The following is a 143,794-nucleotide window of genomic DNA, read 5'->3' as shown; positions in this document are numbered from 1 at the left end:
AATGGGAACTCATAAAAGCGCTTTTTATTTATGTTTTAATACCTTTGATAAGAGTCTTCATTACCTCTTGTTAATACAGTAATCAGCACAGAAGATTTATAACCTCAACAGCTGAAATTGACATTGGTAGCTATATGCATGGGGGATTAGCGTCGGACTTAATTCAATTTGAGTGTGGATGGGGGTGGGGGAAGGTCACAATAAGTACTTAATGTATAAAAATGACAATTTTAATGCCCCCACCCGTTTCGACGCCTGTCGTGGGTTGCTGCACACTCAGTACATGCTTTTCGAATCATGGATCGTGATACGTAGAAGCGTTAATTCGCTGTTTTAACCTCATTGCAACCAAACGCCAATAACACTGCCAGTGACATTCCGATAAAAAAAAAGAAATTGGTTTTATCAAGGGAGTACGAAAAACGCGCCGATAAATAATTATCAACCGTCGTCTTATTTTCCGAGGCCAGCTTATGCCATATGAAATTAAAGCAGATATTTATCAACTGGCTTAAGTTGATGTACATCACTTGAACGCTTTCTTTCCAATGGCACCAGATATTGTTGTTATAGTTGTCCATCTGCCTGTTTGTAGAAAGATCAACTGTCCGTTATCAAAGAGTGGGGCCACACCATGGTTCATGTTGTCCAAAATGTAGAACTGCAATGCATGACGTTTTCCGAAACCCGTTTTCAATTTCCCCTGAGACTAATTTTTAAAAAAGGGCAAATAACTGTACTTTTCTCCACACGAAAAACGGTTTGTGGCAGCAAATTCGTCGCTAAAAATTGTTGAGATTGACAGTGACAAGCAGAGAGTTCAATAAGGTTTTGAAATTTCACGCTCTCACGTGCCGTTTTGGCAAAGCTAGTATTGCCCAACACACTCTTTGGAAAACTTTACCCACTCTTCATTTTAAATAAATGGCGTAAAACGTATACATCTTCCCTGATTTTTAATCCTCTAGCGTTGAATAAACTTCTTTTACCAAAGAAGATGGGGGAACAAGATAGCGCAAATGCCCATTTGATTTTGTCGTAAAAAACAATTTCAAATTATTTTTTTCCAACCAAATATACTAAATGATGTTATATTACAAATTTACAAAAGCACAATTTCTAACTATATTCAGTTTTGAATAGTTTAACAAACGATAGGAAAAAAATGTAAATTCTTAAGTTTTGGTGGTATCGAACCCACAACCTAAAAACCTTAGCTCTATAATGTTTCCTAAAGTCTGGTGTTCTAACCAGTGAACCATATCAGTCACAACAAACTTCGTTGTTAAATGCTAAATGCAACTTCAACCACGAATTTACGGACTTGTAGAATTTCTCTAAAACGTTCAGTTGTTGGGATACAAAACGACAGTTTTAAAGTATAGTGGGTCATCTCTCCACGTTTTTGTTGATTGAAATCGGTTTGATTTCCTTTAAACCTTATATAGACTATGACAAAAATATGGAGTCCAGACCCACTCTATAAAAGAAAAGGCATTGAAGTTCTAAAAATGAAACTTGGAGGTTTCGACACGCATACGCCAGTTTATATCAACCTATTCTAAATATTTAACATATTTAAAGGATATAAATCGATGTCATGGTAAATATACATTGTTTTTAATAACTTAGAAAGAAATTGTGAGATTTGTTTAAATTTTAATTTTATAGTATCTTATTTATCCCCATATAGGCAGTTTACACGCCTTATTCACCAATCTTCTTTCATTTTTTTAAATTACCTGAAGTTTTAGTCGCGTTTTAATTCAATTCATTCAAAGAACAGCATATTTCTTCCACTATCGCTTTCAAACTGATACGCCTGTATAAAATAAATGTACATATTCTAATAAACTACATTGTAGTTTAAACCCATTTTATTCAGAATATACCTTTAGAATATTGTTTACATGTTCTAAATGATGTCTCTGAGCATTGTGTCTTGGGAATTTGATTCAGTAGAGGTATTGAGGATGAGTTAAGGTTGATTTAGCCTTTAGCCAAACTTTTCTGACGTTTGTGTCTTAAAGCGATGGATATAGTAGTTGACCTTTTTTAATTTCCCGTCCTCTCATTAATCTAATTAGCAAAAATGCGAAAACGCCAAAATGCTTTGTCGGATGGCCTTTGTATCATAAATACAAAACTCTACATATGTTATATTTCAGATAAATTTCATGGTGCGAGTTGAAAAGGGGGTTTTTGTTTAGGTTATTCGACTCCTTTTATAGACATCTCCATCAAAAACAGTGAATCAGTTAACAATACGACAGAAACAGCTCTCGTCGGTGTCACTTCCTAAGACAAGTCGATATCGGTTGAGATTTGAAAAATCAAATTGACGTCCAAAGCAGTTCTCCTTTAACTAAACGTGTATTTTGCTATACAGTGCCTTTTATAACTAGTTGGAAATTTTTTTGTGTTTTGTCGAAAAAAAATGCTTACTTATTATGTTTCTCTGTTCATTTGAAACGTCCGTACCTTTTTTGTTTTTGTTGTTTTACAGATAAAATGGCGACCAATCAATAGCAGCCCGTGATCTGAAGTTGCGCTATCATCAACAGCAGGTCTTGATCTCAGGTTGCACCCATCATAACAGCCATCCTTTGTATAAAGTTGCAGCAATCATCAAAAACTGGCCGTGGCCCCATGTTATGCTTATCGTGAACAATAGGTCGTGCTCTTAGGTTGCATACATTCTCAAAAGCAGATCTTAGAATGAGGTTTCGTCTATCATCAACAGAAGGTCTTGTTCTCAGGTTGCGACTAGTATCGCTATAAGGTCTTGGAATAAGGTAGCACGCAGCATAAACAGTATACCTTGGTCTAGGGTTATGTTCATTATCAAAAGCAGGTCATGACCTCAAGTTGCGCTATCATCAGCAGAAGGTCTTGGTATGAGGTTGCACTAATCATCGATAGCAGGTCCTGGTTTCAGGATTGCACTTCTTACCAATTGCAAGCCTTTTTCTAGTATGTGAAAATTAACCGTAACAAATCTTGGTTTTAAGTCGGGTATATCAAAAATAGCAAGCCGTTATCAGAGAACGCGCCTATCATGAGAAGCAGGTCCTGGTCTGAGTTTGCGCCTAACATTAATATCAAGCCATGATCTGAGTTTGCTAAGTACGATGCCCTCGAAAGGTGGTGGTCATCATTGTCAGCGGGATTAGTCCTCTGTGCCACCTTAGACTGTTGATGTTAATTATTAATTTCTGTAATCTTATCTCATTCAAAGGATGTTTTTTTGATAAAATGATATTATATGTCTCTTCTGAAAGATTCATCATTTTCATATTCCATCTCATTTTTTGTTTATTTGAGCAGAGTTGTTTATCAATAAGTAGAATGTTGACATCAGGCAAGAATTTCAGTATATCAGTACATGTCTATGGAACTTTTATCTCGATTCTGAAGTCAGAGAACATTTCGGACTTTTGTCGATTGACAACGGTGAAATGTCATAATTTGCATTTGCCTCCTGATGTCCCATCAAAATACATGACGATCATTCATCAAATGGATCTATGTCTTTGCATTTCTGATGTCGTCTATGATAAAAACTCTGTAACACTAGTATAGTTTGGGAATTTTGGCAGACATCATTCGTCATTTTGGAAATTTCGATTATATACTCGCGATAAATTTTCTTCACCAAATCGTTAAAGTGCTCTCTTACTTGACTGATATTCTTACTCAATGTACTTAAACGACATCATATTGATAGTTTCTGAACACTTTTTGAATATATCAAATGAAATGATCAGGGAAAATATTGAGAAGAAAATTCCTGGAACAGTTAGGGATTAAGCACTGACCAATTCCAGTTAACTGTCATTATTATTTATTTTGTGTATCGTATTTTTTACGATAAATTGACAGGATTAAGGATAGTTTAATAATTCATACATGATATAAAAACAACATTGTTTGGGAAATCTTAAAGAACTTTAAGGGGTATTTGGATACCAGTATTTTTCTTCCTCCTGAACAAAGAAAGAAGGACGGGATATGAGCATTTGTGATGTACATTGTAAAACTGAAATAAAACTGAATTTAAAAATTCGTACAGATCTTACTTTGCCGAAATGGCAACTGTATAAAAATATGAGTCAGTTTGAAGTTGATTTTAGAGACCAATAATTGACCACCCAGCTTCGATTTTAAACAGACGGGATACTGCTTTACGCAAGTGACTTTACATGCTAAAACTATTTTAAAATATGACATATTGCAATCTACATGTATATAAAATAATAATCTGTCTGACAGGTAGTTCCTTAAATTTTTAATAGAAAACTTAACATTTTAAATTATTTTCAAAAGAGGAAGAAATTTAGTTAAAGAATGTAGTACCTCTGTTATTGTAAGTTCTGTTATTTTCCACAACTTTGTCAAGTAAATAGAATTAAACCGAGGCGGAGCAGAACAAATTTAAAGTAAACAAAAACAAGTAGGAACGCTGTATGCCAAAACCTGGTGTTCACATGAAAAACAAAAGCATTCAGGAACACCAGAGACTAAAATGTGTCATCACCAGCAGCAAGAAAGCCATCTGATACAGCAACTGTCCCTATCGCCTGCAATTAGAAAATTAAGGCGGGTCCCTACTGACTGTCCCAGCTTTCCTTCAGCAATCAGGTTTTGTATCAAATATTTCACTCTCCAAAAATTTCATTTATTGCAGCAATCTAATGTACTACTTGGCATTTGGTAAAAGTACAGAATTCCTCCTAGACATCAGTTACATAACGGTGGCTTGCATCTGCCTCGTTACGGATTTGGAGCGATGTAGGAAGGAGATGTAAGGTCTTTTAACATGGAGTTCTGCTCCTAATGATAGAAGAACATCAGAAACCACGTGCTGAGAGATCAAGTACTTCCGGTGGGAGGCTGCGCGCTGAAGATCAGATCATGTCTGCCTCTACACACGGGAATATCTGCGGTCAAATCGTTTATTTGTACAATTGTTAGTTATATTTATCGTTTTAATTTCTTTCATGTGGTAATATGTGCATCGTCAACCTGACCTTTATCGTTGTTAGTAGTTTCATCTCATGGAAAATACCGTTCCTTTATATTGATATGTGGCGATGCAGGTTATTTTCTTCTCATTTAAGATGTTTTTGAATGTACTTAACAATAACAATACAACTTTATCAAATGCAGCCAAGATAGAGGTACAATGCAGGCCTGTTATGTTGGGCCTATTTCTTTCTAGTTAGAGAAGGTTGTCGTATTTGTGGATTCTATATTAGGAAAAATACATGTACAGTATGGTTCGTACTGAGTAATATCAGACAATGACTTTGCAAGTACAGGTATTTTTGTCAACAAAGATAAAACAACTTTGTTTGCAATAAAACAGAAAGAGAACAAACCACCGGATTGGATGTGATGTTAATATCTATATCGATGTGTTGTAAATTTTTATATCATCTGTATTGAAACTCAAGCAGACAAACATCCGTGTTGAATTTGACTAGCATTGATAATTGTATAGTTTTAAATCATGAGAGCCTTCAACTTGTCAAACAGAGTCCGTCATTGTTGATTCTCAGTCCCTCCAGTTTTGATTTGTTCAATTTCTCACTGCAAAGAGGGTGGGGGTGGGTACTCAAGCAGATAGACATCCGTGTTCAATTTGACTAGCATTGATAATTATTTTTTTTAATCATGAGAACCTTCAAATTGTTAGAAAAGCCCATCATAGTTGATTCTCTGTCAGTCCAGTTACGTTCAATTTTTCATTGCAAGAGGTGGTAAAGAAATACAAAACTCTGGCAGATAAACAATGAGAATATCGTAATATCGAGATTTCAAAATCCTAATAATCCTCAATCGTAAACAAACAAGGGGTAAATTTGCTAACAATGATATATCGATGCATTTTTTATTTCGTTTTAATGAATTTTCCCACGTAGATTGTTTGAGAAAGTGCAGCTCTCAATCACATATAAATAGTTAAAGAGCTATTGATCCAGAATTACGTAATTCGTTTCTTGTATTCATTAAAACAAACTTCTATTTGACAAAAAGCGCATAGCTCTCTGATTGTCAGTCTTTTGTTTCAAAAGCAGCCTCCGAAACTTTCTCAACCATCTCTTATTCTGCTCATCTGACTCTGGATCTCACAATTAACAAGGGCCGCGCCTCCTTGATTACATTAGGTAAGTAGTCGATACATACTGTGTGGGGTGCACCGCGTCTGCTATCGATCCATTGACCCTAGCATGTCCAAATGGACTCCGAACTCTCGCTGACCATCGGAATCTTGGGAGAGAAGAAACGCATGAAGGATAAGACCAGGGGAGACCACCTAATCCCCAAACATGCAAGCTTGTCTCCAAGGATGGGGTCTGGTCGGTGCGTAGCATGTAGCACGTATTTGCTTAAATGCATTTAAAAGGACGGAGACCAATTGGGAATAGAAAAAACAAAATTAACAATTCATTTATTGGAAACACTGGCTAATTGGAGGGGTTACTCTAAGGTTATTTTGTAAACTAAGTAGATGCAATTTGATGAAGCTATCTAGAGTCATCAAGTTCCCTTATTGTTGTTCCTAAAGCGTGTTATTTTTACTATAGCATGAACTGTCCAAATAATTCCATAATTGACATAGAATAGATTTGTGGCTTATCGTTTATAATATAGTTTCCAGTTCCTATAGATCTTAGACAATATTCCCCAATGTATGATTCTTTTTAATAAAGATCAGAACATATCCGAGGATGGTTTTGTGGTAAGACGATCGTAAAATTTGAAATTAAATGTAAAATTAAAACGTTAAGAGTTTTAGTGGTATTCAAACCTAAACGTAAAAGGGATAATTTTGAAACTTTTTCGCTTATATCTGGTGATGTGACACTGTATGTTCAATTAACAACAGTCGATGGTAAAATGATTGATAGTACTTTGTTAACGAATTTCCCTGAAAGTATGCTGTGTTACAAAATACCCGTTAGTACTTACGTGTTGATGATCATGAATCCATTTGGTTTTTAATTTGTTAAGTTATTATTTTTTTTATTATTCTTGAAATAGATCAGTACAAAAAATATGGAGCATATACTTGTTATATAAAATAAAAGGCATACAAGTATTTTAAAAAGATTTTTTTTTTCAAATATTTAGTTAAGCACACAGCATTTTGTTTGTATCACTGTTTTAAGTTTTAAATTTGTTTAAGCACATTTAGTCTTTAAAAAGATTGGATATGTTACTTTTTTTAAAGTTTATTATTTGTCCTAATTTAGGAACTTTTTTTGCATAACTCCCGTACTAGTATCTTCTGTTTAAAAAAATTATTAGTAGCTATTAAGCATTCTTGTGTCGAACATTTCACAGGACGCCTTTGGGTATGCATGTAAAATTCAAGAGCACTTGTTTATATATAATTAATAAACCATAACACTGTCTTTACAATCTTTTATCAAGGGTGTTGATTTACAAGAACATTGGGCTATGCTTACTGCGTGAACTTTTGTATATATATGTGTGCACTTTCAGGTAAGAAATGTATATTAAGAAGACACTGTACCTGAAGACGTGTGTCATTAAGGGAGGAATTTATCATATACAGAGGGCGGAAGTTAAACTTAGATCAAACTATAAACCTTACTGTGGAATAACTCGGGAGTTGAGTGCATTCAGATGATGCAGTTCTCCCTGTTTTCTTTTAATAAATGTCTCTGCCCATTCGGTTAAAAACTAATATCGTTTAACTTTATTTGTTTCATCTGCAATAGCACTTTTAATTCTGAATACTGCGGAAATAACGAAATGGAAATATATTTTAATATGAATGAGTCTGCGACCAATTAAATGCTATTTTATGCATCTGTATGAATGATAGCATTCTAAATCACCAGTGCAACTTTATTTTATGCTTTCTAAATGGATTTATCTAATTCATCTTTTTCAGATGCTGCGTTTAACGTTTTAATCTTTCTAACTTTGAAGTGATAAATCGTTTTCTTGCGTCCGTCATAGTTATATCACGTGCTCGTATTTCGTGACGTCATACGAACTCTGGGTAAAGTACAGACACGGTTTATATTGATAAATTATTGAGTATTTTTTATCTTTTATATTCATTTGTTTGATATAGACCGTTACATAATCAATCATTCATGAATGAAAAAGCAGTAGTTCTATCCTCCGTTATACGTAACTAGCATGTTGTTACGTTGGATGTTAAAAGTCAACATGTAAAATATTAATGTTAGGGTATGGTCCTTTGCAGTTTTTGAAACATCGTTGAAAACTATCAGTCTTAGATAGTGTGTACCCACGTAAAGTGATGCCTATGATACCAATAAATGTAGGAATCATTAAATGAATTAGCATTGCTATATACGGACAGACACAGGAATCAAAGCCCGATGGACTGCCGGATGACGAAGCTGAATCTACTCAGGACCTGACATCTTAACGTCTCAGTTACTCTTCTAATTGAATATTATTGACCATAAAATTATAATATTCCAATTACCATGTACTTTATTGAAGGGACATAAGTACGCAAGACGTTGAAAGAGCCTCTGGATATAAGAAGAGGAAATGTTTGATATACAGCAATGAAGCCTGTCGGGATAAATGGAAGATATATACACCAACTCCTCGCCATTACTATAGGTAGAAGGGACTGTTGCACGGTAGTTCAGTTATATTTTCTTTGCACTACAAATGTCGTTTTTTCGTGCACTGTATCTATAGATATTTGTGTTGCTCTACATATTTGCTACTTTTGGATAGTACACATTTAAACTTTTTATTGCACTATAAACTTTTTTCTTTGTTGCAATACACCTTTGTTGCAATGCAGTACACTTTTTTCTTGAATTCTTGTCGCGCTATTTAAACTAATTTTCACTTGTTGCACTACAAACCTGTACTTTATTTGGTCTAAATTTTTGGGCAGTTTTGATGCATAACACATCCATGTTTGATAGCTTTTCATTATTCATAAAAAAAAAAAATCACTCCTGCAAAGATGTCGCTGATTTTTCATCGCAACATTCACTGAGCCATTGTGGTTGCTTTGAACATATTCAAATAAAAAAAAAATTGTTTATTGATAAACAAATGGTTCAAACGCAAGTTCTAACAATTTAAAAGGTTCTTTATTTACAGCTGTCGTCTGTTATTTGATATCAAAACTATTAGTACGCACGTAAGCATTTGATAGATAATTGTAGAAGAGTATATGCATATATCAACAATTCTGTTTGAATTTGTTTCATGGCTGTAATACTTACTGAAATCTACTACATTCTTTAATAAATTGCTAAACATATGCAAAGAAAACATTGGTTATTTTTTTTTTAATTCAGTGATTCATTTCTCCGCATTATTACTTATTTTGATAAGTTTGTTACTGACTGTTTACAGAAATATGTGGGGTCGGTAAAGTCCATAGAAGGCGAGGCGGAGCCGAGAAAGTTTTGTCGAGGACCTAAAAGTTTGATATGTAAACAAACAAAAAATAATATTCAACAATTAGATTCATAGCTATTCTCTTATTTTTACTTTCCTCGTCAGTCATTTGTGCCAACCTGGATGCCATTTTAGGATCGTAATAATACGTCACGGGCGGGGGGGGGGGGGGGGGGGGGAGGGGTTTGGTGTCACTGTTAATATTACATTAAAGGTATGGTTGAACGTTTGTGTAAAAAATCAGCTCAAATAACGTTACGTCCGCCAAGAAATTTATAAGGCAATCCCGTGACGCTAGTCATCCAATGACGTCAAAACATTCTAGTCCGAGGCAAAACAAATCAGAAGTAATAAAGGTTTGTAAACTTTTTATCACGTGCATTGGAATACTTAAGACGAGCGATAGGCACCCCCCCCCCCCCCCCCCCGGTAATCCATATCGTCAGTAAGTGCTCTCAGTAGTACGTGTAATTCTTCTTTACCACGCCTAATCTTTGGCATGCATTTTTAATAAAATTATAAATATTCATATATTCAGACCAGCAACCTGATTCGGATAAAAAGCATTTTTCCTTTAATCATTTTTATTTAAGAAAACCGAATGTCACTCATAATTCTATAACCAAAATGGTTAGATCGGACTTTTTTAAACAATTTTCATGGGAATAAAATACTCATTTCTTTTAAAAACAACTTTTTAAAGATAAAATGTTTTCAATGTCAAAAAACATTTATGGGTTATCAGCAACATATATGGTGTCTGAAAATCCAAACATAGTTTAATTCTAACAATTTGTTCATGACAATTTATTTCAAGCTAATCTCAGTCCCATATTGTCTTCAAATGTTTAGAAAGACAAATCGATAAATATGAAAATATATGAAATGAATATGAAAATTAAATTGATAGGCGTAATTAAAGAAGTTATACATCGTGCCAAAAGTATGTAAAATGAGTATTCATCTTTACTATGTGGTGCTACCTCCACTAGAGAGAGATTTAAAGCACGTGTCAAATCACTTGTATTTCATGCGTACATGATCTCCTATCCATAATTAAAGCTATGATAATAATATTTCGTAACCATTCCCATAATTAATTTGATGCTTCCTTTCCTCAATATCTAAAAATTTATTTATATATGAATATATCTGTCGCTGAGGTAATTATCACCAGATGAATAGTGATAAAGATACACAACTGTATACCGCGGTATTGCTTTTTCTATAGTCAACTGTGTGTGGGTCTTCAGCCACTTTGTAGTTAATCATGTTACAAAGATTGTGTGTCATTTCCAATGAGACATTATTTTTTTTTACAACTTACTATGTTTCAATGTCTTTATTGCAATATGGAAACAAAAAACCTACAATGTTGACTTGGACTGGCTTTTAACAACAGCAGAAAAAAAATACATTTTAGTTTCCGATCTTCGAGTATAGAACGCTACTTTAAATAATGGACCTTTTTGGCAGACCTCAAAAAAATCACCCCGGATGTGTAATTTATATCACATGGTGTTTAATTATCAGTTTTTTTTTTTCAAAATGAGGTCGCTCTTAAACTATTTGAAGAGTTGGCTAAACATAGTGGAATGACTCTTCTATAATTTATTGTTGTTTATATTGTTAGATTTAAATAAATTAAGGTGAAATTTGACCATATTTTAACTTCACTGTTTATAAAAAGGTGAAGGTTACCGTTATTATTATATATTAACAAGCAGTTATTCTCATTAGTTCAGTTGTACATCAACAAAACTGGTAGATTTGTTTAATATAGTTTATGTGCATGTTTCTTATTCTTGTATATATCACTTATTTTCATTTATCGTAATAACAATTCTATATCATACAATTTTGTATAATTTTTCTATTTAATGGTAAAGACCTAGTAAGAACTTGTGTCCACACCATTTGTATATATACACAATAAAATATGTTCAAATCAAATCGAAGGTCACCGTTGATGTTTCTGTACCTCTAAGTTTTTATTTTTCTTCCGCTTATCGAAAACGGCCGAGCTGTTACGATTGGGATTCCTAATTTGGATATAGGCTGCTGTGTTGCTCGGTGTTTTTGGGAGAGAGAAGCATTTCAATTCCATTTATTCTGCCAAAACCTAAAAAATGATATAAGTGGCACAAGACATAAAATGATGTATACGGCCTGTGGGTGCCATAGAACGCATGCGCTGACACCGTTGGGGGACGGGAAGTGAAAGTCACGTTTGTAATCAACCTGAGGCAAGCTCTTAGTTAATCTCAGTCTTTTATTTCTGAATTAAAATAAGAAAAAAAAAGGAAAATGCTTTTAAACATTTTAGCAACATGAAAATTTGAAGTTTGCAGTAAAGTTTCAATTGTCTAATGTGTTCAAAATATTATGGATGAAGTTAACTCAAATGATTGATACGAAGGATAGAGAACTTTTGTTCATTGAACACATGTTATCATAGTGTACAATAGTGCAATATACTTGTATAATATTTTTCAGCTTTATATGAGTTTGCTAAAGAGCATTACAATGAATGTAAACAAGTAAAAATTTGACATACCTTTTATAAAAGCTTACAATTTTGAAAAAGAGTTTCATATTTTCTCAAATGTCAATTTAACAAAACCTTCTCAGAACGTGATTGTAAGTTTAAATCTATACATTAATGCGCTTAACAAAACTTTATTTATCTTACAACGATTGATAAACAAGTTCTACAACTTAAATTAATATCTCTCGTTGGCACGGATGTTACCGCGATGTGGGTCATTGATGTGGGAGGAAGTCGGAGTGGCCGGAAAAAACCCACGTGTCCAAGAGGGAGACCACCATACCCTATCACATACAACCACTGTTGATCATAGGGTTCGAACTCGGATCGCAGCGGCGAGAACGCGAGTGCATGGTGCGAAAGCTTCTATTTCTATTTAAGACGACATGCTTGTGTGAAGTTTCTAATTATTAATTAGTTCAGAAGAATTAATCATTCTACGACAACAAAATTCGTGTGCATCGACCTTAATTCAAGATAAACGTATTAAGTATATATTATTAATAAAGAAAAAGCAACCTTTGCAGTTTATTCCACTAACTATAGAATAATAACCTCAGCGTGGATTGCGTAACACTCAGATGATCAATGCACTTGTGTGTGTTAAAAAACAATCTTATGTTATAAAACAGAAAATATCACGGATTAAAAATCATTTCCAAATAAAACTAATGCTTTAAGTAGAAAACTTCATAAAAGAATAATTGTTAGTGGCCATTACAGCGGTAAATTGGATAATATTTGTGAAAATTAGAGGCGTGTTTTTGAAGCCTTCTTGATATTTATTTCGATATTTGTTTATCATACGCCGATGTCCTACAGAGAATTGCTCCCTGTCTATGACAAATCAATTTGCAGATAAGAAAATGAAGTCACCGCATCCTTTTCTAAATGCCAATACCAAATAATGACAAGAAAATTGGAACAGTTCTAAGCATGCGGCATTAGTCGAGAGTGTCAAGCCCATCAATGTGTCTGTCTGTCTGGTCCTGACACACAGGACTTGCTATGCTAACGACATCAGTTTGCCTCCAGATTGCATCATGCAAAGACAATCAGTCCTGGTCCGGCTACTTTAAGTTCATGTATTTGGTTTCTCTCTGAAAGTAGAAAACCAAAAATGATTCTAATAACTTCACGTTTAGAAGATCTTTATCCCAAATTTGGAGGCTTATCTAGTTTTGTTTTTTATTTTATTTATTTTTTATAGAAAGAACTATTTTGTTTAATGACGGTTTGCTGTTTCTTCTTTGTTCTATATTCTGGTTTGCTATTTACAGGTTCTTGCATACCAAAGTTCTGATCGATTGAAGGAACCTGAATGAAATCGTGTGTTGAGAGTGAAATTTGCACATGTACGTCTGATAAATTATTCATTGATCATTTATTACAAGTAGTTTAAGCCCACGCAATTTCTGCAATTCAAAGAAAATAATGACGTATGTTATAAAAGAACATTGCAAACATTTCATGGCAAACATTCTCTTGGTCTCTAATAAAAATAGCCCATAGTAACTGATTGTGGTGTATTCTTTATTTTCATTTTTATTTTCTCTATATTTATATTTGATTTTTACAGTTGTAAAATAAAATCTGAAAATTCTTTCATGGCATTCCTAATTCAGCATAGAATTTTTATTTTGGAAAAATTTCATTAGAATTCGGTCTTGGTTATTTTTCTCTCAAAAAGAATATTTACAGCAGTAATTTCAAAAGCTGAACATTAATGAGTAATGAATACAGAAGCACGCGGTCTCGGCATTAATGTGATATATTTCTAACAGAAAGAATTCGTTTAAAGGTTAACAGAGGATATCTGAAATAAATGGGAAATAGACATTTGATTGATAAAATCATGTTCAGTAGTACAGCAAATACTATCTTCAGATGATTTAAAGAAATGGCTACCCATCAAAGAGTGTAAGAATGGTGATATTGGGTTAATTCGGAGAGAAATGTTTTTATTCGTGCACAGAGGGAATGGGGTTTTTTCTTACTTGCAATATATTGACTTCTATCAGTGTAACACATCTTTATTGTTCTAGTTTCCAAAAAAAATAAAAAAAAAAAACAATATGGAAGTATTCACAAAAAAGAAACCGTAAACAAAAAGCAGTGACACCTTATAAAGCAAAAGTACTTAACGACCTTAACAAATCCGCAGCCGTGAGAGAGTAAAGCCTGGATAAAATGCATGGGTTCTTCTTGCGACAGCGAAGAAAGAACAATCGCTATCCAATAATCCTAGAAGATACAAAATTCTGCAATTTATTTAATTTCGATTATACAAGTAATTAAACGTTCGACTCTGTTAACACTCTGGGACTTGGAATGCAGGTTGTTCTCACCTTAAATTTTCTGATGAGCATCGTAGTTCAAGTACTGTACTTCCTCCTATTTTTCAGCACAAATTGTACATAACTTGATTTATTTACTTAATTTACGTAAATATCATCAAATTCCACCAATCCTGATATTGAAAATTTCGAATTCTGAAGATTTTTGTCCGTTAGTTTGTTGCTTGTTTGGGGTTTTTGTTTTGTTCTTCTTTTTTTTTCGTTTTTGTATTTGTTTCTGTTGGGTTTTTTTGGGTTTTTTTTTTGGGGGGGGGGGGGTTACACCTCTATTCATTTACTGTTGCTGGCCTAAATGTAGAAGCCAAGAACCAAAATCTAGGAGATACTTGTCAAAAAAATAATAAAGTCGATGCACAAACACGTTATTTTTCAAATATATTTCCCAATATTAAACAATTTGAGTCTAATAAAATATATAGCGAGTATTAGAAGCAATCTGTACAATACCGTATTGTATTGTGTTTTTTTTTCATAGATAAGGAAGACAACTCTCAATTTGGTACTTTTAGCACTTTGGGTTGATAAGAATGTTTCGCCTTTCTTTTAGGTTTACCTAATTCGTGTAAACTTGACAAAGAGCTATAAACATTTTCTTTGCCGTGCATCGACAGTATTGAAGGCCCTCCACATCCACGATAGTATGCCGCAAAATTATGATTCACTTTGATGTAAAAACATGTTTATCCTATAACAAATTTTCAGGGGCTTTGTTAAAATGGTAACACATTTCAGATTCCGTACATTTGTATAATGTTCTAGTAAAATAATTGTTAAATATTTTCTGCCTTATTTGCCCAAAATTGTTGAATAAGCGACGATAATCACTTGCCAATTCAAAATAAACTAACAACATGACACGAGCATGAACCTTCTGAAAAATTCATAGCCTTTGCATTTTAACTTCCGCAAGCTATTAGGTAATCGGAAATCTGCACTATACCCGCCATTTGTGGATATCTCCGCTATGATATAGTGCAATGATATTCTTAGAGGTGTTACAATATTAATGGAGGCTGTGAATGCATCAATTGCCCATTAATCTTGTATTGGGCATTAAAGATCACATGCCATCTTTTCATCAGTCAGACACAATCACAGTGCAATGGTCTCGAAGAGATTCACTCCTAAGCTTTTATTTATTAATCGCTCACCTTCTCTAGATATTACATACAACATACTACAACAAACTGAAATTAACAATACAAGATGCTTGAGAAACCCTATGTGATCCATCGAGTTACTAAGATGCATTGAAAATCCTCTCACAGACACACGGACAGAATCAGACCAAAATAATACATGTACTAGACGCTAGACTATTCGACAAATATACACAAATGCACTATGGCTGCAGAACTATAAGAATCTAGCCAACTCATTCTATTTAAATTTCAACACTATAAAAAGTTGGACAAAAAAAAAACCACGGAATTCTGGTGGAAAAAAAACCGCCGATTTTTTTTTACACATGAACTATGATGGGTTAATGCAAGGTGTTATGTAAAACATCGTTTGCTGAATAGAAAATCAGCAATTTTCTGTCGCAAAAGAGTATTATTTAAATTTTACTTGATATATATTAGTCATAATGCATACCATAATTAACACATCTTTATATCGTTGTGTTCTATTGATAAAGATAAAAAAGAAGAAACTAACCGCAAAAAATTTCCTATTATTTATACGTTATAAGTTGTTGTGGTTGATAATAAAAAAGCAGTTAAGCAACGCCTTAAGTTAATGTGCTATAATTCACGTTAAGGCAATCCCATTCGTAATAGATTCAAATTTGAAAAGTATCAAAAGCCCGGGGTATTTGGACGCCAACAACGTTGATTATGATACACTAAGACCTAAAGACATTGGAGTAAACACATTTATGTTATTGTCGCAAAACAAATTCAAAAGTAGACGGCCTTCTAGAATTGTGAAACGCATTTGAATATAGAATTGGTGTGGTTATGGTCCTATATAATTTTTATTGCTCTATTTGCGGTGTGATTGATTCTACGTTGGTAATTTCGAGAAAAGTACAGTCTTGAAGAAGTTTTGCGTCTTCGATGTAGGCTTGAGGGTTTGCTCTTCGATTTGAATGACGTTACTAGGACATAGAAGAATCTGAATATAGAATTATGATCTGTTTTTAATCAATCCATGTACAAATTACTATGTAAAAACTTTAAAGTCCACTTTAACATTACTCACAGTTAATTAAATTTCAAAGTGTTTCCTTAACCATATCCTCGGAGCCACCTTAATCGCTATCGTAATATCGTTTTGCCTGTAGACATCGCAAAAATTGAGACAAAAGAGAATTCCAACAAACTATCCATAGTCTTTTTGTCTCACTAACACATGTCGATTCAGTCTGGAAAATTTTCATATTTTTTGGAGTTAAAGAAATTGGGACAGGCTAAACTTTGGCACTTATTATACAGTTGTTGACTGGGGTCGAGGGCAACAGTTGATCTGTCGGACCGGCTCGCAAACTGTTGCCCAAGGCCGAAGGCCGCGGGCAACAGTTTGCGAGCCGGTCCAACAGATCAACTGTTGCCCGAGACACAGTCAACAACTGTTTTGTTATACCCTTTCCCATCAATAACACGTTTCGCGGAATGTGACGTCACCGGTCAACAGTCTTTTTTAACAGTCGATTTTAACAGTTCCAATCTAACAGTTCCAGTCCAACAGTCAAAATGCTGGACTTTTTTTCGTATAGAGTTATATAGTAACTGTTTTACAGGGGTATAACAATTCCTTATATTTAATTGTAGTGCATTAATGTTCTGCAATGACTTTAACGTTTGATTAGAGACATCGGTATGTCCACGCTATGAATTAATGGTAAATAAAAAACAACCTAACGGCGGAGAAACAGTCATCCTTTTAAACAGACAATTGTCCTTTTGGCATATTTTAATTTTAACAATAAAAATATGCCTGATGACTTATCTGCATAATTTTTTTTTTGTTAAAATTAAAACATGTCAGAAAGACATATTAAAAGAGATCTGTGTAAACACAATTCAATAATTGATAGATAAATCTCTGCCTGCCAGATTCATCGAGTGATTATCTCGAAAGGTATATTATAAAATTAACTCCCTTTGATTGATATAAAAAATTCAGATGTTTTTAAATACAGCTTAATGAAGACGTCATATCTTGATCCTCTATTACACAACACAAAGAAACCTCTGTCTGTTGTTTGGCTTGTTCTTGATAACATGAGTTTTTCTTGCGACTTACATGCATTTATTTTTACGTGCATTATCTAGACTTTTGAATTGATCGCATTGTCTTTGGGAGCAATATGGTCGTGTAGACACGGATATCTTCTCCTGAGTTTCTAAAGATGACGTAACCTTCCCAGGCAAACAAACGATTCCGATTCCATTGCATATGTCCCTGCTCTGAATACGTTGAACAAAACTGTAATCAGTTTGAATTGCAGCTGTTGCCAAGACTGATGATATCTCTAAGCATAATGTCATCATTTGAAAAATGCCCATGTCTTGTCATGGTGTCATATGTGAAGGGGTTTAGATCGACTGCATTAATCTACCAAGGAAAACATTAACGGCTTAGCACAGATAGACAACTACATTTCGTGCCACCAATAAGTGCCTTAGTTTTGGTGATGTCCTCGATTTTTTAGTAGCTTTATCAACTGTAGTAATATTTAATCTTTATTGTGCAGATAAATGTTGATAAAATATCATTATGGCTCGCTGTTAACCAACCAGATTGGTACGAAGTAAAATTAATACGTGTATTTTTAGATTTTAGTTTGACCCAGTGAAATAAAACAATCGAAAAAGTATGTAAAGTCAATATTTAAAATAAAGAATAAATACAAATCAAATGATTTATCAAAGTATTAAGAATATAAAATATTAAAGGAATAGGAGCAAGCCAAATTTGTACAATATTGCGTTGACGATTTCTCTCTCTCTCTCTCTCTCTCTCTCTCTCTCTCTCTCTCTCTCTCTCTCTCTCTCTGGGAGACGAACAAACTAATTTCTGTTAAAATCTGTAAGACCGGAAGCTGTTAACAAACCCTCACTAGAGGGCGTTATTAGTGGCGCCTCGCTTCCTTGGCGGAAACGTTTTATTGTGGCTAATTTGCTTTAATACACTGTCCACGAATATTTAACCATAAATTGGTTGGATAAATACAACAGACGTCAAAGCGGTCACTACACTCTGTGAGTTGTCTCTTCTTTCGTCGTTTATCTACACTTTTCGATATTTTGACGCAGCCTCCGTTTTGATAGAATATTCTTATAGGGCTCTAACCCTAATTACAAACGTTTAAACAGAAATCATGAATGTCATAATGTTAACACGAAAACCTATGTATACAAAGGATAGAAAATATGATAATTTAGCCAAAATTGAACATAAACTGATAAGAGGTATTTAATTACTGTTATCAAAGACGATAAAACAGTAAACTTTCGATATTTGAGTTAGCTTAGAGATACCAATGTTCTGTTCCTTAGCATCTACGACCAGAATTTCTATATTTGGCGTGATTTACGAGTAACAAATAGGCTAGATCACTCCACAGTGCGATATCTAATAGTCAACTCAAAAGCAAAAGATATACTTTTCTTATAATTATGTTAATTACAAATTGGATATACGTTGGTTTTTCGAAAATTATTGAGACAACCCATATATTTTTCTGCCTAAGGGACGGATTTTAGTGAAAATTGGCATAAACATTAAGCAAACATCAACAAATAATTAAACAAAGTAATAAGAGATATTAAATTTTATTATTTTGTTTACGACAGTAAGTGAAGATTTCGATGGTTGGGGGTACCTGGCTCAAATATGAACTTTGGGAATAGAAAAAATTAACTTCTAATACCAGTGTTTCGGTAGAGCGACAGTTAAAAATAAAGGAAATCAGATTATGAATGCTCATTTTGCTTTTTATTGTGATTAGATTTTGTGCAATTTTCACTTCTGTTCATTATAAAATACGGAAATAGTACAAATATATTTACCAAACCATAGAAATCGGACAACGACAGCTTAATGAATTTTGACGTTAACGCGGCGTAGCTAAAAATACATGTACATCAAATTGATGAAAATCTCGAATGAAGACCTTCCCAGGCCAGGCAACTGCATCAACAAAAATTATACGATGTAAAGGAGTCAAGGGCTTCAGTTTATAGGGTTTTGACTTATTGTTTGACCAGAATGAAAGTAAAAGGACTAAACAATGAGTACTTATTACACACCAACACATGTCAACGTTTTCTTTATGGTAAATTTTCAAGAATGTATCTATTTTTCAAAGGGAATATGAGAAATTGTCTCAATAACTTCCGAACAGCCCTCGTATACAGGGAATCAAAGGTAGCACCAAAGGCAAATTTAATCGCGTAGTCCATTACTTTATAAGATGTTTTTGACATTCTTACATCTTGATCTTAAGGAAGGAGTCTTCTCGTAATCAAACATACTTCTTATAATAAGAAATTCATGAAATTTTGACACAGTCAAACGGATCATATAACCAAATGATTCTATCAGTTAAATCAAATTTGACCTTTTTGTTTTTGCATAAAGGTCAGGTCAAGGTCACTACCTTTTCCCTCAACATAAAGGTTGATAAAAATAAGTGTAGCTCTTTGTAGTTCTGTAGGCATTTGCTTAAGATTTGAAGATTCTATTCTTCAATGAAATGATAAAATATCAGAATGTCTATTAGCTTATACTACTAAATTGGAATAAATATTTATACTTAAATTGATATTGCTAAGCCCGCATTTCCTCTAATTTTCTTCAATTTTGAAGAAATTTTGATTATTTTTTTATGCTTCCAATAGTAAAATATTTCTGATTTTTATGTGTTATGAAGACTTTATACAAAGATATAAATTGACGGGGTAAATCTGATAACTGTTTATAGAAATTATAAGTATATAAAATCGGTCGTTGTCGCAAGTTTGTCTGCATGAAGCGCAGACCTTGACCACACCAGCTGTATGTTAACCGACAAGTAGCGACATTTTAGTGCGATTGTAACGTTCTGAGATTCCCATCTTTAAGATGACGTATTTGGTTAAACGGCTTAGAAACGCATAATCGGATGCATCCAAACTAAGTTCCCTGTTACTGGACGCTGGCGACCACGCGCCATGCTGTGTGATTAAGGTTTCCGTTGGAGATTTCGTTTTGATTCTCGTGCTGGACTATCTATCAATTAATTGCTCCTGACATGAGAGATTCGTCTCATAAATATCGTGTTTGATGATCTCGAAAAGGTTTCATATACACACCGCTGTGTGTTTGAGCCGAAACTAAAGGTCGTATGTACATGTCTTTTTCCCGTTTAAGTAGATGCAGGAGAACCAAATAATTTTCAAAATAGTTCACGTTCCAGGCCTGATTGGAAATTAGATATTCACAATACACACAGGAAACAAACAAACAAAATAAAAAATGATAAAAATCTAAAAAAAAAAAAAAAAAAAAAATAACAACACGATTCATTTGCAAAAGCAACATTTTTCCACTTCCATCTTAAATTATTGAATTCATAAAGTATGATTACTGTAATTTTCCATGATATTTTTTGGTATTAAAAAGTATCCAGGTATTTTAAAATAAATCAAATCAGACCATGCTTATATTTTTGAGAAACAATTTTCATGTTCGAAGTACTGGTATTTGATTTGATAAGCATTTCGTTTCCACTGATTTTTGACTTATCCTTGATTTTTTTTTCCTTCAAATTACAAATTACTACGTTGTCAGTGTTAACAGGATTTCGTTAATTAGAAGGCTGCTAGACATTGTAGAAATATGAAGTAGCTGTAACAGACAGGAAAAGACATGGAGATAAGAAAACGACTCCCAGTTGAAAAATAGAATCCTGAAATTATTTCAAAACATTCGTTTTAGCGACGCGCTGTTAATTCTCTGTACACGTCGTCTCCATCTCAAGAGAAGTTCCGGTCGACGTCAAAATTCCGTCGCTGTTTTAGAGGGCTGCAGAACTTAGTGGGAATCTTGGATGGCTTGGTTTTATAGCTGGCAAGGAGTAGATTTTTTGGACACTTTTACAACCAGGGAACGATGATTCCTCATCTAATGGTGTCTCAATTATGCTCTAGAGAAGGCTACCAACAAGGCAATCAAAGCAATTTTGACACTTAGCCGACGAAAAATAGAGCTGTTTGTTTTAATCTTGAATCGTTCCAATAAATTAAATCTATTCCATGGACTGAAGAATTCGTACGAGGTCGTTGCAGATGCATCTAAACGATGTTGATGTATGCGATTTTCCGATCATGTCCTATATATTCGGAGCGTAGAAATAAGACTTAATTTAGCTTATATTTAACGCTGTTACCATTTTGATAATTTTTAAAAACTTTAAATTAAGTAAAAACAGCATTGAATTGTTTTAAAAATAACTGTCGCTGATTATTGCTAAACGCCAAGTCAAGTTCTAGATTTGATAGTCTTTCACTGGAACCTGACGTCTTAAAGTGGATGGGACGTTAATCACCAAAACCAATTTAAGGAGGCCGACTTCAGTTTTCATTGCGCGTGTTTTTGCGCAATCTAGTATAATACAGTGCATTTATACTTCTTATGAATTTTTTTCGATATCATTTATAAAATTGAACAGAATAAACAAAGTACAGATAAAAAATTTAGATTATTTAAGGAAAATTCTATTTTTTAACGATTTTTCCGTTGTACGTTAGGGGAGCGTTGCCATTATGCTGGTGCCATTATGCTTTTCTGACAAAAGTAAAAATATAACACTTCAGGTTGAATGTTTGAATAACTGTGGTTACTTCTTAATTCTAAATAATACTTTGAAAAACAACGATCATGTAATACTATTCCTAATTGTTCAATACTTATACCTTTATTGATTTATTATATTTATATTGTCTTTACGCTTTATTGAATACTAGAATAATGTGTATGCTATTATATTTCTAATTTTGCATTAATTCATCAATAAAAATTATTAAAATGCCAATGATGAAAATGAAATATTCATGTTTTTTACTTGATATTTATCTAGCCGATCCTATTTAGTATATTATGTATATTGATATTGAAATGATGTTCCGATTAATCAATCAGTCAATCATTAATGTTTATCATCGGTTTTTGTCGTTGTGAACGAGTCCCATTCTGTCCTTGCTAGGAGTTCTAATAATAAAATCGCTGTGGTTATCCGTGTAATACAGCAAGTAATTCGAGCAATCTTCTGGTATTTATTTGATAATATGATAATATAAGAACTTGGTAACCTGAAATTTTCGTTTAAAATAAATCAATATATTCAAATAACCCACGTTTACTTGATAAATTCGGATATCTATGCTTGGCAAAGTTCACTGCAGAAAAAATTAAGAGCCTGTTTGAGAACATTCAGATAAACGCACCACCTTTTATCACGAGAGGAGCCGATTAGGTAACTAATGAAAATTTAATGTTTCACAACTTACCATATCTTACCCTTTTTTATTATACCCAAAGGAATGGGTGGTAAGCTCGACCAAGATGACTTCAACGATATCGTCTCAGATTATTTTGTCGTAATATTTCCAGCTAAAAGCATGGATACTTAATAAATTCTTGCTTCTTAAAACCAATTCAACTACGTTGTATTTCTTTCAGGTTGCAACGTATTCTTCGGAACATTTATTTTTCATGATTATGAAATGGCATGGACGTCTTTTTTTCACAAAGAAAAATTATTCATCAGATATTAGGTTTCTGGGAAAATTATTTTGCGTGAAAAAAATTAATATTTCTCTCTGTGGTTTGCCTCTGAAGTGTATCGAATACCGCGACTTTGTTTTCTTAAATATGACATTCCTTGGAAGTATATCTCTTTGATTTATTATTGATCCAATTAAAGTGTTTACTTTTCGTGCTGAATCGGCAGGTCTCACGTAATGTTAGACCGCATACTTCCTTTTGGGCCTTTTTTCTTTTATGAAGCTGGTAGGGTTTTCTTTTAAATGGTTGAATCATAAATTATTTAGTCCATGTTCATTAGAACAAAATCAAGTCGCACGCAACCACAATTAGGGGCAAATACATTCAAATATTGGGAATAAAAAAAAACCGCGTAATTTTCCTATAGAGAAAACAATTTTCATAAAATTGACTTTGTTTAAATCGGGGAGAAATACAACAAAAACAGCAACTTCATTAACCAATCTTGTACTTTTATTTCAAAAGTAAAAAAACATGTTTACCTGAAACTGAATATTGAAAGTGTAATGGTCCAGTAACGAGTGGGGATTATGGCTTCAATACATTAGATAAGAGGTTAATAAATTTCTCTGTTTTTACAACAGGCGCCATGGTGAGATGACGACATAGAAATTCTATTGATACAGTCGCTAGGATAACGATGTGTAAACACTTGGTTCCGGAGACAGAGAGAGTAAATTCAAGGCCTCGATCGGCTCCAATTCTTTATGATAGATGCAAACCTTCTTATGATGCGCTCATTTCTTCATCCCTTACAATTATTTTCAACTCAGTAATTGCCCTCAGGCAGTGCAGTAATTCATGCACGTTTCTATTTCTTTTGAAAGACAATTTGCTGTAGTATTGGCGGTGTCTGTTTGTAATGAAACCCAGATTTCTTTAGCCAGTCTCATTGAGCCCTCGTTCTCTTTAAATAGCGCCAAACAAACTGTTAAATAGGAAAAGATAAAACATTTTCGCGCCATTATGTCATTATTCCGAGATTTTGATCTACGCTGGCATAGTCACGTGATCTAATTCTTGTCTCTTTCATGAGGATCCTCATAACTTAAGCATTACGTGATGATCTATTAAGAGAAATAAAAACAAATGTTTGTTGTGGCATGGGAAATTTATTGAGGGGCTTTGTGTCAGTTACCATGTCAATTATATTTGCTGAATGTAAATGATCGAAATGAGAGAATAGATGAGTCTATCCGAATGCCGTGAATATACAAGCTAATGAGACCTAGTTTTTTCTCTCAGTTTCAAAAACAATACCTGAACAGAGACGATTTTCATGTTTTTTAATTTTTTTATACTTTGAAATAATTAACCGAATTATCTTTGGTTTGCTCATTCACGAGTACCTCGTGCACAAAAAATCTCTTTTTCAGGTAAACCTGTACATACCTCTAGTCATCTGATCAAAACTAAATATTTTATTTACCTATACCAGGCACGTAGCATCGCCACCCCCCCCCCCCCCCCCCCCCATTTTTGAGGAGGTAAAAATACACTCACATTGAATTAAAATGTTTAGGTGCCTCCCCTCCCCCTCAAATTTGGATTTTAAAGTTTGGCAAGTACATGTAGATTTTTTTTTATGATAGTCAAGATTTCAGATACATGCAAGTCTGCCACCCACCCACTTTCAAAAAAGAAAGCTACGTGCCTGTAGACATTTTTTAAAATGACCGTCACGTCCGCACGGCCACACTGAGAATAATAGTCCCGGGGCCTTCTAGTACATATCTGTATATATATAAGGTTACGTATGACCAGCAGACTGAGAGATAGCACAGACTGGACTGATAGTGGTAAAAACCACTTACAAGTATATTATATAAACACATAAAATAAATAAATGGTATTTCTCTTTTGACAAATTAATCTAAGCAAGGCCTTTTTTGGCCCAATTTATCTACAGACCTGAAAACATTAAGCATCTCTCTCCTCCGATACAAGCCATAAATTGGGATTAACTTAATCCTTTTTGTAAGGTTATTTGATTAAAATGCCATTAAAGTTACCATTAATATTAGCTATTTGGGACCCCTGATTTTTTGGGATTGTGCCGTGGGGTATTTTGAACCATCTTTGCTTTTGGCGATGTCTATCGAAGACCGTAGAATCCGTAGAGATTATTGCCGATTCCAGAAATTTTATTAAGATTTTCTGGCGAAATTGACGATCCAAATTAAGAGAAAATCAAAGAGAAATGGGCAGTGATGGATGGACTACCATTTTCAATTTGTCATCGGAACCCGGTTATGGGATCAAAAGGAACCATAGCTTAGCCTTTATCTTCCTGTAAAATATGTGTTCAGTGCATAACTCAAAATATTGCACTTAGAAACTCTAAAAACTTAGAAAACAACAAAACACTTTGTACTATATAATGCTTAAGGAATTTGATTTGCTTGAAATTTGTAAACAGCATGATAATCCACGTATTTATGCATTCCCTGATAATTATGGCTAATATCGAAGCCATCAAGAAATAAGTCTTGTCTGTGTTGAAATCGCGAAGGACTGGTTACTTTACTCGGGAAACGCGAGTATATTCATCAGCCCGTGATTCTATTGACGATGATGCGCTTACCCTCGTTCATTTATAGGGCTTTGCTGATAGATTTATGTCCATTTGGGGATGATGTAGGGATTTAAACTAATCCTCGCTAATCCCCTCATTTCTCACTACACTGGTATTTATGCAAAATCAAAAGTTAGCCATTTTTTATGATTTTTTTTATTTCAATGAAAAATTAATGTTGATGCTTTCTATTCGATAAAAAAAAAACCTGATCGAATCAATTTTTGTTTTACAAAAAAAATGTCACAGATTATGTCCATAAAACATTTCACTATTTCATGGATGATGGTATAGAAATGTTGTCATATGAAGGGTGCCAAATTATTTATGCCTTTTTATAACATTGTTGTTTGTTTGTGTTTTGTAGATGGGCTTGAAAGATAAAGAAACAAAAAGTCTGAATATCTTCGAAATAACACCAAAATAATCGTCCCGAAGCAGGACTACGGACTCACAACGACAATCACAAATTACGGTTTCATTGATATTTCTAAATTTTTATAATTATGCTTGAAGCTCTTGGCAAAATTAAAAAAAACAACAAAAAGTTTAATAACAGTGATTGTGTCCTTGACTTCTAAGATATGATCTTTAAGCAAGGTCACTATGGTTTGCTTTATTATAGGGTCACGTGATATCCATCTCGGTCTATTAACAACAATGGCGACGATGAGTAAGAGGGTAAAAAAACCTGTAACCTGGTAACGTTTAAAAACACAAAATAATAGTAAAAATTGTTCAAACCTTAACAAATATCATTTTGAGTGTTGCAAATATTCTACAATAAAATAATCATCTAATAATATTAATCTTGTATAGAACAAACCCCTCACAATTAATATTTCAAACTTTTCAGATTATATAGTACATGTATTACATTGTATAGTCGAGATCTACATGTAATCTACAACTTAATTTTGTATAGAATAAACCTCTCATAATATTTCAAACTTTTCAATTTGAAATATATAGTACATTTATACATATACATGTATTACATAATTATAGTAAGATCTACATGTACAAGGTAATTTTAAAAAAAAATTTATTTACAACTAAACTTAACATTGAAATGGACACGGGTCACACTGGTATATTAACAGAACAATAATGTGCTCTCGTTTTTTGGATAATTTGATTCATGCTCTCAGATAAAAATTAATTGATAACGAAAAATGTCAGTTTGCCTTTTCGGGATTGTATCTCTTTTGCCAGAAGGGGGGATTTGCGATCAATTTAGTACAGACCAACGAGAATTCTGCGATAAAACTTAGTATGTTAGTAATAACTGATATGAATGACAGTGGTTCTCGTCAAAGAATTTCCCTGGGCGAAGCTTTTGTAGCTAATACCCTTCAAATAGTTTCTAAGACCAGCGGTGCACCGCTTTACGTGTAAATTGCGCCTCCCTTATTTAGGTATTAGTTGTAATTAGATTTTTATCACTCATAATTTAAGTTTTCCATTAACTTTTTGTATGACACAGGACGTCAACAGATACATTGGTATAATCTGAATTGTTTATGATTATATGAAGGGGGTATGGTACAAACGAATTTTCATTCTTGATATGTAATAAAGTTAACTTATTCCTGGAAATTACAGATTAATGTCACGGTAACGCCCACGACGTTTAAAAAAAATTACAAACCTAGGTACAACACTGATATGATAAAGTCATTATAAATGCAATCTATAATGATTTAATTAGCTATCTATCTCTCAAATTGAATTTCGTGTATATATTTAAACCAGAATGGTGTTCGAACGCCATTACATTTTGTAAGGATTATAAAGTATATATGCAAATGTTTGCCATTCTGAGTGTAAATTATTCTGTTCTCAACATATCTGGGTCAACAATTCACCTTTCACGGCCAACCTAGTGTCTCATATAGTCAATAAAAAATTATCATCTCAAATATCTGTAAAAATCTTTACGATGGTGAGGCTATCATGATATTACATTAACCTAAAAAAAATGAAAATAGATATTCCTCTGCTCACATAGCCATGTCAGAGACATTGGACTCAAATTGGCGACCAAAGGGAAATAACTCCTTTACTTCCATCGAAAACGTCTTCCCAGAGTGTCGTGTTGCAGTTGTAAGTAACTATCATACACGGTCTTCACAGAGTCCCTATTTGAGACATATAGATTCCAAGTGTCGTGTTGCAGTTGTATGCAGAAATTTAAAATGGTATCTCTGAACACTACAAAAATAGATATGCAACACATTATAGGAAGACATCAGTTCCTCAGGCTGTAAAGTATCCTAGTCACAGAGTATGGGTGGGGGGGGGGGGGTTGAGTTACAAGTCTTTTTACAGGCATGTAGCATCGTTTTTGAAAGGGGGCCAAGATTCTTCCAAAAAATCTTGACAAGCAAAAAAAAAAAAAAAAAAGAAAAAAAAAGGGGGTAATTAGGACTTTCCAAAAATCTTCAAAATCATAATCCGGGGAGGGGGGGGGGGGTAGTAAATAGCTTCATTTTCAATCCTAATTTCCTTATTTTCATATTAGTTTTTTACAACCTCCCAAAAAAGTGGGGGGGGGGGGGCAACTCCATGATAACTCTGAATTTCTATTAATAAGCCATTAAATGTATGGGAAGAGAGAGAGAGAGAGAGAGAGAGAGAGAGAGAGAGAGAGAGAGAGAGAGAGAGAGAGAGAGAGAGAGATACCCTATCCATATATAAGTAACTTTAAACAAGTTTATACCTATTGTGGCCTGTAGCGTATCATGGTTATAAACAGTACCAGCATCTCCAGTAATTTGATATCGCAGTTTAGTACCTAACTGAAAAATGTTTAAATGTACGCCATTAGGGTTTATGAAATGATTTTTTTCTCTATTCAAACTTTTGATGAGAACAGCTGTATTCATTATGTCACTGCATCCCATGACGGAATTCTCAAAGGAACATGATTTCATATTTCGAATGCCATGCATTCGTTTTTCGACGATGTTGAATAAGAATCATTTAAGAATTATTTATCCGTCTATGATATAGAAGTTCCGTGCAAGGTATCATAGACAATTTGACCTTTACATGTAGTCCGTGTCCTAAGCAATGCAAAACAAATGCGTGTTGTAAGAGTGTTCGATTAGTGCGCAACAGCGACATAAATCGATGCAATTTACGTATATCGCTTGCTACCTGCTTCAAAATAAAATGAAACACCCAACCACTACTACATAATATGTATTATCTTTAAGCTATTTCTTTTCAACATCAAAGTAATGTAAAGAACATGTCTGTGATTGCAGAGTTTGTGTCTGCATGCATGTATCGCTTACTGCCAATACCGACGAAGATTTTTCTAAAGGGGGGGTCCGTCACCCCTCCCCCCGGGAAAGTCAAACTTATTTAATTCACATAATAAAGTTACCTAAAATATAAATACCCGGTAAAAAAACAAAAACCTCGCAATGTCGCAGATTTTAAAATCGATATAGCACAGAGGATAAGATTAGAAATTCATCAACATGAAGAATGACCTTTTTGAGATTATCGGAAATGTTCGTGAATTTAATTAAGATAACATATATTGTAGATGCAAAATTTCTTTAGCACTGTGATTTAAAAATACAAAATAATACGTAGGTTTTGTAAATTCTCACTTTATGCCACAAAATAAGTGTATTATTCCAGAGAATAAAGGGAACTTGAGTCTCAGATGTAGTGTTTGGGGGGGTTGATTTAAAAAAAAAATAGGTTGTGGAATTTCTGTATGCATATACTTTCAATATATAAACTTTTTTCTATATTTGTTGTTGAAGTCATACAGTGAAAATGAGAACCACCATGAGTACATTTTGCACTTTGATTTGCTTAAAACGTTGGGTTTGATCTACTTTTAAATAGCCATCGGGTTCGGTGTGCCTCTCTTTCCTGTTCGTTCGTTCGACTTTCCTCTGTCAAATCCTAATGATTATGATGGAGGATAATTAATGATGACAGACAAGATAATGGTGGTTTACAGAGAATGTACGACCTTTGATTGTCAGTTACATACAAATATATCAGGTTGTTCTACATGAAACAGAACATGCCGAAGGGTAGCAGCAAGTTGAAAGCCTGCCAAGAATATTGATAGGATGGTGCACAAACCAGCAGATGCATTTAGAACTTTTTCGGAATTCTAGAGGACTACGGTGTCCAACGGAAGTTTGAATTGTATGAATCTTTACCAATTGATCTAAGGATGGGGATTTTATGTTTGATAATGATGTGTTTATGGGGGTTGGCCATGAGTGGAGAGGATTGTATTCACCGCCCACCCACGCCCGAGGAGGTGAGAGTCAGGGAACATGAGTGTAAACAACCTGTTCATTATTCCTATATACAGTTATGAATGTAACGTGAACCAAGCACCTGTAAACTCACTTTTTGAAATAGTAATTTCCCTTGTGTGAAAGCATGAACTTATTTGACAAGCTTCATATCTTGACATTTATCATTTATGACACTAAAAATTTAATTAAGATATCCTTTGTTTGTTTTTCAGTGTTTGATATGAGTATTTTTTATAAGTGATTTTCACTTAAAATTAGGTTGTGACATGTAAATATCTTATATATCAGTCATGTGCATATTTAAATACATGTATATATACAATGTACTACGATGAAACACTTAACATAGTTATCTGGTTACTGGTTAACTCATGTAGCCCAAAAACTCTAATGCATAATGGGTCATATGATAAAAAATACAAGGAAAAATTATGTATCTATGATGTATAAGGACATTATATGACTTATCATATTTTATGAGTAAGTACTTGGCTACTTCATGCACTTAAAACTATTGAAATAAAATTTGATCAAAATAGGGTCAAATTAGACTACTAGTTAACCATTTTTTTATCACTAGTGATTTCCGTAATGGATTAGGGATTGATGAAATAAATATACAATGTAATTGTAATAGTTCTATTTCTGTAAATCAGAAGTGTCCTAAAATTATGCCAATATCAATGTGTAGTAAATGTATATAATATTACATGTGCATTTGAAGTTTTATTCTAACGACCATATTTTATATTAGGTTGTCTATGATGTGAAGTTGGATGATGACCACATAAACATCACTAAGAGAAGTGTCCATGAGAAACTAAGAATCAAAACTATCATTGACAGCAGCATTAAGAATCTTCCATATTCCCACCAGTTTCTCATCAATGTAAGTACATACAGTACATCAAAGTATTTTTGTAATTAAGCCAATTACCCTGATGAACAAGTACCGGTAAGTATCCTGCACTGTGCTACGTAAATGTTAAAAATAATTTTATACATTCTTGTAATGTTTAAAAGAATTTCATGTACCGGGTATCTCCAACTTTTAGTCCAGGGGTGTTGGAATCAGATATGTGGAAGGCAATTTCTTTGTATTGTAATTTTTTGAAAGGTTCATGCATTGGGATGTACCGGTAATTTGTGTTTTGCATTCATTGAATCTTTATGAAATTTGATACTTCATATTTATATGACTGTTATGAATTTTGTAGACCCTTGTCCAAGAGGCCGTTCAGTACTGGCAGAATGCACTCAAGGTCAAACGGTCCTGGGCAAGCACTATTCGCCTGAACAGGTAGGAAGACTGAACACTAACCATGTAGTTATTGTAATGCAATGTAGAGCAATGTTTACAGTAATTGTAATACATGTAATGTGTAGGTATGGTAGGTAAAACATTGGTTGCAGTGAATTTAATATATCATGTACATGTACAGTACAATGTAATCATAAAAGTAAAGCAATGTTTAGTCTGTTTATAATATGTACATGATGTAGGTATAGGAAGTAAAGCAATGTTTTATGCTGTGTTAAATATGATACTATCACGTACATATAGGTATTAGGAAGTTAAATCAATCTGACAATGATTGTAATACAATGTAGGTATTGGAAGTAAACTGATTTTATTCCAGTTGTTGTTGTCTTTTAGGGGGTGTGTCAAGAACATGGTTCTGTACAATGGGGGAAGCCGTTACTGTTCAGACTTCTGCTCTCCAACCACAACATGTGGAGATTTTGTCATTCCAGAGGATCATTTAAATGTAGGCTCTCATTAATTATACCCCCGCAAACGAAGTTTAGGGGGGTATATTGGTTTCACCCTGTCCGTCTGTCTGTCCGTCCGTCTGTCCGTCTGTCCGTCTGTCTGTAGACGCAACTTTGTCCCCCCTATAGAATTTTTTATTACTGCATGGAACAGTTTGAAAATTTGTACATATGTTGAACACCATCTGAAGATGTGCACCTGCAATTTTTTTTAAGATCAGACAAGATTTAATGATTTTATGACAGTTTTCATTTTCCTTATTCTATATATTGTACACTAATGTTGAAAAGTAAGGGAGGTAATCCTTACAGATTTTATCAATTAATTAATAGAAAACACTCTAAAATATATTTATATAAATACATCCAGATGGAGTTTTTTGTCTTTATGTCTTAATTAATAAAAAAAAATTATTTTTTATAAGTATTCTATCAACTGACAATGCAAAGTTTTTGTTTGTCAATGATAAATTCTTAGGAGCTAATAAGAACATCAAAGACAAGTGTGGCTGAATTCATTTGTCCCAAGGGAGCCATTATCTGATCCATGGTTCAGATGGAGCATGTGTTTACGGGAAATTTATAATCTGTAAAGTGGGTGATGGTTTTGGGGCTATTTTAAAACTGTTTCATGTAAACCAAAAGGTCTATCATTATAAGGAAATAAATAATATAATTATTAATAAAGAAGTTAAACTATTTTTAGAGGTTGTTTAAATTTATTTGTCAAGTAAATTGATGAAGTGACCCTATTGGACATTAATTTAAATGAAATTCAAAATTACTGATATGATTGTAGTGTTTTGGCAATTTTAAAATTGTTTGTAATATTAAATTTTCTTTTTTTTTACATATTTTTACATAGTATGGTAATTATATGGTAATGTTTTGGGAGTTTATTAAATTTAACAAGTTCATCAAAGAAAATCATAGTCCTATGGGATCAATTTTCTGATATGGAGTTCCATTGTGCCATAGAAGAAAGTGAGGAAAATTTGAAACAACTAATTGCATCTGTCAAGACTCTTATTAGAAAGATATTGAAAGTTTTATCAACAGAAGAGCATTGCTTGGCTACCAGTATTTCTATTCACTGCAAAGGGAGGGGTTATTGTCATTTTGTTGGTTTTTCTTTAAATCAATTAAATTAAAAAAATATATCATCAAATACATACATTTGTAAATGTATTACTGTTATAGATATGTATTTACAGTGAAATTCTGACAATTTTGATTTTAATTTTTCTTTGTTAACTTATTCTTCTTTTTTTTTACAATTCTAGAAATTTTTTTTTGTATGTGTTCCAAACCTTTATTATTCAATTCAATTTTTTGTCCCATTTGAAAATAGCCTAGCGGGGGTATTAGTCCCATTAGGACAGTTCTAGTTAAATATTGGACACTTTTTCATTCAAGTTTGTAAGATGATATTTTATTTTGAAATTTGTTACCACCTGTAAACTAACTTTTGTTTCAATGAGAGAAATTTTAGCAAAAATTGCTTTGATATGATTTTGTGGAATCTTTGCAGCAATGCTACTATCATGACCCTAAAACCGGTCAGTTTCGAAGCTCTGGTCAAGCAGGGAAGGGCGTCACTAACGCAGACTTTATTCTGTATGTCGCCGCCTTGTCCTCAGTCAAATGTCAACACGCCAAAACCATCGCATACGCAGCTCACTGTCAACAGGAAATTGTCTTAGATAGGTATATATTACACCTGCATCTTATTGGAATATTTTTAAGCTTGTTGTTTAAAAAATTAAAGTTTATTTCATGGATATTTAGAATTACATGTATGTTGCACTCATTTAGAAATGATATAATTCTGCAGTTGATACATTTATTGACATGTCTATGTTGCAAATGTTGTAACAACAGAGAGTGTGTTGTAACACAAATTTGTGTTTTTATTTCAGACCTGTTGCAGGCTATATCAGTATTTGTCCAGATTCTGTGTCAACTCGTTCACATGATGTAACCCAGTTATTGTCTACCATGAAGCATGAAATTTTGCATGCATTGGTAAAGTATTCTCACTATCTCAACAGATTAATTTTTATAGAGCCAATTATGAAAATTTCTTTTAAAGTGCTTAGACCAGCGGTTTTTGTACATTGAAAAGATGCATTTCTTACGTGTATCAAAATAATTTCAGGGATTTTCCGCTGGCCTTTATGCTTTCTTTAGGGATCAGTTTGGAAACCCCCTCACACCAAGAGACCCGGACAGTAATAAGCCAAGGAGCATAGATACAGAGTAAGAGGAAAATGTGTTAAGTTCTTCACGTTATTTAAACCCAGTGCCATTTTAACCCAGTCACACTTATGAAAAATTTCACCCCAGTTTAATTTTACCATAACAAAGCTGTGTTTGATATTACATACCATTTTGAATAAGTTCCATTTTGTTTGAATTGATAATATTAAGACTGAATGGACTCAAAATAAAACAATTAACTTGCTTCCACAAGTGTATGAATAAAGATTGGCTCATACTCAATTGTGTTGAATTTTTTATAAAGCAGTTGTTTTGTTCTGTTCTTGTCAGATACAAGTTTTACATGTGGAGTAACCGAGTAATGAGGGAGGTGGTCAGGTATGGATGGAAAACAGCCCAGGGGAGAAGAAACAAGCGTGTTAACATGATTGTCACCCCAGCAGTGCAGGTAGTTAGGCCATCATTATGTTTTAGATACATGTATCATTGTTACACCAGTACACAGAATATCCTGTATAATATTAATATCAAGTTTCAATATTCTTTTCCTGTACACCCAAAAAATATTATTATATTATTATGAGTTTATCAGGTTCCATTACATTGTTTCAAATGCATTCACATTGATTAATTTTAAAAGCTTTTTAAAAAAAGGAATACTGGTTACTCAATTTTTGAAAAAAAGAAAATTTGAGTTTTTGCCCTTTTTAAATTTTGCATTGAGAACACTGGTAAATAAAATACCTGCCTGTCACATTGTATTGTTAAATTTCTGGCTGAGAATTTGAAATGCAGGAACCACTAATACTTGTATTTAAGTTTAAAATGTCACTTTCATCTTCATGCATTGTAAAAGTACATGTAATAGAAACCTCTGTGATATAACATTTGATTTTGGAAATAGATGTACTTGTAAACAGGATAATTAATATTGAAAATATTTTTTCCATTTGTCTGACTTTTAGAGAGAGGTACGGCGCCATTTTAATTGCCCCACTTTGGAGGGAGCAGAAGTGGAGAATCAAGGTATCTATGGAACATCCATCACACACTGGGAAAAACGACTGTTTGAGGTAACACACTTTCATCACCTATCAACTCTTTTCTCATGGGATTACTGATATTATATAAATAGTGCCTGTTTGGGAGGGTAACAGTTGAAATTGACACCCCGAGAAAACCATTGTCAACCGACGCGAAGCTGAGGTTGACAATGGTTTTCGAGGGGTGTCAATTTCAACTAATATCCTCCCAAACAGGCACTATTTATTTTGTTATACTGAATGTCTTTTTTAAAATTTTTAAGAAAATTTTACTGCTTTTATATAGGAATAACGTGAATTCTACAGCGAACCGTACGCGCATAATTTTCGCGCATGTAACATTTTTAATGTTACCCGTTGCCAAGTGCGTTGCTAACGCTGAGGGTAATAGTAAATATTATTAACTGCGTCTTAACCAATCAGAATTCAGTATTTAACATGAAAGTATAACAAAACCTTTTATTACATTTTTTAGGAATGAAAAATTATTGCTTACTACAGTATAAAAATTCTTACTAATTGTTAACAGAAATTTATCTGTTGGATTTATTGCCTTTCCCAATGTATCTTCATAGACAGTAATAAATCTTTAAGTGTTTCGTTTTGTGAATCTTCTTTGTAAATATACCAGTACAAAAGAAATGTAATGAAAAAATGTAATGAAAAATTTCTTTTGGCCTGCATGTTGCCATGTAGAACGTAGTTTGCTTCTTGGCAGGTAAAGAAATATATCCAGCAAACATTTGATGTATTTTATGCATGCAAGATCAGGGAAAAACAATGAGTAAACATATACTAAGTACCCGGTAATAATGATGTACCTTCTGCATTCATTTTCACAATATTAGTTTGTACTACATGTATATGTACAAACTGGTAAATGTACATGTATATTGTATTCATTCTTATAGAATGAAGTGATGACTGGAACATACACACAGAATCCAGTGGTTTCCAGAGTTACTCTGGCTCTTATGGAGGACACTGGGTAATTTTAACTATCTGCAGCATTTCTGACATTGCATGGCAGTTGAACACAATCATGAGGACATGTTATTCATTATATGCTGTCTACCTCTTTAGCTGGTATCAAGTGAATTACAACTTGGCTGAAGACCTGGAGTGGGGCAAGAACCTTGGCTGTGATTTTGTGAACAAGAGTTGTATGGAATGGATGGACCTACACCCACCCCCGTAAGTATTCACTCTAGTAACAGGGTTATCCATTGGTTAAAGGACTTACACCCACCCCCTTAAGTATTTACTCTAGTAACAGGGTTAGCCATTGGTTGATAGGCCTACACCCTGTAAGTATTTACACTAGTAACATGGTAGCCATTGGTTAAAGGACTTATACCCACCCCCTTAAGTATTTACTCTAATAACAGGGTTAGCCATTGGTTGATAGACCTACACCCACTTATGTAAGTCTTCACAATAATAACAGGGTTAGCTATTAGTAAAGATGGATTTACACTCACCCTTGAAACTCAACTTCTTTAGTCTTGTTACATTGTCAGCCATTACCGATACACGGTAGTGAAGCAAATTTTATTTTCTCATGAATCTTGGTTTGTGGGCTGAGGTTTATTGCCTTATCATAAACAGGTAAAGTGTTTAAAACTCACATACTTGAGAAAATACGAAAAATTAGTTCTTAACAGGATTTCCTGGATCAATTTAATATTTGTGTTGTACAAGGTCTGTATTTCTAAATTTACTTTTTTTGAGTCTGTATAAAGAAGCTGTGCTGAGCTTTTTACTGACATTTTAGAATTAAGGTAAACCAGTGATGATGCATGCATGTGTTTGAGAGAATGTCCTATTTATAAAAGTTCAAACATTGAATTTGTTGTAGGGCACAAGACATGTATCCATTCTGTAAGCAGATCAGACAGGGCATGTTGAAAACAGACTGTACTAGAGATAGAAGGGCTGTGGCATTCTGTAACCTTGTGACGTACTCCGGGCCACTACCACCTGAGTACCAGGTATGGAACCAGTGTTACTGTAAATTTGTTATATCACGTGAGTACTTGATTCCGCGATCTAGCTGTTTTTGTATCAAATCCATGAATATAAAATTGCGAATGAAGAACTTTTCTCCTTATTTCTTTTACTAATCAGCTCTTAAAAAATAAAGGCGAAGTAATAAACGTAAATAAATAAACAAAAATTTGTGAAGGGTGCTTCTCACGATTTTACACAAATATTAATTCCTCATGTTTAATTAGGAATCTACAGTAATGTCAGCAAAGGGACCTAATTCTTTACATTTACAGAACAACCTACGCGGCTACATGTATGTTGAGGCTGTCCGAAGCTAAATATATATCGAAAAATGATACTATTTTAATTATCAAAAAATGCTTTAACCGAGTGAGTTTCTTTAAACTTTTATTACATAAGTTAACAGTGGCATCCAACACTATATTTGATGTATTTTTGTGACGTCATATATTTTTCTTAAGCACGAGACGGGTGTATTCTAATACGGTAAATAATCTATAAAAATCGCATCAGCACAAGTGAATAATGACATTAAATCAAAACTATTTAATGAAAAATCCTTTGATAAGTAATGTATTTTGCAGTTCTTGCTGGGGGTTCATATAAATATATCGTTTATTTAAAATATTGTCAAAACATTTCGCACCGCCATCGAAATTAGGCACATTTTTACCTTTTAGGCTCGATTTACACAAAATCGGGTCAATCGGTAGGTTTCCCCCAGCAAGATTCACAGTGGTACTTATTTTCTCTCCCGATTTCACGTAAAATATACTAAGATTGTTTTTATCTTTCACTTGTGCCAAGCCGTTTTTTATATGCACATACATATCACCATTCATTAGATGACACGTAGCAGGGGGAGTCTAAAAACCATTAGTTTATGAATAGTTATTTACCTATTACGAAGCTTTAAAACTGTTGATTTTTGTATACTCCATATCGGTGATATTGAATTTAGTATCACTAGTATTTACAACAGTGTCTAGGTAAAGGAATTAAGCGGTTTTATTATGCACAATGAATATCACTTATTACGTTACGATACATTCCCTAAGAACGATCGAAAGGAATGCAGATTGTGACGTCAAAGTTAACTATGACGTCATATCTTATGAAGTACAGACAAGTGACTTTCTACATATCGCTGTGAAATTAATCGGGCAGCCTTAACATAGCCGCGTATCGAATATGTACCGCTTTAGTGAACAGAACAAGTTATGCATGTTTTATTTTGATTGCTGACCCAGTAATTATTTTACAGTATTTTACTTCCACTTCTGGGGTACAGTGGTCGGGAGATTACCAAAGATTGGGCGGCGCTGTAGAACTGGCTGACTACTGTCCGTATCTACAGGTAACTATCATTTTCATTGTTCAAATCTACAGGTAGAAATCATATTACTGTCCAAGTGGTATACATATATTACCATATCAGAGGTAAAAATCATTACAGTGCCAATATATACAGGTAAATATCATATTGACTAACGTATACATGTACATGTACATGTGCTGATATATATATTTGAGTGCTGTACATTGAATTTTGTTTTAAAAATTTCTACATTATCGTTTACTCTATTATGACGTCTTGGTCCAAAATTGAAATTAAATCATCTACATTAGGTAGTTTTAATACCAGTGTGTTCTAATTATGACTATTAATTGTCTGTAAGAGGCCACGATATATAGGGGACTAAATCATGACTAAGAAATACACCCAATATATAACTTTGTTAATCAATGGACAATGTCACCTGTTCAGTATTGGTAAAGTTTGAGGTCATTTCTTAAGTCCAAGGTCAAACAAATTGTAATGTTTGAATGTGTGCTGTTACATGTACCATTATGGTAATGTATGCATGTGGTTGTTGATTGCAAACAATCAGGTTCATTAAGATGATTGCAGCACTAATAAAGATACAGTATTTATTTTGTATTCTGTGTGTATTGTAGGAGTTTATATGGAGAGATAAGGAGGAGAGCATCCGGGACTCCAGGTGCTTCCTGACCGGAAATGTTCCAGGTGACATAGATACTATGGTTTTATTAATAATCAGGGACAATATTTTGGGGATTTTGATAAGGGCACAGTTTCGTAGATATGTAAATTAAAAGATTATAGATTTACTAATAAAATTTTTGTTGTACTGGTATTTCATACTTTTATGAAATATGGTGTATACTGTCTCTGTGATGTTTATCCCTGTTGTTGATTTTTGTTTTTATCAAGATTATGCACTTTTAAAATAATGATTTAAATGTTGTTTGATTTAATTTTCAGTGGGCTCTGCAAACTTTTATGGGGAGTATTTTGGGAGTGACTCTGTGTGTGTCAATCATGGATCTTCGTGGAGTTTCCGACAATGCAATAGACTGATCTACCCAACCCATCACGGAAGTGGATGCTACAGGGTATGGAAATACTCTTCTTCTTTAATTCTTAAATTATCATAGCCAATTAAGTAAAATACACTATAAATTCCACAAAATCATTACTGCCATAAAAGTAATGGTTTTCAGTTTATGTATAGGTTTATGATTTATCTTTCAGTTTGAGTGCAGTAACACTGCTGGGTTGGTGCTGTATGTAAATGGAATGAGCTACCAATGTCTACAGGCAGGGCAAAGAATCCGTGTACGATACGCATCCAAACATTACCTCCACGATGGAAGCATCGTTTGTCCTTATTGTCCAGATGTCTGTCAGGTTAGGGCTCCTCTATACAATGTTTAAACATTCCTGTCTAATGGATACATCATGTGTCTTCATTGTCCAGAAGTCGTTGAGTTGAATCATCAGTACAACAAATCATGATATTTGCATGTTCTATGGTGATGCTTTGTTTAACATTTAATTTCTGTAAATTTCTTTAAATTCTCGCGATTTGATACAAAACGGGGGAATTAAGTGTTTAAATGAAATAAGGAATTTTACTGTAAGTATAATTTTTTTCTTTTTTTTTTTAAGTTTTTAAGTTATTTTTTAAAATTTCAGAGCAAAGGAGTAGTGTGTCCACGTCAAGTTGTTCCCTACGACGTAGTCACTAACAATTTACCAGATCTGCGTGTTCCATGTGGTGCCATATCTTACCTGTCTGACAGAAGTCGAAATCTCATCAGTGTACTCAACTTACTCTGTTTATTGATATATTATTGCAACAGGTGATAATTAACCTATAATTATAGGCCAATTTTTTTTTTATTATGAACTACTGATATACATGCTGTTATGCAGGTTGAATTCATAGACTATAAGCCTCCTGCATACGGTATTCATTCCCAAATGTGCCTTTGTGTCTATGTATCCTGAAATACATGTAGAAATCAGATCTTATACATATACTCCACTTTTACATATACATAAAATGTATCTTCCAACTTAAATTGATCCAAATACTGATTTTATTCTATCCCTAACAAAAGAAAGTGTTGGCTCATAATGGGAAGGAGGGTTGGTGGTCAACTTATTAACGATCAGAACCTTATTAACATCAGAACTTATCAATGATCAGAACTTATTAACGATCAGAACTTATTAACGATCAGAACTTATCAACGATCAGAACTTATTAACGATCAGAACTTATTAACGATCAGAACTTATCAACGATCAGAACTTATTAACGATCAGAACTTATTAATGATCAGAACTTATTAACGATCAGAACTTATCAACGATCAGAACCTTATTAACAATCAGATCTGCAGTAAGCTTTTAATTGTGATATTTTGGCCATAAACTATCATTTAGTTAAAAAAGAATCTAAATATTTTAGCTTTAAAATTTGAACATTTTCCTAAATCTTTATTCAGAACTCTTAGTGTAAAGGAGGTAAATATAGCCAAAAAATGGCCATGACCATCCAGCTCTCACAAATTGGGTAACATTTTATTTCATTCTCACATGTTATTAAAAAGTGAGAATGAAAATGAGTTTATCTAATATTTATGGAACTGCAAGTATTAAAATAGTTTGGCATTGTCAGGTTGCTTAGCTCAGATAATGCTTTTGGATTGATACTTTTACAACATATACCTGGTATTGCTATTTTTGTGTTCCTACAGAGCATAATACATGGTTGTTTAGAATTTATGAGGAGGCATTCTCTTTATTATTATGTACAAATTAAAATCAGATGTTTCATTGGTTGTGAAATTTTCTTTGTGTAAAAGATTATGGTAGATTACTGTATGTCAAGTTTGCATTGATCTGTTTAGAATGAGACTCCATAGATTTTAAGAAAACGATAATATTTTTCTCAAGCTATCGGAAAATTAGAACAGTAAAACATGGTTATAACGAACACGCTTAAAACGAATGGATGCTTACAGCGAAGCGATTTTTATGTTACTGTATTACATGTTGTAAACTTGTTGGATATATTGAATTATGCTTATAACGAAGTAAAATTGCCAGTCCCTAGCACTTTATTATGAACGTCTTTTACTGTACCTGTAAAAAAAAAAAATTCATACAAAGGACATACAATATAACACAGCTACATGTAAGTTATCTGTGAGAAAGGTCTTTCAATTTTCCCTTCATTAAGGAAGATGAGCTTAATTAACATTGATCTTATGAATTTTGTGTCAGTGCAATAATTGACTCTGTGATGTATTGTTTTATAGGTTTCTAATGTTGTGTAACAAAACTTTTATGTTGGAGTTTTTACAGAATAGAGATTTTTTTAATGCACATGATTTAGGGATATTTTACAGTAAGCTGTTGGTAAACATGTAATAACATGCAAGACTTCTTTATATAACTTATACTTTTTGTTTTTTTATACACTGATTTTAAGGTGTATACAGGTGTGTTATTTTATTATACATGTGTTGAATTTTGTTAAAACCATATAATACTATGATTAGTACCTTAACACAGACATGTCTTGTATCAAAACTGTAACACATACATATATAGTACATTTTTAATATAAATCAGAATCCATGTATTTCTATCAGAAATTAAAGAAGAAAATATCATTTATTTGTAAATATAAAAAGAACATCTTAACAAATCAATTTAATGTTTTTTATGCATGTTTATTTATACTTCTTTGAATAAAGAACATATTTTTTCAATTGCTTTCGATTTGATTCATTCATTTGGATATGAACTTGGTTGGTATGTGATTTTTGTGCAATATCTAAAAGTTTCTTCTTTTTATAACCAATAGTTTTTACCCCTCTTTCTGACAGAAAATGATTTAACTAGTTGAGAGACATTGATAATAAATCTAGCAAAATCATTGTTGTTTACTTTGAGTAGATACTCAAGGCCGATGCACTTTCTCAGTCTCCTTTTTGGGAGAAATGCACAGGTGTGGCAATTGTTAATTTTGGTGAACTACTTGCACTAGCTGTACCTGCATGTTTTCTATCTGATTTGTGTATACATGAAATAGATTTGTATTCGGAACGACTTTATTTTACCGGTCCCCCAAAAAAGGCGCTAAAATGTAGTATTGCCATAGGCGATTTTTCTTTATATAAGATCGCATGAGCGATAGAATAAAATGAAAAAATCGAAATCCATGGTAGTTTTTATGGTTTAAAAATTCTTTTTTTAAAATGAGAGTTTTCAACCTAATTTTAAAATAAATTTTAATATATATTGATCTATATAAAGTGAATAACGATGATGAATGATCGTTAACGAAGCGCGAGCTGTGCACGCCTTGTGGTGTAATTTTCATAGTTTGACAGCTGCAATGTAAATATAAATACATGTGATGCCGCTGAAGCTTAAAGATCTAGTATTCTTTTAACAAATTAACGGTTTTAATATATTCTGTTAAATAAAATAAAAAGATTGTGGCTCCAATCCTGTTTAAAACTGGTGCCGTAACCAGGATCATATACCAAATAAAGGTGTACCCCCGTATTATGATTTTATATAAAACAGTGATGGATATATATATATATATATATATATATATATATATATATATATACATATATATATATATATATATATATATGTATATATATATATATATATATATATATATATATATATATATATATATATATATATATATATATATATATATATATATATATATATATATATATATCTCTGTGGAAGAAGCAAAGTAAAGCCGATTACCATTATATTTTTTAGATTATACATGTATTTGTTATTGAAGTAACTAATTATATTTTGATAAAACAGTTGTCATTTCAAAAAAGAAAAAAAAAACAAAGAAGGCATGTTTTATAAAAATAAGTAATTTCCGTATTTATCCGGATTATGAAATTTCAAAAATGTAGAGGTAAATTTTGTCACGTGACAAAAACATGGCGGACGTCCCCAACACAAACCCGTTCCTCGATGACGAGGACGTGGAAAAGCCTGGGATTACGGTTACAGGTGAAAATGACATCGAATCTCAGGCTGCAAAGACGAGCGACCACCATGAACTTTCGTTGGATGCACTTGCTGCGAGCCTACTGAAGGAAAACTTTGTGTTGACAGCTCTTGAGTTTCACACCGAGCTTTTGGAGACCGGAAGAGAAATCCCACGTCTTCGGGATTATTTCTCCAATCCGGGAAATTTTGAGCGTACCAAAGATGAATTTGGAACTGCTTCATTACGTAATGTTTCTGAATTGCTAATTGTTTTGTCAGTTTATGATAATATTGCGCAATGAAATGTCAACCGTGTGACTATATTGAGCAGGTCCAGTACAATCTCTTGATTTAGCTATATAGCTTGAAAAAGCTATATAGCTTTATAAAGCTATTCAAAATAGCTTGATAAAGCTATTTATGTGCAGTTTTTTAAGAAAATATTTATTGTAAGAAATTGACAATAAATCGCAATCAACTTGCTACTCATATTTGCACAACTGACCATTATAAACTTGACCACAATTAAAGATAGTTTTAACACTGCAGCTTTTAAACACTTATAAGCAAAAAATATATTTCCATTGTTTGGGTAACTGTTTACCACTTTGTGTGCAATGAGGCGTTGATAAGTATGATATCTTCTCATTGTGATAAATTATTACCAATCAATTATCTTGTCAACCATAACTGACCTCCTTTATATTTCATTCAAGAAGTAACTGTGTGGTCATGAATCAGTTGCCCCAAAACTTTTAGTGCAAAGTCTCTTAAGGAGACGCAAATTGATGAGTAATCTTTACATGCATTGTTCACAGAACACTTCAAAGTTAAAAACTATCACTGGACTAAAGTGCGATTTTTTATACCTACTGATAAAATTAAAAATTTAAGAAAAATGTATGACAAAATAGCTAAATGAAGCTATTCTGAATAGCTTAATAAAGCTATTTAGCTTATTCAAGCTATATAGCTAAATCTGGAGATTGTACTGGACCTGTTGAGTAGGTACTGTGCATATCTTGTTTTGGTCATAGCGCGACAATGATGTTTCATTACATCGGACTGCCCAAAAGCTTTTTGATATAATGCTAAGATATGTTTAATCAACTTAATGTTTAGGATTCCGAAAGTTGTATTGCAATTTGTGATAACAAATTTTGAAATTATTCATAAGAGTCTCTAATTCATTATTTTTTATGTGCCGATATTTTTATGGCTAATGCTATGATTGCTGATATTAAATTGTATGCTGTCAATTTAGCAATCAGATAATCACAAGGTATCCATTTCTCCTAACCTATTGAAATTTTATTAACTTAAACACTTCAGAGAATATATTTTGACTAGTCTGCGATACTGCCATCATTTAATTGTAGTAGCTGCATTGTTACTATACTAATTTGAAAGATGAAGTTCAAAATATTTTATGTTTGAAATTATAGATAGGACCTCGAGCATACAAACCTTCGATTCTTTGGACTTTGCCAGATATTCTGATGATGGAGGCGGGCAAGTTGATGAACGAGTAGCAGGTACATTAAATTAAAAAAATTTAAAAATAAAAAATATATTTTCTTAAATAAACACCAGCTTAAGACATGTGTGGGATAAAATGTTAATGCAGAATTATTCAAAGCATTGTAAGTTGTTGTTTTTTTTTAAGCCAAAGTTGAACAAGTAGTTGGTGACGTGATATCCTTGCATTGAATGATTGAGTATTTTTAAAATTATGTCATATAAACCTTTATGAATTTAGGAATAATTTTATTGATTTAAGTATTATGAACTGGCTTTTATTTTGCCTTTTCCATTACAATGTTATGTTTTGCAGTTCTGGAGTTTGAGCTGAGAAAAGCCCAAGAAACTATTAAATCACTTCGAGCTAGTTTAACACAGGAAGCAGGTAAATTGTTCTAATGTTTTGAATTTGATCGGTCCAATGAAAAAAAATGTTAACTGTTATTTGATTCAAATATTAACATACATTAATAATAACATGATTTATGGAAAAAAGAAATTTTAAGTTGTAACCTGATTTACAGAAAATGAGTTAGGGTCCACAGAACAGGTCAATGAGGGCGTGGTGACCCTGGGTCAAGAGGAGGCCATTAAACCACTGGACAAGAAAGCCATTAATTTCCTGATCAATGAGTATCTCCTCCTCCAAAACTACAAACTCACAGCAGTCACATTCTCTGAGGAGAATGAGGACCAGGTAAGGATAGAGCTGTAAGTACAATCATGTTGTTGAGGGCAAGCTTCATGGTGATGAAGAATAAGAACGCACCTGCTTGGTTTTTTTATGCTGGGACAGGATTTTGAGGACTGGGATGATGTTGGCTTGAACATGGCTCGTCCTCCGAGTTTGCTGCATCTGTACAAGGATTATGGCAACCATGCCACTCCAGTAATGTCAACTGAGGACTTTCACTGCCAGGTAGAGCTGGAGAGGGAGGAAGACCAAAAGCTGTGGGAGGAATGGACCGATCTGAAATCTCAGTTGGTGAGTTCTGTCAGTCCTCAAAATGAATCAAGATGCCAACATTTTTGACAGATGATACATGTATTATATTTGTGATTTAGAATAGAATATAGCAATGATCCAAGGTCAAGGTCACATCATCATGTTGTTGTTGATTTGACCTTGAACTTTACACAAATTTGATTTTATAATTTTATCATATTAAAAGTTGATATTGTTCCAAACATGTACAATAGAAATGATGTTCAGCCAATGTAGCATTAAGATGTAGAATAGTGGAGAATTTATACTTTGAACTGGGGTATCTACATTTTATTGATTTTATGTTTATATTTAATTTACAGGAATCTAAGGTTGCTGACCTTGAAAATCAAATTGATGTTTGTAAGAAAGAAAACCAGAGCTTGAAATCCCAGATTACTGAATTATATGAGTAAGTTTAATGCATCAGAATTTATTTATGATATATTCTATTTAGATTATTTTATGTTACAATTATGATGATAATATCTGAGATACACAAACTCTATTATATTTACCAGGATCAGCAATTAAAATTATGTGTTAATTATTATATATTAGGTTGACTGTAGCAGGTATTCCTTGGGGGGGTTTTTGTTCTTTATATTTTTCCATATTAAAAATTTCTTCCCATTTAGCCAAAGATCTGAAAACCAAATGATATACAGTTTTACTCCTTCAAAAAAGCATTCCATTTCCATCAATCAGGATAATGATTGCACATTGGGTGTTGACAATTCTGTAAACAATTGTAATGAGGAATGTGATAGGACAGATGTGACTGATTCAGTGAAGGATAGTGATAGTAAGGCTAAGTCTGTGATAAATGGGGACCAGTCCAGGGACCGAGACATTAGTGAAGGGTCGTCAGAGTCCGTCGTGGTGCTGGACAGAAATGGAAGCTTAGACGACAGAAGTCCGACAATGACCATGAGCCCCACCTCAGAGAGCACAGAAGACACATCAAAAAGGTCAGCTATATCAGAGTATCCCAAGTGTTAATATTTTACAGTATCTTGTGAGTTGAGAAGAAACAAATGAGAAAAAGAAAAATTAGGGGTTCTTTTTTTTTTTTTGCTAGGCATTTGACGCCAACATTCAGAAAATCATTACTAGATGTTTGTTTTCATGTTTCTAAAGACAATCGTATTGTGCATGAGGTAAGAAAAATTTACATTCAGAAATGATTTTTGTGTTTTTCATGTCATTTCTTATTAAAAGTATGAGTAGGTATACAATGTCATGCCTTTAACCATCCAGATTTATTTGTTTGTAGGTTTCGCAGATCATTGGTGCAGACAGAGACCATATCATCACCATGTTGGCTCGCTGTCTCCCTCATATCGTACCCAATGTGCTCCTGGCCAAGAGAGAGGTTTGTCTCTTGTTTTCTTGCAATATACAGGTTGTACATTACATGTTCTATGAGTAGGCTTACCCAACATTTCATTTTCACCCCATTTACCAACAATTATTCAAAAAGGAAAATTAAGTAGGATTGCATATGTATTTTAGGGAAGGAATTCTGCTCAAATTTTAAAAAACAAGTTGAATTTCTATGTTGTTTAGTGAACAGTAAAAAGAGACAATTTTAACGGTATATATGGAAGCCTTAAATATTATATTAAATATTATAAGCCATTGAATAAAAATACTTAAAACTGAAGAAAATAACATTTGATACATTGTAATGAACTAGTCAAAGGGTTCTCAAAGATTCAGACACTATAAACATTTACTGTGCAAACCTTGGGTATTCATTAATAATGGTTGATTCGACAGGAGTTAATTCCCTTGATACTATGCACAGCCATGCTGCATCCAGATTCCAAGGAGAGGGACAAACTCCTAAACATACTTTTTAACCTGATCAAAAAACCAGATGAAGAACAAAGGTTTGTTAGCTAAAATAATGAATAATCAAAGAAATGTAGATATAGTTGAATTTTTGTATTAATTTTATAATCTTATAAAGAGAGCTGAATGGATTTGGTCATTTTTAGACTATTTTTATATCTCTTAAAAGAGTTATGCATAAAGATACCGGTATAATCTAGACCTATAATATAAGGACTTTTTCCATACAATAAAATAATTCATAACTTAAAAAATGAAACAAATCAAATATAAATGTTTAAGGCTGAAAATTATAAAATTTATAAATGTTGACTTAGGTTAATTAAAAGTATAAATCCTTTTGGTTTCTGATTGACAGACAGATGATAATGACAGGCTGTGTGGCCTTTGCACAACACACAGGAAGTGCTCGGCTGATGGAAGAACTCCTCCCCCAGTGCTGGGAACAGGTTAGAGTCTCCTACAGGAGTATTAATGCAAAGACGATTGGTTTGGTAAAAAAAGGAAATGAAATTAAAAATTCCATTAAGTCAATGTTACTCTTTTGCTTAGAACAAGTGTTTATTAGGGAAGTAACAAAGTAACAAAATTATGCCAATACATTTTATTTTGAAATTTTTTAATATGTGAGAAACTGACAATAAAAGTTTTTTTGCCATTTGAAATATTTTGTTATGGGTATAATTGCACAAAGTTTCTCATTACTTCTGGCTCTTTGGCTTTTACATATCACGATGCAAAATATAGTTCTGTTCAGTTAGCTAAAGCATTGAAATTTATTTGTCCAGATAAATCACAAGTACCCTGAGAGAAGAATCCTGGTGGCTGAGGCCTGTGGGGCGCTGGCATCCTACTTACCAGTCAGTATTTACATCATGTATATAGTAACATCTTACTCTCCTTACATCATGGTGTGTGAATCATCTTATCACATTGACAAGGCAAAAAACAAGTTGTGATAAGTCTGTGTTTTTTCAACACTGAGTTAATAGATCTAGACGAAACTGTTTTAATGGGTACCAGTATTTGTTGAAGACATTAGTTTATTAAAGACCGAGATTTGTATGATAGACTGATTTCTGAGGGTTTTTTGGTAGTGTGATTTGTATTTGATATTCTGAGTTTGCATTAAAGACTGAGATTCTGAGCTTTATTATAGACAGAAATTCTAAGTTTGTATTGTAGACTGAGATTCTAAGTTTGTATTTATACATGTACTAAGATTTTGAGTTTGTATTGTATACTGATATTATGAGTTTGTTTTTAGCTCACCGAGACGAAGTCAGGGGGAGCTTATGCTATACCCTCGGCGTCGGTGTCGGCGTCGGCGTCCGGACCTGGTTAAAGGTTTTTGTTGCAGGTCCTGTATCTAAGCTATTACTTGTCCTATCTTCACCAAACTTGCATGGATGATGCATCTGGACCTACTTATGGACTTGAAAGACTTGGATGCTGAATCTGAGTCCTAAATTTCAGATACTGGAGGAGGTTCAGGTTGTTGGACTAGGTTAAAGTTTTTGTTGCAGGTGCCCTTTGATAGCAATATCTAAGTTACTGCAGGTCCGTACTTCACCAAACTTACATGGATGGTGTGTCTTATGATACTGATGCACCTGATAGGCTTGAGTGCTGAATCTGAGCTAAAGGTTTCGGATGCTGAAGGAGGTTAAGGTTATTGGAGCAGGTTAAAGTTTTTGTTGCAGGTGCCCTTTGATAGCAATATCTAATTTACTGCTGGTCCGTACTTCACCAAACTTGCATGGATGGTGTGTCTTATAATACTGATGCACCAGGCAGGCTTGGGTGCTGAATATGAGCTATAGGTTACAGATGCTGAAGGAGGTGAAGGTTTTTAGAGCTGGATAAAGTTTTTGTTGCAGGTGCCCTCTGATGATTATATCTTAGTTACTACTTGTCCTAACTTCACCAGACTTCCATGGATGGTGTGTCTTATGATACTGATGCACCAGACAAGCTTGAATGCTGAATCTGAGCCATAGGTTTTGGATGCTGGAGGAGGTTAAGGTTTTTGGAGCTGGTAAAAGTTTTTGAAACAGGTGCCCTCTTATGATTATATCTTAGTTATTATTTGTCCTAACTTCACCAGACTTCCAGTCTAATGATACTGATGCACCTGACAGGCTTGAATGCTGAGTCTGAGCCATAGGTTTCAGATGCTGGATATGGTTAAGTTTTTTGGAACAGGTCACATGTTTAATAGATAATAGTACTATTTCAAACTCACATAGTTGATTAAACTGTAATATGAATGAATCACAGAGGAAGCTCCAGTTGCAGAGCTTGATCTCCATTATCAAGGATGCTAAAAAATATATCTTAGTTATTACAGGTCCTAACTTCACCAAACTTGAATGGATGGTGTGTTTTATGATACAGATGCACCTGACAGGCATGGATGTTGAATCTGAGCCATAGGTTGCGGATGCTGGAGCAGGTTAAGGTTTTAATTGCTAGTGCCCTCTGATGATGATATCTTAGTTATTACTGGTCTGAACTTAACCAAACTTGCATGGAGATGCGTCTTATGTATACTGATGCACCTGACAGGCTTGAATGCTGAATCTGAGCCATAGGTTTCGGATGCTTGATAATGTTTAGTTTTTTTGGAACAGGTCACATGTTTTATAGATGATAGCTTGCATAGTTGATTTGACTATATTTTAAATGAAACGCAGAGGTTGCTTCAGATGCAGAGCCTGATCTCCATTATCAAGGATGGTAAAGAAATCTCCTACCTCACTCAAACCCTCGATAGATAGATGTGTTAGTTGATAAATGATATAACATGATTCCTATGATATAGTATTGTATGGTATGAAACAATATTGTTTAATATGATACAATATAATATCATATGTAATATTATAAAGAGTTATATGATACGATATGATATTGTATCAATTTTTTGATATTTTATGTTATGATAATGTATCATGATATCATCATGTATAGTATTGTATATTATGATACAATATTGTGTGATATTGTATTGTTAAATTATTATTTTATCACATGATACTATTACATAAGATATTGCAAAATATAATATTGTATCCTATGATACAATATTGTATATTCTATAATATTGTATCATACGATATTGTATATGATATTAGTTTCTGTAATATAGAATTATATCACATGAAATTGTATATACGATACTTTAATATTTTATAATATCGTATCATACGATATTGTATAATAATTATGATATTGGTTTATAATATGATATATTTTCACATTACATGAAATTGTTTTGTATGATATTGTAAAATATATTATTGTATCATATGATACAATATGTATAATACGATATTGTATTATATAATATTTTACTATATCACATAATATTGTATCATATGATACAATATCATATTATGTATCAAAAATGATACAGTATCATACAAAATCATACTATATTATACAATATAATATCATATGTTTCAATGTTATGATGTATTATGTAATATGATATTGTAATATAATACTATATTGTTTTATATATTATGATATTGTATTATGTGATCAAATACAATAACGTATAACACAATACAATGTCATATCATACGTTACAATATCATATCTCATCATTGTTTATTATGGTATTTTATTGTATTATATGATATATGTTGTAAAAATGATAGGATGCAATATTTAATATTATATTATTGTTTTGATTAACATATGAACATATGATTATCATACAATTTTTTAACAGATGATATAGGATATTGTGTCAAAACAGAATCCATGAATATCCAAGATCATAAAGTATGATTTTCATTTAATATGATAAAAATGGTCTCATAAAGGTAAAGTCTCATAAGGGTGATGTCTCGTCTCAGTGAGCTTTGTAATCTGTGATTACCTATGTTTATACATGTACTATGATTTTGAGTTTGTATTGTATACTGATATTATGAGTTTGCATTATAGACAAAGAATTTGAGTTTTTATTGTAGACTGGGATTTTAAATTTGTACTGTAGACTCAGATTCTGAATTTCTGCAATAGACTGAAATTTTTATTTTATATTGTAGACGGAGATTCTTAGTTCGCTGATCCTGTCAATGCTGCAGCAAATGATGGTGGATGACAAGGAGGCAGAAGTCCGGGAAGCCGTCGTTCGCAGCCTCGGAATCTTGTTTGGATTTATCAGCGATACAGACAAGTACACTCAGGTAGGAAGAAGGGAAGTCCTGCACCATTTATACGCGTCTTACTCTCAGGAACAAAAGTGTCATGAATATATGTACTTCTTGCGTTTCTGGGAGTTTATGTTAGATACTCATACAATGATTTGCAGTGTAGATAGATTTAAGTTGATTGATAAAATTTATTTTTATTCATTACTTTGATATTGTTAAGATCATTTGCCTTATGTTCCTGCCACACATATATTAATTTTTTACTGATAAAAGGTGAACATGTACTAGTTTGGCCTACAGTCTCTAGTATGGTGGTAAAGGTGACTAACTCTATCATGTGTTTAGAAATCATTTTCCTCATCAAATTTGTGTCACAAGTACCGTATATACAGTAATTTTTGCGATGATCTAATTTTTGCTTTTTGGGCAATCTCTTTCAAATTGCAAAATACACAGAAATTTTATCCTGTATCATTTTCTATAAGACATTTTTAAAATTGCAAAAAATGACTGAGGCAGATTAAAAATGCTACGTATTTTCCCCATTTTCGCAAATCTTGTGACAAGCAAAAAAAGCCCAGGTATACGGTATTATTGAAAACCATTGAGAATTGTAACTTGGCTTTGTAGGGTTGTGAACTCCTGTGGACGTCCCTGAAGGACCCCTCGGAGCGAGTGGTGATGACGGCCCTCCATGTCTTTCTGCCGTCCCTCGCTGTGTGGGCCGACGAACTGGATAAACTCCAGCATAGTTTGATCCACAGTGTGGTCAGGGACCTGGAAGAACTAGTTAAGGCAATTCCCTGATGGGAACCAGTTTAATCCCTCTTCTTCTTTCGCTAGACACCCTCTGTTAAAGAAGCATCCACTTATATATGTAACAGATTGCTGTGAAGAAATTCAATACTATAAATTGTTAACGCTTATGACAATCAGAAAAAAATTCAAATCAATTTCATTTTGACTAGAAAAAAGCTTGAAGTAAAGGGAAAAACAAATTCAATTACTGGTAAAAATGATGCTCTTTTAACAGATCTGCTTTATATATATATATATTTTTTTTAATATTTGTAGTTTTGCTTAATTGATTTAACTTTTCATTTTACCTTACAAAATACGTGTATCAATGATTTTAACGTTTTAGCTTTTACTTAATTGCGAAAAAATGTATAAGATGCCATTTACAAAAACATATTTTTTTTTAATCATTTGGAAAACTGTGTTAGATTTGTTTTGCATTTGATGTGTTTTTTTGCCACTGGTTTCCACTAGACTTCTGATGAGCACAACTTCCTCTCGGTATTGTATAAATCAGAAATATTCTGTAAAGCTGTTTTTATCTATTTTTATTACAATATACATGTTTATTGATTACTGTATACATGTAACATGTACAAACATGACACTTAGTACACATGATCAAAATCTTACAATTATTTGCTCTTTTTTTTCAAGTTATGTACATATATTTAATTTCATCTGTAAATTTCCTTATTTTGCTAAGAATGTATTTTTCTGGGTTCTTGCAGTAGAAGGGCCACTCTCTTTGCTCTCTGCACTTGAATGTAAAATTTAAGAAATAAATTTTTATTATTGCCCTAATCATGATTTTTTTTAAAAGTAGTTAATTTTGGTTTCCTTTTTATATTTTCAACACATTGTACTAAAAATTTATCCATATTTTTTTCTTTACACAATAAAAAAACTTCTGTATATTTTGCATATTTATTGCATATCCGCTAAGAGAAAGTTTCAAGTATTTCATTCTCAATTCTTGATCTTTTTTCTTTTGATTTTATATAGAATTTTTTACACTAGTATTTTAAATACCAAACGATCAGATAGTTTAAGTACCGCTAATTACAGAATATTTCTGCCACTCTTTTGGTGATGGTTAATCCTAATATCAATCTTAATCCATTTTTAATTACATGTTTATATTGGTATAATTCTAATTAATACTTATATTATTGTAAAGCAAAATAAGTTTTTAATTAATTCAAAATTTTATCAAAAGAAGACGGACATTTCCTTTCATGGCCAGTTTTGTACATGGTAGAACTTGTGTATATTTCAGTGTGCTCTGGCGGCACAGAAAGCCTCAAATAGTACTCACATTCCACTGAACGAGTCACGGTTCATGAATTCGATGGCGGCCCTACAAGAGCTGATCTCCTTCCTGTATGTGTCCGTCATAAAGACGGGGCCATACTCTGACAGAGTCGGTGAAGTTCTGCACAATGTGGTGGACGTTGATAGTCAGTACCCGACTACTTCTTGTTTCGTAATCACAGTAAATTATTAAAAAACAAAAGCTCTTCATGACAGTTATGTATCTTGTTTTTGCTATTACAGAATTGGGCTTCAAGCTAAATTTTTTATGTAAATTTGATATTTTCCATTGCGGTTTACTTGAATATAAATTCTATAATATTTGTATACTGATAATTCAATTTTCCATCATTAATTTATTCTTATGACATATGAAATGATAAGTTTTTTTTATGTGTTTCAAATATATGAAACTTATGCTCTGTTTGCCTTATCAATTGCTAATATTTTTGTTTTCATGGAGGAATTATCTTTTTTCCAGTATCTCGTTTTCCCAAACCAAGCTCCATACTTAGCGACCTAAAGGTGGTCTGTGGTGACAAGGATCAGTTGTCTGCCTTTGTTCATTTATTCGAAAATCATATTGGAAAAGAATGGTTTGAACCGTGGGATTCTTTCAACTGGGTTGTGAATAATTTGTAAGTGAAAATGTCAAATAACTGCCTTCAGATGTTAAAAGTTTCAACATATAGCATTTTTATTGTTCATTGTCAAAGTTTTTGAATCACATGTAGAACAATTTTAATCTAAGCTTTCGACTGTATTAACCTTTCCTTGACAGAATTCCTCGACTACTAGAAGTTGTGTTAGGGGCAGGTCTAGCCCTACCCAAAATTGTGAATAGTTTATGTCGATGCTTTTTTCTGCTATCTCGGACATTTGGAAAAGTTTTTGTGGAGAAAAGGGCAAGTATTTTAATTTGGCAATTACTAAATATTGGTCAGTCATTAACATTAAGATTTTATCAGATATTTTCATTAATGGGAAAAAAATATGTTCCTGTATATGTTAAGTTTATCCTCATATGATTATAATTTTAGTTTTTATGGCTTAGATTAATTTGTATTTTTTTTTTTCAGTTGAGACCAAAATTTATTGAGTTAATGGTACTGACAGATGAGCATACAGGTATGTTGTTAAGACTTTTAACACATGTTTATTAATGAATGCTGAACAAATGTGTATGAATCAATACACTCTACTGCATGTCATACATGTATGTTTTTTTTTTAAATTTAAATTTTTTAAAAATTTCAGTTTAGAGCAGGTGCATTGTTTCTTACAGATCACCGTGGTTACGCTGCTGCCAAGCAGACGAGTGTCACCACATGTGTCGTCCCGGTCTATGCTGCCGGAGTTCTGTCTGCATTCAACTCTGTACGAATTATCGCCTTAATTGATTTCTAGCTTAATTTATATTATTAGCAATCATTTACAAAAATACAGTAAGATACAGTTAAAAACAGTAACAGTTGACAGGCTTATAACAAAGTCAAGCTTACACTAAAGTCAGTTTCCTTTCAATTATCTTAAAATTATATCATAAGAAGTCAGTTTCATTCCAATTATTTTAACTTTGTATCATAAACTTACTGAATATAGAGAATGATGGTTGTTGTAACAAATTAAAAAGCACTCATCCTTGACATTTTGCTCTGTGTTCTACTGTATTTAAAATGAAAAATGAGATTATGTATTATATTTGCGATCCTTGATGTTGCGATCCCTGATGATGTATTTGAAGTGACATCCTTTGTTGTTTTATGTAATAAAGGAAGAAGACAGACAACAGCTGAGTCAGTTCCTACAAGAAATCCTCTGTACTTTGTCCATATATCAAGCCCCACTGGACAGTTTAAAGGCAGCCTTCACTGAACTCAGGTAGGCATTTTGTGGTCGTGAAGACTGAAAAGTGTCTGTCCACGAAATTACATGCATGTCACCACAACCTGCAAATCTTGGGCAGTCTGTATTGTCCCCAGCTAAATTACATGTAAATTATGTTAATTTAATGATGTCTGCACATATTCATACCTTGAATCAAATGTAATTAACCTGTGAAGTTTATACGTTTGAATTTCAACTTTTTCCTGTTTGACTTTTCGGTAGCTCCACCCACAGTAACCACGAGTTGCTGCTGACCGTGCTGTGGGATGCCGTCGTCCACACCTCGCCTCAGGTCCGAGCAACGTCAGCCAGACTGTTTGAGGTAATCTCTCTTCGTAAACCAACATTTATATGCTTGCTAGAAAATTTCACAAGCTTTGCAAGTACATCTCATATGCGAATATTTTTTTGCTGTTAGTTTTAGGTTCTGTTGCAAAAAGAAGTCAATGCGAATCAATTGAGTTAATCAATTATTAATCTGAACATAAAGTTGTCAGTTAGTAATTTTCAAGAAAAAAGCTATTTAATGTAGTGATGTATTGAGGCATAGAAATGCTAATCCTGTAATATTTTTTGTTGTAGCTGATGGTGAAGGGGGTCGGAGAGAATCTCATCTCAACCCGCGTCTTTCCTGCTCTAGTCACCCTTGGTACAGATCCAGAGATGTAAGTACTCTCACAGTACAAACTTCTTTTTGGATATCTAGGTTATAAAAAGCATCCGCCTTGGCTGATTTTTTAGACAATATTTAGACAACTACAATAATGACTATCTACATATTGCTCTGTGTCTCCAACACAAAATTATCACATTGATTTGGGGTATTGTGGTACAATATAATGCAGTAACTGTAAATATGTAATTATATGACTGTATTTAGACAGTGACATTGAAACTTTCATAGAAGATAATGATAATGGATTCAAAACACTTTTAAGATTTTCTTTTGTTGAGTGGATACTCCCTATAAATTTCCTCTGGCATTTTGATTTTGTTTCTTAAAAAACTCAAACAAGTAACAGCGGCAGAGATGCTCAAGAATAATTAATTATAATTTTAAATGCTTTGATAATAAAGAATTTTTTGATATAAAGTGCACTGAATGTAAACGATTTTTAAGATTGTCATTTTGTTAGAGTTTTACAATATCAGAATGTGCACTGTCAATTTCATGCACAGTAGATTTCAATTACAAGTAGGAGAAAAAGGTCAATGTCTGCATACTAGATCTTTTATTTTCCAGTATTGTTCGTACAGCAACCATTCCTGCTCTTGGTGCAATAATAGAAAACGTTTCCCTCGTAGATGTAAGTAACCAATGGAAGAATGCTATTCTTTGAAAGATTTTAAAGATTAAACAGTAATACAGTAAAACATGGTTATAGTGAATACACTTAAAATGAATTGACACTTACCGCGAAGTGGTTTTTATTCCCCATGACTTGATTAATTGTTATAAACTTGACGGTTATAATGAATTACGCTTATAACGAATCAAAATCGCTTGTCTTTGGAATTGATACCTGGGTAATTTACATTTAGAAAAAAATTCCTGGTGAAATGTCTCCATAGCCATGGCATTTACTTTGTTTTGATAGTATATATTGATGCATGTATTTTGTAACATGTTTTATCAAAAAGTATGGACTACTTAAAGTCATTTTGATTTTCAATTGCTTTAGATGCTAGACAGAGTTTACATGCAGTTTGTTACATTTATGGATGACCGAATGTATAGAGATGAACATGAAGTCAACATTGAGCTCATTCGCACACTAGCTCGAGTTGGTCCAAATGCAGAACCTCGTTTTCGAGATGATCGTGAGTACTCATTTTTCTACTTCCCTCTTGGACTGCAAGTTATGTACATCTATAATGCAAGAAGCTTGTATATTGAGATTCAGAGCATCTAGTGTCATTCTGAGGATTTGAGGTTACACCTGTGTATGAATCCATGAAGCTTTTGTAAAAAGAGCAACAATGCTTGCAAGGAAGAGAAACTTGTAATCATCTATTGTTTTTGACATTGCACACATTGCAGTATGGTCCAAGTTATAAAATTGTTTTGATTGTTTTTGTTTTGCCTGCCTGCCAAATCACCAAGCAGTAAAGCCTTCTCCCAGCGGAGCCTAACTACAAAAATCTGCCTGTTAATTTCTCTGTCACTTTGCAATGAACCCTACCAGCAGTTAAATTGTCTGTAGAATGGGAAGTTGACTGGTTCCCTTGTTTACAAACATTTCTCGGTCAGTGAGAGCGGTCAATAGGTGTTAATCCTCGCTCCGGTTGGAGTCTGGCCAAACCTTTGAACTGACTGTGGCCATTTATCTTCTGCCTGATGAGCTTCTCTTTATGTCTCGGGAACTGAGGAGGGGGGGGGGGGGGGAGGATTATTAGACAGGTTGTGCCAATTTTGTTTTTGTTTAGCTATAAATTCCACCATCTATCAGAAAAAATGTTGACATATTGGTAATACATGTATTAGGAAAAAAAATCAATTACCATATTGTCAGGTTTTTTTTATTTCTTATATGGTTACCAGTAAACAGATTCCACAAAAATGTTGTATTTAATTGATCAGTTCCAAGTATCACAGTTATGCCTAAAAAGATTAGGAAAAACTTATGAAATAAAACTTTTTGATACAGTTATTTGCCATTTGTTTATGATCCAAGAGTCTAAGCCTTCATGAGAATTGTTTTGCAATGATACAAATTATCAGTTTGATGCATGGATTTGATAATCAGTGGCAAAAAAGTGAGACAACAAAATATAGGAAACCATACAAATCTAACAAATGGCATACAGTTGATTAAACAAATATTAAATCAATTTTTAAAGTTAACAAAGATACATGTCAAATATAAGAATTGTACAATGACGTTAACACTAAGTTTTGCAACTTTTTTGCCTTGCATTTGACAATTGAAACATGTTTCACACATTTGCATAGTTCTTACTTTTGTAGTCCTGCCAATGAGTTATTTATGAATTTCTCAGTCCGTCTGTAGCACTAATCCTAACTCTCAAGAATAGATTCAAGATTACTGTAGATATCTGTGGAGTGAAAAGTTTAGTAAAGGACAAGGTCATGGATTATCAAGGTTAAATTTCATCAACATTAATTTAGGTGCATATATAAATCATAGTTTACAGATATACTTGTGGGTATTATTAATTTTTACTGCCTAGAATGATGCAAAAATGAGGTTTGATTTGGAGTTCATTTTGATGTATGGTAAATAGAAGATACATAAATAGGGAGAATTTTTTGTGTTTACATTTAGAGGAAATTAAAACCATGCAGGATTAGGGCAAGCCATGTGTTTAGCCCAGTTCCACTGTTAGAACAAACCCTTTATCTCTCACCTTGAGTGGAGCTAGGAGCTGATGGTGGGTGTTATTGAAAAGTTTAGAGTGAATGTTGAGAGAAAGAGGATAAAGGGAGAAAGAAACAGATAATGGGGTGTCTGAAGATCATCAAGAGGGTTAATAATTAACTGTAAAACGAGGCCAGTTATCATTAACCGGTTAAAGACGACCACATAACCTTAACATCATAGTTCACTGGCGTGAAGTCATTAAAATCAACACACGGACCAGAGGCAAGGAATAGAGTGAACTTTAGAACAATTTCTTTTCTTCAGATATTTTCATAATATGTTGAAGATGCTAGAAAACTTTTGTTTTTTACTTTCAATCAAAAGAATTAATACAGAACCATAGAAATGGAAAGTACCATATATCCAGTTATTTCTGCAATGATTTAATTTTCAAGATAACTTTTAGCAAAAATTACAATATGCAGAAGTTGTGTTTAGTATTGTTTGCTATTAGAAACTTCTTAAATCACTAAACAAAATAACTAACAGGAATAAAAAAAAAGTGACAGATATACCCCTTTAATGCAAATTTTTGTGAGACAGGAAAAAAAAGATTAAAATTATTTTTCAAAAAGACTGCTTGACTAAAAAACAGTCGGTGATGTGGTGTACGTCACTACACTTATCCAAGAGCTGTGTTCCTGACAGATGGAGATCGAGATTGGGGATGCGGCTCCATATTGTTTGATTTTGTCCTAATTGTATTGACAGGTTGCTGCTGTTGGCATGGAACAGATCTCCTTACTGTAGACTATTTGTCATTAACTCAATAACACCAATTCCCATCCAATCTATCAGTGAATAAAATCCCAGATCTGAATTTGAAGCGATTTGGTTGTTTGGATCATCCATTTATCCTGGTGCTAACCAGTGTATTTCCTTTGTGTTTGGTTTATGAAATGTTTGATGGCAATTTTCTCTGCTAATTTGTTTGTATTTATGTACCCGGTATGTCTGTGCCTTTGTGCTTATGTATCCCTATTGCACAATGCAGAGAAGTTACATTATATCAAAACTAGCAACCAGTGTATATATCTTTTACATAGAAAATTTGCAGAAACAAATTCTTACAACGTATTTAGAAATATCTTGCATCAATACAAAAATTGTCAGATTTATGTTTTGAATATTATCATGCACATGAATGCAGCAGTCAGAGGATTCAGAGTTTGTATTTTGTTGCATTAGGGTATTACATATATTTTGAGAGAGAGAGAGAGAGAGAGAGAGAGTTAAAAAAAATCTGAGGGATAAATTTTATTCAATTAATTAAATTTCAATAATAAAAAACAGAGAGAATAAAGTGGGTTTTTTTTTTGGTTTTTAAAATGTGTAACTAATGATTGTGTAAGCTTATTTATGTGATGAATGAAGTGAGTACTGGGTTAGTTACTGCTTTATTTCACTAAGAGGATTAGGTCATTAATTTCTTCTTACTCAATAGTTGTTAATACACAGGCTACATTGGATATACAGAAACAAATGAATATGTAGTTTTGCCTGCTGGGAAATCTAATTTTCCAATTACCTCCAGTGTATTCAGGTGATTTGGCTGACAGCTCAATATAGATGATGTTAGGACTTGACATTAGAAGGAAAGGCTGCACATTTCTGTGGTAATTGTTTTGTCAGAATACTAATTAGGATTCCTTTTGTCATCACAAACAGTGTAGACAAAACTATTCTGAGCAGGGGCTTCCTTCCTCCGTTTTGCTTTGGCTGCAGACTTGTAATCCTTTGTCAGTGGGTTAACATATGGAGAGGGCTGGTCTAACTCATTTCACAGAACAGGTGCTAGGTCTATTTACTGGCTTGATGCACACCAAGTTTTAGGATGTTTTGATGCAGTGCAACTATATATGCGAGGTTTGAAGATGTTAACAGACTGATGTATATTGAGCGTCATGCACATGCAGAATGAATTTATTGGCTATAGATTGACTCTGATTTACATAAGTTAATTGCCTATTTATTTATCTGTCTATATCACTTTCAATCCATTCTTCTGTTATGTCTTGTACATTCATATATACATGTACTGGTAATATCAGTTGTGTTTTAAAAGTTAGCAACTTAATTTACCACTAATAATTGGCTACTCAAAAGTATTTTGGAAGCCTCACATGTAAATTATGATTCTTTGATGTAAATTTTTTGTATCTGGTAAACTGCATGTGCACTAGGCTAAGGACATTTTCCTTTTAATTTTGAAACTATATACATCTCATTAAAAGGAATTGGAATTATGTTATTATTAAAAAGACAAAGTCAGAGTGGTCATTATTGTGATGAAGTTAATGGCACACATACAGAATTCAATATAATTGGGTGTGCTGTTCTTTTTCTGACTGGAAGAAGCAATGCAGGGAGAATTAATCGTAACAATCAATACAGGGAGAAATTATTGTTGGCATGTTAAGCAGGTTTAGGTTAGCAATTGAGACCTATTAAGGATGGAGAAAAAGGATTGTGGAACAGACCAAGAAAATTTGATTTGACAGAAACCGTCCATTTATGGTAGTACTTCTTCATTTAGTCCACATTGACTCGACCAGAATTTACAGTGCTGTTTCAAAAGACAGTTACTTGTGCATTGTCAGTATTTGAAATCAATTCTTGCAACAACGAAAATTGTTTTCAATGTTACCACAAATGTCATTTTTACAAATCAAGATGTTGGGAGTAAGAGATGTGGAAGTTAGAGCAATAGATGAATTAGTCTTAATGAATTATCATTTTGACAATTTCTTCTATGATAATTGTTTCATCTTGCAGTTAATGTAGTATAAATCCATAAACATCTAACTAATCTGAATGAATCCTTAATTATCTAAATGATATCTTAGTTAGTCAAGGTTCCCCCTACACAATGAATAAATACCGGTATACCCCCAGTTGTGTATCTGTGTATCTCATATATTTCCCTATTACCAGTATAAATCAAAGTATGCATGCTGAGAACAAATCACATCATCTGTTAGTCAAACATGAATAATCCACCATTTTGGGAAGGCTTACCATTATTTGTCTGGCTGGGAGATTTGCATTCATGACAGTCTATCAGATGCTAGTGCCCAAGTTATAACTCATTCACCGAGTACTGGTTGATGAGAAAATTTGTTGAATGAGAAAAAAATAAAACATTCAAAGTTATTCAACTATAGTTTTCTATGTTTACATGGTATATGTTATACAATCCATACATATAGTCAATAGTTATTAATCAACTCAAAGATTGATACACTGTACATTAAAAGGCCATTGTGTAGTCATTGTCTGCTCATTCGACTGTCAGTGACATATTATACATCATTATGCTGTCAAAACTACCCAGGTAGGATTATTAATGCTGTTTTAGATACATTAAGCTGTTCATTTGTATCACTTTTATATGTTCTCATAAGATTACTTCAAATTTTTCCAGAAGATAGTTTACTTTTTCACTCCAAACCTAAAGAAATACGTATTGCTGCACATTTCTTCAGCGTTACCATCGGTGTCAGAAAGGGCATGCTGCTTTCTGCTTCACAATGCTTTTTGAATGCTTCATTAACACTAAGGTCTGTTGATAAATTTCTCATTTCTTAAGTTGGGTAGTTTGCTATCCTTTAGCTGATTCAGATTCCCTCCTCATTGTCTTGACAATCCTTACTGTTAGCAGTATCCTATAAGTCCTTTCTCTTAAGAATATCCTAGCAATCCAGTATCCTAGCAATCCTTTCTGTTATCTGTGTTCAAGCAATCCTGTATCCTAGCTGTATCCTATCCTAGACCTCAGTGGATAGTTTGACTCCAGAGTCTTCATAATCGTTGGATTCCTGGATAAGGTTCTGTGATTGCTGTGCCAGTTTGTATTCCTGTGAGCGTTTTGTCAAAGCTCGGTTCACAGTAATCGCACCTCCCATCATATACCTCCTGGTTTTAGCACTTAAGATGTAGAACAGCAGACATTTACAGCTCAAAAAGGAGTAGAAGAGCAGCTTCAATGTCACATCCACTTTCTTCATGGCGATGTAATCTATTGTTTCACTCCCTTGAAACATGAGACGGAGAACTTCATACAAAGATTGAAACATGTAAATTATGGCAAACCAAATGCTTAAAATCAGGGCCAGTAGACGCATCTCAAATAAAGCCTCCACCTCCAGAAAATAGTTCTTGAGGTGTTGAATGTCAAATTTCTGCAGGCGATTTCTGCATGTTGAGGAGAGGATGAGGCAGAGAAAGACAGATGTCACTAGAAAAGGGATGAGGTGTTTAAACAAAAAGTCAATGTAAGGTTGGACTTTCTGTGTGAACACCTCCATGGTCATGTCTTGATAGGTGAGATGACACAGACGGTTGACTTGGAAAAAGTCTATGTTTTCCTCGGTCAGGCCAACAGTCCAGAAAAAATGGAGGTTGATGAATGTGAGAAGGACCACAATGAGCAGCAGTGTGGCCTTGGCTCTCTCGCGGGTACACATCCAGTAGATACGATTGGGGTGGTTCATGGAAATGAACACATCTACAGTGATCACAACCATAACCCAGGGTGACAGATACTGCACGAAACTACTCAGAAAGGAGTAGACCTTACAGGAGGCATTGGAGATTGAGATAATATCATTGCTGAGATTCCTCTTATAAATACGGATATACCAATCGTTTCCGCAGTACACACATAGCAAGACCATGTCCAGGATCAGCGTGACCGCAAGGAAGAAACAGCTGGACCAGACGGCGTAACTACAGCGGTACAGGAGGACGACAAGGGGAAGTGTCAGTACCGTACCACAGAACAGGAACACGGGATAGACAAAGGTCTCAACCGCCGCCTCAACGTCGTATATCCCGCCCTCCAAGGAAGGATATCCGTCGATTTGGTAGGAGTCTGACAGGCCCAGACCATAGGTCTCATTATCTGGAGAGAAAAAAAGATTAGGCTTGTGTATAAATATTGTATTTATTCATGGAACAGATAATCCATTTTCAATAAAAATGCATTGTTTTCTTATACTTTTGAACTTTTTTTCTATTGCATTGTTGCAAAAAGGCATATTTATTTTGGTTACTTGGCAGAATTTATGCTCTGCAAAAGTTTGCAAAAAGTCCTTTCTCAGAGGAAGTTTTATTGGCGTTTTCCCTCTAGGAATTGACTTTCCAGAAGTGTTTGCACATTATCATGTTAAATTTTCAAAGAGTGGTTAAGCAGTATCTCTCAAATTGATACTTTTATTTGTCAAACTGTGTGACAAGACTCGCATAAGAATCCATAAAATTGGTATAATCTTGTACAGGGTTTCTAATTCAGGATTCAGTTGACTTAAAAAACCAGAACCGCTGAAAACTCGGGCCATTAAAATCAATATGGATATACATGGCCATAATCGGGACTGATATAAGCTCCCAGATGGGACCAAGTGAGCGCGACAGACGGGATTATTTATGATGCAAGGGACCAGATTACTGTCGGATAGATGAGTCAAGATAGCCGGACCCGGCTACGGAGCTGTCAGGGCACCAGTTATCCCCCTTGTCACTTCATGCTGCATTAGATGTGAAATATCACAGAATCACAATTTCATAGCAGGCCTCATCTACTCCTGCTGTTATTAGATTTGTGCAGTCTTTGATATTTCAGCTCCAGGCTTAGGTAAGCCTGTCGTACGTCAGAACCATGGTCTGGCGATTTATCTAGCGTTTCTATCGGCAAAGACTGGGCCTCCTTCATCAGTTTGGTCGACCGGATTCTGTGGCTTTCAAAATATTAACCTCTGTGTGGTTTTTTATAGTTTGTTCAATATGAATTTCCTAACATTAATGTCCTTTTGGTTTTTATTCTCAGCATCTTATAAGGTTTTTTTTTTATCTGTTCTGATAGTGCAATCTAATAGACATCTGCCTTTATAGCTTACAATAATCATTTTATTCCTTCATTCAGGGATGATGAGTGAATTAACTACCATCATTTATTTTTTGCATGGGTAATATTTTATTGATCATGGCAAGTTGTGTTTAATAAGGGCTTCTTTTAAATGATGTTAATTGGTGATCAAACTAGGAACTACTGTGTTTGAAATAGAGGCTGTTGTTTTTACAGTGATATAATGCAGTTTTAATATTTCTTCGTCTGGAACAAATTTTACAACTAATATATATATGTGGTTTTTATTTTTATGATAAGATTATTCTTATACCTCAGTCTTTACCCTTTGCACCCTGTGTTAGAAATTAAGGTTAGAATTCTCCCTATTCATGACAAGTATTTAGATCAAAACAAGGATTGTAATATCAATGCACAAAACCAAATTACCTCAATAATTTTTGATTGCAAAAACAAATCTATAACTTAGACAGCATCACTTAAAGGAGGTAGATTTAAAACTTCTGATGTTGTATGAGTATTTTGAAAAAGTACTCTTACGAAACTCGCATGATTAAGAGTGACCATTGTGCTATGTAAACGCATTGAATTTTGTGTCTATATGTGACTTTTATACAATGAAAGTGAGTGTTGTAAGATAATGTGATAGAATCGCACGATAGACCAGATGATGTCGCATCATGCGTTTCATCATACAAATGCTCATAAGAGTCAGAGGGGGAATATATACCACCCGTTTTCGACACAAGAGAATATACCACCCAAGAAGATGACAAAAGCAACAGCCAAAATCGAGGTAATTTGTGGCCTGAAACAGATATGCTTATACAGTATACACTGTATAAGGGTACTTATTGCCCTAGTTTTATTTTTGCTCATTTCGCTCTTTTTGTCAGTTAGCGGAGTAAGAATTGGCGAATTCCAATGTCTCGCATTATTTCAGACTCTTTTTTACCACAAAATTGATTGGGTAATTCAAGACGAGGCAAAATCATAAGTAGAAGCGAAAATATCACGTGGCAAAAATAACCCTGTATCCAGTATATACTGTACTAGTGGCAAAGCATGGAAACTGAAACCGATAAATCTTGCAATGATGGTAAATGTTGCAAAATTACATGAGACATGTTGAGCAACAGTCTCATGGTCACACAACACACAAACAGATGAGATTTATCTTGCGTTCTTTATAAATCATGCATCTCTTTTGCAAGTACACAAAACATAAAACGTTTGTATTAATGTTGGTGTGTAGCACTGCAATAATTTAGATTGCATTCAGTTACATCTGAATAGTGTGCATTAAAAATAGTGTCCACTTTTAATGCCCCCCTTCGAAGAAGATATGATAATATCTAGTCAAGTTCGATATAGGGTACGATCGAGCCATTTTCAACAGGCGGCTCTTGGACGTAAAAATTCTAGTTATTTGCAGTTTCCGCTCATTTTCTTCGCAGGAGATGAACATATTGAAATGAAATTTGGTGTAGAGGTTTATCCTGATAATATCTAGGTCAAGTTCGATATTGGGAATGATCGAGCCATTTTCGACAGAGTTATGCCCTTTGGACTTAAAAAATTCCAAATTTTTGCAGTTTACGTTCATTTTCTTTGTGGATGTTTCCCAGGGAGGGGGGCATAAGTGTTTCACAAACATCTCTTGTTTAAAGAGACTTGATGGGACACAAAAATGCATGCAATGGATGTGAGAGCTCGTGGAACATATGCGTTTGCTCGTGCAAAGCCAAAAAATTCTGATTGGAAAGTTAGATGTGAAAGGTTTTAGCAAAAAATTTTTGCAAAAATTTCCAAGGTTTTTGGAAAAGATCTATTACATGTATATTTTAAAGTAAAATCTTATTTTGAAATAAACTTTACTACGAAGATTTAGTTTAATCAACAAAGGGAGACAATTTTTCAAGAAAAGGCCAAAGTCAAGGTCATATGGACACAATAACTGAAGTATTTGAATTAATTCCATTTTAAATTTGTTATTAGTACCTCAAGTAAAAGAGCTGGTAATCAAAGTTCAAGAAAATAAATTGTGAAAAATTTTCATATATTCTAAAACTTGTGGAAAAATAAAAATATTTCTGTCAATTTAATGATAGATATAATCTATTAAAGTAATGAAATAAAAGTCAACTGTATAAATAAAAAAGATCAAAATTTCTATGAAAAACACTGTTCTATTCTGATTTATTTTGATTTCATTTAAAAGTTGCAGTCATGTAGGAAAGGTATTCCATCATATTCTAAACATCAATTTTGAATTTAACTTGTTTGAGATAGTTAGAATACTTGAATGAAATGATGCTGAGATCAGTTGATGAATATTCAATTTTCATTTGATCTCCATTCTTTAATATGAAGTTTTCAAAAATGTTTGTAATAACTGAAAATGTGGCACTTAAAAGTAGATTAAAACATTTTAAAATGTGGGCAATGTTTTCCCTGATAAGATATAGTGAGGCATTTATGAGATAATTATATGTATCTGAAAATGAAAATTCCCCAATTGTAATTCCTTATTAAGCTAAATACCAGTTGATCATATTGAAAAAAAACTAACCTTGATAATAAATTTTGGGATATTCCATTGTAAAACCGAATCTACAACAACTTGAATTTCATTTTCTAACCAGGTGTCAATAAATCCCAGAATTATTATGGATAATAATTTGCCATGTTTAAGTTTAGCTTCTTCCTACACACCAGCCTTCCCCTCTCATGGAAGCCAGGCTCCTTCCTCCCACTGCACAGCCTGCTTTTATACAGAGGCAGCGGCTCGACTCGGTGTATACAGAGGTTGAACGATCTCAATGTTTGACAGGCGCTTATGGAATTCCAATGTTAATGAAAAACCAGGGAAGGCAGTCACTTCCCAGTGACCTGCTTATATACATCTACTCTATCTATCAACGATCTGTGGGGGTCACTTTTGATGATGGGCCTTACAGTTGCTATCAGAGAGTTTAATTACTGCTGCAGCCACAAGAATTTGCACTCTAAGAATTAACTTCCAAGTTATAGTACATTTTTTTGCAGCGAGTTTCGGTTCAATTTGTTGCGATCAAATTGAATTTTTTTTATGCTGTTTTGTTTTCTGAAGGGTGAAAAATTGCACTCAGTATATTGGTTAAGTAGGATTAATTACCTGCTGTCAGATATTACTTGTACTTTTAGTTGCCAGGTTTTGTGATCATGATCGGTAGTAATACAGACACTGGGATGTTCTAATCATTGATTAATCAAGGTACTAGGTATTGAGATCTTAATTCTCAAATTTTTTTTATTGTAATTCAATTATAAAATAACCAGGGTACTATTAAAAAATTCTAAATACATGTACTCAAAAAGTTTTATTGTTTTTTTATAGGTAAATTATCCAAAGAAATCTTATTTCCTTAATACTTATAACATTTAATGTTTTTTTGTAACCATAAATGGAATCGTTTGGTGTTTGATTATCTTGGACTACATGTTTCTGAAGGAAAATAATAAGAAACTGACAAGCTGTCAATTGTAATACATGATAACAATAATTTCTGGAGGTAAATTCAGAAGTTTCTTATACTCTGTTGAACAGAGCTGAAGTTGTCATGTGCTTTTGTCAGGTCTATGATAGGCAATTAGGATGGAGATACATCTATAGCTAACCAAACTGATGAGGATCTGTCATATTGGGATACAAATTAGACTGGGAGTTCCTTTGAGTTGAACAAGACTCGCCTTCCATACAAGGATTGTTCAAGGGTTTTTTGTTTTTATTTCTGGCTTTTGAATTTTTTTTCTTGTTTTTTTTTTGAAATTTTATTAGTTTCCACATTAATCTTAATGACTTGGTGTCTTAATGATATTGAATGTCAAGTCTCGTAAAGAAAACTTCTTATTTCATGTCAGATAATGTTTGCTTCCATAAGATGAAAAAAAAATTATTAACTTTTATAATAGGTTCATATTTCTGTATTATATACTAATCTAAGTGAATGAATATAACAAATAACATACAACAAAGTACATTTGTTGACTGTTGGGTATTTGTAATCATTTTTAGAATTTCATATATTGGTCCTTTAGTTTCAGACGAGAAATGTTGCAGGTATTGTTAAGTTATTTCTTGTATAAGTCGTGCAATTTCACTAATTTCTTACATAAGACATACAATTTCACTAACTTCTTACTTCACTGATTTCTTACTTTAGACATACAATTTCACTAACTTCTTACATTAGGCATACAATTTCACTGATTTCTTACATTAGACATTCAATTTCACTAACTCCTTCGTTAGCCATTCAATGACATGTCCTATTTGTCTTGTTAATTGCTTATTGTCACAGCATTGGCAAAGAGAAAGGGGGGAACCATGAGTCTTTAATTCCTCTAGGGGGCAGTGCAGTCACTGCCAAGTTCAGACATGGTTCTTGGTCTCAGAAATGGATTCTATTCAGGAAACCTTGTCATCTTGGCAGGTCAGCTGGCTGGTGCGAGTGAGGCTGTTGCCTCAAAGTTCAGAGAGTCCTTATTGAAGCCCAAGGAATAAATTTGATGAATAAACGTGGAAGCTAGCTTTGCTGAATATAGTAGATTAATAGTTCAGTTTATATCTCTCAAGAGGAAAATCTTCTCCTGGCTATTGATTGTTGAATGAGTTAACTGGATTGTGTGATTAACATGGAAAGTTTCAGAGTTATATAGTTTTGGAGCAGTCAAATCATACTTACAGCCTTTGAATGGTCTGTCTGCAGGCCTTATCAAAATTCCCCCTTTTACCATATACCATGGTTTTTGTGTCACAAATTTTCCATATATAGTTGCTTAAAAGTTTATTTTGTTGGATCAAGATACAAATCAAGATTCAAGTTTGTGTGCCTTAACATGTTTTATCTTTCTTATGACCTTGACATGACTTTTCCTTATTTTCTACTGTGGGCACTGTCTCTTAGAGGCTATATGTTCATTAAAGATATTGTTAATTAAATTAATGCAAACCTGGAACATACATGTGTGTGTTGCTGGTAGTTTTAAAAAACATTCCTTATGACCTTGACCTCATGTTCAAACAATGGATTTGACAGCTCAGTGCATCATTTTATTATGCATATTAGAGGAGTGATAGTTATGATCAAACAGTCATGATATAGCATAATCTAATTATCTAGCAGATGCCGTGTTTTAACTATTGATATTAATCTTAGAATTGACAAGAAATTAACAAAGTATTTCTTTCTTCACATAAACAAGCACCAGTCCTTGTAACTAGAGACATGGCCTTGATTCTAGAGAACTAATTTCTTTGGTGTATGACAACCCAGGGATTCTGAATTCTAAGGGTATTATTCAGGAAATCTCTAGAGACAGCCTCCAAGATAAATGCACGATGTATAACAGATCCCTTATGAGACAGAATGTGTTAGACAATTGTGTGAAGATATTTAGCTATCTATTTCATTTTAATGGTAATATTAGGCTCAGCTCTCAGTCTAATGTAGCAGTTCTGAATGTCAGCTATTGGTCGCAGTGGTTTCTGTCATTGTGTGTGGGTGTTGACTATGATCGCTGGTCTCTCTCTCCTGTTTTTCTCTCGGGTGTCATTACAAACACAGAGATACAGAGGCAATGATTGCTGACCTGTGAAGTGGGTCCATTTATACCTCCTTTTGATTGCTAAGTAATGAACTGAGAGTTACAAGGCCACATTTTAGTGTTATTTATGCAATAACCTCTCCATATTTCAGGAAGTCAATAAAATGGGTTCTGATTTTGATTTTTCAATGTCATTTTTTCCTTTTCCTGTAATTAATTGCAGGCAATTGAGTGCTTAGGTGGCACGGGACAGTTTTTTTGATACAATTCATTGTAGCCTCAGGAACTCTGTAACTAGAATTTCCTCAGTTCCCATTCCGCACAAATACCTTTAATTCACTCTTTATAAGGCCAATCACCAATTTCTGAAGAAAATTACTAATCAAAACCTGTAAAATTCTCTACATACTGGTTTTTATGAGATTTTGGACCCTTTCATATTTTGCTAATTTTTCATGATTTTTCAGCTTTTTAGACCTCCCCCAGCTAATTCCCTGCAGAGGGTTGACCTTCTGAACTGCATGCATGTTGCACTATCACATGTCAGAAACTTACCAATGTATAGTTTACAATGTCCCATCCACCTACTTTTCGTGTTATTTTACCTCCCGTCTGTAACTTGCAAACTCACAGTGTAAAGTCAACACAACAGTCATAGCCGCAGGTTTCGCATTTTACTTCTGATTCTCATGTACCTAACATAAGGGGCCTACATATTGCATATCAATTTCAACAAGAGACACCCCTCTAACTAATGATAATCATTAAAAATCATTTCATGAATTTTAGCAACACTCATAAGCCTTCAAGTACAGCAACTCTCAATTTTACAAAAATATTGACTGATACTTTTTCCGAAACTGTCCCTTGCTACCTTAACCTCTCTCTATGTAGTGAAACTGCCAAGGGGGTTAATTTTCAAATGACTTTTTATTGTTAGACCAATATGAGCAATGCTGGTTCTGCTTCTGGCATTTTTTGTCTAGTGTCAGTTATTTTAATCTAAGGGATGTACAGGTCTTTAATTGACATATTCCTGTAAAACTTTTGCCTGCTATGATAGTAATTGCGCATGAATGTATTTTCTCAGAATTAAAAAATGGTAAGTTTAAGAAAACTGGAGTAACCATGGTCTAATTATATAACATTGCATTAGTTTAAATAAATAAACTTCTGATATATTTTTGTCATCCACACAAAAAATTTGCTTTATTACAGTAAATTGTTATGCCCCAGCCTGCTCTAGAATACAAACACTGTTTGTAGTGGTCAACAGAGCCTCCATGCAACTCATACTAATTAAACGCGAGGAATTAATATCTGCTTAAAATCGTGAGGAGCACCCTACGCTGATTTTAAAATTTCGCCATGATTTTACAGGGTTGAGAACTATAAGAAATGTTCGCGATAGTTAAACTGAACTGCCAGTCAACAGACTTTGATCTATCAGACCGCCAGTCAATAGAATGCGATCGATTGGACCGCCGGTCAATAAACTGCAATTTATTGGACCGGCAACGTATTTTAGAAAAAGTGAAATTGCTTCAAGATTAATAGTATACAATTATTTAATGCTTGAGCAGTCAATAGACCAGAATATTTTTCCCTTGGTGCAGGGAACAGCTCAGTATGATCTATTGCCCTTGGCCGTTGGCCTCGGGCAATAGATCATACTGAGCTGTTCCCTGCACCTCTGGAAAAATATTCGGGTCTATCAACTGCTCAAGCATTAAATAATTGTATACTATTGGACTTTCTCTCTTTCTCTCTCTCTCTCTCTCTCTCTCCGTAAATATTAGCTAAAGGACTAAGTGAACCATGGCTAATGTTTTGCCAGATGAGATGAATGCCTCATTTGAAATAACACCAAGATGTTGATATTGATGGCAGAACAGAATGAAATACAATTGAACGTCTTAATCAAATTGCTTGAGGGTTTTTTTTAGACAGAGTAATCACATTTTATGTAAATGCAACTTGCTCCAACAAAGCACTCATATGGTTTCAATATGTAGGGTTGAGACAACTTCTAATCATCCATATTCAACCCTTTATGAAAGAAGATAAACGTTACTCGGTACTGATCGACTTCAAAGAGTTTGCATATCTGTGTTACAAATTTTTCTGCTGGTGCAACGTTTCATTCAAAATCACAATAGATACAACTTATTCTTTTTAATTTCTGAATCAACAATTTAACTCTCAGATTAATATAAATAGCATTTTTTGCAATTGAATGATTTTGCACTGGAACTATTCCACAGAAGAGTTCAGTTATACAGTATAATAGCAAAATTATGGCCCAAAGCAATTTTTTTTTTTGGTGAGTATAAAGAAACATAATCCAATTTTGAACTAAATTCAAAAATCTCAAATCCCTGGTATTGAGTAAAGTTAACATTAACTGAATTTCTTTAAGGTAAGATTATCAATTACTTTAACATTTTAATTATTTTATGTTACATGCATTATAAAGTTATGTTAGAAATAAAACATGCCAATTTATAGCGATGCAATTTTGCCTCCAACTATTTTGTCCACAACGAAATAAGATTAAAGGATATTGTTATGATACTAAACTAAAGCCAAATTTTTCAAAAATTAATACAAAAGACACAAATTTGATTTTTGGAAAAAATAGTACCGGTATTGTAATTTTTAGGGATTGTTTTGTATAAAAAGCTTAAACTGTTCCAAATGGAGTTAAAGCTGGCTAAGGCTTAGCTAATTATGTAATAACCCTTTATCTACCAAATAATGTAGCTTTCAAACATTTAATGATTAATATAAAAGATAAAACAATAATTTGAACAAAATTTTAATGTAACATCAAGTACCCTGGTTTGTTGAATTAACCTTGTGCAATTGGCATGCCATATTACGACAAAAGCAACACAGGTCACTCAATATAGTTATCCAGTAGTTTTATAGCCAATTTGAAAAAAAACCTATCTCAACATTATCATACCTACACCAAAGAAGACTTTGAAATTTATTGTATTGAATGTGTTTTGATACAAAAAGGGAAGGAGAAGAGCTCTTTCCTCAACAGATGGGTGTAATTATGTTGAAGATAATGATTAATTCACAAGCTTTGTTGTATCTGAGTTTTTTCCTTAGACAAAGATAGATTGACATATTTGGCTGTATCCACAAGTACACTTCTTTTCATAAGTTTTATAATTCATTATCTCCGTAACCACTACATCAGTCAGGTGCTTTAATTTCAAGATAAATCAAAGAAACAACAGATTTATGAAATGATGTAAATACTCTCATACATGTATATCACATTGGATTCAATACAGTTAAGCATGGTTGTAGCGAATACAGTTATAATGAATTGCTCTTAAAGCGAATTGATTTTTATTCCCCGTGACTTTGTTACATGTTGTAAGTTTGACGGACATAACCAAATACGCTTATGATGAAGCAAAATCGCCCATCCCTGGCACTTTGTTTTAAGCGTGTTTTACTGTAATTAGTTGGAACAATTTGGTTTATCAAGGCTTATTACTTTATGGTATCATTACAAGAGAATTAATCAAAATTGTTCATAGCTCATTTGCAATCTTTGAATTGATTGGTATAGATAAGACTACAAGAGTTGTCATTCTTGAAACACATTGAATAGTCTCTGGCAAATAAAGTGTTTACATATAGATTAGTACATGTAACGGGTACATATAAAAGTGTACATATTTGTTCCTACCCTTTTGCTTCAGGACTATATAACACCATACCAAGGACTTTAATAATAATTTTTTGACTATTTGACAGGAGATTCTATTAGTAATTCACAAAACATTTTTGTCTCAGAAAAAGGCAATATATTTTACAAGGACTGGGACGTGGTCTTAATACTCATCAGAATTGATCATTTTGAAATGCTCTTGTTGAAGACAAGGCTAATTAATAACCCCTACTGGATGTTACAAGAAATGTTTGTACCAAATGATTAAGTCAGTCAAAGCATTTTACAGTACTGCCTACCGGTATATATCTATATGGTATATACCCATAGGCATGAGCCTGTGGTCTCCTGTACTTTTACCGATAAATTGGTACATGTATTATCATTTCATGCAATGAATCCAGTTCTCGACATATTAGATTTGTTTCACATATCTATTTCAATGCTTATAAAATCGGCTGTTCTTAAAATGATTTAACTTTAAAAATTAACTGATTAAGATGGGTTTTTCATTTATTTCGGAAAGCTTGAGAAGACTTGATAGAAGTTGATTTGAGTTATACCAGTACCTTGCATTTCTTTTTGTAGCCAAGGTAATATGACTTGTTCAGCCCAGACTTTTTCACAGGTCCTTTTGAACAGATCCTTTTGGCATTGTGGGATTACCACAGGGGGTAATCGGGTCAACTCAGGGTCAGGGTTCAAAATCAGGTTAATGTCCTTCCAAAAGATGGTCATGGTTACCTACGTAAAAAAAGTAAAAAGAAGAATTAATTTGTCAGTGAATCTCAGAAATTAAGAAATATTCAAAGTTGTCTTAAAAAAAAGAAATTGATTATATGTACTGTAGCAAAATGGCTATAGCTATATATTAACAGTTTAAAGGTACCGTAATTCAAATGAAAATATCTGATTATGCAAGAGCCATTTTATATTTATTATGCAATTAAATTGATACTAAAAGTTCCATCAGTAACATTTCTCTCTGTGGTTTTAAGGTTTAAACCTCTACGTTAAATGTCTATAAACATGATAACTATATAAACAGCTGAGTAATACAAAATGCTAAACATCAAGAACCTATTACCTAACTTAAGATATTTTTCAACACAATATGTTAAGTATGTACTGATAATAATCTTTTTCTGTAATGCTTTCCATTTTTGAGTTATCTTTCTTTGTGTTTTGTAAAAATTTTGGTCACCAAGCCTAAAAATTTTCCAACTCAGAATATGACATTTTTTAAACTTTATGAAATTTAAATTTTCAAAAAATATGTTCTATGTCAAAGAGCAAGCACATTTTATAATGTCATACAAACTGTGTCAGATTGGTGAAACATCATGTCATTCATTATGTGTTCACCACAAAAAGTTTAAATAGCGTACATCTCTTTCTGACTCTCTCTGCTTACCCATGTCTCGGTAATGCCCTCCCTCTCCAAGTTAATTGAACCAGGTAATATTTATTAACCAATATTTGATATTGGCATAAGTTTTTCAATTATTATCGCTAATAGGAACAAATTAACGTTTTTTTAGTCGCATCAGAATAACACATCTAGGTACCATATGTAGTGAACAACTTTGTATGATTTATAGATTAATGTATTGACTTGTGATATTGACAACATTCTCTCGGACAGAGATATTGTAACAGCTTGCTGGGGATAGATCTAATTCAGGTTTTTGTAGATGAAGTCAATCCCTAATATGATCATGCTTTTGTTTAATTAATATGCATTTTAATAATGCACTATTTAAATATCCTAAACACTATGAAATCCTTTAAATTCATGGTGGCCAATTTTCATGTTCATGATTGATTACCTAACCAGATTGTAACCTTTCTTAACTTTAAAAGTAAATTTTCTTCCAAAAAATTGATTATGAAAATTATGCAATACATTTTGCAAGTAAACAGTTTCAATGTGAAACAAAAATAAGGAACTTGTAAGTACGAGTTATTTGTTACTATGAATAATTTCATTTATTGCTGAGCATACTCTACCTTAACAGCAGCAATATTGACCCGAATCCTGTCCTTGTAAATAAATGTTTTCACTTAATATAAACCCTCATCAAAACTGTGAAGGCCTCGATTCACAGTTACTGGTCTTGTATCACACAGTGCTCCTCTAGTCCCAAAATTCATTGATTCTTCAGAGCTTATATAGTCAACTGATGAATTGACATCAAAATGTGCAGATACATGTACAGACACCAACTGTTGCAGTAGAAAAGAAATAAAAAGCTTTTTGCAAGACGGAGACAAAAATTATCAATTTATGAGAAAATTCAGGGACGAAAAATTAATATTCCCATAGGATATTAAATAGGCATAACTGATGTTGTCACATTTGCTGAAATGCACCAGAGAAGCGTTTTCCATTTGTATCAATAACGTTATATGAAAACAAGTTCCCAGCATTATTATTAACTTATGAGATCATAATTACCAGTATCATATCTTGCAAAAGTTTGTCACTCATTTTAGAATACATGTGTGTCAGCTCAAGTAAATTATTCATTGCAACCATTTTGTTAGATAAGAAAAAGCACAGGTCCAACTAAAGAATAATGTACTCTACCTACCTGAACATATCTGCAAGTTTACATTGAATGACCTGTCTAAGCTAGGTGAGAAGTGTAGGACAGAGGCACGTATTAGTCAGTGTCCAATGATGCCTAAGTACCAGTGATAATCCACAATATAATGATTTTTACTTAATCTGTAATGAAATAGATGGAGGCAAGCCATGCTTGCGTGTTGATTGCTTCATCATTAATGGCAGGATAAAAGAGGGCAGAAGCTTGTAGTTTGGAATATGAAAAATGCTACGACTAGTTTGCTGTTGTTGAAAAATTACATGGAAGTCAATAGTATACTGACATTTTATATAAAGAAAGCAACTTCAGTTCCTCAGATCTAGAGGCGGGGGGTCCTAAGACCCCCATCTGGAAAATTCTTAATATAAAAATTATGTTGTAAAATTACCATATTTATTTAATACTGTAGACCTCAGCGCCCCCCCCCCCCCCCCCAACTTTAAGATGTTTATGATTACATTATGATAAGATGGTTTTTCACAATTTTTAAAATAATTTTGAGAGAGTTAATAATTATCTCTCATAGGGTTACTACAAATTTTAGTCTTTAAGTTTCTCAGAAGACTTTTTGTGGAAGGGACATAATTATATGGACAAGCAATCAATGTAAGAACTATACGTCTATTTTAGCTGAGGAACTGAGCTTTATTTTTTGTGTACATATATTGATATCTGTCTGGTTCAGTTTCTCAATTTAGCAGAAACATATTAGATTGCTTTCTTTCTTTAATTTCTCGCCCTGGCAGATCGTAATTGGGATCCGCATTCCTCATTGTTGGTTTGTGGGTTTAATCCGAAATCTTATTTAACCAGGAAATAGCTCTCTTTCTTCTGTAGATGAGGGTTCTTGATCAATGTTGCCCTCATCTGTGATGGACCCTTTTTGGCTGATGAAATCGTAGCTATCACTGTTTCATTGGCTTGTCTCTGATAAAAATGTCTAGGCAGAATAACCAATTTAGTGTCTCCCTCTAGACTTTATTCAGCACCACTTAAACACATGTCATCTTTCCAAAGTATAAGAGCTTGTTGTACCTAGTTTTAGTTTATCAAGCCATTTGGCTGTAGAGGTCTCACCTGTGTGGATGCCATGTCTTGTGTCTTGCATCGCTAAGTTACTTGCTCACATTGAAATTATAAATTTTTACTCAATTTTTTCAATCCAGGACAATACTTACATCAAATAAACAAGTCAATACTTTAAATGCACATAAAACATTTAGAAATAAATGCACAAAATCTAAGCCCTTGAAAGGAATGCTTCACTTGGCTTCAGATATCAGGTGAGTAATCCGGTGATACAAAAATGTTTATATACCTGTTTGACAGTGCCCTGTTCAGCTGTAAGGGTATGGTGTATAAACTCTGTTTACGTCCCTTTTACAGAACCTTAAAACTTAACGTAGTTTAACGTGAATAAAGTAAAATCTTGGATATAGGAAAGTTTTGTTGGGCTTACTCCACACAAAATTATGTATATTGCAAATTGGCCTTACTCAGTGTTATAGACTTGTTTTAGGAAAAAACATGGACCGTTCCAAAATTACGTGGACACAACTACTATCTATTCTTACAGACATCAAAAAGTAATGAAATTTTACAGAAACAAATTTGTTCATGACTAGAGTAGACTTTAATAATATTTCTAATTCTGCATTCATTTTTTATGACATATAGTGCTGTAATATGTATGTACTGAGCACACTAGATATGATTTGCAAAATAAAAAGCAATTTAACATATATTAAATCAATTGTATTCACTCTGATTCTTGTTCAATATCAGCAAAATTTTCTCTGGTTTCTTATCATTATTCTAACATTACGGATTTACAACTCTGATGTAATATTTTGGGTATTAACAAAAATACATTTGAAATTCTTATGTGTGCTCTCTTTAAGAAATAAACAGCAAGTTTAAAAGTTCACCGAGATATGAACTTGGTTGGTACGCAATCAAATCCTGTGAAGCCCAAAGGGCTTTGATCACATACCAACCGAGTTCATGTCCCGGTGAACTTTTTATCATTGCTGTTAATTACTTATATTTACATTAGAGAAAGGCAAATTGTTCAGAATTGTTACAATTAGTACAGAGATTTTATGTTTACAATGATCCAACTATCAAACAATAAGCGTGTGCTATGATCATTGTGACGTCATGAAAGAGTTCATACAGTATTGAACGTTTCCGCTATTCTTTAGGTTCATATAAGGAAACATATTTGCAAATGTTAATATTAAAAAATGACCACAAAAATAAACATTGAACGACTGCATAAGATAGATAACAATATATAGATAGTGGAAATGGAATGCATTCAGATATGACTACACACATATTTTTTACAACGGTGAAGTGTGAGATTTTATTTTTGATTTACAGCAAAACTCGGTTATAACGAAGTCACTGGGACCTAAGAAATTACTTCGTTATATCCGTAATTCGTTATAACCGTATAAAAATTCATTAAATTTACATAGCTGGGGATCCAAGATGACTTCGCTATATCCGTGAATTCGCAATATCCGTGTTCGTACTAAACGAGTTTTACTGTATTTGTGTCATCAGATATTTTTCCTATTAAAAAATCTGCGTAATTTTTTAACAGCCCTTGTACAGATATAGAAAAGTAAATCACCACACGACCCTAGGGCTTCACTATAACTGAGTTTTACTGTACATATTCGATCAGCAGAACTAATAACAGGGTAATTCAAGGCAATGGGTTTGAACTCCCAACCTTCTACAGTGTTGTTGCACTGTTTATTCATCCTCAATGACAGTATTGAAATATTTACATTTCACTGTCTGTGTGTGATAACACTACAAATAAATTTTGTAACATATAGTTCAATCCATTTCTTCAATGATTATTTTAGTAATTAATCGTACAATTGCTAAAAATCTTATAGATATAAGTAATAAGGAATCATTCAAAGGTGATCTAAAACAGTCAAACACGATCCAATCTATCATAGAGTCCTGTGGGTATTATTGGATTTGATCATCCCAACTGTATTTGATCAACTCATAATATTCAAAGGATGATCCCTTATTCCTTAATCAAAGCAAAATAATTTAGAACAATCTTGATTATTGATCTTGTCAGTCCTTTGCATTTGAAATTAAATTACAAATCCAAGTTGAACTGTTAAATTGATTTAGTTGCATGTATTATGGCAGTTAAAGATGTAACAAGTGTAAATGTTACAAGAACATGTCATTTAAATTGGTTGTTGAATAACTACCAGTATTGATTCTGTATTTATCTAAAAAGAAATTCTTGCTGCCTTTATGGAATTTTAAGGAAAAAACATTTTGAAAACATTTATTTTCTGCTTACCTCTTAAACGAGTGGTATGTATCTCCCCACTTGTTGACAACACTAACATCCACTGAAATCCTCACTGCTGTAGGCTACGCAGAAGTAGGGACCAAAGCTTTGGTGATGAAGGTCTAGAGGAAAGGGCAGTTATGTTCCAGAACTTCACATAACAGCATCTGATTTGATTATAAGAGCAAGGCTTTGTGTGGAAGAAGATCTTCTAATGTAATACTGACCGATTTATTCAGTCCATAAGAATTTACAAGTATAGGCCTTATTGGTATGGCTCTCTCTCTCCATTAAGATTGTCAGAGAGTTTTCAAGCCTAAACCTTAATGGGAGTTTTTTATTGGCTAACAGAATCAGGTGCTAATGGATCTGTTGTCATTACTCCTCAAGTCAGCTGTATGTTATTTGATTTTCCTGAAATGAATTTGTGTTTTGCTCAATATGGATATAAAAGGATAGAGTTCAAGGGAAAAGTCGGTGTCTTCTGTTTTGCTAAAAACAAAATAATTTTTTTATTATTAACGATCTCCGATCCTCAGAAACGTTCATTAACTTTGAAATATCCAGAATTTTTTATTCATACTATAAATCTGCCTTTTTTAGACAAATTTGATAAGTTTTGTAGTGTTAATATTAATTACATTTAGTTATTCAACAAACTTATTAGCTTATAGTGGTTTCACAGAGAACTACTCCACACTGGTTCGATCCTCTGATACAGCTGTACAACTGTCTTTTTTTCTTCTAGTTTGATCTCAACTTGTATATTTATTACATTATATCTATTGTGGGCAAAATTGCAAATTACAGTAAAATGCATGGATACCATCAGTAAATTTCTTTTTATTTCCATTATTTATAAAGTTTGAAGGATAAATAACATTTTTATGATGAAAAAAATACTTTGAGACTGAGGATTGGAGAACCTTAACTGCCTGTGTGTTATAAATTTGTTGGTGTTTCTTTATAATACAAATGAAATGCACATGTACCTGGTTGTTTAGAAATGCTGCATGGAATATGAAATTGTTCTATAGTTGCTCTTTTACAGTAAAAAATGATTTCAGTCACTTACAATTATGTTCCTTGTATCACATTGTCAACTCCCAGACAACAAGACAGTGTTTAATTGGTAGTGTGTCTGACATTCTGGAAAGTAAATGAACATCCAACCGACATTGTCAGTTCTTGTTTGATGAAAATTATGTAGAGTTCAGAAGCTGGAAATGGGAATTGATTTTTGATGAGGCGTAGAATACAATTGTGGATTTTCATTACACCTGATGAAGTTCTCCCATAAATCTAAGACAGCTATGAATTATTGCTCAGCGGTCTCGTTTTAATTGACTTATTTTTTATTTTTTCTCTGTAATTTCAGTGATTCTACCCCGCCTGGCATTCGTTGCTCTGAACAACAACCACCAGCAGAATGAGAGGAAGAGAACCGAGGTGGCGCTGCAGCTGTTTGAGGCCTACAGTGCTCTGTCCTGTTGCTGTATCCAATACACTCTTATATTAATCCACATAATTCATTACTATGTTACTGAATTTTTTTCTGCAAGTGTATATTTTTACATTTTTTGTCTAGAATAGGCATATTTTTTTATTTCTGCAATTGCTAAATGAGTTGCTTTATAAATTATATAGGTACTACCTTACCATATTTTGCATCTGAAATTATTGTGATTGAGATAGGATGCCACAAAAATGAGCACCCTGCAGAAAAATCTCCTTATACTGTACTCATTTGTATTTGCTAATTATGAATTTATTAAATAAATAATAAATAAAGAGTATTAAGGTGGGATTTAATATATTGACCTTAACCTTAATCCAGTCATTAATGACCAGTTGGTACAAGAGGCCATGTTGCCCGGGTTACGGTGTCTGAAACAAGACATGGCTGCTGTGGCTCCAGAAAGAGAGGAGGTAGTGTCCTCCATTATCAAAGACTACGAAGCCAAAGTAGAAGGCTCAAGGTAATGATGAGGAGGTCAAATCCTTCATTTTTAAGGTCAATGAGGCCAAAGTAGAAGGGTCAAGGTGATTTTGAGGAGGTAGTAATCAAGGACTACACAGCCAGGTTAGAAGGATCAAGGTAAGGATGAGGATATAGTGTTATCAGGAAGACAAAGTAGAAAGGTCAAGGAAAGGATGGTGGAGCAGTGTTCTCCATTATCAAGTATTATGAAGCCAAAGTAGAAGGGTCTAGGTAAGAATATTTGAAGAATAAATACATGGTAATCTAGTATATGGGTTTGAAGAAGGCAAAGAGGCAAGTTCAGAAAGATTACATAAGTAACATTGTGAAAAGGAATTGATGATGAATTATAATATCTTAAATAATGGCATTTTATTTAAGGAATGAATTCAATAGCTACCCCATTTATACAAATATAAAATGGGTTGCGGCAGTTTACACTTTATAACTGTGAAGTAAAATAAGCGTAAATATTCTCCAACCCATTTTATATAAGTATGAATTTCGTAGCTATTGAATTCATTTCTTATAATCTAATTTTCTGCTTAAAATTGTTGTCATTTGACCTTTAAATTGTACCAAATTTTAAAGTAACATATTAAGGCGGATTGATAGATATGTTTTTGACGTTAGTCTTGTTATGACATAACTGGCAACGTTCTATGTACCATATAGAATAATTTTTTTGCCAATCAGAAAAAGTGTTACAAGCAGAATTAAATTATAAGATGATATTAGAAAAGGAAATATTGTTATATTTGAATTACTCCTGGTAAATAAATTGATGAACATTTAATTACACATGGACTTTTTTGTACAAAACTTGTTTTGCAGGTCTGGTAATATGCCTTCAAATCATGGTCCAGAGGATGTGAAATCTCGTGTCATGAACAGAATCAAAGACACCACGTCAAAGGCCAACATCTCCAACATCTTCACGCGGAAGAAGTAGAAATGTGTTCAGCAACTTGAATGCTCCATTCAAAACTAGAACAGATAGAGTCAACTATGAAGATAAATTCTCATCCCACTGCTAGGTGCTACAAATATAATTACACTGAGCTCTAAAGATGTGTGAAGAAGACCTTTTAACTAGAAAACAGATCAAATTCAAGCTTGATTTATTTCCATTCCAATACATTATTTAAACCCCGCAGCACTAACGTGGTGGGATGTTTGGTGTGAGTGCTGTGTCTCGCTGCGACATTACTTAAAGTTACGATCTATGCGAAGTCTGTTAGCATAGATGAAGAACATTGTCCCCGGGGGATGTTTAGGAAGCAGATAATGAATGGAAGTAAATCTGTTGATTGTGTTTTATGGTTGTTTGAGAGAGATCGCAGTAAGCTGAGCGAGTGGATTACAACACAGCAGCCATATTGATCCACAAACAGAAAAGGCCATTTCTCAATGACCATAAGATCTGATGTAGATTACTAAATGAATTTGTAAAGACACCATTGCAGTTTCTGAAGCTTTCTTGTTTTTTGAAATAGTTTGTAGTGCATGGTAGAACTTGCACATATTCCTAAATCATGTGATATTTCAAAATTGTACAAATTATAATTATTACTTATAGATGCATTTTCACAAAGGGAATTATATGTTGACAATTTCTTAGAACTCATGGATGTATTTAAAAATGTTTTTTTTTTTCAATTTTTAATTACTAATAGTTTACTCAAGAGTTGCCAAAATTGTTTTTATCAAGATTAAGATTAAGATATTTGTATTATTGAAATTAAGTACATGTACAATGTACAAGATTTTTGTTTGCATCCAGTGAAGGTCTTCATCTTTAAGGCATTAATTTATCTATGCAGGGGTCATTATTCAAAGTAATCCTGGATAAGTATAAAATATGAACATTTATTGGTTTTAGTTTATATGAAATTGTACTTAACTGAAAAACAGAGAACGGGGGACATAAATAGTTGATTTTAAAGTGATGCCCCAAAAATTAGGTACCCATGTGAAGAATCCTTTCTTTTACCGTAGTAATTTTTAACGATCTTTTAAACATTGTCATTTGCAAAAAAATTAAATGTACATGTATTCTCTATATAATCAATTCACTGATATGAAAATGTTGTTCTTTTGGTTTTCCAATCAAGTTAATATCTTTTTTCTAGCAAGCATATTTTTGGAATTTTGAATATTTTTGGATTGCTATTTAAATCTCTCCAAAATATGTGTTATTCAATTTGTCATGTCATTTATTTGCATAATGTGTATAGCACACTTAATCTAGTAATGAATGCTTTATAATGTTTTTATTCCATGATACATATCACTTAAATATTAATGTGATTGATATTTATATTTTTACACTTTTTTGTTCTATAATGACTTAATTTATTGTTTTGTTTGTATTTTATAGGATATTATGGAAATATGAAAATTATAGTTTTATTAAAAACTATTTTTTCTTACTCAATTTGTTAATGAGGTTTTTCTATAAGTACAGGGCTCAACAGCATTTCTGGTCATTATTTGAGTGATTAGTGTCTATTATCTATAATAACTTTCTTTCCGCTTAGAGTGATGTGGAATGACAAGTTTTTTGAAAAGGAACTGATACATGCTCCTTTTCAATGGGGAATAATTTACAAATGTTGACAGGGATTGATGATACATGTACAAGCCTGTTGAGCACATGGTTCAGTGGCGTTAGGCCAGTAACCAAATGGTCGCTGGTTCAAGCCCCGCTGTGGTCACTCGATGTTGTGTGTTGTGCCCTTATAGACAAGGTACTTTATCTACATTGCCTCAGTCCAACCAGCTACTGGTATATGCTGGGAGTTAACCTGGCAAGGACTAGTGTCCCATCCAGGGGGAGTCAGTGACTCTCATCCTCTTAGCACCACAGAAACCAGGGAAAAGCACGGACCATATGCGCCTTCATGGCTGAGAAGGATTTAATTTGTAATGGGGTGGGAGAAATAATGACGTCCCAGACCAGGATTTGAACCCGGGCCCTCTGTATCTCTAGTCAGGTGCTCAACCAACTGAGCTATCTGGCGTTGGTATTTGAACTGGTCTGACCATCACTTTCCTCTGCCCTTAGATGATCTTTGCCCTAGAAGATCACCCTAGTCTCTTTCCAGGAGTTATACTAGTAAATACATTGAAAATATATGGCTGGACAGGGAATCAAACCTGAAACCCCTGCAACTCAAATCAGGATCTCTACCAATGAGCTATCCATGCCAACATCCACAGTCCACATAGCCCCTACTACTATATTCTCCCTCCTTATGTGATCGTCGCCCTTGAAGATCACCCCAGGCTCTTTCCCTGGCAGGAGTTAACCTGTTAATACCAGGGCCAGGTCACCGCACCTAATGTAATGAGAAATTAAGGAGGAATGTGCATATTGAAAACATAAAGACCATGGATATCGACCCGGGTAGCTTAATAGTGGTAGAGCTCCTGACTAGAGTTGCAGGGTCCTGGGTTCAATTTCTGGTCCAGCAATATGTTTTCAATTTATTTATATGATCAAACTCCTTTTCTATTACAAACTTATTAATGCAAGCCCAGGGGGACAAAATGTTGCCTGACACATGTTTGTCCTAAGGGGAATCACATCAATATTCATTTACTTTGCTCTAAACATTATTGTCATATGAAAAACAAAATAAAAATCAAGGAAGGTCAGTTCAGCAAAGACTTCTCAAAATCAATTTTGCAGTCAATACATATTTTAATATCCTCCTTATTAATCTGTATCTTGTTAAACTATTCTGCTCATGGGAATTACATTACAGACATTTAGTTTTTACTCCTCCATTGTCTGCAAATTTATGTGTCTGTTCTGCTTGCAATCTGCTCTATTGTAAGTGTCTTGAATGCCTTTTATGATGTCACTTTGTTTAGGAGTTGTGAAGGTTAATTTAGGTCACCGTCAACAATTCAGTGAATTGGATGCAATTTATTGATATTTCGAGAACAAACGAGATGGTTGTGAAACAATTACTGTAGAATCATTAAAATTCGTGGTGGCTCAATTTTTTTGGTATTCGTATTCATTTACATCCTTGACGAAAACAAATTTTCAAAGAGTAAGTTATCTTACTGATACTAAAAACCAACACGTCAACGAAATAAACAAAAAACCCACAATCCACGAAAATTGACCCCATGAATTTAAATGATTCCACAGTATTGCCTCCCTCCATTGGACATATGTACATCATAGAGTGCACAAGCCTTTATTTTAAGCAGTATACATGGAAATGAAATTGACATTTTGAACTTAGGTTCAAGGGGGACCATCTGTCGGAACTATCTGAGATGCATCAACCTATCAAGTACAAGTATGACGCATCTAAGCTAAAAAGTTTCAGAATTATAGGTTGCACAAATCTCCTACATCACAACTTCAGCAAAGACACATTTTTCATGATATACATGTATCAGTAATTCATTTGTTCAACCTTTGCAGAAATAATGAATGGAAAACAAATAATTGGAATCTTCCAAGTCCAAAAGGGGCAAAACTCTGTCAAAAATTGTTCAATTGTACCCAAAACATAACTTGATTTAGACATCTCATGATAAATCTGCATACTAAATTTCATTTAAGGATGTGCAACCTCTGCCAAGAGAATGAATGGAAACTGTTGGTGGACTGACCGACCGATGTAGTGGATTTCAACCAGAATCAACATGTACACATTACATTATCATTGACAACAAGTTGATTTAAGCTCAAATAACAATTTTAATAATTCCAAACTGATAACTTGATCATAACTATATATCAACCAGAAATAAAGAACACAAACTGTACCAAAGTTCAAAACTCAACAAGTTTCTTCAAAAGTATTTCTGAAATTCACTTTTTAAACATTGGATATAATGTGCAATAAATTATGTAGTACATGTAGTATATACTGATAATTTCAGTTGCTGCCTTGTTTGAATCTGACCAGATAATCAATTGTCATACATGTATTTCACTGGTCTTCCAGTTCATACCTCCCTTCTCCAACAACAACAGTTACCATTGATAGTATAAAAATAAATATATTTTACATGAACCATAGAACACATAAATATTAGGCAATAACCTTAAAAAATAACTGTCAATCAATCGCCTTGCAATAATTTGGCTTTGTTACTTTTATCAAACTCAAGGTATAGAATATATTTTCATTTCCTTTCACAATCTTCCATCAGTCTGTGTATGTTTCCACCTCTTGTATCTTATAAGCCGCTATATCTTGACTGGTTGCCTCGGTGATGATCTCCTCCCCGTCTTCCAGCACCACGTCCTGGATGTCCGTTGTCTGGGTCTCTCCATCTTCCACGAACTCGTTAGACAGAGCCTCCATGTGCTCAATGACATCTGCCTCCATATTAATCTCCACCTGTCCCTTCCCAGGCCTGACCGCTGTCCTCTCCACCGAGAAATCCTCTTCATCTTCCAGGTGAGTCTTCATGTGCTGCTGGAGGATGGTCTTACGGCTGAATCCCAGACCACAGTAGTCACACCTGAAAGCTTTCTGACCAGTATGGGTGCGCTGATGTGTGATTAAATTGACCTTCTGGCAGAAAGTCTTCCCACATAAGTCACATTTGTATGGACGGTCACCACTGTGGATTTTTATGTGACGATACAAATCTGATATCTTGCCAAACTTCTTGCCACACACATCACAAACAATTTCTCCTGTGTGAACTTTCATGTGAGCATTCAATCTTAAAGTGTCATTAAATCCTTTGAAGCAGACTCCACACTTAAATGGTGAATTGTCTCCCTCGTGGATTTTCATATGGCGCCTAAGGTTTCCACTTTCGTTGAATCCACGAGTGCATATAGGGCACTTGTACGGTCTCTCACCAGTGTGAGTTCTACAATGCATTCGTACCTCGTACCTGTGTGTAAATGCCTTCCCACAATATCCACATTTGAAGCCTTTTGTATCTGTATGGGACTTGAGATGCCTATGGCAATTACTCTTGTTATTATATTCCTTACCACAGACATTACATTTATAAATAAACTTGGTCTTTGTTCCTTCCTGAATTTCTGCTTCCGCTTCCACCTCCATGTGCATTTTGGCGGGAATATCATTTTCTGTGAAGACTTCCGACTCGGCCGCTGGCTCTGGTAATGAGGCGTCATTGGCAGGCAAAATGGTGGAGGGAGCGGTTACCACTTCAGCTGCCGGTGGTGGGAACAAATCCGGATCTATTTCACAGGCGACATCTGCAATGCTTAGTTCTATAATGGATGCCTCTTCATTTGGAAAAACCATTCCTGGGGCTTGCTTGTAGTTCTTCCTCTTCAAATGATCGGGCAAGTTCTCAAACACAGCAATCTGTCTGAGCTCTGAGTGGGTACGAAGGTGAGTTGAGAGGCTCCCACGGGGGTAAATCTTTCCACAATAGCCACACATGTATACTTTTTCTTGAGCATGAATTTTGATATGCCCCTGCCAATTCTGTTTATTTTTGTACACTTTTCCACAGATGGTACATTTATGGAGAATCATTTCATTCTCACTCCCTGCATTTAGAATGATGGTGCTCTCGCTCTGATTAACAATACTATTCTGAATGATAGTGGTGCCATTTGGGAGACTGCGTAATTTTGGATCTCTCTGAATCTCTTTGGATGTAACTTGCGTTGAGACATCAAACAATCCCTGCCTAGAAAATTTTGGAAACACAGTAATCTGAGTGGCCACGTCTCTGTATTTTTTGGCTTGAATTGTCATCAGAGAGCTGGCCGGCGGACCAGAGGCATCCCCTTTAGTGGGAGATATGATGTTCATCAGAGTTTTATTAAGTCCCCTCTGCTGTTTATTTTTGTCTTCTAGCATGTAGATTTGGACCGTTCCATCCTCCATGACCTGCGTTTTGTAGTTGGACAATTCCTGGACATTCTCAATGGTGATTTCCTGACCGTCCATGGATTCGTCCTGAGATATCATTTCCTGTCCTAGCTGGTTCTCGGTTATCAACACCTCCTGGATCTCCGTGGGGGACTCTTCGGTGGACAGTCCGTCCGTTTTGTCTGGGTTCAGGACCTGGATGTAAACTTGGTTCCCATCCTCAGTTGAAACAGGAACCAGTTGCACCAACTGCAAGAAAAAAAACCACAGAAATTATACTTCTTTCACATTGATCCCTCAATCGTTAAATTTAACATTTCAGTATCTGTATTGCATTAATAAATACAAGTACATAGTAGACCCCTAAACTTTGATTAACATGATAAAGGATCATTTAAATATGGAAACTTCTTGCATGTCTGTACAAGATAAATACATGTCGATTAAAACCGTGATTTTTTTATAAGCATATTCACTTAATTGTAAAGATGTGAATGGTTCCCTGTCACATCACTGATAATTACCTGGTAGGACAAATAAAAGCTAATTTTACCTGGTTGTCATTATCCAGTTTGACAGGAACCTGATGTATGGCTCCATCTTCATCAGTATATTCTGCCATTGTTTGTAGCTGCCCCATTGTCTAAATTTAAAAAGAAGCATATTAAAAATATCACTGTTGAAATGTCCTACATAGAATTCTAAATGATTACTAATTATAATTCAATAAATAATAAGAAAACTATTTCATCACATTAATGCACTAGTTTCATCCACATCTTTTTTCTCCAAAATCAACAGTACCAGTAATTATACCGTTAAGTTAGTTTTGGGGACAATTTATTTCAAAAGTAATTGTCATTCATAACATACTAAACAGTAATACATGAACTTATTTCTTTTTTGTAAGTAAGATAAGAATTTTTTTTTAAGTTTTCCAAATGTTCTTAAACATATACCGTACTAGTATATTAGTGTGCCAATGGTGTAAAAGGTGTAGAAATGATCTAGGGAATAAAACAAGGGTATGTGTTATTATCTATGCAAACCATAGCCTATGAATTGTGTACTTAAAAGAATGATTTAATTACCTCTACCTCGCTGTTTTGAACAATCTGCATTTCTTTGACAACAGTTCCATTTTCGTCGACAGTTTGGACTATTTCATGTTGATTTTCCTCCACCACACCCATCTGTCCCTGTTCCATCACGATTGCATTTGCCATCTGTAGAAGCTGCTCCCCTGCCAGGGCCTCACTGAAACTGTCACTCTCTGCAGCCTCAGTATCTCGTTGACTTGTTTCTGTGCATGTTGTGTTTGCTTTTAATTCGTTCTTTTCCTGAAGTTGTGCGGCATCTTCTGTGCTTTCAGTGGTGTAGGTAATCACAACAGGTTCACCAGACATGGAGGGCATTCCAAAAGAAAGATTTCCTCTCTCCCCTCCAGAATCTTCCATTTTCATGGTAGATATTGTATCCTCCTCCATTACTCCATCCTGTAAGAACAAATTAACATACAGGATGCAATTACTGAATGAAATAATTCAAACCAGGAGACACGTGCGTAGTTACCATGCACATCAACATGAACATAAAAGAAAGACACAAGGCGACTTGAAAATGTGCTCCTCTGATATTGTAAAAGGAACTTGCTGATAAAGACAATTTTTAAAATGAAATACAAGCAATTTTTCGTGTTAAAAACATAAATTCTTGTTTTGTTTACTATAAAACAATACATAAGCAATAAGGGAACTTCACAATAACAAAAATTCTATTTTCTTCAGTATTTATTATATAAATCACTAATGCCTATTATGCATCAAAACCATGTTGGTTTATATTTGAGAAAAGGGGTTGCACATTCTTGGAAAAAAAGGACAGAATTACTCTCATTGTCTACGTATTAATAATTCTTTTAAATACTCTTTAACTGAAAAATTCTCCTGTGGATCTGTTTTTAATACATAATTATTTCCTTTATAATATATCCTACTTATTCCATTAACGGGAGATAAAACGAAAGTAGATTCTTTTTAACTTTGCAACAATCAAACGCATTTAAAACCTGTAAATTCCCGTTGATGCTTGCATGCTACCCAAAATCAACGCTGCCAAGCATCCAAGTGAATTGATTAGTTTGTCAAACACTGTGATAGCAGATAGGTTGTTCAGTGCGACTAAAATAATTAAGTTTTCCATCACAATAAATAGCTTTTATCTTGTGTAAACATACAACTTACCAAGTTATATCAAATCCTTCTTACTTGACCTTTATAACTCGTGAAACGAAGACAAAATGGCGTTGGCGGCGCTAAATTTTTGGTTCTGCAAGGAACGACAACTCTACAGTACTGCAGTACTGAGTATAACAAAACTGCAAGAATATAAATTAACGATTTGAAAAAAAAAGGATTTCTAAAATAGAATATTATTAAAACTTGATTTTTTAAATATTCCTTCAATGATTTTAGACCACACTGACCATATTAACATTTCCAAAGACATTTTGAAAGAAATATTTTTAAAATAATCTTTTAAAGTTTTAAGAGAGTTATTTCCCTTGACAAAATTTCCCAATGATACCGCCATTTTGTTTTTCACCTCGAACTGGGTGTTTCTAGCATGCGTTGTTTTATCAAGGTATCTGCTTAGCCTTGTCGTGTAATTGGAACAGAAAAGAAAGACTTGGTGAGTATATAGTGATATTGAGTAACTCATTTGTCACGGATCACTCTGAAGCTTTCTTCTATCAGACTTTCACAGTGTGCAAGCATCAAGTTGAGTTCAGAGGTACTCCATGCGTTTGAATTTTGATGTTACTTTCGCTTTATTTCAAAGCTGACGAAATTTGATAAAATTGTGCATTAAACGGTTTAGGCCATTTATCCCTCTTTTGTACCCCCTCTTTGATGCATACCTGAGACTTCGGCTATATTAACTGAAAAAAAGCTTATAAAAATGTGGCTTTATAGTTTATACGCACTAGACACTTTTACCTGTTGCTTTAATTGAGTACCAATTTGAGCAAAATCATCAAAATGAAACATCAATACCAAATCTTTTTTAGGTGAAGTATGTCATCTGAATTTCTTACAATTGCTCCAAGTGAAGTAAGTGTGGACCAAGTAGGAGCCTCTGATATAGCACAACAACCGAATGTTCCACAGGGAAGTCAAGAGATCATCATAGATGGAACCCCCCTCCAGATTCCTGCGGGTAACTACCGGACAGAGTACCTTGAGGATGGCACAGTGCAGGTCATTGTTTACCAGGAGCCGGGCCAGCAGACACTTGGTAAGTTAATTAAGGTGATTTCCACCCAAAACTCTCATTTATTAATTACCATCATAATGTCTAGAAATTGAAATGATAAATTTACAGGTGAATTCTCACCAGTTCTCATAGTACTTGCAAAGAAATGTTACAGTTTAACATACTTAACAAATTGGTGGCAATTAAGATCTGTAAAAATGGGTCTTAGGCAAGTTATGTTTGTACTAGAATGCTGAGCGATATATTTATATATATTTTTTTTTTATTATTTTGGCTAATAAGCCATAGTGCCAGATGATGATGACAAAATTGGAATCTTTTTAATAAATTGCATAGAAATAAACCATGAATTCTTACATTTGATCTTTTCAGATAATAATGTGACACAGACCTCTCACCCCAATCCTGTCATGTTTCCAATGGAGACGATAGAGGTGAAAGGTCGACGTAGCCACGATATTGGAATACAAAATACAACAGTACCACACTTCAATACCTATAGCTTTGTTGAGCAGGGCACTCAGACTATTCCCGCCCTGGACATCAATATACAGCAAGAAATAAATCAACCTGAGCTAGAGGATGAAGATGAGGAAGAGGTTTTGACTCTGAATCCTGTGAAGAAGAAGCGAGGAAGGCCCCCTAAAGCCCAGGTGATCCATAACCTTACTGTATCAAATGATGGCAACAAATTCTCTAGAGGCTCTAAAACTGTTTCCTTTCATAAGTGCACCATCTGTGGAAAATGTTACAAAAACAAAGCGAACTGGAGTGCCCATCTCAAGTTACATGACAAGGAGGAGGTGTTTATGTGTGGATTTTGTGGACAAATATTTCAAAAATCTGCATTTCCACAGCATTTAAAAACCCATAAAAAAGAGAATTCCAACAATGAAATTACTGTCCCCTCCAATATTGAGGCCTCAAGTTCATTAGAGAATGTGTCCAGCCATTCATTACATAACGAGGCCAGACAGTTTAGTCCCACAAAGCAGACAGGAGTTATGAAACCTGCCTCCACCATTCCTGCCAAAGTGGACTTTAGGACAGGAAGCACTGATCAGCAGAAAGAGGTCGTCCTCAGAAGTCATCAGGTGACCCTCCCAAACCAGCAGGTTGCCACGGTGATAGATCTGGGAAGTTTGGGAAATCTTCTGACCTCAGGAAACAATAATGCAAGTCAGACTGACATGACAGGCAAAGATGGAGATCAAGATAATTCGCTTACTGGAATGGATGGAGAGAGCGATGATTCTAAAACCAAATATATCTATAAGTGTAATGTTTGCGGCAAGGAGTACAATAACAAGAGTAATTGTCATCGTCACCTGAAGACTCACACCCACGAAAAGACTTATAAATGCCCTGCTGATGGATGTGACAAGATTTACATGCATAGATATGAGCTCCGCATGCACATGAGAATTCATACAGGAGAAAAACCATTCAAGTGTCCTGTTTGTACCAGAGGGTTCAACGAAGGAGGAAATCTGAGGCGCCACATGAAGATCCATGCAGGGGATGACACTCCATACAAGTGTGGTGTCTGCTTCAAAGGTTTCAGTGAGATGTTCCGCCTCCAAGTCCATTTAAAGGTTCATAGTGGGAATATTGTATGCGATACTTGTGGAAAGAAGTTTGGAAAAATCTCTGATTTGTACAGGCACATTCGTATCCACACTGGAGATAAACCCTATAAGTGCGATATCTGTGGAAAAGCTTTCTGCCAGAAAGTCAATTTACAGACCCACTACAAGACACACACTGGGAAAAACCCATTCAGGTGCACCCTGTGTAATTTTGGCTTCAGCAAGAAAAGTATATATGATAATCACATGAGTGGCCACGAGCCAGAGGAGATTGAAGAGCACGAGATGAATCTTAAAATGCTGGGAGAATCGGAGTCCGAGGAGACCATCACCATCAAGCAGGAACCCCGCACACCAGCCCCACCCCCTCAGGAAGAAGAAGAGGAGCCAGAGGAAGAACCCCAGCAAATGGAGGTGGTCACAATTGATGGCAAAACTGGGCTGATAGAAGTCACCCTGGAGAACCAGGAGTCAGAGACTGGTCTTAGTCAAGAGGAGCTGGCTCAGCTGGTGGCAGCAACCGTTGAGGAGCCTGAGGGCACCTGATCAGGAATACTGAGGGCACTTCATTGGGAAACAGAGGGCACCTGTCAAGGAAACCAAGGGCAACAGTGGAAATCCAGGAACTTAATTTGGTGTTTATTTTTGTTTGATAAAAAATTAATAAATGTTAAGGTGTTTAACTCTATTAGAGTTGATCAACTTTTAAAAGGATAAGAAAGGGGAAGCATAAGTGTTATGTGTATCTGGATTCATTTTTGATTGACATGAATAATAGGAGGACTAGATTAAGCACATTTTGCATGTTTTGATTTGTTAACTTATTTTGAGTGAATCTTTGATAACTTTTCTAGAATTATATGTTGAGTAGACATTTACATCTGTTGAATGTGATACATTAATATTTATTCATTTGTTTGCTGCAGTCTATCCTACATCTGTACTACAATATATATCATTATTCCTTGTTACATGTATTCATCAGTTTGCTATCAATACTCTGTATAACTCAAGCTATCAGGTACATGAATATCGTTACATTGACATTTTGTTTGAATGTGCATATTCCTACATAAAAATTTAGAAGTTAAGAATACACAAAATAAAGAAAGTACATATACTTTAAAACCTGCAGGCTTCATTTATTATGCTACACTTTATTTCAGTAAATATATCTCAGGACCTTTTGCATAACTTTAAGTGTGCTCTGGATCATCATCAACTGCATACCTTGTCCTTAAAATTTTGATTGTCTGTATACAGTGAACATTATGCTGAATCAGAGATCAAGTTCCTGTAGATTTTAACAATATGCTAATAATTCCCAGCAGGTGGACAATGTAAACACCAAACAATCAGTTGAAAATGTTATTATATTTTATTGAGTAACCAAATCGTTTTAAGATGTATTAAATTGAAAAATTCTCTGAACTGCAAGATCATGAAATTATTGAAAGAGCAATTACGGTTTTATACGTGTACAAATACCGTAAATGAGGCACTATTAGAAAACTATTGAAATGTTATGTAACACCTTTCATGAAGAATAAAAGAAAACAACATGGTGTTCCAAGAGTCATCTTCACTATCCAAGGGTTTTCCGTCCACTTTGCTCCCCTGGACCGAAAATCCTTGGCTAGCGAAGATGTCCAAGAGTTGAACATGTTTATTTGGACACTGGTCAAAATTTGAATCTAAATTGGACATCTGTCAAGATTTGAATTTGGAAACTTTTCAAGATTTTAATAGCTTAACTTGTACGCTTGTCAAGATTTAAAGTCTGATTTTGGACACTTGTCAAGATTTGAAATGACAAATTTGTATACTGGTCAAGATTTGGACAGTCTAATTTGGACACTTGTCAGGAGATGGGAAACTCCAAACAGAACCATGAGGAAGATGTTCATACACATCACAATAACATAGTGGCTAATGCTGGTCCCAATCTCCAACCAGCTGCCATAGTCACGCACCAGGAAAAAGAAGTTCTGTAAAAAAAAAAAAAACAACAAATCAATAATTATTCCTCAGATCTAAATACATTTACAAGCTGATATTATTTTCAGTTTTGGTTTATCTGACGTTGCAGTGAATCTGAGTGTTTTAATACATGTCATGTTACAAGATTATACATGTAAGGTCACACAATAATCGTTTCGAATGTATGAATGAATAAGTATGGAAAAGAGTATTTTCATAATGACATGTAAATAAAAATATTATATGATGGCTGCAGAGGAATAAATTTGTTCATTAGTGTTAAAAAATATATCTTTTGTGCTGACTTACCAGTGCCATAATGTCCGACATGATCATTACAATCAAAAACAGCGCCCGAGTTGGAATGTGGGTCAAGATTTGAACGGTTTGGAATGAACATGCAACTAGGACTAGTGGTAGAATGTTCTGAAATGAAATGAAATGAGACTGTATAAATTTACCATATTGTATACTCGGTACCATCCAGTCTAAAAATTAATTTTTACAAATTTAGTCCTCACTTTGAGCATTAGGAGACCACCCATCACAAATGGGCTGAAGACGGTCAGGAAGCAGTAAACGGCAGCAGGCTCAAAGCTGTCAAAGTACAGGTAAAAGTATTAAACTACATGTTGAATGTCATTGTACTTAAAGTACCGGTAACATACCGGTATATAAGAATACACAAGTATTTATGAAAGAAAACCATCTTGCCTATTGATACTGGCTATATTCCCTGTGCTATAGAATGCAACAAGTATAAAGAAAATCTATTCATCTGTTAAGAAAAATCTAATTCATGTAAATGTACATTTCTAAAATTCTAAGGTCTTCTGATACCATATGTTGTCAAAAAAGATGTAAAGGTACCAGACTTCCCAGGAAGAACTTATAACCACCAGGGTCTTTTAGAAATTATGTTGATGACGATGATACCTTGACCTTGGTCAAATGACCTAGTATCTGGGTCACACCCTCAGGTCATAAGCACCTTTGTGCCAAGAACGACTTCTGTTATCTCGTCTTTTAAAATCATATACTGGACATTAATGTTGGACTGCTAGACAGACATTCCAGTATATCCCCAAAACAACTCTCTCAAACTTTGTTTGAAGGGGTTATTAAAAACGTTGCCTTAAAAATTATAAAGGATACATAAAAGACAGATCTGCGTATATCCTCTGCCACTAGATGGCGTTCTCCAGAGAGAGACGATGAAAAATCAGCGGTGAGTAGATTCTAGTTGAATAAAAAAACCTTCATTAATTGGGTCCGTGATCAATATCCAAAACAAGTTATGAACAAAATAAACGAAAACAGTATGTGAGATTATTGTAGTTTTTCAAATGAAATCTGGTGTTTATCAGACATGTATACAAGTACGTAGACTAATAGATGTATGACTACTCTATATATGTATTTAACAATTGCATGTAGTTACAAAATACCCGTAGTACATGTACAGGATCATACATTTACAATTGTACCTTTTCCTTGGCAATATGCACTTCTTTCTCCATCTGAATCCATGAAAACAGGACAACACAGAAGCAGATGATGAACAGACCTTCCTGTCTGTCCTTAGTTAGGGAAATCAACAGTTATCTCGGTTTATAATATCTTGTAAGAGGATGAAATCTGGACTCTTCACTAATAAATTACTTCACAATACATTTTTTTTCCAAAATATTTCAAAAGGATACAACAAACTTAATAGAAGGTAGACAGGGAAAAATGCAAACACAATGGAGAACAATCGAGGTAGCACCTGGGTGGGGCTCAGCAAGGGGAAAAGACTAGATGTCACTGAAAAAAATTATTAAAACAATGTTATAACTACACATAAACACAGAAAACTGAAAAAAAAATTCTTATTTTTCCCTCCAACTTCATTAATTTTACATTCTAAACATTATCAAAAATGTTTCTATCTTATTGTAATGGACATTAGTTGAAGGAAATCTGACGTAAATTTACTAGTACATGTACAACGCCAGTATGTTAGATGTCTGACCATTATTTTTATTCATTATCTTTACTTACCAAGAATACTCCAAGACAGGATTTGGTTGAGCCCGGGGAGACCCTCTTTCCTGCGTATACTGGATGACACAGACCACAGGTTGTAAATGGCAGCCAGGAGGACAGTCAGCTGTAACACACCCATCACAATATTAGAACTACTGGTACACAAGATAACAGGAACAGTACTATGATGCAACCATCACAAATTTAAAGACTTGGGTTATACTGGGAAGATCCGTGTAGCATGGTTAATATTTTTACGCTTAAATCCCCTGTGTCCTCATTTGTTTATCATTGCTTACCTGTGCCCACCGGATTTTAGCACCTTTTACATTCATCAGGTATCTTCTGGAAAAAAAAATACAGTATGAACTTCATGTTTATCTATTTAATGCATATTTCACAAATTATTTTGATAAACATATACATGTATTTATATCTGTACATGATTTTTCAAAAAATGTGAAGCTGATTCAGAAAATCGGTACTTTACCTGTCTATAACACAGCCAGCAATAAAAGCAAGAATTCCAGCCAGAAGTCTGAAAAAGGAAATCTCATTTTCAACTGTTTTTATTTCCAATAAGCAGGTAAAACTGAATTTCTCATCAATAAGGTAACATCTGACTCACACCACACTGTAGTTGCTCTGTCGCCCTACGACGGGTAATAAAGGGAACATGGACAGAAGCAGACAGGTCACCAGCCACACATACTGTAACACATGAATAACTGTAAATAATGTTTACTGTAACACGTGAATGACTCTGTAAAAAATGTTTATCTCCCTATTCAGGAAAAGATTTCATTATGAAAATAACTTAATATTCAAAATATTTTTTTATTCTATTTTAGAAAAGTTTTGCAATAAGCATGTAAGAAAATATGCTGTGCTAACATAACATCTGACCTGGTTTCTTGACCTAGTTCTGTATGCAAGCAGCGGCCAAACTCCAAGGGCTACAAAACCTATAGAGAAGATCCCCCTGTAGAAGAACCCAGCCACCTGAAAAATATATAACCTAGTACATGTACACACATACATGTACACATATAGCTACATGTACAGAGTGATTGTTTAATGCTATACTCTTGTCAGGTTTTCAAACAAAGAGCTTTACCACAGCCTCCAGGATAAGGAGACAGAAGAGGGTTGTTCCTATGACAGGGGATCTACTGCTGTCCCACAGTCTCTGTGCTGCCGTCACATAGATGGGCCAACTAAAGAATATCAGCTGTGGTTATCATTAAATCAAATATTGCAATTTTCTTTTAAATAAAAAAAACCATGAACATGTAGCTATTACAAGCAAAAAAAAGAAGAAGTAAATCTGTGCAAATTTTTTATCTGCATGTTTATTTTTGCAATCATAAAAGTTTAATATACATGTAGTACACGATAACAGGATATACCATAAATAAATGCATGCCTGTGAATTGTAGTGTAAGGTAATTGGAGTAACATTCAAAAAAAAAATTCAAAATTGCTGACCTTTCTAAAACCAACTTCCAAAGTAGAACAGGAACCAGGCAATACATAAAGTAGGTCCAGGGCAGAGATTGTACTGAAACACAGAAAGTTAACAACTGGATTTTCAACTATAACTTACTAATTACTTACTATGACTAACTAATATCTACTGAGAAGATGTTGAACACTGATCAAACAGTCAACATAGGGGTTAGATATATAGATAGTGATTCTTACCTGAAAGTAACAATATTATCACTACGGCAACTGTTACAGCTAATCCTTGGATGAATTTCTTTGACAACAGAAATGGAGAATTCAGTTCATCAAAGAAGGTTCTCTTGTATGACAGTCCCACATGGTCTCGTAGAATGAGGGTCAGGATGTAGAATATCCAGCCCACAAAGCCGGCAGTGACACTCAATCTGCAACAAAATGAAGAACAAACTTGTGTTCCTGTAGTTATCAATATGTTTTTAAAAAGAGCTTGTAATGAAAGGTTACCATAAAAAAGAATCAAATGAACTTTAACTGACTCAGTTATGATTTCATTTAAATTTGTAGAAGCATTTTATCCCATTTCCCATAATTTGGTTAGATTATACATGTATTAAACATGGGTATGACAGTTCTTTTGAAGGGGTCATTTCCTTATCATGGCCAACCTAAAAATTAAGTTTTCTGGCTGTCAACCAAAATCTAAGATTTGCAGATGCTTAAGCCCAATTATTTGAATTAGGCTTCTATCTACTTGATGTTAAATACAAAACATAGAATAGAAAAGACTGTGACGTTTACCCCAGGAGGAATCTGTCATAGTTCTGGTAGTATCCTAGTCCACGGAATGCTAGAGCCATCAGCTGCTGGGATTCTTTTATCTGTGAGTATATCAACAGGAAACCAAACCATTAATCTCAAACAAAGAAACTTGTTAACTTAGTTATTGGTATTTTTGACATAATTACATGGATACTCACTGCATCTTCAAAAAGTCCATCTTTGATTAGGTTTTTTATTTTTCTGACATGTAAAACCTGAGAACAAAATTATCAAATTGATGTTAAATTAGTGATTTTTCTAAATTCAAAGACTAAAGCTTGAGCATAAATTGTGCAATAGCTCTATATAAAACTGTGTTTTCATCATATTCCAACCTGTTTGTCCTCTGTCAATTCCCTGAAATAAAAAGAAACAACAAATTTTCATAGACAATGATGTCAATGTTATTTGTCTGTTGTTGCTTATCTTGACTAGCTTACAATTCTACTTCAGGTATACATCATTAAAGAAATGGATTCGATTGATTCTCATTGATTAAATAAAGTAAGCTCATAATATGCCGTAGTTATCTCCCTTTAACACACTTTCTATAAGAACACATATATAAACTTACAGAAATGGTCTAAATGTTTGTGAGAGCGTGGTCTTTTTCTTAAGCTCCATTTTAACCTAAAATAAAAAATATTTTCTAAAAAAGTCTCCTTTACTTCATAACAATAAGGCAACATTATTAACAAATATCCAAACCATAATGTTTCACACTGTTACCTTAAACTGGGCCAGAATTTGCTGGGCATTAGAAAACATTGCTTCTGTTTGGTCCTGAAGGGGAATATCCAGAATCTCTAGAGGGAGGGCTCCCTGTAAAAATATATGGCCTCTTGTACAGTGGTATAAATCTCACAGTTCAAAATGCATTACATGTATATAGAGCTGAAACAACTTACCACAGAATTAACAGGGTAAGGAATCCCAAGCAGTGCTGCCATCAGGGGAGACATATCTGCCTAAATCAAACATAACAATTAATTGCTTGCAACATTCATTTGATCCAGTTATTCATTGTTTCATATCATATACTAAGAGAGATCTAACTACAGTTAAACTTCTATATCTCGAACACTGATATTTCGAATACAGTGGATATGTCACAATGATTTGTAAGTCCCAATCTCTTACTTTTAAAGGCCGAACATTTTTACCGGGTGGTAAATCTCAGGTGAGGGCGGGGCTTAATTATTAGAGGTGTGAAAGCCTCCGGGGCTTGCAGTCTACCTGTGGTCGTGAACGCTACTAATCGCTATATACAGGAGACAAATTAATACACAAGAAATAAAGAATTAGTCGGAATTGGTCTTAGTTTAAATATCTTATTGTTCTAATGACCATACGAAGCGATTTTATACGGAAATGGTATGTGTTGTCCGAATTTTCTCTAAGCACACGTGTATAAAGCACAATTGAAAAAAATGCCGTAAATTAATTCTGCTATAAAAGTATAACTCAGTACATTGTGTTTAGCACTTGACATTGTTTAAAAAGTTAATTTCAACAATAATAATAGTATAAGAAAACCATAAGAATGTGGAATGAAAAGACAGCCATTATACGTCGACAATTAATAGAGTTCGTTTTCCATGGAGTGACGTTTACATGCACCAACTTCCAACGGAGTGAATTACCAGTAAATATAGCTTTAGTAGCACAGTGTACGTTTGTTGTAAAAAGAAAATGTTGTATGTTTTAGAGCTGTCCATGCATTTTCGTGGAATTTATTAGGTCACACACATTCAACATAATTCATATATAAATTGTGCGTATTTTCAATCACTGAATAATTATTTTTCATAATCAATTTTAATACTGGTAATGTTTAAAAATCAATTTTCAATTCCCCCTTTTTAATACATGACGGAAGATATCAAAGATAATGTAGTTAATTGCTAGTAAACAGAAATCAACGGACCTGGCAAGATCACACTCGGACGATCACGTCCATCAAACTGGGTGCTATTGTTTCAAACTTGATTGACAAGCGGCATCATTTTGAAGTTTGTACAGGTAAAAAAGGGGGCGTTTGTAAAATGTTCGGCCTTTAAGTATTTTACCCTTGATATCTGGAAAACTCTTGAAGTTTTTTTTACAGTCCCATCTAGTTCGAGATAACAAAGTTTGAATGTATGATCTACGACTGCAAAAATTTTACCAAATCTGAGATTGTAGTGTGATGTACAGGCACATGAAGAATTGTTTATCAACTTCAAAAATAATGTAAAAATTTACAGATTAGAAAGGTGTAAAAGACAAAACCCAGTTACTGCTTATAAAGTTTTATGAATTACCTGTTGCACATCAGATCTTTGCAATTTATCTAATTTCCATTCTGCAAAAAATGAAAAAAAATTTAATAGTATTAATAGCGCCATAATAAAGAGTTTAATGTCTTTTTAACAATTTTTTGTAAATATATGCCAGGTACTGAACCATTTGTGAAACACCAAGACAAAAATTTATAAAATAAAAAAATCATCACTCTTACTTTCTGCAAATCCATCTTCATATGTTTGAGTATTATGGTCTGCTCCCCTTGGATGGCGGATCCCTGCGCCCCAAGCTACCAATGGTGTGAGGGTCTCTGAGGGATGCCCTGCCCCATGTGATCCCCAGTCTGTCATCCCATGGTCAGCTGTCACAATGTAAGCTGTTCTGTTGTCATGGTGATAAAACTCCTCCAGCAGTCCAACAACTTCCTGTATCCCATCATCCACTGTTGCAATGTTATTTAGATATTCTCTGTGAAAGATCATGGCAAAACCTCCTTAAGTCAAACTGTTACATGTTCGTACAAAACATCTGTGATTTTAATTCATGTTCAGAGAGTCTACTCACAGTGAGAATGGTTTATGGGAGTGGCCATTTGTGTCCAGACCCAACAGATGAAGGAAGAAGACAACTTTATCCTTGGAGAGTTTTTTCTTCAAAGCTTGGTCTTTCTCTGCTTCCATCAGAAATTTCTGTCAACATAAAGCATTTATTACACAGTAATAACACACAGCTTGAGCATCAGTTTTTTCTTTGGGTAAGTTATTGTTGATAAGGAAAAATGTCCTATAGAATACAATGCTGGATACAGTTGATTTTTGACTTGTCAAATACTATGAATTCATATAATTTTATGGTCCGTCGATGGCCAACCACTGTTTCGTATTTCAACTTCAATAATTCAAATCCTCACACATCTTGAAAGTTTTGACTTAGTTTGAATCAGTTTGAGATTCAGCAAAGGTTTGACTGTATCTTTGAATACCTTTATGGTTATCCTAGACTGACCTTGACCTTATCAAACACCCAGGTGTCCAGCTTGGAGGAATCAGCTGCAGCGAAGTCTTCGTTCTCCGAGGGGTAGTAGTCCATGAAAACATGGTCTCCAGAGGCGCCTGACAGAAAATAAACTATTACATTAGGAGAAACTGTTGTTTTATTGCATCTGTTTCAGAATGCAGGGTTTGCACTTATCATCAGAGCTACTAGATTCTTTTATTTCATGTCTTATAATTGCTTTGGTATGCTTGTAATGCATGGCTTTTTTCTAAATACATCTGTGTAACTTAAAGTCAACATATTCTGCTTCTGATGTTGTAATTGCACAGGTTGATGCTTGGAGACTAATACTAGAATTTGCTCAGGGATATAAATCCTGTCTCATTTGATTTTCTATCGTACCTTTAGCAAACATGGGAAGAATATCCGGACTACCCCAAGACCAGGTGTAACTGCTCTCATTGAACACAGAGTCAAATTCCACAGGGTTCTCTTTCCAACCTAAGATAGATCATTGGAATCGATAATTGGGGTTATTGGTACATTTATTCAATTTTTATTTTTATTCCCGTAATGTCATTGATGTATTGTTATCGTGTTGTTATTGCTATTGATAATGCTGTTATTATGCTATTAAATTTATCATAGTCTCATATGGATTGTGCAATGTTATCATGTTGATATTGATATGATGTTATTGTTCTCATGCTGTTATCATGCCATTAAATCAATATCATACCCTTTGCTACAGCACTAACATCCTCATAAAAGCCCGCTATGATGGCCACATGACCAGGGCGGGACTCAGTTGGAACTCTTGTGTGGGACACACCCCATACACCTCTGTTCTCTATTATAGACCTAAGATACAAAAAAATTTCCAGTACCGGTAATTCAAACATGCAAGTTATCTGTATTAATTTTTTTTTTGCAAATAAAATATGTTCACATTCAATTTCCATTTCTGAAGTGGATATAACATGAGTGTAGATACTCAAGTACTACTTAATATCTAGATACATGTATCAATTTACTTATATACATCATACATGGTCATTTCAATACATGTATGATGGAAAGAAAATTTTGCAAATACATGCATGTACCTGAGATAAGGTGCTGTAGGTTTCCCATTTGGTAGAGGCTCAAAAAACTTATCAGCTCTTAGTCCATCTGTCACAAAGAGGACCAATCTCTTGGCGGGAGGATTTGGGTTTGAGACATAAGGAGTCATTCCGTGGACCAATGGTGTGGTGAAATAGATATCAAAGATGGAGTAGAAGAAAATCAGGTGAACGGTTACTCCAAATATAATCAGTTGCCATGTCTTCATGTTGGTTAACAGCCTACAGAATTCATAAAATAAATACTGACAAAAGGTTTATCGAATACAAATTTATGAATTTTTAATAATTGTGTTAGTAGATTCTGAATATATGAAAGAGAGATTTAGATGATGACAGAAATCTTGTGCGAGTTCCGTAATGTGGTGAGGTAAAACGGGAAAAGGAAATGACCAAAAGAAGCAGAGTTAGAGAGACTTAGACCATGCAAAGAAGCTGCATGCCTATAGAGAAAATTATGCTGATTATGGCATCATGAGTGATGACAAATGAAAGTTGGGATATAAATGAATTGAACATCACTGCAATCCGTCAACAAAAGAAAGTCATTGCCCAAGAAAAACTATTTCATTTGACTTTTATGTATAGATCTTTGCAAGAGTCAGAATAATCTCTTTTGATAAGTGGACAGGCGTAGCTTACATGGATGTAGGCTATGCCTGTCCAATTCTCAAAAGAGATATAGAGTCTGAACGGCTAACTAATTATTGTAAGCATGGTAAGAGAAATGAATCACACTAATTATCAGTTTCTGCATGAAATATCTTTACCTTTATGTTCATTGAATATATGCTCAACTTTGGTTTCAAAATGAAGATAAAATGGCATGAAAAACCGGTGTGGTAAATTGTAACTGTGCAAATTCTGGCTGAACTAATATCATTCGATATTAAATTGTTCGTTTATTATTCGAGGGCTTTGAATTATATATGTACATTTCACACAAAATCTAGGATCATTTAATTTTAAAAAGTTTGATTTCAGAACTATCATAAGCATATTTTGTTTTTAAAAAAAGTGTTGATGGTTTTTCTTCACTTTATAATAAGATTGATTTCAATCGAATAAATATGGACTGATTTAACTGAATCTTCATGCCGAAAAAATGTAAACAAAAAATGATTATAGTTATTTTTTCTTTTGCAAAAGTTCTTCAGTAGGTAATGACTACACTGTGGATTGTGGAATAAATTCTTATATACGTTAGGGTTTTTTTTGTAACTGTTATTACGGGGTTTTGATGTCTTCCTGTGTTGCTGTGAATCATTTTGTATCATCTTCCGCCTTCCGTGATCGTGTGGTTTTCCTTCATCAAGAAGATCAACACTGATCAAGATGCGGCAGATAGAATGGTCAATGTGGGCCAATGAACAGGCTATTATCAGCTCATCTGGTAAGAAACTGATGGTGATGTTACTTTTAAATAATTTGTAATTTGATGAAACCAAACAAAATATTGTTTAATATAAAGGCATTGGCCCTAAATTTATAAAGTATGGCAAGAAAAAAATTCAGGGACTTAATATGCTTTCTCAATGATAAACATTTCAGAATTTTTTTCTTCAGTTGTCTTGTTCGGTGGAATAATTGGCATCACTGGCTTCTTCAGAGCCTGGGAGATTGGAATATATGCTGTGTATCCTTTCTTGTGTGAAACTTTTTTCCAAAATCAAAATTATATTTTAAAAAATCAAAGGTGCATGTATCTTAATCTTGCCATGACTATTTAGTTCTTGACCTCTGTATAGAGTAGTAGCTGTTCTTGTGTTTGTGATTGAATATCCTAGAGGCAAAAGAGCTAAAGGAAGAACTACAGAGCGCAAGTATGCAGATGTGAATTTCATTAAAGTAATTTTCTTTTTCAGACTAGCCTAGATGTTGATTAAAATAATAGCCCTACTGTTTTTTATGTGTTTTCAGATTCCAACATCCATTTACCAGATTTGTAAATCGTATTGGCTTTCTTGGGAGGAACTACTTTGTTAGATTCCTATTTCACCTGATGTGAGTGAGATAGATGAGATTTGGTATTGTTGGCCAAGTTTACTACATTTACTATAAACTTTAGTTTCCAAAACAGATTTTGTTACATTTACACAAAATCACTCACATTTCAACTATGCCTTTTAAATAAAACATAAGCTAAACTGCGTGAATTTTAAGGACCCTAATATTCATCAATACTCATTACTTTGTTTCAGATTGTGTGCTCCATTATGCTTCATCCTTGCTACCATTATGGGAGGACTTTGTCTGTTTGTTACCAGTATGATATATCTTGTTGTAAGTTTCTACCAGCATAACTAATCTTTTAACCAAAGAGCCCTTTTTGGTTATAATCTCAATAAAATCATAGCAAGAAATACAAGTATAGATGTGTTCCTGTGGGGTTCCTTTGGGTATCCTTGGGGTACCTAAGGGTGTCTCTGGGATACCAGTGAGTCTCCAGGTTAACAAGAGTTTTGAATTTGTATTATTAGGGTATCCTTTGGGTTCCTTGGGGTTAAAAGATGTGCCGGTTATGGATATATTAGATTGCAAGGGAAAAAGTCATTAGAGTAGTGGTTTTATTTACACTTTTCTTTTTTTTGTTTATGTGCTAGTTAGTAATCATCCTTCCTTTTTGGTGTACCGTATAACGGGTATTTTCTGCGGCTTGAAATTTTTGCGGTTTAACCGCTAAAGAGTATCAAATTATATTCTGCGTTTTCAATTTCTGCGGTTAGATTAGACCGCAAAAAAAAAAAATACATATGTTTACCGAATTTGCCTTAGGGAACGTAAACTAGAGAACCAATCTTACACTATTGTAGCGTTTTTATTTCCGTATTAATACAAAATACTATTGTAAAATATTAGTATTCATACAAGCATGCAAATTTATTTTATAACTATTAAAATGACAAAATACAAAAACTTGCCGATAACTGTCCGTTAGGATTTGGAAGAATACTTCCGCGCTTTACATATCTTAAAATCGACTTTCTTACCGTGTTCACAGTGAATGAGAACTAACTCTCAAATGTTTTACAAGTCTACTAAATACTGCTTGTGATCTTTTCTCAGATCATTTTTATTTCATACTCGACTAAACACACAGTCCTTATATCTGTTCAGCTATAATTGATATCGCACAGGTAACATGAGATAATTAGGTGTGAAATACGACGCAGCGCCCCCTAATAACGGACTGATCACGATTGGAAATTATAGCTTAAATTTAAAATAGTGTCAAAATTAGTGATTTTTTGAAAAGAATATTTTGCGTTTTGAATTTTTTGCGGATTTTTCTTATCTGCAAAACACCGCAGAAAATAAACAACCGCAGAAAATATCCGTTATGCGGTATTTCAGCAGAAAAGAAGCAAAATTTGAAAGAAAAAAAAAATCATTCACTTTTATTTATACGTAAACAACATTGTAAATCAAGAAAAAGAATATTTCTGAGGATCAATTAAGGGGAACAACTCTGTAGCATTACTCCCGTTTGTTACTCTCTAAAGGGTAACAACTCTGTAGCATCAGTAGTCATTACTCCAATTTGTTACTCCCTGAAAGGGAACAACGCTTTAGCATCAGTAGTCATTACTCCAATTTGTTGCTCCCTAAAGGGGAACAACTCCAAGCATCAGTAGTCATTATTCTTATGTGTTACTTCCTTAAGGGGAACAACTCTGTAGCATCAGTAGTCATTACTCCAATTTGTTACTCCCTTAAAGGGAACAATGCTTTAGCATCAGTAGTCATTACTCCAATTTGTTGCTCTCTAAAGGGTAACAACTCTGTAGCATCAGTAGTCATTACTCCAATTTGTTACTCCCTTAAAGGGAACAACGCTTTAGCATCAGTAGTCATTACTCCGTTTTGTTACTCCCTAAAGGGGAACAACTCCAAGCATCAAGTAGTCATTATTCCTATTTGTTACCTCCTAAAGGGGAACAACTCTGTAGCATCAGTAGTCATTACTCCTATTTGTTACTCCTTAAAGGGGAACAACTCTGAGCATCAGTAGCCATTACTCCAATTTGTTGCTCTGAAATGGAAACAGTTCTTACTGATGATTTTCCTATACAGGCAGCATTTAAGGGAGAGCAGTGGAGTCCAGTAGGCCTGGAGGAGAAACCAGTTGAGGATAACAAAAAGGAACTCAAGTCCTTCCGTCAACCAAAGAAACCCCCACCCCGTGCGCCTCCCCAGGGGATAGAGGATAACCACATCTAACCAAGGAGTACGCCCTTCACTACCCAAAGAGATTATCAACATTGACTCTATTTTCATAGTTATATTGCACTAGACTCTGAACCTCATGTATTGGTTATGATTATATTGCACATTGCTGTTACTGGTATTTCTTGTTAACAATTTGATAAATTGTACATTTATGTTTTCTTCCTATCATTTATACATATATTATATGTACATTTATATGTTCTCTATCTAAATGTAATTGTTCTGTTTAACATGTCTGAAAGGCAAATAAACAATTAAACTCAATTATTATAGTGTTTACTCCCAGATTTGTTAACAGGAAGATGGACACAATGATACACAGTAAGCAGGACAAATTTAATTTCCACCCTTTTTGCCCTCATTATAAAGGCAAGTAAGGACAAACTTAGAAGGTACTGGTAGAATGTCTCTCTTTAACTTTTTTACAAATATGCTAAGGTGAAATCAAACAGGGCAAAATTGTTTATAAGGTTTCACAAATCAGAAATTTGAAGTCGACAAAAATCATTACATATCTAAATACTCCAACAGTTTTCGTTAAAAATTTTCTAAAGAGAATTGGTTTAAATGATAATGATCCTCTGATAGTATTATAATAAATCTTTGATATGTGTAGTATTAAATAAGAGTGAAATCATTTGTATTGCAAATTTGCTTTGTAGTGTACATTTGCATGAATTTTTAATACCTGCACATATACACATAATTTTGAGCTACGGATATAGGAAAGTCAATTGACAGGCCCAAAAGCCAGTGCTAAAATTGAGGTTTACTGTATGAGCAACAGATTGCCTGGTGTATATCTTGCATGAATTAAAACAATAAAAGTATTCAAGTATTTCCTGCATATAATCATGATCTTTTCATTGAATAAATGAATTTAAAAAAAACCCACTAACATTGCTCTGATTTACAAATATACATATGCCATTAGGCCTCTTTAATTTACATACGTGTATTACATACATGGAAATGTATTCATAAAATTATCAAAATATTTCTGTAATTATCTTTCAATCAAATTGTTTTTCATTCAAAGTTTCTCTATGAATAATCCAAATATTTTTAATAAATGGGAAATTTAAAGTTACTCATATGTACAATGTATCAATAATAAAACAATTTTTTCTTTTGCATAAAATAAGCTTTTTCCTTCTGTTATCGTGTTCATTTGACACAAAGTTGGTCCTCCACCCTAACAAGTCCAATCTTGTCCTTTCAAATCAGTCATAACAATCATCGCTGACCATAACACAGAACCAAGGCCAAAATTACTGAAATTATGGTCATAACAATCTCATGCCTCACAGAATTTTTCATTTTGTCAGCAGAAAAAAAAATCCACTCAAAAACGGGAGGACAAATATTAAACTGTTTTATGATAGAACCAGGAACTAAAGTATTGAGACGCCTAGTCACTCAGCAGACAATCAAGCATTCCTTGATTTATTCTCAACAAATAAGTCAATGCATCTGTTTTGACTTTTTCTCTATTTTCAGCCTGAAATGATCCTCTTTCAGTCCTTTGATCTTCTCTTTTTTGACTGAAAAAATCACTGGTTTTCTGTATTTAAACTAAATCTACATATGGTAAAAAAAAATATAAGTTTCAAAACAATACTGGAAAATTATGTCTCGAGAGACAAAACAAACTTACCGCTGGCAAAGGGAGAGAATCTGATAATTCAGCTTGTTTGCTACTGCCTTCCCCTCTATGAACAAACAATTGAAAGACTATTAATTAATAATCTTCAACGTCAGCCATTTTAAATAACTATATTTTACGAGGGGGGGGGGGGGTTACCATAAATCTGCCTTTAATATAAAAAATTTAATTTGTCTTCTAGTGTTAATATTCGATCTACTACATGTATTTAACGAAATGCATGGCTTACATGTAGTGGTTCCACAGAGATCAACTACCTAAAGGGGTTCAAGCCACCAATGCACGGGAACAACCTTTTTTTATAATTTGATTTTAACTTGTATATTTATTCCATAATATCCATTGATGGCAAATTTGCAATAACTTTGTAAAATGCATGGATACCATCAATAAATTTCTTTTTATTTCATTTCATTTATAAAGTTTAAAGGACAAATAACATTTTTATGATAAAAAGAATACTTTAAGCTGAGGGTAGAAGAACCTTCAATAAACACACATGCACAAAACTGGTGGGGTGTCTCAAGCATATTTTGTTAAATTAAGGAGCACTGGGTAATAATCTACCTGTACATGTAGGCGTTGATATTTTACTTTCAGTCCTACCTTTCTTTTTCTGGCTGTGCTTTTCTTTTCAGTCTGTGTTGTGGAAATGAAGGCATCAGCTCAGGGTCACATGCTGTTAAAATTATTTTCTCAACAATAAAAATCTCTATTAAAGACATAAATTAGGCTACACGATGTGACCAAAACAAATAAAAAAATATGATACACCACTTTTCATTAGTGGCAATGGATATATTAGAGATGAGCCTTCATAAAAAATTCTTGACAAACCTGTCCTAAGACAATAACCCAGATTTTGAACTGTAACAATTTAACATACCGGTATTCCACATTTTGTACTTACGCAGTGGTGGTTCTTTGAAGTATGAGAAATCAAGACAGTCTTCTGCAGTAGCTCTACAAGACAAAGGAATAAACATCTGTCACAAACAATGGATGCAATATACAGCCACATGTAGTAACAAATTCACAGAGCATTTTTAAAACTTATTTCTTTACAGGTATTCTTTAACATAAAACAACATTTGTTTGCTGTTTAATTCTATTCTTCATTCAAAATATGCGGATACAAAAATTACACATAAAAAAGATGAACAAGAAACAACAACTATTTTGATAACAATTTTGTTACCTTTTAGACGGGTCATACATAAACAAGAAGTTGAGTAGTCTCACTCCGGAGTCGGTCAGCCAGGGGAAGGTGTGCTTGATGTTGTTGTACCTATACAAAGAAAGGTCAAGGACATAGACCAGTGTCAAACAGAAAGGTCAAGGTTATATCCCAGTGTTAAATAGAAAGGATTCTTACTCAGCAATAAATACTGCTTACAATTTTATCTTTCAAATAAAACTTCCTGTTTACTTTAAGCAACTGCATCTGTATACCGGTAACTACTTTATTGAATTGAAATGAAAAGAACAATGTCAACAGAACACAAAAAAGACTTACGGCTGTTTCTTCAATGAAAGAGTCTCCATTGCAGGTAACTTTGAAAATCCCTTTATAGGACAAAAAGAAAAGATTAAATAAATTAATTTGATTAGATTAAATTGTTTCTTGTTGGTTTGATTTTCAATTTATGTAAGGTGAAAGATAAAATACAAACATTTTGAATAATATAACAGTACATGTATTAGCAATAAAGTAAGTGCCCCCCGTACTTACCGGCCAGATGTTGTCATTGGGTGTCCCAAGCATTTCTATGATGAGTTCAATCTGATGGATGTCCGATCTCCCGGGGAGCAGGGGGCGGTGTGCCAGGAGCTCTCCAAATATACACCCTGTCGACCTGTCACAACAAGTAACACATGTACTGTTACTGGGGTCATTGAAAATTGTAATCATTAATACCAGAATTTTGGGCTTAATTTTCACATCATTTAGATTTGTGGCACAGTTGACTTTAATTGGAAAGACCTTTCAGTTACAAACGTCAAGTTTCAAAACTAAAGACCAGACATTTTTCAAAAATCAAAAGTCATGAGAAATATTATGGAATACCATCCGCTAAGGAATATTACAAATAGGTTTACCACATATCTACAGCAGTCGTCTGCTCTTTGGCTCCGAATAAAAGTTCTGGCGCTCTGTACCTTATAAAAAACAGAATTTAAAACTATCAAACGAAATGTAAAACAACAAAATTAAAAGCTCCTTAGAGCTTTCAAAAGCTGGTAATTCATATCCATATTTCATACAGAATTGTCTCTGGTATGGTAATTTATGAACCGGTATACAAGACATTCATTTTCATTCTGTAAAGTTGGATAAATTTTGTTAAGAGTTTGAGCTATACTGAGATTGCTCTTACCAGAGAGTGACCACAGTGGGGGTCATAGGTTTCTGGGGTAACCCATACTTCCTGGCCAGCCCAAAGTCAGCTGAAAGGATCAAAATAATAAAGAGTTTACATTCAATATGTGGTAACAGAAATTTGTTTGGAATTGATATATGTAGGAAGTAAATTGTGTACTGTTTTGTATATCAATGTCAATTTATAAGTGGGAGTTGTACTTTAAAGGTGGTAAAGGACACCTGTTGATATGAATGTGGATTAAAGTGCATTATAATTAAATACTTTTATTGGTTTAGAATTTTCAAATTTTACAATATTAAACCAAAAAATAATGTTTAAAAGTTTTCGAAAGTTAGAAATTTTTTAAAATCCCCATGGGTTACAAGTCCATAGTGAACCCTCTAACCTGCTACCCTATACTGTTAGATGGCAATTTTGGGAAAGAAACTATTTATAAGACTATACTTTATTTTATTGTTTATTTCAATAAATAATGTGTCACAGCATGTACCATACCAGCGTACAGTTACTGTTCATTGGGAATGGTAAAAGATTTATAACTTTCAGTATTATTTTTAGGTCTGATTGTCTACAGAATCATGACACATGTAAAATATAGAGTTAAACAAATATTTCAGAAGACATACATGTAGTATTGTAGTATCATGTTTCCAGAAGAAAATAAACTTGATTTACCAATTTTCACACAGCCGGTATCTGTCATCAATAGATTTGACACCTTTAGATCTCTGTGTATGATGAAGTTTTCATGTAGATAGCGCAAGCCTTTAAACAACTGTAGCATGATGCACTTCACCTACAGAACCAACAAAATCATGAAAATACAGGTATCACTATGTGGACACTATAATGTTCAAAATGAAACCCGGAATAGCAGTAATGAATCATTTTTAATTGGGGATTGCTGATCTTACCTGTGCCTCGGATTGGGGATTGCTGATCTTACCTGTGCCTCGGAGAATGGAGAAGACATGTTATCTAGGAGGGAAGCTAAATCTTGTTCACAATACTCCATCACCAGGAAAATACTGCAGAAAGTGAGAGAGATGACAATAAGCAAACAATCAACAGCCACAACAATTATTTTCCACAATAGATAATTCTAACAGATGAAAAGACAATGCACAATTGCACATGGTGAAGTGACTGAATACTTTGCTTTCATGAAAAAAAAATTCAGGTCTCTCATTGTCCACTTTTACCTTTCTAAACTTTTTCCAACAACAACTTCATGAAGTTCTACAATGTTTTGATGTCTTAAATTCAACAAAATGTTGATTTCTCTCAGCCCGCTGACAGGAATCCCTGGAAATATTCAGGCATAAAATGTCATCTGATGTACACTGCTTTGTTATACATGTACGTAAAATTAACTGTGTTTCACATCTACATACAAAAGCTACTTTAAACAAATTGTTTAAAACTTCTTTTTTACTTTATTTAACTGAAAGTATTGTGGAGGAATGTTGCATTGAATCTTGACTTTATTAACTATTAGTTAATAACTAATTATAACTAGCATTGTTTTCCCCCACTTTTCAATTTTAAAAACTAGAGTGAGAATATGGCTATATCATAAACTGGTACATATATTAATACAAAACGCTAATTCATAATCATCCACATAAATTAATCCAGTTCAAAAATCAAAATACTACCATTCACATAAAGTAGCCCATTTATAGAATTATACCAAAATAATACCATTCTTTTCTCGCTCCATTCTCATTTTCTTTAATGCAACTATTGTGTCTGTCTTTCTATCTCGTGCCCTGTCTGTAAAATAAAAATAAAAAATTCATATAGATGACCCAGTCAGGAACCTCATCTGAGATAGGCAAAGGCTCTCCAATTGAGAGTATCAAAAAATCATTACTACATGTAATTGTATTGTTATGTTCTCACAATATAACTCGATAAAATTAAATATTCAGCAATTGAAATGTTAGCAGGTAAAATAATATTAAAATTGACCAGCTAAGAATACTATTAAGAGAAAATTTAAATAATATCAATAAAATACATTATCATGATTGTAGATTCATTGACTTTTAGGTAAGTAAACTTTTGTGACTCAAAAGCAATGTGATATCAAAATATGCAATTGGGCAATGCATACAATAAATGCAAACTTTTTAATTTGCTAGCAGAAGAGATACAACAATTTATGAACAACTAGGATGAAAACATAACAAGAACATCTGTATCATAACAGTAGATAAGGAAACTGTTTTGATGGCAAGGATATTTAGAAATTTAATGAAAACTTGAACAGGTCGGGTACACAACCTTATATGGATAGCATTATTTAACACGTGACAGTATTTTCGGCAAACAGATTCTCCAATCAAGTGAATGAGTTGCAATGCATGACGGTCTACAACGTGTTTACGATTCAACAGACGCACGTGGTTTTTGTCTGTTTTATTCACAATATTTAATTGCTTGCCGGAATGTTTGTACATCTTGATTTTTACTTTAGAAGGTAAAAAAGGAAATATTACGTACCATTAACTTTGTTCCATGCTCACATTGAAAAATACTGTTGTTTTAGTTGATCAATTGTTGCTTCAAAAATGATCAGTATCAAACGACTGACAAACATACGCATACAAGTACAAACAGGTTTTGATAAGAAAAAACTGCACAGCTGTATATCGGTGACTTTATCATTGTGCACTTGAAATAAATACAGGTAACTGTACGTTTTAACATACGTGAATAGCCACGGTAGTAGAAATGCGCAAATATACAAATGCAGAAGCGAAAGCTGTGCAGCATATAGTGTTTTGTCCCATAAGCATTCTGATGAATGTCCCTGAAGAAAATATCAACGCGGATTCTTGTATTGTTGTCTTAAATATGGGATATCACGTGAAAAAACGGTACTCACTGCTTCTAATTCTATAGGACGTACCTCTCTTTTGAACACTGACAATGGGGGTATTTAAATAGGTTGATATAAGTCCTCATATGCAATATATTTTAAATGTGAGCATAGAAATTGAAGTTCAGACATAATTGTCCATATTAATTTCATAAATTCTGAAAAATAATTCAAAATGAGTTTCCAAAGGACAATTCAAAATGGTATATATTTTCAATACGCTTTGTATACACTGAAACTTGTAGTAGCCCACAATGCCTTGCAACTCATTCACCTGATTGGTTTGTCGATAAAAGTAAACAAATGGCTAATTTAACATGCAAATTTATGCCGACGTCACAAAATATAGTGGTCTCGACCTGTTGAACATTTGAATTCTACACTGAACTGAGATAAAGCAGCGATAAAAAAACAGATGTTGATTATATTTTCTGGTAACATTGATGAAGGAACCTCCTTGGGATAAAAATATTGCTCTTTGCTGCACATCTATACAGAATGTTTTATCATTCAAATGACAGAATTGTTCTAAGGACCAGGTTTAATTATAGAAAATGAAATAAAATATTGTGTTGTATATCGCCAAGATTTTCAGAGGATTGGTCTGCAATACCTACATTGTTGCTATTTCAAAGCCCCATTTCACCACATTCATTGTTTACGGCAGGCAATTTCAACCACAGAAATAGCGTATTACCAAAATGCCTTGGTATGAAAATTGTTTTAACAGACTTCAAATCGCTGTAAAGCAGATCTGCTTTGCAGCTGCTACATTGCGACTAACTGGGATGAATTCCCACTGTGACCTGAGCATATTAATGCTGCCATCGACATTTCTTTACTAATAACTATTAATGCAATGTGAATCTAAATAGAATACATACACACAATTCCATAAGTACCCTCTCCAACTCTGCTCAACTTCTCAAATCCAGAAACACTTCGACATTTTCCATGCTGTAAAATTAACCATGCAAATCGTAAAAACATTTTTTAAAATATACATTCTTTCACTTTTTTCTCTTTTGGTTAAAAAACAGTAACATGAAAGCTGTCTCGAATTTGCTCCGACTTACTCTATCAGTTTCGGGAACATCAATCCACTCGCCAGATAAAATTGACAAAAATCCAGGTTTAGACTCTTTTGCAGATTGCATCTCCATTGTTTTATCAAAATGACTACCACTAGACAAACTGCATTTTGTTGTAACTCACAAAAAACGTGGGGGGAAATGTATGTTTTGTTTTTTGGGAGTGACAGGTGCAAGATAGTTCGTAGCCTGGTTCCCGAGGCCTTCCGATAATCGGAAGGCCTCGGGAACCAGGCTAGATAGTTCGTACTTAAAGTGTCAGGTAAATAGAGGACACGAACGAATCAAGTTTATATTCCCGGTTCAAAGAGGTTCATACAAAAATACTAAAAAATACCAGTTTGCTTGCATACATGTAATCTAGGCCTATCATAAATACACGGTGCAAAGAAAACTTTATAGAATGATGATATAGGATCACAGGCACCTGACGTTATATATTTTCTCAGAATGAAAATATATTCCCTCTACCTATTCAGCTATTTTAATTATGAGAAAAATATGTAGGGGTGCCTGTGTATAGAGTCTACGTAAAATATAACAGTGTTCTTTCATCTATAAATTGCATTAGAAATATGTCGTGACATAAGAGGATAATTAAACCCCCCAAAAAAGAGTGAAGACCGGGGGGGGGGGGGTTACTTTCGCACTTGTGGTACCAACTACTGTTGGTATCGATTCAAGCCCGAATGTTAAGATTTGCTTTGAACAGTTTATAGTGTAATCATTTTTATTTCTTACACGTACCCGAATATTATTTTAATTTCGGAAGGGAGTTAGGAGAGGGTGCATATGGGCCCGAAATGGACAATGAGTACAGGGTTTGTCAAGTTCCGGCACTTAGGATGTATAAAAGATAGACACATTTTTTCCAAAGCAATAATATTGTCTAAAAAAAGTAAAGACAATTTAAAAAAAAAAAATTTAACCACAAATTAAATCACTTCAGTGGTTTATTAATTGACATCACCATGTTGACATACAGTCAAAATAAAATCAAATGACAGACAAAAGAATACTATAACATAAAGACTATAGCATGCAAGACAGTTTTGTACAATACTTCATAGTCCCTGGTACGGAAGCGTATTAGTGCCACTTTGTATTTTTTTTTCTTTAAAATTCCAAGATTAAAGTTGGAAATTCAAAGATTAAAGTTGGAAATTCCAAGATTAAAGTTGGAATTTCCAACTTCAATCTTGGAATTTCCAACTTTAATCTTGGAATTTCCAACTTTAAAGTTGGAAAAATCAACTTAAAAGTTGAATTTTATTATATTTATATATATAGATAGATAGATATATACTATGATTTTTTGTTCAGTGTGAATTAGGCTTCACTCATAAAAAGAATGGGGGAGCTCATTTGCTTTCAAGAAGAACTCAATATAATAATACAACAACTCGAACTCACTGGAATTAATAGAACATGTCATAATTATAATTTCAATTTTATTTTTTGAATTCCATGAAAACAATAACTACCGGTATGTCATAATCAATATATATATGTGTATAAAAGGTTGCTTGATTGTATCATATACATATAAAATTTTAAAAATCCTCAATAAATAAAAGAATTAAAAGGATTAAGCATAATGAAGCATAGTACTGAAAAACATTAAGGAAAGTAATTATATGTAAACAATAATCTATTCTGCAATTTTCAACAAAGAATTTTCAGTTAACACATACATATACGGTAGTATGAGCATGATAATCTTGAACAATTAATGAATATGTTGAATTGAATCCCAAGATCAAAGTTGGAAATTCCAAGATTAAAGTTGGAAATTCCAACTTTAAAGTTGGAAATTCCAACTTTAAAGTTGGAAAAATCAACTTTAAAGTTGGAAAAATGAACTTTAAAGTTGGAAATTCCAAGATTAAAGTTGGAAATTCCAAGATTAAAGTTGGAAATTCCAACTTTAAAGTTGGAAAAATCAACTTTAAAGTTGGAAATTCCATGATTAAAGTTGGAAATTCCAACTTTAGAGTTGGAAATTCCAAGATTAAAGTTGGAAATTCCAAGATTAAAGTTGGAATTTCCAACTTTAAAGTTGGAAAAATCAACTTTAAAGTTGGAAATTCCAACTTTAAAATTCCAACCTTAAAGTTGGAAACTTTAAAGTTGGAAATTCCAACTTTAAAGTTGGAATTTTAAAAAATAAAAAATATATATAGAGTGGCACTAATACGCTTCTGTACCCTGGAACTGTTTCCTCTGCATTAAGCATTTATCTAAGTAGATACATTATTTAAAGATTAAAAAGAAATATTGCCCGCTTATTATGAGTCGAATTTAACACTCTCTTTCAGTCGAGAAGGAGTGTTTAACTATCAATAAAGTAACATGTTTTTTTGTTAAAAAAAAAAGAATAGGTCTAGCCTCCATTTCTAAAAAAAATATCAAATAATAAGTTGATTGAAAACTCCTCTCATACAGAAAAGTATTTTAGGGCAAGGAGTAGACTTATTTAGCAATTTATAAAATGCAGTGTTGCCTTGTTTGAAATAATACATGTATATACATCTACCTGTATATCTGTCATGTTTACAAAATGAAAGCATGCTATTGATTTGTAACATTAAATCTATATTATATAAACCGATATCTTAATTGAGATTGTTTATCTTCATTACACCAAGTGGGAATATCTAACGAATTATACGCCCCTTCTCTTTCGGTATTTGTTGATTCCAGAAAAAAATCCACAAGAATTTATGCGAAGCAAACACTTCGTTATATTGAAGTAAACAGGGTCAAGGCTGATATACAGGTCCCTGCTGTAGAGGTTTGCAAATCGAAGTTACAGCTCTTGGGGTGTGCATTACGCTGTCAAAGAATGACAAATTTCAGTGAAGGTGCTTATAGCGCATCCGAAAAAATATATCGTAGTCACTAACAAATCTTTACAAGTTGATCAATATTTGAAAAGAAGAGTTGTGAAAGCATTGACTCGAGAAAGATTCCCAATAGTAATGAAAATGAGCTCATTTGCTTTCGTAAAGCAATTACACTGTCTATAAATTGACGATTTTATTTATCTTTAATCCTTTTCCAAATAAGAAATCTTCATATGATTTTTAGGGGTACGTAATAAAACATTTTTAAGAGAGTGGGGGTGGGGTGGGGGCGGGGGAAATGGGCTATTTCACGTTTATTATTCTAAAGGTAGATATTTTGAAAAATCATTCTATTGAGAAAAAAATCAATACATGTAATGTGATTTCATATTTGACGGGTTCCATACAGAAGAAACCCTTGACGAAAGCCCTGTAATATTGAAATATTCCTGAAAACAATTTAAAAACAGCATGCAATGTACAAAATGTACACTGAGATGTGAACTATGTACAAACTGCTCACCCGTGATAGAAATGTACAATCAAGTAAATTGATTTAATATCTATCTGCGATCCACAATAAAGATTTGTTTATCTAAGAAGTGTTTTTGGTATGTCATACGAAGTTTGGGATTTATTTGATATTGTCCCAGAGATGTGAACACCCAATCAATACCAGCATAACAACGAAAAGAAATGATTAATCAGGCACGTAGCATCGTTTTTGAAAGGGGGCAGTCCCATCCAATAAAATCTTGACAAGTTCTAAAAATCATCAAAAACCTAATCCGTGGGTTGGGGCCAGTGTTTTAGTATTCCTTCAGCTTGAATTTTTTTTCAATTACAATGTTTATTCCCTTTTTTTCACTTGCTACTCAAAAATGTGGGGGGGGGGGGGGGGGGGGTATGAACTGATCATTCAATTTTTTAATACGTAAATTTAAGAAAAAGGTCTGCTGCGAGAAAAAGAGGGGGATCCCCCCCCCCCCCCCCCCCGATACTGCGTGCCTGCCAATGTAGCAGCATCTGGCTCACATAGCTGGAAATTATTTCAATGGGGTAACTTGTTTTTGCACCCTTAGTGATTTGGAAAAATACGATCCTCCTCCAAAATGTAATAATAAATGTAACCACTTTGTATTTACTTCTATTAAATTAAATTTTTATGGAAGTGATTTAAGCTTAGATGCTCCAGTTTCGATTTTGTTGCTCTTTCAAATTCCATAGCTTTCGTTTGAAGTAAATATTCATGCATTTTCCGTTTACATCACAACACACCATCACAATACAGACTGTCTTTATTCATTTCAATATAACAGCAAATAAATACAATAATACAGATTGCAACTTCAAGAATAAACCTCAACAAACATTCGATCATTGATAAAAGAATTGAATATAAAATGGCATAATGCAGTAAAAATAAGACCATTGGTAATGATTTTGTATAGAATCTGACAAGATTTAGTTCAAAATCACCTTTTAATTAAAGCTTAAACACTAATTTAAAAGCAAGAATAATATTATGCTATTTGTACAATGCATTCAGATCTATTTTAAGACTTGGAAAAAGAAACACAAAAGTCGTAGATATAAAAACTAAATGACTACAATACTATAAAACTAGTAAAAGTCCTAAATCATTAACAGAATTTGTACACCCTTCCCCGGGTTTTTAGACCTTTCTACAATCTACCTGTATTATAAATTCAGTTTTCTCTTGCTCCCTGAAACTTGGTTTAAACAAAACCTGGGGTTTGAAATATACAGTATACATGCATGTCCAACTTGCAATTTTGACACCTAACCTATCCATCTGCTAATAGGACTACTAAGTAACATCTGAACGGTCATTTATTCTACAAGACGCTTTTGAATTTTGAATGAGGGTAATGTATGTAGTACTACATGTATAACATCTGAGAGATAGACACTCATCTATAAATTAATCACGGTGTTAATTATCAGTATGCAAAATTTCAATCACACTTAATAATAAAATAATGCATGCCATAAACATTCATGAGCAAGGTCATTAATGTACTGGAAAAGATTTAAATTGATCATTCACCAAAAAAATATAAAAATATATATATTATATGCATACCATACTTGATCTAGAGTATAAGTATGATACTCTAACCCCCCCCCCCCCCCAAAAAAAATGCTTCTATGCTTCCGCCATGATTTTGTAGTCATGTTAAGTCATGTATATTCAGACATGGCAGTGCAGCTTAGTGATTTAGTGATATGTACAACTGCATCAAGAAATGTTGTATACATGAAATCCCATCATCAAAACTTTACAAAACTTTACAATATCGTATATTGATCTCATAACTAGAAAAATAAGACTGTTACAACCTCTTAAAGATTGTCACACTATCAATGTTCAAAATCGGCAATATTGTAAGTTATTCCATTGTGTCAAATTTTCTATAATTTCTTGTAAATTTAACGTAAATGCCCATTTAGACATATCTCACACCAACAATATGAAGAATAGCACACACAGTCAGATGCATTACTTCAAAACTAGCAGTACTGAACAGTTCACAAAAACTAGCAAAATTAAGACCATAGTAATATTTTCAAAATCTACAGCTTAAGAAAAGTTCAGATATTGGACCTGAAAAATGGCTGATGGCATCAAACTGTGAGTAAATAAGATAGGTAACTAGAGTAAAGTAAATGTATACAGAGTACAAGACAAAATTGATTTCTTCACATTAGAAACCTGACAGCAAAGACCTTCATATCAACTACACCACAGTTCCAAAATATCAAACATCAATTAACATACAGCAACAATCAATCAACAATCAATACACAATCAACCCCCAATACACAGTCATAAACAACTATTATGACCAGATATTGAATTACTACAGGAGGTAATTTCTTGGAAATTAATTTGCACACACTCTCAATCCTAACTGATTTACTGGCAGTGAAATACAGTGCTAATTTGGAAAGCGGGATTTGAGCAATATCAAATAGGAATATTCATATCCTAATCGTAATATCATTTTGTGACCAATGATTGTATAATAATTCTGCATGAGGACTATTGTTATGTTAATTTTGAATGAGGACAAACAGTGGACAGATGTCAAATCATAATTCCTGACATTTCATGAATCCAATCATTCTATATTATGCACAATGTCACTTTAACAAATATCCCAGTCAAGCCAATATTTACTCAAATAAAAGATACACAGGCAATTATGCAAATTTCACCAAAAATTTCTAACATGACATGAACACACAAAAACCTCACTTGCAAATGTTTCTTATTGAAACAATGTTTCAAAAATAAATTTCATATCAACTTCACATGAACATTTATCTGTATTTCAACTTAGTCTTTATATAGGTACATGCAAGTTCTTTCCCAGTAAATGTTGAATGTCATTGAAAGCATATTGAAAAATGAAAACTTTACAGAGTGAAAAATAAATTAATACACATACATGTATTGTTTATAAGATTTCAAAACTGTTTCCAACCTTTCATAATAATAGCTCAGATCAGAAAATGATAATGCGTATACAATGTACAGTAAAACACGGTTATAACGAAGCACCAGGGACGGGCGATTTTGCTTCGTTATAAGCGTAATTCGTTATATCCGTCAAGTTTACAACATGTAATATAGCCTCGGGGAATGAAAGTCACTTCACTGTAAGCGTCAATTCTTTATAAGCGTGTTCGCTATAACCGTGTTTTACTGTAACTGTTTCAAATTAACAAAATATAAACATCAATAATGCTTGCAACCTTTAACATGGACATTTGCAAATTGGTTGATAAGATTCTAAAGGAACAGTCATGATTTTGATATAAACATTGACGTTCTAATAATTCTGTATCCTGAAAATAGGGAACACTCCATACAAAATAAAATGGGTGCATCCACATGGAATGTTGCTGCAGGTATTGAACACATACTACTTGTGAACATTAGTATGCAACAGTTAAAAACATAGTTGTATATTGTCATTGTATATCAGATAAACTTAATATCCACACTGTGGAAAGGCAGTAAACGAGTTTAAATTAAAGCAACAATTAACAGATGCATAGAAACAATAAGGCTTTCGAGACAGCTGGCTTGTTGGGAGTCCCCTGTATGGGAATCCCCTCCTCTTCTATTGCTGGATCCTCTTCCCTTGTTCAGTCTTCCTTCATCTCCTCGCGAACCGTCAATAGCACCTTCTGAGACAGCACCGTGAAGGAGTCTGTAAGGAAACAAACAACTTATATTTACAGATATCTACAGATAGAGATACATGTAACGAACAATAAATTGTAATCTTCCCATTTCCATTATCCTAGCACTATCCAGTTAATATAGCATAGCATATAAGCCTTGCTGCATTCCATCATCCTTTATGCAGCCTTACATTACAAGAAAGTGGACAATGAAATATGTCTATTCACTGTACAAGTGTAGCCATCATTTGTCTTCTCTTTACATAGGAAAGAAAGAAGTCCTGATGGACTGAAGACTTGCCTACGAAGCCAGTGAAGGCCCGGGGTTTGTTTCTCCACGCAACCCCCAGCAGGTAGACTGGGACCCCAGACAAGATCATGATGATGCCCCATAACACCTCGTTAGCATCAATCGTCAGAGGCATTAACAGCAGGAATACACAGATGAAGATGAAGAAAATGGGCAGTAGTATAGCCACCTGTTAAAACAAAACAAAAAATGAAAACACTTGTAGCTGTTATTACACAACTGCACAACAATTTTTTTTTCTAGACATGCATACAATCTGTCAACTAATGAGCTATCGTTTTTATAAATACCTTGATGGGTCGTTCCCGTTTGGGAAATTTATATCGCATGTAGATGAGGCCGGCAATACTGATTGTGACAAACAAGGTCTCCACAAATGCTGCGTAGTTAATGAGGACCTGGACATCTCGACTACACAACATGACCAAGGACATCAGACACTGCAACAAGCAACCATAACCAGATAAATATATAAGTTAAAAGAATGTAGATAATGGCTTTATCTCCCTTTATCACAAGTGGTACATAATTCACATATCTCTCTCGTTTGACCAGTTTATTATGTTTTACAAGATTATTATTGTTTCACAAGACTGCTACATGTATAATGAGATATTAAGTTTTTTCTTACTATCAATAGAAATGCCTTTCACAATTTTAACAACTTTATATATATCGATTTTGAATACTGTCAATATCAAATAAACCAAATAGGTGATTCTAAAGTCCCAGACAAAAATCTTTTGTATTTTACTTTATATTTAGGCAATAAAATAATTTAAAGAAAATGAGGATCCAACTAACTAATGTCAATTTTCTTACTCATTGTTAGAGAATTATTATCAATAATTATTTTCACTGTATTATTTCACTTTCAAGTTGTAATGCAAAAAAATTAGCATTAATGTTTATCATTACATTTTGCCCAGCAAAAGAACACAAAATTCTCATTACCCGTATGCACGTATATCTTCGTTAAAGTTTGATGAATACCGGTAGACAAAGTATGTATTCAAAATTTGATTCAAAATGGAGGATTAATAGTGTACAAACATTGCCATTAGATTGATCTCTCACTTTGTCTGGAAATAGTCGCATGTGCATAAACCAACACATTATAAACCAGCCTGTGACAAATGCACCTGCACAACAAAATGTTCATACACTGTACAAGTACCGGTAAGTGTTTATTACTGTACATGGCACAAGGTAATGGAGTGAATGATCTACACATGGATCAGATATAAATCAACAGGTTGTTTGCACACCTCAGCAGACACAAGAATAATACTGAGAAATCAAAGTTTACAAAGTTCAACTCCCAAAAGTATCAAGCAATTGAAGGATTTGTGCATCAAGGTAAAATGTACTATACTTTCTGAGTGATGTAGGCAAAATGTATTCAGATGAATGCAATGACAACTGTTCACTTAAATAGGGATGAAATTGGTGTACTGTTTGCTCTTTATAAAGTTTTAATAGCTGTAAGTTAATGTCATTGGTTAACACATCTAAATGTAAGGTACATGTATATTCATAAAAATCATATTGATTCAATGCACTAAATGACATCTTGCTAAACGGACATACTGCTATTGAAGTAGAAGCAAATGAATGTAAATAATTTACGAAGAGAAAATATCAGATGAACATAATAAAAGGTCAGATTCTTGATGCATAAATAGAAGATTTTTAGAATCTAGAAATATAATTTTGTTCCTGAATAACAAAATAAAAATGTAAAGCAATACAACAGCCATCTTTCTCTGTTACCTGTACATGTATGTTTTAATACACACATCTGTTAATTCTACAATCAACATATAAATACCTAAAATTATACCAATCATACTCTAATATTGTTCCTTGTGTACTAACAAGTAAAACATTTATGTACATAAATGTTTCATACAACAGTGACTTGCAGACAGGTGAATGAAACAGACACAAAAAATAAAACTACTCACCCCAAACAACAGGGATGGAAGAGGCGTGAAGAGATTAATGTTCAGGGTGGCTAGGAAATCTGGGAGATGTCCTTGTCTGGCCCCAACAAAGTACAATCTACAATGTCATAGTACACTTATATGTAATGTAAGATTACCCTCATTCAATTAAATTTAAAAAATCTTTCACTTACATTACATGCAATCTATGTTGCAATGATGTAGGAGTTTAGTAACGATTTGAAATTATCCATGTTGATATTCAATTGAAATAAAACTCTATCTTAGATCAATATTTATACAGTTATAAGGCAACTGTGTTAGCATGTTAACCAATGTGTCCTACTTGTGAAGGTCAATACACTTTAAGTCAACGATTTATTCACCTATCAGGACCCCCAATAAGGTTAAAGTTCTGAGATGACAGCCATAAAAGGATAACCCCTGGTCAAATCCATTCAGCCACTTTACCTTGAAAAGCCAAAAAACTCTTATATCTTTTCCACTGGACACAAGATCCCAATTCAAATCTGCATATTGAAACTAAACCCAGATATATTCTTTGGCTTATTGAGTAGCCTTAGAAAGTGTATTTATGTAAACTAGAAAGATCTACAGTTTTCTATAAGATGCCACATGTCAGATAAAGAAATTAAACTCCACATGACACTAAATTTAATATTTGACAAGGCTCTCACCTGAATCATCTATCCATGCAAATAAGGCATGTCATATATACATGTAGTGAAAAAATTAATTACCAGTAAACCTTTCAGTAACAAGTAACCATATAGAACATTTTGATACCAAATTCTGGATTTTGGGAGGGTTGATAATTAGAAAAAAGGGGGGGGGGGGGGGTTGTTGTTCTTTGGAGTTCCTCTTCAAATCTAATCCTTAGTGTTTTTCTGAATCTCTATAAATTCTGTAAGTTATGAAATAAAAAAAAAAACAGGATTTTGCGTCTCTATGAATCGCTATAAATGCTCTAGGATATGAAATACAAAAACAGGACTTTACGTAATCAAAAGATAGCAGAGTTCCTCTGGTGACAAGTGAATAGGAGACATGTTTTGATAATAAATGAGGTCTTCTTGGCCGAGAAAACAGCAGACTGTTTGCTGTTTGATACAAAAACACCAGAAAGAATCACGGTTACCTAGAAGATGTAAATATGGCCCCATTTACACTGCCGAATGTTGAGCATGCCACAAAAACAGGCATAATCCACGCCATCACCCCAAGAGTTCTGCCAGCGAAGGTCTGAAAAAAAACAATGCCAAGGAGATTGTCAGCAACAAGGCTTCTGGTATTACATTTAAGTGGTTAATCTATTAATGTGGATGAAAGTGCATCATGTTAATTAATTTTAATATAAACATGATTCGAAGAATTTTCAAACCGTATTTAACAATAAACAGCATTTTAAAAATTCTAAGAAAGTTAAAAACTGTAAAAAGTCCAGATGAGTTCAAAATTATGACTAAAATATTCAAATTGTACAATATTTAACAATAAAAAACATTTTTAAAAAATTCATAGAAATTAAAAACTGTAAAATCTCTGTATGGTTTTTATATTATGACTTGCAGATCAGTAGCTGACGCTTCAATTTTACGCACAAATTGCTGTTTAGCATTATAAATGTATAAGATTATACATGTAGTTGATTTTCTTGTTCAATTTATAAGAAATTTTGATTGGATGGAGGTGTCTCATACCTCCTTAAATTGACACATTCAAACAAAGAGAATAAATATCATTAATTATATTATAGGGATAACATATAACCTTCAACGAGATATCAGAGCGAGCCTATCTATGTACATGCACCATATTTCTACACTACATGCATACATAACAATGGGAGTTACATTTATTGCAATTCTCTTCTTTCATTCTGACTGCCACTGTCAAGTTCAATTAAAGTCTACCATAGAATCAAGTGAACGGATAGACTGATGCATGGTAAAGTTTCAAGGTAAAGTTCTGATCAAAGCCCATATTAAGTTTAGGATATATAAAATATGACTGTATGTATCAAAATGACATGTGTTCACAATCATTCAACACTTGACATGTTCTCTGCAGGGGGGGGGGAGGGGGGGGGAGGGGTGTCCATTTCTGTTTGTCTTCATTAACACCAGGTTCCTCCTCTCAGTGCACTGTCCTATCCCACTGATCGACCCCTGCTGGGAGACGGGGACTCAATGAATGGAGCTACCAGTAAACCTAATTCATCCACAAACACATGTCAAACCCCAGTAACATCTGGACACATGCCAGGATAGACCTGCCGGATTCTGTTTATGGCTTATAATTATATTTTACGTTGGAATGGTATTTAGTACATACATAAATAGAACACTACATACAGATTCATTAACAGTGTTATTTGGCATCATGTGGGTCCTATTCAGTGTATGCATTTTAAAAATTATCCAACCAATTCTAGGATGGACCCGTTGCAGGATCTTACACTGGCCGAATTCCTCAACCTAATAAACCTACATGAGCACTACATTTATTGTAATCAGCCAATTCCACTGATATAAGTATTGAAAAAAATTTATTATTTATAAACTTTTTAGTTCCTATTCATTGCTCCTCAAGTCCTTATCAACTTGTATTCTATGTAGGGCTCACTATCAGCCAGTTATCAATTCAAGGTCATTCTTGCAACATGCATCTCTGAGTGATGCATACATGTAGTACCAGGTTAGTATTTTTGTCTTTTACCTTGTACTTGTTCTGAGTTAGTTCTATTTAGATATGCAAAAGTGCATCTGTCCAAGGCAAGTGTGATAATTTTTTCAAGGATTTGACTGCTGTGTGTATCATGGCCCTCACCTGAGGTCATTGACCTAGGTCAAGGTCACATGCAAATCATTATCAATTCTACACTTAATTCACAAGAAGTTTTACTCCTTTTTTGACATTTCTATTTTAGATTTAAAATCAACTAAACCTTTGAAGCACAGTGCAAACTTCAAATGTTGAGAAACCTTTTTGAACCTAATACATTGTACTTGCAAAATTAATATTAAACATACATATACTTAGTCTGATCTTTCATCATTTTTTTTCAGGGAGTAATGAGTTTTTCTACATTGGGAAAATATTGTCAATTTTGGTACAATGAGACTACCAGCATTTTCAATTGGAAATGTACAACCCCACAGTTTATGTCCTGGTATAAAAACCAAGTTATTAGACAAGTCATATTGTGTATTGGGTCTAATCTTATCTATCTGAGAATGGGGTTCAGAGAATTCTGCCACAGACTTCAAGTCTTTTGTCTCACTTACCACAGCAGTAGCTTTAGAGGCCAACATCTCAGCCGGAGTAAGGACGGCAAAATACGCTATATTAGCCAGCACATATATAACTGTCACTAATGGTATAGATATACCAATGGCTCGAGGTAGATTCCTGCAAAATGATTGACAGGTATTTGAACAAGGGATAACACTTGTTTCACTGTGATAAGTTATAACACAATTCAGTATTATTAAAAATATATTAAGATAACATTTTTAAGAGGATTACAACGAGGAATGTGAAGAACATACTTGTATGGATTTTTCAATTCTTCTGTCACAAAATTTAAATAATTCCTGTGAAATAAAAAATAAACATGATGAATAAATGCTGTCCAATTCTCACTGCGTAATTTATAACCACTCATATCTCAATGTATATTATACATGTTAACATGGTTTCACAGAGATTTATTACAAGAATTTGGACATAACTGTAAACATAAAAACTTTGACTCCAAAATGTCATAAACAAATCTTCGAAAAGTGGAAGAAGGCGTATTTAGATGAGAGAATAAGTATTACCATCCTGCATAGGAGAAAAGCCCAGAGTAAAAGGACAGGGCTATTTTTCCTAAAGATGTTTCTGAGTTCTCAAATGGCTCCTCAAAACTCTCCCTGTCACCTGTAGAGAATACATGGCATTGGTTTGGTAATCAAAAAACATCAGGTGTTTGTGTATATAATATTTGAAGTATTAAACAATGTACCAGTTGGTATAATTACTGGTACAGAAAAAAAAGATTAACTTAATAAATGCTATACAGATTGAAACAGCTAAAAAAAAACATCATTTCAACAGTGACAATTTAATGACGACTATCAGTTAACATAAATTTACTGATATTACCCACTAAAAACAAAAGTTTGGAGAAGAAAAGATGAATGTTTTATTTGGTCTATGGAATCACACACATATAAAAAAAAAAAACCCAGACACATTCTAAAATGGGGTTATTAGTAGCATTTTTAGGGAATTTGCAGTCAATTATACAAGGATAACTGGCCCAATTTTCAGCAAACACAAACACCTGTGTGAGATTTGACATCAGAAGGTAAATTAGATTAATATGGCAAGTCCACCCCCTGAGCTATAGTGGAGGGCCTCTTTCATCAAAGCACCTCCAGTCAACACGTGACTTGAAGGAGGCTGGTGTCACTTAATACCCTGTTTCCTCCCCCAAACAAAGCTGTTTACTTTGTGTAACAACCAGTGGGTGAAGGATCAATGCAGATTAAACAGGTTGCAGTTTTTGTCCGGCAAATAAAAAATGTTGACTCGTATCTTTACAACTAAATGGTCAATGCCCAGTATCAATAATGAAGTATTTTCTTTAAAAAGAAGGTGAAAACCATGGGATTTTTAATTGGTTTTCAAATGGTCCTCTGTTAATAATTTCACAAGCAGACTAATGGCATGTTACACACCCACCAATAAGAAAAATTTATTCTGTATCAATTATCTCAAACAGTAAATTATGTTGGTTTTGGGAAATATGTTAGCCTTGAACATTCACTTAAACAATGAAACAGTAAACCAGGAATTCTTAAAAATAGGAAAGTGATTTAATGCAATATATTCACAATTTGACAACAAAACGGCAAAAATAGCTGGAATAAAATGGACAATTGAGTTCTGTACTTCTCTTGTTTTTCTGCAAGGTCCTTTAAGGTACCTCACTACACCCAGACTTATACTTTTTAAGAATCTACGTCGGTGATTTAAATGTTTTATTAAACTGTTTATATCATTCGATTCGGCTGTATATCGGCGAAGCTCACTGGTTAAAGTATTGGGCTTCTAAACCGCTGATCATGAGTTTGAATCTGCCTGGAGCTTTTGTTCATGTTTACTGAATGAAATTTTCAAAAATGTAATTTTTCACCCAAAATCGCACATTTTTTGCCTATTTGACTTAAATACTTCTTATCCATTATGATGTCCATCATAATCAATTAATTTTCTGCTAATTTGAGAAAATATTTCAAGGTGTAGTGAGCCACCTTAAATTTCTCCCATTTCTCTGATCATGGAAGAAGGAGGCATCTGATTTAATTATTTACTTTTTAAAAAAATTTGTTTTGTGCTTTACAGTGTTCGATGTTATATTGTTAATGATGCAGACAGAAACAGCTGGTGTGTTACTTGTGGCTATTGCTTCTGGGTTTTTTTATCAATATTCACAGCCATCACACATAATTGTAACTTGTTCCCACACCTTGTCAACCCACAGCATTGTGATCTCAACTCAGTGCTTCAAATTATAGTTTTGCTGAGTTTAATTGATATATAAATCCAACAAGATATCTGTGAGCCAATGCTCACTAGTGATACCCCCGCTCTGATGTGAATATGCAAAATAAGCAAAGTCGACATTTAACAGAAAGCTGGCATTCGATTGGTACAGAAATATATCCCACAATATGGCATGCCTAAACAAATAGTGTGTTAAAATTTCAAGCATCTGCGATAAATAGCTGCTGAAAAATCTTTGAGGAAAATTGGTTTGAAAATTTTGGCTAAAATAAACAAAGTACTCATTTAACAGGAAGTTGACGTCTGATTGCTACAAAAATATATCCCACAATATGGCATGCCAAAACAAATAGTGTGTTAAAATTTAAAGCATCTGCGATAAATAGTTGCTGAGAAATCTTTGAGGGAAATTTGTTTGAAAATTTTGGCTAAAAATAAACAAAGTACTCATTTAACAGGAAGTTGACGTCCAATTGGTACAAAAATATATCCCACAATATGGCATGCCAAAACAAATAGTGTGTTAAAATTTCAAGCATCTGCGATAAATAGCTGCTGAGAAATCTTTGACGGAAATTTGTTTGAAAATTTTTGCTAAAAATAAACAAAGTCGTCATTTAACAGGAAGTTGACGTCTGATTGGTACAAAAATATATCCCACGATATGGCATGCCTATACAAATATTGTGTAAAAATTTCAAGCATCTGCGATAGATAGTTGCTGAGAAATTTTTGACGAAACTTTGTTTGAAAATTTTAGTTAAAAAATAAGCAAAGTCGTCATTTAACAGGAAGTTGACGTCCAATTGGTACAAAAATATATCCCACGATATGGCATGCCTTAACAAAAACTGTGTAAAAATTTCAAGCATCTGCGATAAATAGTTGCTGAGATAAATGCGACAGAAATTTTTGTTACGGACGGACGGACAGACAGACCGACAGACAGACAGACACACAAGGGTAAAACAGTATACCCCCTCTCCTTCCGAGCGGGGGTATAAAATGGGAAGTCAGTCTTTAAAACAGTAAAACTTAAATCAGATGTATTAGATATAAACAGCTTCATTGCCAAAAATATAATACCTGTAGAAAATATAATAATTGTAGAAAATCCCCACGTTTTAATGAATTGATTTTTTTTTCACCTATAAATTAAGGTAAAAACAGGTGCCTGGTGACATTTGAAGTGTCCATTTTAATATCATAAGTATCGTTAATCAAATACAGTTTTCCTCCTTTTAATATATCAAACATATTTATACCATCATACTTGAAAATGTTAATTTGATATCTAAATAGTTCATTAACATTATTAATTTAAATTCTAAGGAGATGATATACATGAATGTGATGTAACACAGCAAGAATAAATGAAATCACCAATTATTCCTGTACACTTAAATCAAAGGGATGATACAAAAATTATGCAATAGTTGACTATAAGTTATTATTTTAAAGAAGTTAAATTAAGTACATTACTGCAACGTAGACCATTCCTTCCTTAACTATTTTTCTTTTAGATAAGAGCAAAAGTTAAAATAGAATATCAGGCTAATTTATAAGGTATACTAGTTGGACATTGCTGCTCAGCTCACTTTGAAATAATTTCTGAATGATCATATGCTAAATCATTGCTCAATTATTAATTTGATAACCAATTTCAGTGGGTTGACATTATGTTTGAAAAATTAAACTAAACTTGACAAGTCGATGTACTTACCGGTACTTAAATTTGTCATTGACATGGAAAAACCTTTCTTAACATTATTCCTGGAAGCAAAGGCTTTACGTATTATCACTAGCATTCTTAATCATTCTAGATTTTTTTTTAAGGCAATTGTAAATAAGTTTATATTTTAAATTCTTTAGATTCGGATTTGTTTTTACATTAACTGATTTGTTTCTACTGGTATATCTTATTTATAAAGTTGTTTTTGTTTTTTGTTTTTTGTTTTTTTTTTTTTCGGGGGGGGGGGGGGGGGGGGGGGGGGGGGTTGTTTGTTTTTTGGGTTTTTTTTTTTGGGGGGGGGGGGGGGGAGTACATTATATTTACAATACATTTTTAAAGGTTTAAACACTGGTAATGAAAATTTTATATTTAAAACTCCAAATTAATTACTATTAGCATCTAAAAAATAAGTTATCATTTCTTATATACTAAGTATTGAAAACAAGACAGTCTTGAGCTCTTCAGAGAATTCGTAAAATGATCTCACAGGTTGTTGAACTTTTAGATAACAGACTGGTTAAGTTTATTTCCCAACAGATGACCTTAATCAAGAATAACATGTCCTTATTCCTGGATATCGGTGCAAGCTTACCAAAAAAGGTAGACTATTCCAATGATGATAGTGACTACCAATGCTAGGATATTGGTGCTATCTTACCAATGAAGAGGTAAATTATTATAGTGATGGTAGTCTCTACCAATGCTAGGATATTGGTGCTGGCTTACCCATGAAGAGGTAGACTATTCCAATGATGATAGCGACTACCAACGCTAGGATATTGGTGCTATCTTACCAATGAAGAGGTAGACTATTCCAATGATGATAGTGACTACCAACGCTAGGATATTGGTGCTAGCTTACCAATGAAGAGGTAGACTATTCCAATGATGATAGTGACTACCAACGCTAGGATATTGGTGCTAGCTTACCAATGAAGAGGTAGACTATTCCAATGATGATAGTGACTACCAATGCTAGGATATTGGTGCTATCTTACCAATGAAGAGGTAAATTATTCCAGTGATGGTAGTCTCTACCAATGCTAGGATATTGGTGCTGGCTTACCCATGAATAGGTAGACTATTCAAATGATGATAGTGACTACTAATGCTAGGATATTAATTGGTGCTATCTTACCAATGAAGAGGTAGACTATTTCAATGATGATAGTGACTACTAATGCTAGGATATTGGTGCTATCTTACCAATGAAGAGGTAGAATGAAGAGGTAGACTTTTCCAATGATGATAGTAACTACAAATGCTAGGATATTGGTGCTATCTTACCAATGAAAAGGTAGACTATTCCAATGATGACAGTGACTACTAATGCTAGGATATTGGTGCTGGCTTACCAATAAAGAGGTAGACTATTCCAATGATGCTAGTGACCACTAATGCTAGGATATTGGTGCTATCTTATCAATGAAGAAGTAGACTATTCCAATGATGATAGTGACTACCAATGCTAGGATATTGGTGCTAGCTTACCCATGAAAAGGTAGACTATTCCAATGATGACAGTGACTACTAATGCTAGGATATTGGTGCTGGCTTACCAATAAAGAGATAGACTATTCCAGTGATGCCAGTGACTACTAATGCTAGAATTTGGTGCTGGAATACCAATAAAGAAGTAGACTATTCCAGTGATGTTAGTGACTACTAATGCTAGGATATTGGTGCTGGATTACCAATAAAGAAGTAGAATATTCCAATGATGATAGTGACTACTAATGCTAGAATACTGGTGCTATCTTACCAATGAAGAGGTAGAATGAAGAGGTAGACTATTCTAATGATGATTATAGTGACTACCAATGCTAGGATATTGGTGCTATCTTACCAATGAAGAGGTAGACTATTCCAGTGATAATGATGACCACTAATGCTAGAACTTTTGTGATGGTGAACACATCTTGGACCCGGGCTGCCATTTTTACATTCCACGCATTTACAAATGTCAGGAGAGCTGAAAATAGTACATCAAAATGAAAGAATAAGTATAAACCAAATCTCCATGTTCAAGATTTTAACACATTTATTTAATTTATTTTGTATAATCCCTTTAGATTAATAATTTTAAATATCTATTGAAGTTCATTTCTGTTGATGCAACAAACAAAATTTGTCAAAATATTTCTGAATAACTGAAAATTGTTCATGGTTAGATCCGATATCATAATAACTTAACAAATTCATTGTAAATTACTGAAAATGAATCCCCAGTGCCACTGCATCAACATTCATTTTAATGCATAAAATTTTATTTTTGCATTGTTAAATTAGGTTCAAAATGTGTGCTATAATGTTTCTGATTTATTTAACTAAAGAAACAGTATATATTAGGCAGTCACTTAAATGACAACTTTACTTGAATTCATGCATAAAATATATATATAGTTACATGTATTAATATTCATTTCTTGTAAATACTTATAAATATGATGTAAAGAGTGTATTCTAATTATCAAATTTATCTATTTATTCATAAATATGCAGGTTACTAATGATATTAACCATATTATCACAAACAGTCAGCGAGTGCTATGTATTGCATCATCACAAAACCGGTGTGTAAAATGTTGCATCATCTCCGCTACACGGAACGATCGCCGGCTAAAAATGTTTATTTACGTGTACTTACTGATACAAACAGCTGCTAGTAGAGTGACCGCCTCCCCGGGGGCTTCACAATCGGGGAACAGTGGTTCTAACACATAATACGCAAAAGTCTGGGCAGTAATTGCATTTCCAGTGGGAATGATAATCATGATAGCTACCCATAGGTAGAGAAAAGCCGGGAAATGACCAAACGCTTCCATAATGTAAGCATAGTCCGCACCCGATTTTAGAATCATTGTCCCCAGCTCGGCATAGCACATGGCCCCCACGAGAGAAATGACCCCACAGAGCACCCACACGATGAGGGAAAGTCCTACACTTCCTGACTCCGTCAAAACGCCTTTCGGAGATATGAAGATCCCGCTCCCAACTATAACCCCAACAATAATGGCTACCCCATTGTGAAGCTGAAGTTCTCTCTTCAGTTTGACTGTGGTATCTTCTTCTATCACAACCTCCTTGTCGTCCGGATGAACTTTTACGGTACCGTTATTTCCCGACATGTTTTGTTTATAGATCGCAGAGTGCACCACGTGGAATTGAACAGAATCAGAAAGATGAATCAAAATATGTCTTCTTACGCAAAATTTCAAAGACACAGTGATTGAAATGTTCGAATAATCTCTTACACGTGTTAGGACTAGTGAAAACCGTTGTAAAACTCACGAACTTTCACTCCACATGTCTCTCCCGGGGTTGTTGTCATATTTGACTACGACGATGAACATGCTTCCGTTTTTGTTTAGTCGGAAAATCACGTGATCTGAATTGAAAAATTCATTGGTTGATTCATTGGCGGGTAAATTGTAATGAGACCCAAAGTGAGGAGGTACTTAAAACGCGCGGGATAGTTACACCAGGTTACATAGATCAATGTCGAGCTGACCAGGGATGGATATACTGTTACATCTCTTAAAAATGGTTTACAACTGAATAACAATCAAACAATAAAGAAAAGTTTATATATGATATCACGGTATACGATTGATTCATTTTAATTATACTGCAGTAAAATAAAATCTATCAAACCTTTAGATATCAAGATATTAATCTGGTATTTGAATTCTTCTTTATATACGGATATTTCGTTCTGAAATGTTGAATTTTTATCCATTTGTTTATTTTTATCTGCCCTCCCCAACCCCCACGATCGTATCTTGACATTTGATCGTATGAATCTCCAGATCCAGATTTAGAACACTCACATTATTTAAGAGTTGGGATCAAACTTGTAACATATTCATAAAGCATCGTAAGTCCCCTTCTCCGGCAAGCTAGGTAAGGATCGAAATATTTGTTATGTACATGTATTTTAATTGGAATATTTTTTTTCGGTCAAGTGACTGTCACTTTCTCTTTGTTCAAAACTGATTGAACAGTTTTTTAAACAAAAGTACATGTATAAGTGAATGTTAAATGTACGTATACAGTTGTCTTTATTTAGAGAAAAAATGTCAAGTATTTTTTTAAATAATTGAAAAACTACAACATGCGTGGTGCCTACACTGACGTAAAAATTAAAACCACTAACCTCATATGGAGAAATGGTGTACATTTTACTAATTTGCATAGCGGCCATATTGTTATCACAATGGCGATTTTCATTACAATAGAATATATAGAAAGGAATGAGAAAAATCACAAATTATAAAAAATAAGTATTTCGGAAATATTTTCTCCTCATTTGGTTCTGTCATTTACATCATCCGGGATTGGAATGTGCTTGTTTTGTTTACATTAGATATTGAGATGGCGGTTCCTTTTGAATCTGAAATATCGAAGCGGGGCGTTGTAGGAATAAAGTGTGTTTTAGTGTTGAAAGGCGTCATGAAGGGATTTTGGAATTATTTTTAAAATACTTGCCATTCATAGGTAAAGTAGTTCCTCATATATTTACAAAGTTTACATTGCAAACTAGTTGTGTCAGAAATTTAGACTCAAATTAAAAAAGTCTTGTCGGTTCCTTTTTACTTCCAATTTAGCATTTTCAAGACTTTCTCAGTAAGCCATCGGACTTGCAACTAGGCATTTATAAGTCTTTATATTGAATCATTAGGCATATTGCATATTTTTGATTAAGAATTATCGTTATAAATTGAATGAATTTTTTCATTTTATAATTTTATTCGGTTTCAAGCTGATATTTTTGGCTGTTTATCTATTTATTTACTCATTTTAGCCGGTAAAGTCATATTTTTAGATTATCTATGGTTGGATAGAGAGGTATTCAATGTGAATTTTAAGTGTGAATCACTGATTGTGGTGACAAAAACATACACAGATAATCTATGCATTGCCTAAACACATGTTCTCATTCAAAAAATGAAAGTTTTGACGTAATAACACAAATTTCATACATAAAAAGTATGTAATTTTCATTCGAAAGGGAGACAATTTGAAGACATAAATATTAATGAGAACAGTGTCACGTGACATTTAGCTCATGAATAAAGTGTACGTGATTTCTCCATATGTGGATAAGGCATGGATATGACACTCATTGTTTATTGATAATAAACCTTTTAACCAAGTGTTGATAAATGTGTAAATTGTGAGAAGTTTTGTGAGATATTTAGCACTATTAATCGAAATACTAGTCTGACTAAACAAGTATCACATTGACACTATTACGGTTGCCCTTTGATAATTCGAGAAGCGTGTAGGAGTTACTTTCCTTATCGTGAACAAATTAAGGCTCCTTCTTTTTTTTTACTGTTACCCAAACATTTTAAAAGGTGTTACATTTGCATCAGTATAATTACATGTATTGTCATAATAAACTGTAAATGATGGGTACTTTCTGATGGGAAAAAAACCTACAAGTACATGATGCATATTGATTATATTTTTAGAAAAGGTAAAATGGTCGCCCTACCTTTTCATTTTGATATAACTTAATTTTTTATTGAAGCGGTAAGTTAATATAAGTATTGATGGTTCGTCAACTGTGCGTGTGTATGATTGTATGATTGATATTTCAAACATCAGTGTGCATAAAATGCTATATTTTTAATTAATCTGTTTTTATTATGATCTGTTGATCTATATACCACCTTCTTTTTATTCAGAGATTGCAATTGTCGTCACAATATAATTGCACTGATGAAAGCAAACTTATAATCCCTCGCAACCCACAAACTCTTTAGTCGTCAAGATCATGGCGTCAGGAAATCCGGAAATCGTTGTGAATCTGGTGAAGATTAAAACTTTCCTTTTGAATTATATATCTTTGCCGAGAAAATGATGCAACATCATAACAGTGGTGCATGCATGTGTGAATACACACCCGGCAACTCTTAACGACACTTACTGATTGGTTGGTTTTAGACTCAGATAGAGGCTGGTTAATTGTATATGATATTAAAAAAAAAAACACCTTTCACGTTTTTTAATGGTCGGATGAAGCAAAAAGTGAGCTAGCTAGCTATTATCATTATATGAAATTATTTCGGACAAGAAGCTTTAGAATTAATACCATCTGTGATATTTCACTGCGGGTGTTGACACTGCCAAATATATACTCGCAGCATGGGAAGATTTATCTTGTCTTATTTATGTATGAATTTTATGTCTATGACACCAGAATAAATTTATCATAAACAGATTACTATACATAAGACCATATGTGTGACAGTCTCGGCGGGACAAGAAAATTAAAAGAATTTGAAGCAAGGAATGTTTCAAAGAACATGCTCAGTTTTTAAGTTTATATGCTAATATGTACATACAATATATATTTAGCATACATATAAAGTTTATATACATTAATTTACTTGTAAATGCATGCATGCTGGTCATCAGGTTATAACAGCAAAGTTTAATGGGGAAGGGGGGGGGGGGGGTGAGAGAGAGAATATCGTTAGGTCGGATTGGTCTATTAAACTATATAGAATCCCAGGCACGTAGCATCGTTTTTGAAAGTGGGGGGGGGGCAGACTCATCAAAAAAAATTTACTTGTGGGGGGGGGGGGGGGCAACTCCCTGATAATTTAATTTTTTATATGTAAATTTCAAAAAATTAATTGCTGCGAGAAAAAGTGGGGGGGGGGGGGGCGGGGGCTGCCCTGCCCCCCCCCCCCGATGCTGCGTGCCTGAATCCAATTTAAATAAAGGTATTTTCAGAGTCCCTCTCAAAATTGATATTTGATTTGAGTCACAAAAATTTGGAGACCTTGACGAAAAATGAGGAGGAATAGATCGAATTCTCATAAATAAATATAACGTTATATACTTTGAAATATGCATCTATTATTTAACAAATAGGCCTAGATTTATGAATTAATCTTTAACAAATTTATTAATTATTTTTTTATATCATTAATTTTTCGATGTGGTTAATCAGTGGCATTTCCTATAAAAATTTGAGAAAAGAATGATGCAACTCTCATTGGTGTGATGATGCAACCTTTACGAAATGAAAGTTAATATTTCATGGGGGAGTTCTAACAAATGACGTCCTTATTCAAGTTTAAAATAGCATGTTTTGAAGAATATTATGATAATTTTCAAGATATAATTAAAGTTGATAATTCAAGATCATTCAATTTACACAGAATAACAGTTATTCGTGAAATATCTTTTATCTTTGTAAATCGTTAGAACGCAATCAACCCCTTTTCTTGAAATGGTATAGTCCATGTTATTTACTTCCGGTGGTAAGGAGAAAGCCTGCTCACTCGTACACATTGTATACTGTGAGAGAGGAGCGATGGCGAAGGAGGAGACGTCGTCGAACGAGAGGGATTCCGATGATGGAGTTCAACTGAAGCGAAGAATCACCCTGTTCAATGGAGTTGCCATTATTGTGGGGTCGATTGTTGGTTCGGGAATCTTTGTGACTCCGAAAGGTGTTTTGGAGAGTTCTGGCTCAGTAAGTTAACTCATCCTCAGCAAAAACACGTGTGCAAAATCATCGAACTTTATAAAACCATAATCTCATTGTGATTTTCAAGTGCTCACTGTGTCTTGAATATTTAGAGTAAAGGAACTGTCATGTTTGACTATTTTTTCTTTCTGTTCTGGGTAAATATATGCAATCCATATGGTTTCAAGTAATTAAGTAAATCAATTAACTAAATAAAACGCATGTCACTAAAACCCATGCCTAAATGCTTATTTTAGAGGCAGAGGACACCATGCTCATGTGACATTTCTGCAGGTTTATTTTTAAATAAAATTTGACAGTATTATGTTGCGCGTATGTGGCCTTGAAAGTAAAATTAAATACCAATGGATGCCAGGTTTTAAGCATTTAAATCACTGGTCAGTATCCTACCCTAATGTTTGTGTTTCATCACCTTCGATGTTGTGACAGCTTTGTTATATTCATGGTATGAAGACTACACAATGAAACTCACTCATGGGTTTAGAATTCATCATTGTTCGATCATAATGCCATATTTCAGATAAGCCTTTTTATAATCTTGTGCTTCCTGCACTTAGCTTTATAACGTGGAATAATAAAAGCCCAGGGGGAAAGGGCTGTATTTATCCAGCGACCTATGGTGAGCATGTAGTGAGGGGACAGTCCCATTATACTTGTCACAGGCCGCTGGGGGTAGTGATTATATCAGAGATACAGAAAGGCACAGTGAAGTCTTTATCAGCCACAAAGCAGCTCTTTATATAGAATTTTTAATCTTAATTTTTTTCCCAGCTAAAACCAGTTATTTATTAATCAAGTGTCTCTCTTAGTATCAGATTGTAAGAAGTGTAGCATGTTGTTGATTTTTTATCATCGGTGATACATTTGATGAATGCCTTTCTATACTCTTATTGACTTTCTTTTGATCTTTTATGATCAATGCATTGAATTTACTGATTTCAGCTTTATTGAATCATCAGTTCTAATGTGGCCATCTAAACCTGACTATACAATTAAAATAATCAGTAAACACATATTGCTTCAGACATGTGAGAAAACAGTATAGATCAGGGATTAAAGAAGAAAAGCTGGATTAAGTATAGCATTGTTCTGGGGTATTAGGGCAAGGGAATGGAAAATTGATTGGGTAGCAAAACACACAAAAATTTCTTTGAAAATGCCAGTAAAATATTTTGAAAAATGATATCATATGTTTTTCTGCAGACAGACAAATATAAATACTTTAATTAATTAAATTCTGTCTCAAAGACACCTGAATTTTAAAGTGCAGAGATTTGCATGTTGACTGCATTATCTATGTAAGGAGTGTAGTTAGGAGGCTTCCATTTTGTGGTGACTGTCTACCTCCCATCTCATTAATCTTGTCAGTTTCCTAAACTGGCCACTTACCTCTTGAGCTGATGGCCTTGTTATTCATGCATTCGTTCATTCCAAAATGTATATGGCATTGATTTGGGCTTATTTCGTTGTCATTTGCATGTTTACATAGCCTTGATGTAAATGCAGCCCCTTTGTACAATCTAATGATATAGACAAACAAGATGTAGGGAATCACATTCATGAGAGGAATAAGGCTCAGCTTGGAAAATAGGAATTGCTAATTGATTGGGATCAGAAAGGAAATCACAGAATGATATCGGAACAAATTTGACCCCATCAAAGCCTGTTTATCAGTGATGTTTTTGATTTCCCTTTTGTGGTGGTCAGTGATTATTTTTTACCTTCCATGTTATCAAAGTTGACTAGGTTAAATTGAATTGAAAATAGGCCAATAAATGCTGCTTCCATTGACCAGGGCTTTGTTCATGAAAAAAACCCCACACAGTTGAATTAATTCTAAACTGTGTGGCATATGTTGCAGTATATAAGTGAATAATGCTCTGTATGAAATGTCTGAACATGCTGAAACATTGTCCACAGAAACATAGCTAGGCTGAGGTATATTACCTGTGGCTGTGCACATTGTTGTAAGATTACCTTCTTAGCCATGATCTTTTGACACACAAATTGTGTTTCCATGTTTTCTGCAAGTTTTAATGCCTTTTATAATCAGTCCTGTTTTCTTAAGTTAATTTGGAAAAGATAACACATCTGCCAAGATTTTTGATAATATCGCAAGCTTATCATGACTTAATCATTTTCCGCATGGTAATGAATGCTAAATTATATATTGTTAATTAGCTGACATCAGGAGCTCATATTTTTACAGAAGTATTTTATGATGACAGGTCTACCATTTTAAGAAACTGAATATGAACAAATGAAAGGATGAATATACTTCTTATTAATTAATTTTATTGTCATAAAATAAGGACCTATTTAAATAGCATAATATGAGAAAAAAGTCTAAGAGTTAATTATTATTGGAAGTCTAGAACATTTCAGGATTATGCATGGACATATCCTAATTTTAAAAAAAGGTCACAAATTGAAATGAAATTAAACTACCGATATTTCTGAGTTAAGATGTGGGAATCTGTTATGTTTAGAACACCTCTCTCTTACATACAACACATTGCTCTGACACGGTATTGTTACGCTGTAGATTGTTATTTTATCCTCCCTCTCGGTGTCACTCATGTTTAACACAGCT

The 143,794-nt window shown here is 33.8% G+C and overlaps 10 protein-coding genes across 22 annotated transcripts in view; 5 read left to right on the top strand and 5 right to left on the bottom strand.

The window, feature by feature from the left end:
* The first annotated feature begins 29,588 nt into the window (after window positions 1-29,588).
* LOC128189618 (leishmanolysin-like peptidase) lies at window positions 29,589-40,741 on the top strand. The gene is made up of 17 exons (XM_052861289.1): window positions 29,589-29,996; window positions 30,752-30,886; window positions 31,215-31,297; window positions 31,655-31,766; window positions 33,302-33,477; window positions 33,690-33,795; window positions 33,929-34,029; window positions 34,321-34,438; window positions 34,956-35,063; window positions 35,945-36,021; window positions 36,117-36,227; window positions 36,892-37,024; window positions 38,308-38,400; window positions 39,003-39,072; window positions 39,331-39,461; window positions 39,601-39,756; window positions 40,045-40,741. The coding sequence occupies exons 1-17, from the start codon at window positions 29,907-29,909 to the stop codon at window positions 40,213-40,215; spliced, it is 1,971 nt and encodes a 656-aa protein (XP_052717249.1). The 5' UTR covers window positions 29,589-29,906; the 3' UTR covers window positions 40,216-40,741.
* A 2,608-nt stretch (window positions 40,742-43,349) lies between these two features.
* LOC128187377 (RAB11-binding protein RELCH homolog) lies at window positions 43,350-84,773 on the top strand. Of its 2 annotated transcripts, none has more exons than XM_052857806.1 (27): window positions 43,350-43,650; window positions 44,850-44,939; window positions 45,239-45,310; window positions 45,450-45,622; window positions 45,722-45,910; window positions 46,234-46,322; window positions 46,549-46,881; window positions 46,992-47,070; window positions 47,187-47,285; window positions 47,693-47,805; window positions 48,126-48,216; window positions 48,556-48,627; window positions 51,829-51,969; window positions 52,567-52,725; window positions 54,014-54,194; window positions 54,530-54,686; window positions 54,830-54,953; window positions 55,128-55,176; window positions 55,334-55,425; window positions 55,823-55,929; window positions 56,158-56,257; window positions 56,518-56,600; window positions 57,179-57,242; window positions 57,618-57,756; window positions 81,792-81,908; window positions 82,251-82,392; window positions 83,229-84,773. In XM_052857806.1, the coding sequence occupies exons 1-27, from the start codon at window positions 43,353-43,355 to the stop codon at window positions 83,344-83,346; spliced, it is 3,471 nt and encodes a 1,156-aa protein (XP_052713766.1). In that variant the 5' UTR covers window positions 43,350-43,352; the 3' UTR covers window positions 83,347-84,773. The 2 variants fall into 2 exon arrangements, with proteins under 2 accessions (XP_052713766.1, XP_052713765.1); XM_052857805.1 differs by having other exon boundaries at window positions 52,567-52,731.
* On the bottom strand, window positions 62,468-80,886 carry LOC128187378 (uncharacterized). 4 transcript variants are annotated; one of them, XM_052857809.1, is made up of 3 exons: window positions 80,423-80,886; window positions 75,037-75,211; window positions 62,468-64,221 (listed from the first exon to the last, which is right to left on the bottom strand). In XM_052857809.1, exons 2-3 carry the CDS (start codon window positions 75,203-75,205, stop codon window positions 63,086-63,088), a joined length of 1,305 nt encoding a protein of 434 aa, XP_052713769.1. In that variant the 5' UTR covers window positions 75,206-75,211; window positions 80,423-80,886; the 3' UTR covers window positions 62,468-63,085. The 4 variants fall into 4 exon arrangements, with proteins under 4 accessions (XP_052713769.1, XP_052713768.1, XP_052713770.1 ...); XM_052857808.1 differs by lacking the exon at window positions 80,423-80,886 and adding an exon at window positions 76,478-76,687; XM_052857810.1 differs by lacking the exon at window positions 80,423-80,886 and adding an exon at window positions 75,882-76,015.
* Window positions 84,774-87,100: 2,327 nt separating the features above from the next.
* LOC128187892 (zinc finger protein 816-like) lies at window positions 87,101-91,916 on the bottom strand. Of its 7 annotated transcripts, none has more exons than XM_052858551.1 (5): window positions 91,844-91,916; window positions 91,483-91,616; window positions 90,331-90,735; window positions 89,793-89,882; window positions 87,101-89,488 (listed from the first exon to the last, which is right to left on the bottom strand). In XM_052858551.1, exons 3-5 carry the CDS (start codon window positions 90,724-90,726, stop codon window positions 87,575-87,577), a joined length of 2,400 nt encoding a protein of 799 aa, XP_052714511.1. In that variant the 5' UTR covers window positions 90,727-90,735; window positions 91,483-91,616; window positions 91,844-91,916; the 3' UTR covers window positions 87,101-87,574. The 7 variants fall into 7 exon arrangements, with proteins under 7 accessions (XP_052714511.1, XP_052714513.1, XP_052714515.1 ...); XM_052858553.1 differs by having other exon boundaries at window positions 91,483-91,567; window positions 91,844-91,862; XM_052858555.1 differs by lacking the exons at window positions 91,483-91,616; window positions 91,844-91,916 and adding an exon at window positions 91,308-91,426.
* On the top strand, window positions 91,807-95,306 carry LOC128187893 (zinc finger protein 260-like). Of its 2 annotated transcripts, none has more exons than XM_052858557.1 (3): window positions 91,807-91,930; window positions 92,310-92,536; window positions 92,888-95,306. In XM_052858557.1, exons 2-3 carry the CDS (start codon window positions 92,317-92,319, stop codon window positions 94,648-94,650), a joined length of 1,983 nt encoding a protein of 660 aa, XP_052714517.1. In that variant the 5' UTR covers window positions 91,807-91,930; window positions 92,310-92,316; the 3' UTR covers window positions 94,651-95,306. The 2 variants fall into 2 exon arrangements, with proteins under 2 accessions (XP_052714517.1, XP_052714519.1); XM_052858559.1 differs by lacking the exon at window positions 91,807-91,930 and adding an exon at window positions 91,937-92,032.
* A 105-nt stretch (window positions 95,307-95,411) lies between these two features.
* LOC128187894 (GPI ethanolamine phosphate transferase 1-like) lies at window positions 95,412-105,684 on the bottom strand. Its single transcript, XM_052858560.1, has 29 exons — window positions 105,575-105,684; window positions 104,787-105,026; window positions 104,420-104,541; window positions 104,083-104,181; window positions 103,690-103,796; window positions 103,249-103,373; window positions 102,899-103,152; window positions 102,702-102,742; window positions 101,307-101,366; window positions 101,128-101,220; window positions 100,973-101,028; window positions 100,734-100,755; window positions 100,557-100,613; window positions 100,378-100,457; window positions 99,817-100,004; window positions 99,601-99,673; window positions 99,230-99,329; window positions 99,019-99,114; window positions 98,741-98,823; window positions 98,603-98,650; window positions 98,412-98,457; window positions 98,128-98,236; window positions 97,788-97,890; window positions 97,572-97,659; window positions 97,240-97,323; window positions 96,799-96,854; window positions 96,606-96,681; window positions 96,394-96,510; window positions 95,412-96,092 (listed from the first exon to the last, which is right to left on the bottom strand). The coding sequence occupies exons 2-29, from the start codon at window positions 105,011-105,013 to the stop codon at window positions 95,934-95,936; spliced, it is 2,769 nt and encodes a 922-aa protein (XP_052714520.1). The 5' UTR covers window positions 105,014-105,026; window positions 105,575-105,684; the 3' UTR covers window positions 95,412-95,933.
* A 201-nt stretch (window positions 105,685-105,885) lies between these two features.
* On the top strand, window positions 105,886-109,298 carry LOC128189679 (cytochrome b-245 light chain-like). The gene is made up of 6 exons (XM_052861378.1): window positions 105,886-106,197; window positions 106,371-106,440; window positions 106,553-106,627; window positions 106,725-106,808; window positions 107,006-107,087; window positions 108,879-109,298. Exons 1-6 carry the CDS (start codon window positions 106,140-106,142, stop codon window positions 109,023-109,025), a joined length of 516 nt encoding a protein of 171 aa, XP_052717338.1. The 5' UTR covers window positions 105,886-106,139; the 3' UTR covers window positions 109,026-109,298.
* A 570-nt stretch (window positions 109,299-109,868) lies between these two features.
* LOC128189677 (cyclin-dependent kinase 10-like) lies at window positions 109,869-117,240 on the bottom strand. 2 transcript variants are annotated; one of them, XM_052861377.1, is made up of 15 exons: window positions 117,048-117,240; window positions 116,856-116,928; window positions 114,789-114,860; window positions 114,287-114,389; window positions 114,031-114,112; window positions 113,760-113,880; window positions 113,079-113,148; window positions 112,801-112,860; window positions 112,433-112,556; window positions 112,217-112,266; window positions 111,899-111,988; window positions 111,611-111,663; window positions 111,307-111,379; window positions 110,692-110,746; window positions 109,869-110,578 (listed from the first exon to the last, which is right to left on the bottom strand). In XM_052861377.1, the coding sequence occupies exons 1-15, from the start codon at window positions 117,132-117,134 to the stop codon at window positions 110,552-110,554; spliced, it is 1,140 nt and encodes a 379-aa protein (XP_052717337.1). In that variant the 5' UTR covers window positions 117,135-117,240; the 3' UTR covers window positions 109,869-110,551. The 2 variants fall into 2 exon arrangements, with proteins under 2 accessions (XP_052717337.1, XP_052717336.1); XM_052861376.1 differs by lacking the exon at window positions 109,869-110,578 and having other exon boundaries at window positions 110,644-110,746.
* A 3,948-nt stretch (window positions 117,241-121,188) lies between these two features.
* LOC128188817 (Y+L amino acid transporter 2-like) lies at window positions 121,189-137,193 on the bottom strand. Its single transcript, XM_052860095.1, has 10 exons — window positions 136,339-137,193; window positions 135,538-135,663; window positions 130,228-130,327; window positions 129,955-129,999; window positions 129,691-129,814; window positions 127,542-127,645; window positions 126,404-126,500; window positions 124,727-124,876; window positions 124,428-124,605; window positions 121,189-124,152 (listed from the first exon to the last, which is right to left on the bottom strand). The coding sequence occupies exons 1-10, from the start codon at window positions 136,817-136,819 to the stop codon at window positions 124,088-124,090; spliced, it is 1,470 nt and encodes a 489-aa protein (XP_052716055.1). The 5' UTR covers window positions 136,820-137,193; the 3' UTR covers window positions 121,189-124,087.
* Window positions 137,194-140,957: 3,764 nt separating this feature from the next.
* The window catches only part of LOC128187004 (large neutral amino acids transporter small subunit 1-like), a 10,760-nt gene continuing 7,923 nt past the window's right edge, over window positions 140,958-143,794 (top strand). The window contains exon 1 of the mRNA XM_052857014.1: window positions 140,958-141,186. Within this exon, the coding sequence (XP_052712974.1) occupies window positions 141,025-141,186 (162 nt within the window). The 5' untranslated portion in view covers window positions 140,958-141,024. The remainder of the gene's footprint in view (window positions 141,187-143,794) is intronic.

The sequence above is a fragment of the Crassostrea angulata genome, chromosome 6, assembly GCF_025612915.1.
Source record: "Crassostrea angulata isolate pt1a10 chromosome 6, ASM2561291v2, whole genome shotgun sequence".
Taxonomy (NCBI): domain Eukaryota; kingdom Metazoa; phylum Mollusca; class Bivalvia; order Ostreida; family Ostreidae; genus Magallana; species Magallana angulata.
The sequence above is the reverse complement of the archived record's forward strand: the minus strand, read 5'-3'. Positions and strand labels throughout refer to the sequence as shown.

Bases quoted from the DNA above. Each gene is read 5' to 3' on its own strand.
- LOC128189618 (XM_052861289.1), top strand. From the start codon at position 29,907: ATGGGGATTTTATGTTTGATAATGATGTGTTTATGGGGGTTGGCCATG. The intron at 36,228-36,891 runs GTAAGTATTCAC...AATTTGTTGTAG, and splicing joins ATGGACCTACACCCACCCCC to GGCACAAGACATGTATCCAT. The intron at 39,073-39,330 runs GTGACATAGATA...TTTAATTTTCAG, and splicing joins CCTGACCGGAAATGTTCCAG to TGGGCTCTGCAAACTTTTAT.
- LOC128187377 (XM_052857805.1), top strand. From the start codon at position 43,353: ATGGCGGACGTCCCCAACACAAACCCGTTCCTCGATGACGAGGACGTG. The intron at 45,311-45,449 runs GTAAATTGTTCT...CCTGATTTACAG, and splicing joins TAGTTTAACACAGGAAGCAG to AAAATGAGTTAGGGTCCACA. The intron at 54,687-54,829 runs GTAAGTGAAAAT...TTTCCTTGACAG, and splicing joins AACTGGGTTGTGAATAATTT to AATTCCTCGACTACTAGAAG.
- LOC128187378 (XM_052857809.1), bottom strand. From the start codon at position 75,205: ATGACCATCTTTTGGAAGGACATTAACCTGATTTTGAACCCTGACCCT. The intron at 64,222-75,036 runs GTACTGGTATAA...TTTTCTCTCCAG, and splicing joins GCTACAAAAAGAAATGCAAG to ATAATGAGACCTATGGTCTG.
- LOC128187892 (XM_052858549.1), bottom strand. From the start codon at position 90,832: ATGTTCATGTTGATGTGCATG. The intron at 89,883-90,330 runs GTAATTAAATCA...TTTTAAATTTAG, and splicing joins TTCAAAACAGCGAGGTAGAG to ACAATGGGGCAGCTACAAAC. The intron at 89,489-89,792 runs GTAAAATTAGCT...TTTTTCTTGCAG, and splicing joins AACTGGATAATGACAACCAG to TTGGTGCAACTGGTTCCTGT.
- LOC128187893 (XM_052858557.1), top strand. From the start codon at position 92,317: ATGTCATCTGAATTTCTTACAATTGCTCCAAGTGAAGTAAGTGTGGAC. The intron at 92,537-92,887 runs GTAAGTTAATTA...TGATCTTTTCAG, and splicing joins GCCGGGCCAGCAGACACTTG to ATAATAATGTGACACAGACC.
- LOC128187894 (XM_052858560.1), bottom strand. From the start codon at position 105,013: ATGAAGACATGGCAACTGATTATATTTGGAGTAACCGTTCACCTGATT. The intron at 101,367-102,701 runs GTAATTCATAAA...TGTTTGATTTAG, and splicing joins AAAGATCTGATGTGCAACAG to GCAGATATGTCTCCCCTGAT. The intron at 99,330-99,600 runs GTCAGCAATTTT...GATATTCTTTAG, and splicing joins TGGAAGTTGGTTTTAGAAAG to TTGGCCCATCTATGTGACGG.
- LOC128189679 (XM_052861378.1), top strand. From the start codon at position 106,140: ATGCGGCAGATAGAATGGTCAATGTGGGCCAATGAACAGGCTATTATC. The intron at 106,441-106,552 runs GTATCCTTTCTT...ACCTCTGTATAG, and splicing joins GAGATTGGAATATATGCTGT to AGTAGTAGCTGTTCTTGTGT. The intron at 106,628-106,724 runs GTATGCAGATGT...ATGTGTTTTCAG, and splicing joins GGAAGAACTACAGAGCGCAA to ATTCCAACATCCATTTACCA.
- LOC128189677 (XM_052861376.1), bottom strand. From the start codon at position 117,134: ATGGAGATGCAATCTGCAAAAGAGTCTAAACCTGGATTTTTGTCAATT. The intron at 112,861-113,078 runs GTAAGAGCAATC...GTTTTTTATAAG, and splicing joins CCCACTGTGGTCACTCTCTG to GTACAGAGCGCCAGAACTTT. The intron at 110,747-111,306 runs GTAGGACTGAAA...GTTTGTTCATAG, and splicing joins GCACAGCCAGAAAAAGAAAG to AGGGGAAGGCAGTAGCAAAC.
- LOC128188817 (XM_052860095.1), bottom strand. From the start codon at position 136,819: ATGTCGGGAAATAACGGTACCGTAAAAGTTCATCCGGACGACAAGGAG. The intron at 130,000-130,227 runs GTAATACTTATT...TTTATTTCACAG, and splicing joins CTTTTCTCCTATGCAGGATG to GAATTATTTAAATTTTGTGA. The intron at 124,877-126,403 runs GTGAGTAGTTTT...TGCTTGTTGCAG, and splicing joins TTCCATCCCTGTTGTTTGGG to TGTCTGATGTCCTTGGTCAT.